This window comes from Chlorocebus sabaeus, chromosome 27 (assembly GCF_047675955.1).
Source record: "Chlorocebus sabaeus isolate Y175 chromosome 27, mChlSab1.0.hap1, whole genome shotgun sequence".
Lineage (NCBI taxonomy): Eukaryota > Metazoa > Chordata > Mammalia > Primates > Cercopithecidae > Chlorocebus > Chlorocebus sabaeus.
The window spans coordinates 4,818,928-4,963,106 of record NC_132930.1 but is presented as its reverse complement, the minus strand read 5'-3'; positions in this window follow the sequence as shown (position 1 = coordinate 4,963,106).

Here is a 144,179-nt window from a genome sequence, read left to right as displayed (position 1 = left end):
AGAAAAGCAGATCACAACTAGGGTCTGGAAGAAACATTAAGTTTAAATATTTTGCACTTACTCCTTTTCCAAAACTGTGCCTGTTAAGAAATTTAAATATAATTGATCTTTTTTCTATTTTTTCATTTTAAAAAAGAAGTCAACTTTTGCCAGTTGCAAAAAGGGACCATGGTTAAAAAAGGGAAACAAAAGTAAATACATGAATGTATAATAATAAGTTTTATGTTTAACTCGATAATTGAATAAAGTTTCCTTATTTGTATTTTTAATTTTTTATTAAACCACTTTAAAATTTATAAACTTTTAGAAACTAATTTATTTCTTTAGCTGTAAAATGATTAGTTTTAGTGATTCCTCTGTAGCAAATGCTTTCTAGTATACTCTGACATGAGACATAAAGATCTGTGTAGTTTAATGACATTCCCACAACTCTGTCTATAGCCATTTCCACAAACCTCCTTGTCTCTGACTCATTTTTTTCCTTCTAGGCACTAACCATTAACAAAACCATCTAATAATCTTCCAGAATTTATGCATTCTTTACCTCAGTCCTTTTCTATTCATACAGAGGAGATAATCAATTGTACTACCTAAAATTCTGCCTGAGAGAATGTTTTCTCATCACTATCCTTTAGCCCACACTGGGTGGGGCTATAATATAATACAATGCCTTGCACAAACATACTAAACTGACCCATTTGTGAATCAGGCCCTGTTTTTTTTTTTTTTTTCATTTTCTCTTTCATCAGCTAATCAAATTAGGTGTAAGTCCTGTGAAATGAAACAATAAATAAAACCCCAAACTTACCAGATGAGATGGACACCCTGTGTTTAATAGAGATGACCAAATTTAGATAACAGATCCAAGCAGTTATAGCGAAGCAGGCTTTTGAAACATTCTACTTTATGCTTGGGAAGCTGTCCATCAGGGCTCCACTATCTCCACCAATCAGAACTAAACAAGCTTGAATTATTTATTTGCATAAATGGACACAATTGAGAACCAAGGCTGGAACTTTCCCTACTTGAACCAAACTCTTCCTTTGCTCTTTGGAGAGCACACTTTCATTTTCACTTGAGAGGCTATGCCTCCCCAATATGCACATTATTTTGTTTATACACAGAAAATAAAGCTCTCCCTCTTTCCTTTGCAGATCTCATGGTATTTTTTACACATTTGGTGACATGGATGGAATCTGAATTGTCCCCCAAGCACCTTCCCAGTGCTGTCTAGACAAACGCATCAGGCCTGCAAGAGTCCCTTGAGCTTAGTGATCTTCTCAGCTGTGCTGAGGAGGAATCAAGGAAGCCCTCTTGGAGCCAAGGTCTCCCATTTTTGGGTTGAAATCTTGGAGACTTTAATTTCTTCAGGGAGCCCATCCATGTCCATGTGGCTCCGTGTGCCCCATGGATGGGGGTAGGCTCACACCTTGTGGGATATGCCCACATTTTGCAGGATACACTTGTGCTTCATGGGGTATGCTCACATTTGAAATTTCCTGGGGATGCTCACACTGACTGCATTTGAAGGGATGCCTTCATTAGGTGAGTGCTATGGGTAACCCTTGTTCTAAAGAGAGGGGTTTCTGACCAACTGCCTTCTGGTACTCCAGCAGCCTTCATATTTAAAATTATGGGGAAAATCCCTGTGCCTATTTAAGACTTTGGATAAAATTAACCCAGGAAACTTCAAAGGCATGCCAAGATATTTTCTGAGCCTCCAGCTGGTAACATGTTCAGACGTTATCAGGGTATTTCAAACAGTCTGTTGTCCTTAAAACTAAATTAAAAGACCATGGCTATAAAATCATACATTCCAAATATATATATATATATATATATATATATATATATATATATATATTTGATATCTTTAGGCTAAAAAAAAGGAGAACCATTTGAGACTGAAAGATTGCCTTCCTATAAAATAATGTCCCAAAGCTAGCTGAAACTCTTTTCTCTTTGGAACTCTTTCCTTCCCTTTTGACAATTCTTTCCCTTTGTCTTCTCTTAGCTAAGCTCCCTTTGTGCAAAACTCCTCCAAAATTTCTTTGCTATTCTGACATACTATTTGTAAAAACACTTGAAAGCCAGAAAAGATGAAATTCCCTTGGAACGGACTTCCTGCCTGTACTAAAATAAATGGTGGCATTTTTGTATTCAAGGACAAAAAATTGAGATAAAGAAAAATCCATACAAAACCTTTAGAATAAATTATCTTTTGGGCCTCCTGACATAATTCAGTCACATTTTTACACTTAACTCTTCTTTGTCCAATTTAGTATATTGTTTACTGACTGAAAATGCTATACTTCAAATCCGGTTCTGAGCCTTTATAAGATTGCCCAATTAAAAAAAAAATCTTAAAGATTGGCCTTATTGCATTTTGTCAGGAAAAAAGTTTGAATCCAACTGTCTTTTATAAACTGGTGAGTTTATATTATTAAATCATGACTAGCCAACTGATTTTGTATACTGGTTAAGACATTAACTAAAAGACTTCCTCAGACCCTATTGGAAGAATCCTTTCCAGGTACTGTTAACCAACCTTCACACTGCCAAGTTACAGAATGTTGACTCTTGGATACATATATTCCACCTAAAGAAAGCATCAACACTTAATGAATTTTGGACATCAACACCAGTATCTTACACCAAACTCGAGTTGATCAAAGTCCTGTCTCTGGGCCAAGAAGAAGATGGCACCTGTAGCTGACAGCCGACACATCAGACCAGACCTGTAAAAATACCTCTTTTTTTAGGTGTAAGATTAATGCGCATGCTCAGCTCTCATCTTTACCTTATTATTGCCTTGGTTGTCATAGCTTTAGGGATCTTTTATATTCTAGATGCTCTGTGTCATGCTAGAGTAGCCCCCTGTATTCCCATATGTAGACAATTCTAGGCAGTGCAAAGCTATAAATACTCATTCTGATTGCACTTTTTCTCCCCACACTCATGCTCTTCCAGCATTGGCTTCTGTCTTTATTCCATTCTTCAGTTTTTAATGGTTTTATTTATGTTGAGTCTAAGTATTCGGGTCTATTTAAAATTGATTCTTGTTTATTTAGCCAGATGCCTTAGCCAGTCCCCAACCCAAATTATGATAGCTCAACACGTGCGGGTTTTGTCCAGTTTCTGATGCCTCCACAAACCTCCAGCAAGAAAAGCTCTTAGACATTTAACAGGTACCTTCTGACCTTTTCTACCTTGTCTAACCCAGGTTGTTAAAAAGTGGGTGTAAATATCAGCCACATAAGTCTCACTAAGGGACTAGATGGACCCAGGGAAAGTAGCCACACCAGTCCTGACAATGATGTGGAACAAAATGCAACATCATAAATTGGTAATTAATGCTGCCTATTGCAGGTTTGGACCAGAAGAGAGAAATGAGAAATGAAACTGTCAATAAGACCACAAGCTCTTCAGACAAGATGAACTCCTTGTGGCTAATAGAGATACTTAAATTTAGATAACAGAACCAAACAGCTATATGGTAGGGTGAGAAAAAGTGATGATGTCCTCTTTGTTCCTAGAAAAGGCAACTCTTGATAAACCTTCTGTTTTAAGCCCTTGAGCCAGAACAGTTCCTATGACTGCAGCAAAGAGCTGAAGTCAGGGACACCTGTTGAATGGCCATGTGGGAAAAACGTCCATCTGACAGAGACTTCTGGTTTTGAACTTGGGAAGTCATCCAATTATGGTTCAGCTGTTGTGATCAATCAGAATTGAACAAGCTTGACTCTTTTGTTTGCTTAAACGAATCTGATTGGGAACCTGGACCAGAATTTTCCTTTCTTAAATCAAACCTTTCCTTTGTTCTTTGGAGAGCACACTTTTACTCATACTGAAGGCTGTGCCTCCCTGATCTGAAGATATATATTTTTAAAACATAAATAAAGCTCTCCCTTTTTCCTCTGCAGATCACACGGTCTTTTGTTAACAGGACATAGATGTAAGCTCTGAAACAGGCAATGTTGCATCAAAGATAAGTATAATGGGACTCGTTGCCACCTTTTGTGAAGCATTTAGTGTGCCCTCTGGATCTGTTCAGGTCCACAGATACCATTTTCATAAAACAACAGATTGTTACTGCATTGCCCTGACCTTAAGGTTTGATTGTTCTGACAACACGAAGCTTCTGATAGACAATTCTAATTACACAGTCACTTATCTCCCATGGTCAGGCATTTAGTATCTACTAGGAGTTAGTATCAAGCAAGCAGCTGCTTTTCCAATGATGAGTCATTTTCAGCTACAGAAAGCATGGCATTTCTCCAGAACCCAGAGCTCTCCTTTGGGGCTTCCCAGGAACAGAATATTTATATTTAGTTCAGTGGCTATCTCCACCACCACTGGATTTAATAGTTCATATTGCTCTGGGGGCAGGATAGACTAACCAAAGCCTAGGCCTGTGGCAGAGTCCTCTTTCATTGTATTCTCTTTTCAAAGCTGGCAGTTTTTTGAGTCTTCATTAGAGAATGCATTAGAGAAGTATTTCCAAATGTGGTATATATTCTCTCCTAAATGCAGGGAAAAAAAGCCCAATGAGTTGTGTGCCACTATTTTAATGGTGGAGGAATAAGGCACTATAATTATTCTCTACCTTATTAGAATGTCTCATCATGTTCTAAATTTTAACCCTAAAACCTACACTGATATGGCATACATATAAAATTTAGACTTTTTCTCTCGCCTTCTCATATTCATGTGTCAAGGGCATCAGGATTGCTTGGGGCTCCCTGCTTAGCAGGTCTGATTAGCCTGATGTCTTCACTGTAGTCGGCCACCTGAATATGCTGTGAAATATTAAGGTGATCAGGAATTCTGGAGCTTGTTTTATGATAGCATGAATGTTAACACAGCTCTGTGGCAAATTGTGAACATAAATTGCTGTCATACCCAAGTGAATGTGAACTGGTTTTGATCACCTTTCCTGATCAAGATTTAAGAGAACTGAACATATCAAGTTCCAGAAACTGTGTTGATCTGCTCTAGTAAAACACTAGGTGTAGCATAACGACTGATTTTGAGGCTTTTATTTTGTTCATTTAATGTTAGCCCACTAACACCTACCCCATTCTGACTGTATGTTGGGTAATTTTGGATGATATCTTGGACATATACATGTCAAATTGTGGGAACTCTGAATCCTACTACGTTCAGGCAATGAGTGTTATTTTTATTTATTGTAGCAGGTACACTAAGGTACACTAACTTCTTCACTAAGTTTAACCTGAAAACTCATTTGAGGCAGCAACTCTGCTTCAGTTCAGAACTTTTTAAAATTTTTCCTTTCTAGCTGAGTTGCTTTGTGTCTATTCTGCATATTCATCGTTTGAGTGTCTGTCAGGACGTGGAATGACGGAGATGAATAATGCCCTTTTCAGTTTCTATTCTCTGGGACATCACAATAGTTTTCCAGCATTTGTGGTGAACTGGCTAGAGTTTTGTGATTCTCCAGACCAGGATATCTGTTGGTTTTTCCACCTTTATACTGAGACTATGGTGCTTGCTACATAAACTTTACTTAACCCCATACTAAAAGCTGTGTAGTCAGGGACATATTTGTAGAGCTCCGTGTTTAACTTCCTCCAAGCCAGGTATACACTTCACCACATTTGGCCTACTTTTGTCCATTTTCTAGCATGTTCAGTGTAGCAACTTCTATCTCAGTTGATCTTTCATTTTTAGTTGAGTGTTTTTGAGTCTTTTCTGCATATGCAGAATTCTGGAGTCTATCAGAAAAAATAAGTAGAGAGTTTTGATACCTTCTTTTCTTTTCTTTTTCTTTTACTATTTGTGTGTGTGTGTGTGTGTGTTGTTGTTGTTGTTGTTGAGAGAGAGTCTCGCTCTGTCACCCAGGCTGGAGTGCAGTGGTGCAATCTCAGCTCAGTGCAAGCTCCGCCTCCCGGGTTCATGCTATTCTCCTGCCTCAGCCTCCGGAGTAACTGGGACTGCAGGTGCCCGCCACTATGCCTGGCTAATTTTTTTGTATCTTTAGTAGAGACAGGGTTTCACCATCTTAGCAAGGATGGTCTCGATCTCCTGACCTTGTGATCTGCTGCCCTCGGCCTCCCAAATTGCTGGGATTACAGGCGTGAGATCCCTTCTTTTTTTCTTTTTAAAAATAGCCGCTGTATATAGAATTCTAGATTAGCAGTTTTTCTTCTATCAGTATCTGAAAGATATAGGGAGAGTTTTAACTAGTTTGAAATTGCAACAGGAGTCTTACCTGAACCCATGTACAACTCTGGAGCTGACATCCCTTTAGTATTATTCTATTTGAGGCAAGCAGCCCAGGTTTTCTACCCACTTATCCTCTTCAGTCCAGCATGGCCTTCTGGAAGCCCTGGATCACCTTCCTGAATTCTCATTAACAGTTTCTTTACTGCTCTCCTCATTAATTAATGACTTTTACCCTTTTGACTGTAGAAAAAAGCGTTTTTGTCTCTTTATCAGGACTCTCTCTCTCTCTCTCCTCTCTCTCTCTCTCTCCACACACACACGCAGACGCACACACACACGCACATTTAAGTGCCTCTTTTTGATGCTTCACAGTGAAATGTCATTGTTTTCTCAATGTGAGAGTTTGAATCACAAGAAAATCTTTTAAGGCCTTTCTATGTGATTTGTTAGTACAAATAAAATTGAAAAGATTATATAGCATCACTTTCTTAGTATTCAAATTGTCAACAATCTCAAATACAAAACACAACTAGGAAACTAGAAGTAAGAAAGACAAGTAAATAGTTTTAAGGAAAATGTTCTTGTCAAAACTCTGACCTATTTCAACTATTTAAACTTAGAGTCTTTTTTGTCTGTTTGGTTTTGTGTGTCCACTTTGTATCAGCACATTTTAAGTAGAATTCTCAATTGACTGAGAATGAATGTAGAGACACAACAGGACAAGTGACAAACATTGAAAAAAAACTATAAGAAGGTAAGATAATTGGCAAAGAAGACACGCAAGAAACATTAGAATTCTGTACACTTTAAACCAGGGTTATAGCTCTCTTTTATGACATGATACAGCCCATGGTGTTTTTACTAGTGGAGATGGAACATCAGGAGGAAGTTAATATCCCCTTAATATTCCCTTTTTGTTGCTCACCTTAATTGATTTTCCCAATCATTTTTTTTTTTTTTGGTTTCACTCCTTCACTTTAAAATTGTAGATGTATTATGTTACATGCCTTGGCATGAAGAATGTATGCAAATATCTTTCTAATAAATCTACTTTTACTGTGTTAACCAGTTTTGTTCCAGTTGATTACAACTAAAATAATGTTAATTATATATGATAGCATAATTAAAATAGGTACCAGAAGCAAAAGTGAACTTAAAAATGTGAAGAAATTCAAAGACATAAACTGCATAGGGATATTTAAAGAAAAAGTAAACCTATAAAGAAGAAAGGTGACAGCTAGGGAATACAGTGATTCACCATAGAACTGACAATCAACACTACAAACAGCTATAGTTAATTAAATAAGAAATAGTTATCAATATTAAAATTAAAGAATGATTTTGGAGTAGAGCATGAGTTGAGTATAGAGAGTGAATAAATTTGGTTAAGAGAAAAATAGTGAAATGATCCAAATAAACACGTCAATTATAGACAATAAATTACTTGAAAGGATAAAAATATTAGAAGGTTATAGATAGGAATAGAAGTTACATGAAAATCAGAAAAGAAGCATGCCACCTGCATCTGCTTCTAGTGAGGGCTTTAGGCTGCTTCTTCTCACAGTAGACAGTGAATGGTAATAGGCATGTGCAGAGAACATCTGGCGAGAGAGGAAGCAAGAGAGAGAAGGTTGAGGTGCCTGGTTCTTTTAGTAACTGGCTCTTACATGAACTAATATAACAAGAACTCACTAATTACCAAGAGGATGGCACTTAACTATTCTGGAAGGATTGCCCCCATTACAAAAACACCTCCCATTCGGCCCCATCTTCAACACTGGGGATTAAATTTCAACATGAGATTTGGGGGTACAAATTTCCAAGCTATAGCAACTTGATTTGCAAAAAAGTAAGACGCCTGAAAAGAAATGAAAGAATATTAAATATATGCTATCAGAAAATTTAAAATTCTGGAAAGGTGTTAATTGATCATCACATCTCATACAACTCTAGCCACTTTCCCATCATGTGAAGCAATGTATGATTAATTCAATAATCTGTTCTATTCAGAGAGAAATACTTGAGACAACATTTTACTTTTTTCATATATAATTTACCATTTAATGACTGTTCCATATTATTTGTTGAGATTCCCCGATTCATAAGTAATAAAAATACTTAACTGGTCATGTTATTGTTTACCAAGCACTTGTACAAATATTAAATCATTTTTCTTCTCAGTACAAAAGGAAAGGAGTAAAAGTGTGAAATATATTAGTAGATTTTTTTATTGCTTCTTTGATACTTTCTACTGAAATTTTTAGAAATATAAAAGCTTTTTTGCATGATATATGAGTTTACTTAACGACAAGCTGCATTCCTAATTTATTGTTATATGCTATTTTCTAGCATGCATTATAAGAACAATGAATATTTTTGTCAAATAAGGATTTTCACAGTTCATAGTAATTATTCTTTAGAGACATTAAAAGATGGATAAAATGCAGTTTCTTTCATAAGGCAGTTTTAAGAAATTTGGAAGTTTTGTTTAGGGTATAAATTATCCTGCTTTCTATTATCCCAGAATAATAAGATAACAGAAAAGGAAGATCTAATTCCAATTATACCAATCTACCAATACTGCTTTTTTAAAGTATATATATATATAAAAAAATATATAAGTCAATTTGTATTGACTTATGCTCAAATATACTGATAATTGTTGTGTACCATGTATTTTAGTTACAGAATTTCTTGATTTACGTCCAGTTTTGAAGTTAAGTTCTGAGACTACCACAGGAAAAATGACTTCATATTAAGCTGAAGAGATAGTTAAGAGTTTCCATTTGACAATGGGATGTTGATAGAAGGAAAATTGGTATGGATTGTGTAAAGCAAAATCCAGGATAAACCAGCCTTTCTTTCTCTCTGTTTACTTTGCCTGAGTTTTCTTCTGGTAACCACACAGAAGAAGACAAAAACGACTTAATTTTGGTTTGTTTAAGCAGTTATGTATAATTGCTGTGCTTCATTCAAATCAAGGTGTCATTTATAATCTCAGGCAAAGTTTAGAAACCATTTGTAGCTACTGCATAGAAACTTTCCTATGAATCCATTCAAATTACTTTCTGATCCATTCTCTGCCTAACTCCTATTTTTTAAAAAATAGAAGAGTCACAGAGTAGTGATGTTGAAAATATTGAAACTCTGCTGTTTCTTGAAATCATACTGCTTTGCGTTATTTTGCTATCATCTTTTTTTTTAGTTGTTAAGATGTAGAAGTGAAGTTGACTGCCTCAATGTAGTCAGTAAAACTTTGTAAGATGGACAGAAAAGATGTATTATGCAATGTAATTGTTTAATTTTCTCTGATCACCTCAAGTGTCTTCATTACACAACACTGATTGTGTCTAGAGTATCTGGTCATTGACTTGATCGCTTACAGCGAAATAAGTGAAGTATTAGGTTATTTGTGAGTAAGAAATGAGCATTGATATGTTTTGTTTTCCCAATTGGTCTAAATGAAATGCTTGGTAAGGCAATAAAAATTAGAAAATGTTGATTTGGGTTAGAAAGGAAGAATAAATAACATACAGTCAAAATGACATTATATATTATGAAATATTGTATAATTCCACTAAATGCATTTAAAATAGACTAATTTTATTTGTGGAGTTAGTGAACCATTTGATGATAAATTAGGGGATCTGATTCTTGAAGTTATGAATTGATTCAACTCCACTTCATGTGTGCTTGAAAATTTGCAACTTACAATGGGCTTACACCTATGCTGTAGTTAACATTGTGGCACCAAGCCATGAATAGGGCAGTTTTTGTTACAGTACTAATTCATAGCAGAAAAAAGTACATAAGTTAAATGTCTTAATCAATGACATTCAACTAGTGGTTGATAGAACAGCTGCAGGATTCCAAGTCCTGTGCTTTTTATTAAAGTAACATTTCCAGCATGTCCCTCTTTCTCCGTCTCTTAGTACTTCTGGGTATACATGAAATAGAATCCAAAACAAGGCACTGAGAGGATTTAAAACTAAGAAGCTAATTTGTAAAATATGCAACTACACTATCCACAAAGGACACTCAAATACTAATCACATTGATTAGTATTTAAGTATCAAAGACTCCAGCTTATCCCATTTTATAAAGGAAAATAATGACATATATAATAAAAATATAATTTATATTTCAGAATGTAATTTACATATAACTTTGGAATATGCATTTCTGATGCACATTTGAATAAGCTAACTTTAATTATCTCATACTCCAGATTGTAATGAGCACGTTTGGCACTTTCACGTGGATTATCCAGAATCATCTCCTCTGCACAGACGGATTACAAAGACTAAGTCAATTTTGCCATGGACTTTGTGGAATATAGCCATTAAATTGGATTACTTCATTCCATGCAAAGTTGTATCCATTCTTAATCCTTACATTCTGAGAAAATAAAGTTCATTTGCTTCAAAATTTTAAAAAAATATTCTATTTCAATTTGGCTAGAATAAATATGCATCTCTTGAAGTTAATTAGATAAATTGGCATCTGGATCAGTTATGACTGTTTCTGGTAAGTCAAATGGTTATTACAGTGAGGAAATTATGGTGGTGCAGTCAGAAAAGCTAGAGTTGGTTTATATGCAGGACGAGTAAAACCTGTGGCTCAATAATATCAGAGTTTCCATTTTTAAAATAAATTTGTTTTTGAGATGGGGTCTCACTCTCTCACTCAGGCTGAAGTGCAGATCTTAGCTCACTGCCGTCTTGACCTCCCAGGCTAAAGTGATCCTCCCACCACTGTCTCCTGAGTAACACAGGCACATGCCACCACACCCAGATAATTTTTGTATTTTTTATAAAAACGGGATTTCACCATGTTGCCCAGGCTGATCTCAAACCCCTCGATTCAAATGATCCATCCACCTAGGCCTCTCAAGGTACTGGGAACACAGTCATGAGTCACTGTGCCAGGCCTCAAAGTTTTCATTTCTTTCTGGCTTGGAAACCACATTATTTTGTTCTAAGGTTGTCTGCCCTCACAGTACTAGATGGCTACCAACTGCAATCTGAGGACATAAGTCCTCATTTACACCTAGCCAAGAAAAGAAGACCAGGTTCATAGTTCATTAAAAGAATTTCCATTGTTCATTGATCAGAAAAAATGTCTACAACTAGGTCCATGAGGGTCTGTCATTCCAGAGAGTCACTCAAAATTTATATGCCACCTGTTAAAGATGATTGTGATAAAACATACAATGAATTTTAATGTTACCTAGGCAAATACTGCCGGTAAGTATCTATATATTACCTAACCATGTGTCAAGAATAGTAAAATGCTTTGATATTGATGACTTTAGATCTCGTCTGACTATATGTAATAATAGAGATTGCATTAACCTCATTCATGTATATCAATTAGAACTCTACTTTGTGGAAAGCATTAATCTATCCAGATGAATGACTTCTGCAAAATAGAGAGGACTAAGGGATGCTTGGAAGACTAGTAAAATATTCACTGTTGAATTTGAGTGGTATGTTAGGAAAATAACTCCTCTCACTACAAGTTAGATAACCTAAGCAAATCCACTCATTTGTTATACCTAATTTGGTCAATTTTTGTTGTGTTTTACACACAAAGGAATAGCTAATGTCTACATTTTTACTAAGAATCAGAGGTAGAAACTTCCTGTGTAGTATATTGCCATCATAAAAACGTGGGTCTAGGACTGGATCCTCAGGGCTCAGGGCACAGTTCCAGCTTTTTTATGTGATGTGACCTGGAGCAAGTTGCAAACATTATTTCTTTTTCCTCATTTTTCATTCCTGGAACAGAGAATATTAAAACAAGGCTGTGAGGACTTACCTCCTAGGGAAGCTCTAAAGTTTATAACAATTAATATACTTCAAACACTTAGAAAAGTACATGGTATGTATTAAAGGTTAAGTAAATATATGCTATTATGCTTTATACATTGAAGTTAAGCAGATAACATTATAAATTCATTACCATGAAGAAAACAAACAAAAATCTCTACAGATATACAGCAGGTGTTAAGTCCTACACTTAAAAAAAATAGGCTCAGGTAGTTATTATGTTAATCTGTGTGTGTATGTGTATGTAATGAAAGTTATCAGGTAATCTTGTAATCTGAGATAGAGTTTTATTTTCTTTCATTTCCTTAAAACATTCAGAATTATCAAATCAAAATACCATCATTATGTACAACTAGCAGAAAGATATATGAATTGTTGTGTGAAAATAAAATGTACTTACATTCTGCTAGTACAGTAGTTTCAGTGCAGTAGTTTTTTGTAGCGGGGAGTGGCAATGTGGGCTCCTATAGCAACCTGAGATCAAACCTGTGACCACATTTATTAACACCTTGGTCTAATCCATTGCACTAATCACATGGAGCAGCATTTGAATTAGCTTAAATATATTTAATGATCTGAATAGCAATTTTCATATTAGAATTTGCAGTAATAAGAAAAGGAATGTTATTTAGCCTTGAAATGGCAGAATACTATCAGTATAACAGATCTTATCTATTCATCTACACCTAATGCAATTTCTCTCAATATTTAAATAACTTTAGGTTTTAATGAGTTTTACTAAACTTGAAAATTGCCCTAAAATTTTAGTTCATACATTTTTATACACTGCTGAATATTTATGACTTTGTAAGGTAAATATAGAAGCTCTATGTGACGATCATGTGTACCCCTTTTGAAGGGACATTTGCCATGAAGACAGACTGATATGTCACCACTTAACTAAGGATAAATGCACATTCTTTTCATTTTACATTCAGTATAAGTTTTGTTATTGGTTAAAGATATTGAACAGAGAAAATATTCCTTGTTGATATAATATTCATAGCTCTTACTGTGAGGTCTTCCCTGGCATTTCTATTTCAAGGACTCCAAAGCTATCCTTCTCTGTCTCTGACAGTTTACAAAACCTGTAACTGTATTATTTGATTTCATTTTTTTCTTTTTTGCTACTAAAGTATTGAAATTTTTTCTTACTGTATTTTCAGTTTGGCACAAAATAATTGCTCACTAAATTCAGATACACCTCCACAATTCCTTATCTATAGCCCTGAGGGTTACATGTATTAATAAGCAAAATATATATATTTTTAACTTTAGAGACACAAAAGCAAACATTTACCAAATATCACATCCCAACAGAGTCTGGAGGAATTCCCTCTAATCAAACACAATAGTATTCCTTCAGCAAAACATATGAGTACTCACAAGAGTGAGATCAATAAGAAACCTGGCTATCCTCATGTCAGTTCAGGTAAGACCAGGTTTTGCTACCAAAATCTATCTCGGAAAACTTCATGTTGTCAAAATTTCGTGGTTTTATCAGTAATGGCAAATAGCTTTAAAAAAGGAAGAATTAAATACAAAATGTTTAGAATTTTACAAAAGTGTCATATGAAGCCTTATTAAATAGAGATGATGAAAATGTTGAATAAAAGAAGTTAGATAGATTGTGAGCAAGAGGTCGTTCATTGAGTCTTTTTGAATTTGAGAGCATAGTAAAAGGCCAGCACATAGATAAAATCCAGTAAGTAGTTGCAGAATAAACAATGAAAATAACTCATATCCTGCGCCCGTACTTTGCAATACACTCTTCTCTACATGTATCAACTCGTTTAATCCTCATAACCATGTGAAGTAGGTGCTGTTTTTATCCATTTTTCAAATGAGAAAATAGGCAGGTTATTTCCCCCAAAATCATAGCAATACAAGGGGAAATGCTGGGATTCAGTGTACAAAATGTAGTTCCAGAGTTTATGCTCTTAACTATGGAATGATGCTTCACGTATTCCCATTATGTTGGGCACATAGTAGTACTTATTAAATATTAGCAGAACTAAATTAAGAAAGTCTAAACCAAACTTTAGTTAGCTTAAACTTAATAGCTAACTAAATCTGAAACATTACATTACTATTAGCTTATGGGGCCCAAAGGATTACAGAATATTTGCTAAGGTGGAAAACACAGCTAAATACCTCTAAAACTACTTCTAAGGGCCTTATAATCTTGTGATATAAAGATCAATAGATGAATATACTTTGTATGTAACAATATGGCACCCAGCCTAGTATAATAAATGGATTGGTCTCAGAACACATATATTCACACAAATGCTTTAAATGGTCATCAGATTGCCATGAAATCCATAATGCTAAAAATTAAATATTTACTTAAAATAAAATATTCCAATAAACTACATAGTTTCAACAGTAGCCATTTAACAAAATATTAGAAAAATATGCAAGGTAAGGTAGAGTTGTATAAGTTTCTATAAAGCACGTCAGGCTCTTTTGATAATGTCATTTATTACATCAAAATTTCCTTTAAAACTTTCCTGTCATAGTTATCAGTTATGGTTTCACTGTTCATTTTTGTTCTCCACATATTCAGCAGAGAAATTCAAGAAGAAAAAAAGCTTAAAGAGATTTTAAAAACAACATAAGATTGAGTAAAATCCAAAACAAATGCAAGACAAAAGTTACTATGCACATTTATGTAACCACTTAGGAAATGCTTTCTGCTCAATCATGAAATGTAAGATACCTTTCTGGCCTTGTGCTGTGGATGAAAAAAAAGACGTATTCATAAGTAGCTAACATCTATCAAAGGTCTGCCTCTACAAACAAATCTATAATTCATGGTAAAAAAAAATTGTGTTAGAGGTACGACTTTGTAAGCACAGAGAAGAGAATAGACTAAATTAAGCAAATCAGTGACATTTGAGGCAGGTGCTGAAGAAGGAAAGTAGAAGCCAGTGACCAGGGTGAATGAATGATATTCTATAAGGAATTAGAAGCATAAAACTAGGAACTTCTGAGTTGTTTAGGGAAACACCTGAACACTAGCAGATCCATGAATTTGACTCAATTTCTAACTTCAACACTTTTTTCAAAAATTAGTTGAATGTATGTTTTATAAAATAGAAAAATTTATTAGTGACTTACATTTGAATAAAAATTTGACCAGATACAAAATTATAGATTCGTTGCTTTTAAAAAAATGTTTTAAACATTTTGCACAAATGTCTGGCATACCTATGAAAACAGCACATCTTGAAAAATCCGGTATCAGTTGGATTCATATAGCTGGAATACCATCGAGACAACATTGGAAACCTATTAAGTGAGGAATTATGAAGGACAGGTGGAGAATGATCCCTGGTGAGCATTTCCTCAGCCATGTCCCTAAACGAGACTTTGACAAATACTACAAGGTGTTGCAGAGCAGCTGAAGATGTAACCCTGACTTGAAAAGTTGAGTGATGATAGTAAAACAAGAAGCACATTATCTACAGTTTTCTGTGAATTTCAGGATATGTTCATTTCCCAGCTACACTACCTTTTTTCTCCCTTCCTTACCCCCATTTGTTGTCCCCCTCCACAATTAGGAATTTGAATAAAAAAAAAAATGTAAATAGTAGTGTTTTTCAAAAAGTCTTTTTTCTGTAATCCTGTAAGATTTTTCTAAGGCAATGAACACAGAGCTAGTTTCTTCCTAAAACCAGAGTAAGAAAAAGGAAAATACAGAGAAAGAAAAGTATTATGGAATTTAATACCTGAAAACATCATTTCTCCTTATAAATTACCCAAATTACAAAGTTTAACCCTTTGCTTGGTTTATAGGCAACAAATATCAGGTCTTATTAGTTAAAGACTGTATATTTGAGAAGGTAATTTTAACCCATAAGATAGTGAAATGAGTTAGCATAGGACAATGTTATTAAGTTAAATGAATGATAAAATGTTCACTGGTATAAGAAAAGTGTGGTATTATAGATTATAAGTGGTTCAGTGAGATTCAAAAACATGGTTAATAATTTTAGTGAATGAATATTAGATGGAGTATATTTAGGGAGAATCATAAATATCTAACTTTTAAATTCATAATAGTATGGTTTAATTTGATGCCAGAGGCAGCTGAGATACATGGTAGGATTTTTTTCTTCTTTTCTTTTTTTTAAGAGCACTAAAGGTATCTTACCTTAATATTCTTATGACAGACTTGGCAGGCAAACACTTGAAAGGAAAAACTAATCTAAATCTCAAAAGCAAACAATAACAGAACCTACACGTTGGTAGAATTATTCTTGAAATAATAGATAGGTATCAACAGTGACATGTGACATACCATTCTTTATATATCATTCTACTCTCATTGTTCTGGTTCACATATCATGGCACTTGACATCTATGAATTGATTGAAGAGGGGAAAGATAGCAGACTGCCTCAAAACGTTGACCTGCAATGCCTAGCCATGTGGGAAGCCAACTTTCCTCCCAGTGTCAGGAGGATAATGAGAGCAGGAGGAGGCAGCAGCCACTCATTTGGTTGCAAGAAGGACAACATACTCCTGTTATTTTTATAATGGCAATTGTCACTTTAAAGGTAACTTTCAGGCTATGACTCAGAAAGTTAGTCACTTAATCTCAAAGTTAGCAACCACTTAGAGAGAAAACCACAAGGCAATATTTCCTCGAGAAATAACTTTGCAGGATAATAGGAATATATCATGATTGTATAACCTAACCTCAGAATGTTAATACTGTCTAAACCATGAATTTTTATGCATTCCTTATTTTATGATAGAGCACTTTCTCAAACATCTGTAATATACAAATATGACATAATGACAATGAGGCACTATAACTTATTTCTCTGAATTTCATTTCTCTGGACAACAGCTACATTCAGGCATTTTCTCCCTGATGATATTGTCTGGTACACTAATATGTATTCTTTTAAACTTCTTGTATCAATGCTACTTGCACACATGTGTTTTAGGTCACGCATTTCTTTTCAATGTAAAAACAGTCACTTATGTGGGACTAATAATTAGGATGGAAAGTAACCTAATTCTTGCCTCAATCTGTCAAATGGGCCTAATAATGTTAATAGTACTAAGTTCATAAATTATAAAGAGATTAAGTTAGTTAGTAGGAATAAAACTTTAAAACAATGTCCTGGGTATGGTAATTATTCAATGAATAAATACAATTAATTTCAATATTACAACTTGTCCAAAATATTTGAGTTTTTATATTTCTCGGAAAAGATTGCACAATCCCAATGTGATTCGTTGAGATTCTTTGCATGTGTCACAATCATTCATTTACATTTGTTAATTCATTTAGTATACCATACATCCATTATAATTCTCATTCCAATTTCATTCTTCTCTGTCTTTCTCTATTTCAGAGAATCAAACTTTGAAGATATGCCCATGAGAATGTATAATTATGCATTTGGCAAAAAAATTGGTTATTTCTGTGATATACAATGTTTTAAGTAATTGAAATTATGACTTGATAACATTATATCAAGGCATATGACGTATCTAGGAGTTTACTCAATTTCCGGGACACGTACTTTAATGACATATATACATACAAATATAACAAAGGAACGTTTAATGTCACTTCTTATCTGCAATGTTTCCCATGTGATTTAACATATCAAATAAGTTTACTTAGATTAACATCTCTCTTTTTAAAGACTTCATATGGAATTATATTTTGGAAAGTTTGTCAAACATTTAAGTGAAGATTTTGATTGTACTATTCATTATACAAATCTGAAGTTTAGGGGAATACTTTGGGCTAGTGATAAACTTTTGAAGTTTATGAGCATATAGATAATACTTAAAGACGTGAAACTTGATGGATAATGAAGAAATAATGACAGGGAAGAAGGTTCAATAACTAATCCCTGAAGCATTTCAATGTTTATTATTGTGGACTCTGAGGAGGAACAAACAAACATGCCTTAGAAGAATTTTAGAGCAACGTAGGAACAATGCCAAAAGTGTGTACTACCCAAGAAAGAAAATGATGAAAGTTTTTAAAAATTGAAGGAGATTTTTATTTTTATATTAAATAAGAATGGGGTCTGAAAATTGTCCATTGGAGTTAATAATCTGAAGATCACTCTGAGTGGACATAAGAGTGATATAAATACAAACCTTATTAGAATGAGGTCAAAAGACAATGAAAAGCTAGAACATGGACATTGCTGGCAATGACAATTCTTATGAAAAGTTTGAAAGAAAACATAGAATGGGATTTGAGGTCAAATTTTTTTAAATACAAAATGTACTTTTTCAAGTTTATTTTTGATGGGATTTATCTAGTAGAAATGGAAACTTTAAAATGCGTGGAATAATATTTTATGACCCTATCATATAAGAAGATGAGTTTCAATTAAATGCACTTTGGGTGGCTCTACTGGGTAAAAGAGTTCATAGATCCATGATTTTGAGTGGCCCTACTGCTCACAGCACACACAACAGCTCCCTGGGGGACCCTACACATGAGGCACTGGGTGAGGTTGTCACGGTCTGCCAAACCACAAAGGAACTAGCTCTCAACCCCTCCCTTACACTCTGGGCCTCTAGCAAGAATGGCAGCCACAGTGATTGTTGAATTGCCTTCCAGGGTCATTCTTTCCTTGTCTTAAAGAACAGCATCTGGCATCTATTGAGATCATTGGTTAAGTCAGTGTGTTATATACCTACTAATCTCCTTATCAAATGGTTGTTTGGCCACACCCATAGTGTTCTCTTATAAACAGGATTTTTGGCAATATAGATAGGCTGAGAATTTTCCAGATCTTTCAGTTGTTGTTCCTTCTTGCTTAATAATTCCATCTTCATATACTTTTTCCTCTTCTTCCATATTTTCATATATGAGGTAACAAACCACTTCTTAAACAGTTCCATAAAAATCTCCTTAGCTAAATATCCAATTTCATCTCTTAAAGTTTGTACCTTCCATAAAACATTAGAATATGAGCATGACTCAGTCAAGTTCTTTGCCATTGTTTAACAAGGATTATTTTTTCTCCACTTTCCAATAACATGTGCCTCATGTATGTCTGAAAATATGAGTTTGGCCTTAATTGCCCATATTTTTCCCAACTTTCTTTAGATGATTATTTATGTATTTTCTAAGGAAATGAAAGCTTTTACGACTTTCCCTTTTTCTCTCTGAGCTTTCATTAGAGAGAATCACCACACCATGCAATACTATGCAGCCATACAAAAGGATGAGTTCATGTTCTTTGTACGGATGTGGATGAAACTGGAAATCATCATTCTCAGCAAACTAACACAAGAACAGAAAACCAAATACCACATGCTCTCACTCATAAGTCGGAGTTGAACAATGAAAACACATGGACACAGGGAGGGGAATATCACACATCGGGGTATGTCAAGGGGAATGGGACTAGGGGAGAGATAGCATTAGGAGAAATACCTAATGTAGGTGACGGGCTGATGGGTGCAGCAAACCACCATGGCATGTGTATAGCTATGTAACAAAACTGCACACTCTGCACATGAACCCCAGAAGATAAAGCAAGGAAAGAGAAAGAAAAGAAAGAAAGAAAGAAAGAAGAAAGAAAGAAAGAGAGAAAGAGAGAAAGAGAGACAGGAAGGAAGGAAGGAAGGAAGGAAGGAAGGAAGGAAGGAAGGAAGGAAGGAAGGAAGGAAGGAAGGAAGGAAGGAGAAAGAAGAAAGAAAGAAAGAAAGAAAGAAAGAAAGAAAGAAAGAAAGAAAGAAAGAAAGAAAGAAAGAAAGAAAGAAAGAAAAGAAAGAAAAGAAAGAAGGAAGGAAGAAAGAAAGGAAAGAAGGAAAGAAGGAAAGAAGGAAGGAAGGAAGGAAGGAAGGAAGGAAGGAAGGAAGGAAGGAAGGAAGGAAGGAAGGAAGAGGCCATTCACTGTAATGTAGGCTTTTAGTAGTATGGAACACAAAACTCTCCCAGCCTCTACCTACTAGCCAGTTTAAATGCTGCTTTCATATTTTTAAGTATTTGTTACAGAAGCACCTAAGCTTCTCAATACGAATTTTCGTCTTAACCTGAGTTGTTGTAACAAAGTACAACAGATTGAATAGCTTAAATAGAAATTCATTTCTCAAAGTTCTGGAGGCTGGAAGTCTGAGATTAGGGTGCCAGCATGGTCAGATTCTGGAGAGAGCCCACTTCTGGGTTGCAGACTCCTGTCTTCTTATGTCCTCACATCACAGAAACAGGACCAGAGAGCTCTCTGGCATCCCTTTGAAAAGAACATTAAAACAATTATGACCTCATGACCTAATTAACTCCCAAAGACCCACCTCCTAATATCATCACATTGGGGATTAGAATTTCAACATATGAATTTTGGGGAAAATTTGACATTCAGTGTATAACAAAACTAAACATAGATCTTTTCGCTTTCACAGAAGTAAACTCAATATGAATCATAGATCTAAATATGAAATGGAAAACTAAAACACCTTTAGACTATACCATAGATGAAAACCTAGCTGAACTGGAACTTGGTTAAGAGATTTCAGATACATCATACATGAAAAAGACACAGGTAATTTAGACCTATTGAAATTAAAATTTGAAAGAGCAAGACACTATTAAGAAAATCAGAAGAAACTCCAAAATCTGTGGAAAATATTTGCAAGATAAATACCTGAAAAGTTTTTTTTTCCCAAACTATACAAGGAACTCTTAACCTTAAAAATCAGAAAGAACCTTAAAAATAGGAAAGAAACAACCCAATTCATAAATATGCAAAAGATCTGAACAAGAAATCTCAGCAAAGAAGATACACAGATGGCAAATAAAAATGTAGACAGATGCTCAACATCATTTGCCATTAGGGAATTGCAAATTCAAATAATAAAGATATGTCACAATACTCATATTACAATGGCTAATATTTAACAGAAAGTGACAATATCAATTGCTTGCAAGATATTGAAGCCACAGGAACTCATTTTTATTGCTAGTGAAATATAAATCGATACAGGCACTTTGATAGATAGTTTGAAAAGTTTCTTACAAAGTGAAACATAATCTTACCATATATTTCCCCTATCATACTCCTAGGTATTTATCTAACTGATTTGAAAGTTCAGAATTATATAAAAACACATATTCACATATTTATAGAAGTTTTATTTATAGCCTTCAGCAACTGGAACCCACCAAGATGTCTTTCAACAGGTCAATTAAGGAAGAAATTGATATAGCCATGCAATAAGCTGTTATTAGCAATAAAAAGAAATGGAATATCGGGCCATGAAAGAACATGGATGAATCTTAAATGCATATTTCTTACCAAAACAATCAGGCTGAAATGGCTACATACTGTATGATTCCAATCAAAGATACTATGTAAAATGTAATACTATAGTGACAGAAAATGTCAGTGGTTTGATATGATGCACAGGGAATTTTTGATGTGGTCTGATATGATGCACAGGAAATAAATGAAGCAAAAAAACTTTTAGGGCACTAAAGCTATTTTTTTTATGATACGGCAATGGTAGATACTTCATATTCTGCATTTGGTGAAAACCATGGAACTTAAGAACACAGAGTGGACCTCAGTAAATGGACATTGGAAAGCATCATTCAGGAGTCTGAGGAATCCCAGGGTAAAATGAAGAGTGACAAGTTAACCTAATTGTTATAAGTGTATGAAACAGTCTCAGTAACGGGCATAGAGGGAAATCTGTAGATTTAAGTAATTTTGCAAATGAGCAAAGTCTAGAACAGTGTCTAAAGGCAAAAGAAACTGTACAGAAGCACTTCAAAGTATTTGGTAAGTTGTTTCCATTGGAATATAGGCTAACCATTCTAATTCCACTATACCATGTACTGAAATTGAACAGTTATGTAAATGGATGTTAAATGGTAAGAGCAAGAGTTCATATTGCTAGAGTGGGAGGCACAGAGAAACAAAGGAAGGAGTCTAGCATGACCCATGTTGTAATGTATTAGAAATAGAAACAATGGCATCAGTTTAATGTTACAATGTAAATACATAATGATTACATATAGAAATATTTAATGATATGTGAATATATACAGGTTAGCATACAGGCATAAATTTCCTAACTCTGTCAGCTGAGAGCCTACCAGCACTGAAAGTACTTCAGCAAAGGGCATACCTAGCACCCAGATCTTGAACTCTTATCATTCTCCAGTAAAGGGAACTAGAGTTCCTGGGAGTAATGGTTGATTCTAGGACTGAGGAAGGAAGTATACAGATGAACCTGGGTTATCTTGTATATATAGATAATTAAAACATGCAAAACAAGCAAACAAAACATGCAAGGGACAGAGGAACAAACCCAGAAAGCTCTGAATGGCAAAGGTAGAACAATTTGTTCAACAACATAAATAATGTTGCATTAGAACCCAGAATATAAATTGAATACCTATTAATTGCCACTGATAAAAATAAATATTATAATAAATAAATAAATAAATGTGGGGGAGAAATAAGCCTCCCATGAATGAACATTTCGAATAATTTATATAAATAACCCTCAAAGAGGTAACAGACATACCTCCCCACTTCTTCACTGTGGATTGTATACAGAGACTTTCTTCCAAAGATTACAGTACAGAAAGAAAAGGGAGTATGGAATAACTTTACATTGTACAAACATTACATCAGACAAACACTGATCATCACCTAAGACAAGTCACATGTATGTAAATACCCATGATAGGATGTGATGAGAAAAGCAGTTTGCCTGTGTGGTTTTCCTCCCCAAAACACATAATCTCAGTCAGATTATGTGAAAAACATCACACAGTCTCACAAAAGGATAGTCCACAAAATGTCTTTACAGGACTCCTTCAAACTGTCAGGGTCATCAAAAACAGCAAGTTTGGGAAACTGCCACTGCCAACAGGAGCCACAATTTAATATGGTAGAACGGGTGGCATCCTGGAACATAAAAATAGTATTAGGTAAAACATTATGAAATCTGAATAAAGTGTAGACTTTAGTTAAAAATGGTGTATCAATATAAATACATGAATATATAGAAGGTAATGTAAGACATTAATAGCAAGAAAAATTTTGACTATAACTCACAGTACTATTTTCATATTTTTCTATACATTTAAAACTGCTCCAAATTACAGTGTTTCTTTAAAAAGCACTTCATGCTTACTACCTTCTTCTTTCAACTATATAACTGCTTAAATTTTATTTTCTAATATTGTAGCCATAATTTTGATTGAACTTTCATATTTACAGCTCCTCATGTATTTACAACCCGTCATTAATACTGAATTACCTTTTTACTTGTTTATTTCATCCATTGCACCTCATTTGTTACTATTATTAGTCTCAGATAATGACACTTTTTCCAGTTTCTGGAGATTATTTTATCTCTGCATGTTAAACATAATAACATTTGTATTGCTACTGTTTCTCATGTCATCTAAAAATACTTAATATACAACGTGGGAATTATTTCAGTTTGTTACTTTTATTTTTAAAAAAACATTTTTTGGTTAGATGATACTTTTCAAATCACCTACATAGAATAGTTATCTTATAAACTTGTAAATTAAGCATTTTAGCATACAGAATTTTAAGGGAAGGGATCTGGTATTATTGGATGAATCAAAGACACTGCTGGCAGAGATCTAACATCCAGGATGCTATATCATTTAATAGTATTTAGATGGTTAAGCTCCATAAATTAACTTGACTATCATTATTCTCCCAATGAACATGGATGAAGAGATTAAATACTAGGTTTGGTGAGCTTTAAATTTCCAAATGGCTACAGCATCTATGATTCTATGGGTCCTTTAATGGTGAAGGAAGCCCTTCTCTTGAACAATGTATCAGTGATACTTTCAGCTGTAAATGGCAGAAAAACCAATTGGCTTCATCAATCAGAGGCTTACAAATAACAAGGCAAATGTTGGTAGGTAGCTCTGTTGGCAAGGGTTTTCATTCTTCATTGGCACAAGATCACTTACTTAACTCCGAGGCAGGAAGTGGAGATTTACCAGAGAGAAGAATGTAAAATATTTCCCTAGAGTAACTTAGTGTATGTACACTTAGCATGTCATTGGTATGGCTGGTATACATTCAGTTCTAATTACAAACAATATGGCTAAAATAACTATTACTGCCTGTATGTTGGAGGTGGAGAAGGCAGAATTTTTACTGAATTAATTAACCAGCTATATCTTCAAATAGCATAAAGAAGTAAACTGTAATATGCATAAAAATACGTATGTCCTCTGTCAACATAGTGTTCACATTTGGTATAGATATTTAAAACAAAGATAGCTTATGTTTGACTCTAATTAAGTATATTTATAATGCTATTTGTTTAGTATTATTAATAATCCACCAGCAGCTACATATATTAATGTTATATGTAAATTTTTCTTATAAGTAAACACAAGGTATATTTTCATGCTTAGGTTAAAATTATTTCTTAATGAGTTAAAAGAGTTTATAATATTACCACTATTACTCTTTTTTGTGATAGCTTTTTCTGGCAAATGCAATGTTTCTATTTGCGCATGAGTCTGACTGTGTGTGTGTTTATTCATGTAATCTTAATTCTTGCAACAACCCTCAAAGAAATATCATTGTCCATATTTTATACAGAATAGAACTAAGATTTAAAATAACTAATTAAGTGTCATAGGTCTCATAATTAAAAATAGAGTAACTGTTCAATTCTAGACCTATCTAACTCAAAGACCACAAAATAGAATACAGACACAAAGATCTCCAAAAATAGAGACTGGGAGAAATTTTGTCCTGTCTTCTAAGGAATCATTTTATATTTTGCGTTAGTTATTCTTGTGAAAATAGTTTTGAGTCATGTGCACAAGGTTTACCAAAAAACCAAAAAACAAAAAAGAAAACAAAAATAAAACACATCTTTGACAACAATGGGAGTAAATTCGTTGAAGAAAAAAATGAAATTATCTCTTCCTACAAAATGCATTCTTTCAGAAAAAGCAATAGTTACAATTCCTTTATCTAGTTTAATATAGCATGTATTGGTGAATGGAAAAAGCACTACAGAAAATGATTATTTCTTGTCCTGCCTGAAGGTTAAATGTTGTCAACAGTTCTCTTTTTATTTTTCAAAATCTTGTTATCTCTAGGCATTTAATAATTTTACAAAGTTAATAAAAGACAGAGTTTTACTAACTTCATTTAAGTTTATAATAAATAATTTAGAATGATTCTCTAGGGTATATATTGTTGAAAACATATTAATCTAGAGATAAACTCTCAACTCATGTAGTTGTGGAAACATTATAGTGTGTTTCATTTCAATAAAAATAATAGTGTGTGCCAGACACTACAGGGCAGAAAATCTTGCCAAAAACCAGTGGAGGAGAGAATGTCTGTAATGATTTCCCTTGACAAACCGTGTTTGAGCATCTGAAAATTGTAAAAGAAAAAGAACATATAGAATAGACCCTGTCTTGGCAAAACTCCAAGAATTCATGTTGAGTTTAATGGATTGGAAAGTACTGTAAATAAGTCATGACTCAATATTGAGCAAAGATTCTCTTCCTGGGAACTAAACAATGCATACAGACAAATATCTGAAAGAACACAAGTTATTATACCTCTATAAATAGAATTTATTTAAAAATGGACTATGTCTAAAGTACACGTACAAAAAAGGAAAATGAATTGCTCTTTGCTTTTTTAAACATCTTTAAGCACATTCCCAATTATTTTCTATTTCCTTAAGAAAAGTAACTTATATACATATAAGAAAAGCTTCTTATATAGGATCAATACATTTTATTGATACATAATAATTTTACATATTTATGGAGTACATATGGTATTTTGATACATATACACAATTTGTAATAATCAAGTTGGAGTATTTAAGATATCCATCATGTGAAAAATTTATCATTTATTTGTGTTGGGAACATTTCTGATATTCTCTTCCAGCTATTTTGAAATATACTGTAAATTATTAATAACTGTATTCACTCTACTATGCTATCAAATACTAGAACTTACACCTTTTATCTAACTGCATGTTTGTACCCATTACATCCCAACCCCACCCTTCCAAGTCTCTAATAACCAACTTTATACTCTTTACCTCAATGAGATGAGTTTTTTTGCTTCGAGGTTTGAGTGAGAACATGCGATATTTGTCTTTCTGTGCCTGGCTTATTTCGCTTAACATAATGACTTCCAGTTCCATTCAAGTAATTGAAAATGCAGCATTGTTTTTCCTTTGGACTTAGTAGTATTCCGTTGTGTATACTTACCACATTCTCTATCCATTCATCTATTGATGAATACTTAGGTTGACTCCATATCTTGGTTACTGTGAATAGTGCTGCAGTAAATATGGGAGTGCAGATGTTTCCTCAGCATAACGATTTCTTATCTTTTTGATATATATGCAGTAGTGGAATTGCTGGACCATGTGGTAGTTCTATTTATAGTTTTGTGAGAAACCTCCATACTGTTTTCCATAGTAGTTATACTGATTTACATTCCCACCAATAGTGTAGGAATGTAGGATGTCCCCTTTCTCCACATCCTTTTCAATATTTGCTATTTGTGTGTGTGTGTTTTTTTCTTATAATAGTCATTCAGGTATCTCATGGTGGTTCTGAGTTGCATTTTTCTGATGATTAACAATGTTGAACATTTTTCCATATACCTGTTGGTCATTTATATGTCTTCTTTTGAGAAATGTCTATTTAAATTCTCTGCCCACTTATTAATGGCAGCATTTGGTTTTTGGTGATCAGTTGGTTGAGTTCCCTGTATATTCCGGATGTTAGTTCCTTGTTAGATGATTAGTCTGCAAATATTTTCTCCCATTCTACAGGTTGTCTTTTCATTCTGTTGATTTTTTCCTCTTTTATGCAGAGGCTTTTGAGCTTAATATAGTATCATTTGTTCCTTTTTGGTTTTGTTCCCTGTCCTTGTGAAGTCCTAACCATAAAATGTTTGTTTAGACTAATATCTTAAAATGTTTCCTTTACATTTTCTTCAAACAATTGTATAGGTTTGCATCCTATGTCTAAATTTTTAATCCATTTTGAATCGACTGTTGTATATGGTAAAACATAAGGGTCTAGTTTAATTCTTTGTAAAGTGGATATAAAGCTTGCTAAGCACCATTTGTTAAAGAAGATGTGTTTCCCAAATGTGTATTGCTGACTGCTTTGTCAAAACTCTGTTGGCTGTAAATACTTGAATTTATTTCTACGTGCTCTTTTCTGTCCCATTGGTCTATGTATCTGTTTTACTGTGTTGTTCTAGTTACTAAAACTTTGTAATATATTTTAAAGTCAAATAGAATGATGCCTCTTGGTTTTCTGATGTCTTTTGTGGCTACAAACAAATTTTAGTTTAGTTTTTTTGGTTTTTTTTTTCTATTCCTCTGAAGAATATCATTGGTACTTTGATAGGGATTGATTTGAATGTGTAGGTCACTATGGTTGGTTAGTATGGTCATTTTAGAAATATCAATTCTTTTTGGTGCTTGAGCATAAGATGCCTTTCAATTTGTTTGTGGCCCCTTAAATTTCTATCATTATGGTTTTTTGGTTTTTAAGGGTCTTTTACCTCTCTGATAAAATTTATTCCTAAATATTTTGTTGGGCAGCTATTATAAAAATAATTATTTTCTCAATTTCTTTTTCAGCTCATTCATTATTGGTCCATGGAACACTACTGATTTGTATATGTTGATTTTTTGGTCCTGTAACTTTACTGAATTTATTGGTTATATGCATATTTAGGTGGAGTTTTTAGATATTTCTATGTATAAGATCATGTCATCTACAGAGATAAATCATTTGACTTCCTTTTTTAAAAAATTTGGATACCCTTTATTTTTTTTCTCTTGCCTGATTGTTCTGGCTTAGAATTGAGTTTTGTATTGAATAGGAATGTGGAAAATGGGCATCCTTGCTTGCCCTTGTTCTTAGAGGAAAGGCTTTCAACTTTTCCCATGCATTATAATGTTATTGGTGGATTTGCCATATATGTCCTTAATTATATTGCAGTATGTTCTTTTATGCCTAGCTTGTTCAGAGTAATTATTATGAGGAGCTGCTGAAGTTTATCAAACACTTTTTCTTCATTTATTGAAATGAGAATATAGTATTTCCCCCTTTTTTCTGTTGATAAGATGTATCACACTTATTGGTTTGAATATGCTGAACTATCCTGACATCCCTGGGATAAATTCCATTTGATCATTGTGTATTATATTTTTGATGTGTTGTTTGATTTGGTTTGCAAGTATTTTGTTGAAGATTTTATATAAATGTTCACTGGTGATGTTGGCCTGTAGTTTTTGTTGTTGTTATGTTCTTGTCTGGCTTGATATCAGGGTAATGTTGGCCTCATACAATTAATTATAAAGAGTTTTCTCATCTTCAATTGTTTGGAACAGTTTGAGAATAATTAGTGTTACTTCTTTATTAATTTGGTAGAATTCAGAAGGTAACCCATCCAGTTCTGTGCTTTTCTTTCTTGGGAGACTTTCTATTACTGATTCAATTTGGTTACATATAATTGGTTTGTTCACATTTTCTATTTCCTTCTGACTCAGTCTTGGAAGTTTGAATGTGTATAGGAACTTTTCAAGTTTCTCTAGGCTTCCCAGTTTGTTAGCTTGTAATTGTTCATAATAGTCTATAATGACCCTTTGTATTTCTGTGATGTCAAATATAATGCCGTTATTTTTTTTTCTCCTTTGATTTTATTTATTTCGGTCATCTCTTCTTGGTTAATCTAGCTAGCAGTTTGTTGATTTTATATTTTTAAAGACAACTTTTTGTTTCATTAATACGTTGCATTTTTTAGTCTCCATTTTCATTAGTTCTGCTCTGATTTTCATTATTTATTTTTCCTTCTACTAATTTTGGGATTGGTTTGTTCTTGTTTTTCTAGTCCCTTGAGTTGCATTATTAGATGTTTTATCTGAAATTCTTCTTTATTGATGTAGGAATTTATCAATATAAACTTCCCTTTTAAATTATTGTTTTATTAAATAGGTTTTCTATGCATTTGCTTATCTCTTCTCTTTCCAGAACTCCCCAGATTTGAACACTTGATTGCTTTATGATAGCTCATATGTCATGTAGATTTTCTTCACTCATTTTTAGACTTCTTTATCTGACTGGGTTATTGCAAAAGACCTGTCTCCAAGTTCAGGAATTTTTTTCTTAACTTGAAATAGTCTATTTTGAAATTTTCAATTGTATTACTTATGTCATTCTTTGGATTCTTCAATTCCAGGTTTTCCCTTTACTTCTTTATTTGTGATATATATCTCTATGCTGATTTTTACCCTGATTTCTATTATCAGTGTTTTCTTTATCTCACTGAGTTCCTTTAATATTTTTATTTTGAAAAATAGATTTTCTTTCCTTTGGAATCTGTTACTGATAATTACTGTATTCTTTTGAAGGTGTTATGTTTTCTTGCTTTTTTATGTTTCTGTGTCATTATGTTGACCTCTGTGCATCTGGTATAAGAGTTACTTCTCATTTTGTTCATTGGCTTTTGTAGTGAAAGACTTTTCTATAGCTGTATCTATAGTTTTGGTTGGGTAAGGTGCTTTGGCTTTGATTCTGAGTGGGCATGGTAGTGTAGTCTCTGTATGATTCCTTTGTAGGCAATATTGGTGGCATCTGTGAGTTGCTCAGAGACTTATGCAGCTGCAGTTGTTAGTGAAGGCTGTGTTGAGGCTTTGTTTGGCATCCAGACACCAGATGAGCTGGTCCTTTTGCACCCATGGTGGCGGCAGTGGACCAATAGTCCTGATTCTAATGCCCACATGGTGTTTCTGGGCACTGGTGATGGCAGGTCCAGTCAGGTGGGTCTTTGTACCTTCAGGTGGGATGCTCAGGTGCCAACAGTGATGGTTGCAGCAGTGAGCCAGCCCTTGAGACATGACTGACATGCATGGGCACAAATGGTGGCAGAGGTAGGCTAGGTGATCCAGTATCCAGGTCCCCAGGAAGTGTGCATGCGCACCAGCAGCAGATATGCCTGTTCACCACTAGCTACAGGCAAGGCAGGCCCATCTCCAAAGCCCTGGATAACATGCTCCAGTGAAAAAAATGGGCATAGTGGACTTGTCCTCAACTACCCAGAAGACATATGTAGGCTCCAGAGGTGGCAAGTAGGGTAGGTTGAACCCCAGATTCCTCAGTGACACATATGAATGCCAGCAGTTGTAAATGTATGTGGGGCAGACCTGGCATCGGGTCCCCAGAAAGCTTACATGGGGTCCAGTGGTGGCAAGTGGGGCAGACCAATTTATAGGTCCCTGGACAGCATGCTTGTGTACCAGCATCAACTGCAAGTGGGCACAATGGGAATGTCTTCAGGCCCCAGGATGGCACACAGGTGAACAGGTCCTCAGGCTCTTTGAAGGCGTTTGTAGGTGCATAGCAGCACTATGGCCAGAGGGTTATTGGGTTACTTTCAGTGGCAGCAGCCCCAATTGGGCAGCTCTTAGGCTCTGGGGAGTAAACATTTTGGCTTCTTTAGTGCTGGGGGCAGACTCTCTGGTGTGATGCACTGCAATACTCATTTTCTGAGGCATAAGCACCACATGTGCTAGAGTCCTGGGGATCTTGTCTCACCACTGGGTCCAGCAGGCATCCTGATACTGCAACTCTGTGAGTGGATATGTAAGATATCAACAGTGCGCTAGGGATGTGGAGATTGAGGAACAGTTAGGCTCCAGGGAAGAATATAGTTTGTTGGAGACTGGGATCTCAAAATGGCACTCTAATGAAACTGCTTCGGTTTCAGGGGGTGTGTGTGGGACCCAGCGTGAACTCGGCTTAGAACAATGCCATCACCTGGACTCCCTACAGCTCTCTATACTAGTCACAAGGTCCATGAGGGCCCTAGCAGGCCCTTCTATGGCTAGAATTTGGGGAATCTGTGGTGAGAATATAAGCCACCAGGAATCGCTCATCTTTTCCTCACAGTGGAGCCCTCCTCCTGGCTCTGAGCTGATTCAGACCTGGAACTGCTGTTTTGCTTCCTCTCTTTCCATGCCTCAGAGGTTCCCTATCACTTCCCTACTGAATCCCAATGTTTTCTCTTGGCTGCTCAATTTGAGGTATTATTATCTACTGACGGTTTTGGTTGTTCTTTATGGAGAAGGAAAATACTGGGTACATCCAGTCAGATTTCATGAAACCTAGAAACTTAGGATCATTACTTTTGAATTACAAAGAATCAAAATAATTTTTGTTTGCTTATTCGAAATATTATATTACTATGAGAATAGAATGACTACAGCTGTAGGAAGTAATAATAGTAGAGAAATTTAGAGACAAACTGATTTTTATATATATATATAATTCAAGTCTGGGATACATGTGCAGAACGTGCAGGTTTGTTACAGGTACACACATGCTATGTTGGTTTGCCGCACCCATCAACCTGTCATCCACATTAGATATTTCTCCTATGTGATCCCTCCCATAGCCCTCCACTCCATGACAGGTCCTATTGTGTGATGTTCCCCTCCCTGTGCCCATGGTTTCTCATTGTTCAACTCCCACTTCTAAGTGAGAACATGCAGTGTTCAGTTTTCTGTTCCTGTGTTAGTTTGTTGAGAATGATGGTTTCCAGCTTCATCCATGTCCCTGCAAAGGAAATGAACTCATCCTTTTTTTTTTTTTTTTATTCATACTTTAAGTTCTAGGGTACATGTGCACAACGTGCAGGTTTGTTACATATTTATACTTGTGCCATGTTGGTGTGCTGCACCCATCAACTCGTCAGCACCAATCAACTCGTCATTTACACCAGGTATAATTACCAGTGCTATCCCACCCCCCATCCCCTCCCTATAATAGGCCCCAGTGTGTGATTTTCCCCTTCCTGAGTCTAAGTGATCTCATTGTTCAGTTCCCACCTATGAGTGAGAACATGTGATGTTTGGTTTTCTGTTCTTGTGATAGTTTGCTAAGAATGATGGTTTCCAGCTGCATCCATCTCCCTACAAAGGACACAAACTCATCCTTTTTATGGCTGCATAGTATTCCATGGTATATATGTGCCACTTTTTCTTAATCCAGTCTGTCACTGATGGACATTTGGGTTGATTCCCAAGTCCTTGCTATTGTGAATAGTGTCACAATGAACATATGTGTGCATGTGTCTTTATAGCAGCATGATTTATAATCCTTTGGGTATATACTCAGTAATGGGATGGCTGGGTCAAACGGTATTTCTAGTTCTAGATCCTTGAGGAATCGCCATACTGTTTTCCACAATGGTTGAACTATTTTACAATCCCACCAACAGTGTAAAAGTGTTCCTATTTCTCCACATCCTCTCCAGCACCTGTTGTTTCCTGACTTTTGAATGATTGCCATTCTAACTGGTGTGAGATGGTATCTCATTGTGGTTTTGATTTGCATTTCTCTGATGGCCAGTGATGATGAGCATTTTTTCATGTGTCTGTTGGCTGTATGCATGTCTTCTTTTGAGAAATGTCTGTTCATATCCTTTGCCCACTTTTTGATGGGGTTGTTTGTTTTTTTCTTGTAAATTTGTTTGAGTTCTTTGTAGGTTCTGGATATTAGCCCTTTGTCAGATGAGTAGATTGCAAAAATGTTCTCCCATTCTGTAGGTTGCCTGTTCACTCTGATGGTAGTTTCTTTTGCTGTGCAGAAGCTCTTTAGTTTAATGAGATCCCATTTGTCAATTATAGCTTTTGTTTTTGTTGCTTTTGGTGTTTTAGACATGAAGTCCTTGCCCATGCCTATGTCCTGAATGGTATTACCTAGGTTTTCTTCTAGGGTTTTTATGGTATTCAGTCTAACATTTAAGCCTCTAATCCATCTTGAATTAATTTTCGTATAAGGAAAGGATCCAGTTTCAGCTTTCTACTTATGGCTAGCAAATTTTCCCAGCACCATTTATTAAATAGGGAATCCTTTCCCCATTTCTTGTTTTTCTCAGGTTTGTCAAAGATGAGATGGCTATAGATGTGTGGTATTATTTCTGAGGGCTCTGTTCTGTTCCATTGGTCTTTATCTCTGTTTTGGTACCAGTACAATGCTGTTTTGGTTACTGTAGCCTTGGGGTGTAGTTTGAAGTCAGGTAGCGTGATCCCTCCAGCTTTGTTCTTTTGACTTAGGATTGTCTTGGCAATGCAGGCTCTTTTTTGGTTCCATATGAACTTTAAAACAGTTTTTTTCCAATTCTGTGAAGAAGCTCATTGGTAGCTTGATGGGGATGGCATTGAATCTATAAATTACTTTGGGCAGTATGGCCATTTTCATGATATTGATTATTCCTATCCATGAGCATGGTATGTTCTTCCATTTGTTTGTGTCCTCTTTTATTTCACTGAGCAGTGGTTTGTAGTTCTCCTTGAAGAGGTCCTTTGCATCCCTTTTAAGTTGGATTCTTAGATATTTTATTCTCTTTGAAGCAATTGTGAATGGAAATTCATTCACGATTTGACTCTCTGTTTGTCTGTTACTGGTGTATAAGAATGCTTGTGATTTTTGCACATTAATTTTGTATCCTGAGACTTTGCTGAAGGTGCTTATCAGCTAAAGGAGATTTTGGGCTGAGATGAAGAGGTTTTCTAAATATACAATCATGTCATCACGTCATCTGCAAAGAGGGACAATTTGACTTCTTCTTTTCCTAACTGAATACCCTTGATTTCTTTCTCTTGCCTGATTGCCCTAGCCAGAACTTCCAACACTATGTTGAATAGGAGTGGTGAGAGAGGGCATCCCTGTCTTGTGCCAGTTTTCAAATGAATGCTTCCAGTTTTTGGCCATTCAGTATGATATTGGCTGTGAGTTTGTCATAAATAGCTCTTATTACTTTGAGATATGCTCCATTAATACGGAATTTATTGAGCGTTTTTAGCATGAAGCGCTGTTGAATTTTGTCAAAGGCCTTTTCTGCATTATTGAGATAATCATGTGGTTTTTGTCTTTGGTTCTGTTTATATGCTGGATTGTGTTTATTGATTTGCGTATGTTATACCAGCCTTGCATCCCCGGGGATGAAGCCTGGGTAGATAAGCTTTTTCATGTGCTGCTGGATTTGGTTTGCCGGTATTTTATTGAGGATTTTTACATCAATGTTCATCAGGGATATTGGTCTAAAATTATCTTTTTTTGTTGCGTCTCTGCCAGGCTTTGGTATCAGGATGATGTTGGTCTCATAAAATGAGTTAGGGAGGATTCCCTCTTTTTCTATTGATTGGAATAATTTCAGAAGGAATGGTACCAGCTCCTCCTTGTAACTCTGGTAGAATTTAGCTGTGAATCCGTCTGGTCCTGGACTTTTTTTGGTTGGTAGGCTATTAATTATTGCCTTAATTTCAGAGCCTGCTATTGGTCTATTCAGGGATTCAACTTCTTCCTGGTTTAGTCTTGGGAGAGTGTAAGTGCCCAGGAAATTATCCATTTCTTCCAGATTTTCTAGTTTATTTGCATAGAGGTGTTTATAGTATTCCCTGATGGTAGTTTGTATTTCTGTGGGTTCGGTGGTGATATCCCTTTTATCATTTATTGCGTCTATTTGATTCTTCTCTCTTTTCTTTTTTATTAGTCTTGCTAGCGGTCTATCAATTTTGCTGATCTTTTCAAAAAACCAGCTCCTGGATTCATTGATTTTTTGGAGGGTTTTTTGTGTCTCTGTCTCCTTCAGTTCTGCTCTGATCTTAGTTATTTCTTGCCTTCTGCTAGCTTTTGAATGTGTTTGCTCTTGCTTCTCTAGTTCTTTCAATTGTGATGTTAGAGTGTCAATTTTAGATATTTCCAGTTTTTTCTTGTGGGCATTTAGTGCTATAAATTTCGCTCTACACACTGCTTTAAATGTGTCCCAGAGATTCTGGTATGTTGTATCTTTGTTCTCGTTGGTTTCAAAGAACGTCTTTATTTCTGCCTTCATTTTGTTATGGACCCAGTAGTCATTCAGGAGCAGGCTGTTCAGTTTCCATGTAGTTGAGCGGTTTTGACTGAGTTTCTTAGTCCTGAGTTCTAGTTTGATTGCATTGTGTTCTGAGAGACACTTTGTTATAATTTCTGTTCCTGTACATTTGCTGAGGAGTGCTTTACTTCCAATTATGTGGTCAATTTTGGAATAAGTGCGATGTGGTGCTGAGAAAAATGTATATTCTGTTGATTTGGGGTGTAGAGTTCTGTAGATGTCCATTAGGTCCGCTTGGTGCAGAGTTGAGTTCAATTCCTGGATATCCTTGTTAACTTTCTGTCTCATTGATCTGTCTAATGTTGACAATGGGATGTTGAAGTCTCCCATTATTATTGTATGGGAGTCTAGGTTTCTTTGTAAGTCTTTAAGGACTTGCTTTATGTATCTGTGTGCTCCTGTATTAGGTGTGCATATATTTAGGATACTTAGCTCTTTCTGCTGAATTGATCCCTTTACCATTATGTAATGGCCTTCTTTGTCTCTTTTGACCTTTGATCGTTTAAAGTCTATTTGATCAGAGACTAGGACTGCAACTCCTGCTTTTTTTTGTACTCCATTTGTTTGGTAGATCTTCCTCCATCCCTTTATTTTGAGCCTATGTGTGTCTCTGCATGTGAGATGGGTCTCCTGAATACAGCAAACTGATGGGTCTTGACTCTTTATCCAATTTGCCAGTCTATGTCTTTTAATTGGACCATTTAGTCCATTTACATTTAAGGTTAATATTGTTATGTGTGAACTTGATCCTGTCATTATGATATTAGCTGGTTATTTTGCTCGTTATTTGATGCAGTTTCTTCCTAGCATCGATGGACTTTATTTTTTGGCATGTTTTTGCAATGGCTGGTACTGGTTGTTCCTTTCCATGTTTAGTGCTTCCTTCAGGGTCTCCTGTAGGGCAGGCCTGGTGGTGACAAAATCTCTAAGCATTTGCTGGTCTGTAAAGGATTTCATTTATCCTTCACTTATGAAATTTAGTTTGGCTGGATATGAAATTCTGGGTTGAAATTTCTTTTCTTTAAGAATGTTCACTATTAGCCCCCACTCTCTTCTGGCTTGTAGAGTTTCTGCCAAGAGATCTGCTGTTAGTCTTATGGGCTTCCCTTTGTGGGTAACCCGACCTTTCTCTCTGGCTGCCCTTCACATTTTTTCCTTCATTTCAACTTTGGTGAATCTGACAATTATGTGTTTTGGAGTTGCACTTCTTGAGGAGTATCTTTGTTGTGTTCTCTGTATTTCCTGAATTTGAATGTTGGCCTGCCTTACTAGGTTTGGAAAGTTCTCTTGGATGATATCCTGAAGACTGTTTTCCAACTTGGTTCCATTTTCCCTCTCACTTTCAGGCACCCCAATCAGACATAGATTTGGTCTTTTCACATAATCCCATACTTCTTGAATGCTTTGTTCATTTATTTTTCCTCTTTATTCTTTACACTTCTCTTTTCACTTCATTTCATTCATTTGATCCTCAATCACTGATACTCTTTCTTCCAGTTGATCGAGTCAGTTTCTGAAGCTTGTTCATTTGTCATGTATTTCTCATGTCATGGTTTTTATCTCTGTCAGTTCGTTTATGGCCTTCTCTGCATTGATTATTCTAGTTATCCATTCTTCCGTTCTTTTTTCAAGGTTTTTAGTTTCTTTCACTGGGTACGTAATTCCTCCTTTAGCTCTGAGAAGTTTGATGGACTCTAGCCTTCTTCTCTCAATTCGTCAAAGTCATTTTCTGTCCAGCTTTCATCCATTGCTGGCGATGAGCTGCATTCCTTTGGAGGGGGAGATACACTCTTATTTTCTGGATTTCCAGTTTTTCTGCCCTGCTTTTTCCCCGTCTTTGCAGTTTACCTGCCTTTGGTCTTTGATGATGGTGACGTACTGATGGGGTTTTGGTATGGGTGTCCTTTCTGTTTGTTAGTTTTCCTTCTAACAGTCAGGACCCTCAGCTGTAGGTCTGTCAGAGATTGCTTGAGGTCCACTCCAGACCCTGTTTCCCTGGATATCAGCAGCAGAGGCTGCAGAAGATAGAATATTTCTGAACAGCAAGTGTACCTGTCTGATTCTTGCTTTGGAAGCTTCCTCTCAGGGGTGTACTCCACCGTGTGAGGTGTCAGGTGTCAGTCTGCACCTAGTGGGGGATGTCTCCCAGTTAAGCTACTCAGGGGTCAGGGACCATTCTCAGATCTCAGCCTCTGTGTTGGGAGATCCACTGTTCTCTTCAAAGCTGTCAGAAAGGGTCATTTGCATCTGCAGAGCTTTCTGATACTTTTTGTATAGCTGTGTGCTATCCCCAGAGGTGGAGTCTACAGAGACAGGCAGACCTCCTTGAGCTGCTGTGGGCTCCACCCATTTTGAGCTTCCTGGCAGCTTTGTTTACCTACTTAAGCCTCAGCAATGGTGGGCACCCCTCCCCCAGACTCGCTGCTGCCTTACAGTTAGATTGCAGAAATGCTGTGCTAGCAATGAAGGAGGCTCCGTGGGTGTGGGACCCTCCCAGCCAGGTGTGGGATATAATGTCCTGGGTGCTGTTTGCTACGACCCTTGGTAAAGCACAATATTAGGGTGGGAGTTACCTGATTTTTCAGGTGTTGTGTATCTCAGTTCTCCTGGCTAGGAAAAGGGATTCCCTTCCCCCTTGCACTTCCCAGGTAAGGTGATGCCTTGCCCTGCTTCAGCTCTCGCTTGTCGGGCTGCACCAGCTGACCAGCACCAATTGTCTGGCACTCCCCAGTGAGATGAACCCAGTACCTCAGTTGAAACTGCAGAAATCACCCCTCTTCTATGTTGCTTGTGCTGGGAGCTGGAGACTGGAGCTTTTCCTATTCGGCCATCTTGCTCCGGGACTCTCATCCTTTTTTTTGTAGCTGCATAGTATTCCATGGTGTATATATACCACATTTTCTTTATCCAGTCTATCATTGATGGACACTTGGGTTGGTTCCAACTCTTTGCTGTTGTGAATAGTGCTGCAATAACCATATGTGTTCATGTGTCTTTATAGTAGAATGATTTATAACCCTTTGTGAATATACCCAGGAATGAAATTGCTGGATCAAATGGTATTTACGGTTCTAGATCCTTCAGGAATCACCAAACTGTCTTCCACAATGGTTGAACTAATCTACCCTCCCCCCAGCAATATAAAAACATTCATATTTCTATACGTACTTTCCAGATTCTGTTGTTTCCTGACTTTTTAATTTATAGCACTAAATGCCCACAGAAGAAAGCAAGAAAGACATAAAATTGACACCCTAACACCACAATTAAAAGAACTAGAGAAGCAATAATAAACAAATTCAAAAGATAGCAGAAGAGAAGAAATAGGTAAGATCAGAGCAGAATTGAAGGAGATAGAGACACAAAAAACCCATCCAAAATCAATGAATCCAGGAGCTAATTTTTTGAAAATATTAATAAAATAGATAGACTGCTAGCCAGACTAATAAAGAAGAAAAGAGAGAGGAATCAAATAGACACAATAAAAATTGATAAAGGGGAGATCACCACTAATCCCAGAGAAATACAAACTACTATCAGAGAATACTATAAACACCTCTAAGCAAATAAACTAGAAAATCTAGAAGAAATGGATAAATTCCTGGACACACACCCTTCCAAGACTAAGCCAGGAAGAAATTGAATCCCTGAATAGACCAATAACAAGTTCTGAAAATGAGACAGTTAATTAATAGCCTACCACCCAGTAAAGTCCAGGACCAGATGGATTCACAACTGAATTTTACCAAAGGTACAAAGAGGAGCTGGTACTATTACTTTTGAAACTATTTCAAACAATATAAAAAGAGAGAATCCTCCCTAACTCATTTAAGAGGCCAGTATCATCCTGATACAAAAAGTTGACAGAGACACAACAAGAAAAGAACATTTCAGACCAATATCCCTGATGAACATCAATGTGAAAATCCTCAATAAAATACTGGCAAACTGACTACAGCAGCACATCAAAAAGCTTATCAACCACGATCGAGTCAGCTTCATCGCTGGGATACAAGGCTGGTTTGACATATGTAAATCAATGAATGTAATCCATCACATGAACAGAACCAATGACAAAAACCACATAATTATCTCAATAGATGCAGAAAAGACCTTTGATAAAATCCAACACCCCTTCATGCTAAAAACTCTCAAAAACTAGGTATTGATGTCTCAAAATAATAAGCTATCTCAAAATTATAGATATTTCAAAATAATAAGAGCCATTTATGGCAACACATAGGCAGTATCATACTGAATGGGCAAAAGCTGGGAGCATTCCCTTTGAAAACCGTCACAAAACAAGGGTGAACTCTCTCACCACTCCTATTCAACATAGTGTTGGAAATTTTGGTCAGGGCAATCACGCAAGATAATGAAATAAAGCATATTCAAATAGGAAGAGAGGAAGTCAAATTGTTTCTGTTTGCAGATGACATGATTGTATATTTAGAAAATCCCATCTTCTCAGCCCAAAATCTCCTTAAGCTGATAAGCAACTTCAACAGTCTCAGGATACAAAATCAATGTGCAAAAGTCACAAGCATTCCTATACACTAATAACAGACAAACAGAGAGCCAAATCATGAGTGAATTCCCATTCACAATTGCTACAAAGAGAATAAAATACTTAGGAATGCAACTTACAAGGGATGTGAAGGACCTCTTCAAGGAGAACTACAAACCACTGCTCAAGGAAATAATAGAGGACATAAACAAATGGAAAAACATTCCATGTTCATGGATAGGAAGAAGCAATACCATGAAAATAGCCATACCACCCAAAGTAATGTATAGATTCAATGGTATCCCCATCAAACTACCACTGACTTTCTTCACAGAATTTGAAAGAAAACTACTTTAAATTTCATATGGAACCAAAAAAGAACCCATATAGCCAAGACAATCCTAAGTAAAAAGAGCAAAGCTGGAACATCACACTACCTGACTTCAAAGTATACTACAAGACTACAGTAACCAAAACAGCCTGGTACTGGTAACAAAACAGATATATAGACCAATGGAACATAACAGAGGCCTCAGAAATAACACCACACATCTGCAACCAGGTGATCTTTGACAAACCTGATAAAAACAAGTAATGGGGAAACAAGTAATAAACGGTGTTGGGAAAACTGGCTAGCCATATATTGGAAAACTGAAACTGGACCCCTTCCTTACACTTTATGCAAAAATTAACTCAAGAAAGGATTGAAGACATAAACGTAAGACCTAAAACCATAAAAACCCTCAAAGAAAACCTAGGCAATACCATTTAAGACATAGGCATGGGCAAAGACTTCATGATGAAAAAGCCAAAAACATTTGTAACAGAAGACAAAATTGACAAATTGGATCTAATTAAACTAAGGAGCTTCTGCACAGCAAAAGAAACTATCGTAAGAGTGAACAGGCAACCTACAGAATAGCAGAAAAGTTTTGCGATCTATCCATCTGACAAAGGGGGAACTTAAACAAATTTACAAGAAAAAAAAAAACATCAAAAAGTGGGCAAATGTATGTTGGCTGCGTGAATGTCTTCTTTTGAACAAACGTATGAAAAAAAACTCATCATCACTAGTCATATGCAAATCAAAACTACAATGAGATGCCATCTCATGCCAGTTAGAATGGCAATCATTAAAAAGTCAGAATTTTTAAAAATAAGTAAGAGCACATACATAAAGGGAGAATCAGAGAAAGAACATACTGAGAATTTGAGACTTTGCAACGAAGGCTACATGAATTCCCAATATTTCTAATTTGCATATTTATCTGTATTAAAAAATACCGTTGGTACTTGGAATTATAGAAAGACCTCAAAACTTATGTTTGTATGTTAATTAAGACAAATTTCTGGCTAACCATTTAATATAAGTATTTTATACACTCTTAAAACGATTCTCCAAATCTCTTAAATTTGAGTAAGAAAATATCGCTGTACGTGTAATTGCAGAAATTATGGAAGCCACTGATTTTTTTTGTGGTGCCCTCAAATGGTATGTTAGTTGTTATGAGAAAAAAGCTCAGATAAGACGTGACGATCCTGGATAGAGGATTATTTGCATGTGTGTATGCATGCATGTGTGTGTGTGTGTGTTTGTGTGTGTTTTAAGAAGGTTCCTCCGTGCAACCCAGAACTGATCACTATAAATCTGCAAAAGAAATTCAGAGCCTTGTAGTATAGTTTGAAGTCAGGTAGCGTGATGCCTCCAGCTTTGTTCTTTTGACTTAGGATTGTCTTGGCAATGCAGACTCTTTTTTGGTTCCATATGAACTTTAAAGCAGATTTTTCCAATTCTGTGAAGAAAGTCATTGGTAGCTTGATGGGGATGGCATTGAATCTATAAATTACCTTGGGCAGTGTGGCCATTTTCACAATATTGATTCTTCCTATCCATCTGCATGGTATGTTCTTCCATTTGTTTGTGTCCTCTTTTATTTCACTGAGCAGTGGTTTGTAATTCTCCTTGAAGAGGTCCTTTGCATCCCTTTTAAGTTGGATTCCTAGGTATTTCATTCTCTTTGAAGCAATTGTGAATGGAATTTCATTCATGATTTGGCTCTCTGTCTGTTACTGGTGTATAAGATTGCTTGTGATTTTTGCACATTAATTTTGTAACCTGAGACTTTGCTGAAGGTGCTTATCAGCTTAAGGAGATTTTGGGCTGAGATGATGAGGTTTTCTAAATATACAATCATGTCATCTGCATACAGGGACAATTTGACTTCTTCTTTTCCTAACTGAATACCCTTGATTTCTTTCTCTTGCCTGATTGCCCTAGCCAGAACTTCCAACACTATGTTGAATCGGAGTGGTGAGAGAGGGCATCCCTGTCTTGTGCCAGTTTTCAAAGGGAATGCTTCCAGTTTTTGCCCATTCAGTATGATATTAGCTGTGGGTTTGTCATAAATAGCTCTTATTATTTTGAGATACATTCCATCAATACCGAATTTATTGAGTGTTTTTAGCATGAAGGGCTGATGAATTTTGTCAAAGGCCTTTTCTGCATCTATTGAGATACTCATGTGGTTTTTGTCTTTGGTTCTGTTTATATGCTGGATTATGTTTATCGATTTGCGTATGTTGAACCAGCCTTGCATCCCAGGGATGAAGCCCACTTGATCATGGTGGATAAGCATTTTGATGTGCTGCTGGATCCAAGGCTACAGTAACCAAAACAGCATGGTACTGGTACCAAAACAGAGCTATAGATCAATGGAACAGAGCAGAATCCTCAGAAATAATACCACACATCTACAGCCATCTGATCTTTGACAAACCTCAGAAAAACAATAAATGGGGAAAGGATTCCCTATTTAATAAATGGTGCTGGGAAAATTGGTTAGCCATAAGTAGAAAGCTGAAACTGGATCCTTTCCTTACTCCTTATACAAAAATTAATTCAAGATGGATTAGAGACTTAAATGTTAGACCTAAAACCATAAAAACCCTAGAAGAAAACCTAGGTAATACCATTCAGGACATAGGCATGAGCAAGGACTTCATGTGTAAAACACCAAAAGCAACGGCAACAAAAACCAAAATTGATAAATGGGATCTCATTAAACTAAAGAGCTTCTGCACAGCAAAAGAAACTACCATTAGAGTGAACAGGCAACCTACAGAATGGGAGAACATTTTTGCAATCTACTCATCTGACAAAGGGCTAATATCCAGAACCTACAAAGAACTCAAACAAATTTACAAGAAAAAAACAAGCAATCCCATCAAAAAGTGGGCAAAAGCTATGAACAGACACTTCTCAAAAGAAGACATTTATGCAGCCAACAGACACATGAAAATATGCTCATCATCACTGGCCATCAAAGAAATGCAAATCAAAACCACAATGAGATACCATCTCACACCAGTTAGAATGGCAATCATTCAAAAGTCAGGAAACAACAGGTGCTGGAGAGGATGTGGAGAAATAGGAACACTTTTACACTGTTGGTGGGATTGTAAACCAGTTCAACCATTGTGGAAAACAGTATGGCGATTCCTCAAGGATCTAGAACTAGAAGTACCATATGACCCAGCCATCCCATTACTGGGTATATACCCAAAGGATTATAAATCATGCTGCTATAAAGACACATGCACACGTATGTTTATTGCAGCACTATTCACAATAGCAAAGACTTGGAATCAACCCAAATGTCCATCAGTGACAGACTGGATTAAGAAAATGTGGCACATATACACCATGGAATACTATGCAGCCTTAAAAAAGGATGAGTTTGTGTCCTTTGTAGGGACATGGATGCATCTGGAAACCATCATTCTCAGCAAACTATCACAAGAATAGAAAACCAAACACCACATGTTCTCACTCATAGGTGGGAACTGAACGATGAGATCACTTGGACTCGGGAAGGGGAACATCATACACTACGGCCTATCATGGGGAGGGGGGAGGGGGGAGGGATTGCATTTGGGAGTTATACCTGATGTAAATGAGGAGTTGATGGATGCTGACGAGTTGATCGGTGCAGCACGCCAACATGTCACAAGTATACATATGTAAGAAACCTGCACGTTATGCACATGTACCCTAGAACTTAAAGAATAATAATAAAAAATAAAAAAATAAAAATAAAAAAATATAAATACAAAAATATAAAAGAAATTCAGAGCCTTTGGAAGAGCAGAGAACAAGACTAAAATAATCCACAATATTGTAAACTTAAAATGAAGATTATCTTGGCTGAATCAAGGTGTCATTGATGAAGTCTACTGATACTAAAGAACAAAAGAGGAAATGTATATCTGGAATGGTTAGCTGGATTAAAACAAGTGTCTTGAAGCAAGTACTATCAAAAACAAGTTTTATCAGAAGTGGGCCAGTATCTGAATAGAGTATTGGAAGAGAATATGAATGAAGCTAAAATGCTTTTGAAATCAAACCACCCTGGCATATCATGTAATAAGTAATAATGGATGAGCAAGTATCAGCTAACACAGTTCACTATAGGAACATTTAAATTGCAACGTGAGATGTAGACTTATGAGATAACACATTCTAAGAAAGGAAGAGAAAAAACTACTATTTAGACAAATATAAAAATAGTAACTTACCAAAAAAAAAAAAAAAAAAGATATGCCATAGTCTTCTCAAAATAATGAATCACGAAGAAGAATTGTACAGACATCTACAAAAACTTCAGAAGAATACAGTTTAAGTCAAGAATTATCTTGTCAGGAAAGTTTAATTTAAAATATTTTTAAATTAACTGGAAGTCATGGAATATAGAATAATCTCTTATTAGAAATATACATCCAGTCAAGAAGAAGACAAGGTATAAGAATCATCATTGAGTACTTTGTCCATTTAGGTTTACTAATGGGTCAAGGTGTAAGTGAGGAACAGTGGAAGAAATAAGATTACAGATAAATGTGATTGACTCACCTTTTTCTTAATGTAAAGGTAAAATAATTAGATAATAAATTATTAATTCAAAAATGGTATTAAGAAAAGTATTGATCAGGTGTGATGGCTCACTCCTGTAATCCCAGAACTTTGGGAAGTCAAGATGGGTGGATCACTTGAGCCCAGGAGATCAAGATGAGCCTGGGCAATATGGCAAAACCCTGTTTCTATGAAAAAAAAAAAGAAATTAGCCAGGTATGGTGGTACAGACCTGTAGTCTCAGGTACTCTGGAGGCTGAAGTAGGAGGATCACCGAAGCCTGGGAGGTCAAGGCCGCAGTGAGCTGTGATTGCACCACTACAGTTCATCCTAGTTGAGAGAGTGAGACTCTGTCTCAAAATAAATAAATAAATAAAAATAAAATAAAAGATATTTGTTAGATTGTTGAGCAATCTCTACCCACAATATTCAAATAAATAAATACAATCATTGAGAGAATGAAAAGACAAAACAAAATAAACCTAGATCACAGAAGAAAAAAGTAGAATAAAAGGAAAAATACCTTCTAGAAATAAAAAGCATGAGATTATATTCTTTTTTATTTTTATTTTTTGAGACAGAGTCTCACTCTATCACCCAGGCTGGAGTGCAGTGTCATGATCTCGGCTCACTGCAACCTCCACCTCCGAAGTTCAAGCAATTCTCCTACCTCAGCCTCCCGAGTAGCTGGGATTACAGGTGTGCACCACCACGCCTGGCTCATTTTTGTATTTTTAGTACAGACAGGGTTTCACCATGTTGGTCAGGCTGGACTTGAACTCCTGATCTCATGATCCACCCGCCTTGGCCTCCCCAAGGGATAGGATGACAGGCATGAGCCACCACACCTGGCCTATAAATGTTTTTGAATGATACGTGAAGATACATTCCAGGTAACATTGAAAGAAACAGAAAATACTCAACAAGGAAGGTTTAAAATAGTGATTGAGATAATCATAGTATAATTGACACAGCTGGAAGAGTAATGATTATAAATCACAATAAATTAAGGGAAATTAGAAAATGCAAGAACCACCTGAAGCCTTCATTAATGATATATCTTGTTTCAGCAACAAGGAAAGATTTTCTCAGAAACTAGAATTAGGACCCTATGTAGGGTTACTGTATATTGTAACTGGTTAGAGACAATCACATTTACCCTTGTTTTCCCAAGGACATTTTAATAGTTCCCCTTTCCTAATTATTTTGAGGAAAAAAAAAAAAGTTTGGATGATAAATTTGATTGTTATACTATCCCTAAAGGGCACTGAAAAACAGTTATCCTCCTAGAAAGAAGTTACAGAGATTGTCAGATGGTTTACAGAAGCTCTCCAATTATTGCAAGTATAAAAATTACTTGCTTTTATTTATTAGAGAATGTAATAAGTAGTATAGAATAGCAAACATTGAATGTATTTCATTATTCAGTTTTCCAAAAGATATTTATTTTATTACAGTTTTCTTCTCTCTCCATCATTAAACATTTACTGTTTCTTAGATGAATACTTTCTGTTGTTTTTGTAGTTTTTTGACATAGAATCTCACTCTGTCTCCCAGGCTGGAGTACAGTGGTGTGATCAGAGCTCATTTCAGCCTTGACCTCCTGGGCCGAAGTGATCTTTGCACCTCAACCTCCCAAGTAGTTGGGACCACAGGCACATACCACCATACCCTGCTATTGTTTTTTTTTTTTTTTTTTTTTTTGTATTTTTTAGTAGAGGTGACACGTTCCCCAGGCTGGTCACGAACTCCTTGATTCAAGCAATCCTCCCATCTCAGCTTCCCAAACTGCTGGGATTACACACAATAACTAATGTTGTTTAGTTAAATTCAACAAACTCTGGGACACTATTACATATCACCCAGTCATTCTGGCTTTGATGTTGAATGCAGTAACTTCAGAACTTCTAAGGTAAGGTTAGGTTCTGGGGAGAGTATACATATATTCTCTATAGGACTGGGCATTTTTGAAATTGTACCAATAAGAAAAAGTACATCTATGGAATGCAGTTGCTAAAACATGTGACTGTGTTTCGCACCAGTATTTCCTTTGATTTGCACAATTTCATTACCAATTCTTGTGGTGGAGGGAAAGATGACTCAACCACTTTCTCCAGTGTCTATCCACCAGGAAAGTTAGTGATCATGTTGAATACATGATCTAACACTCTTAAACAAAGTCAATTATTTCAGGCTTGATGTTTCTTTGGCCACTGTGTTAGTCAGAGTTCTTCAGAGAAACGGAACAATAAAATACATGGATGAATATCTATATACAAAACCATTTATTATAAAAATTGACTGAAGAGATTATGGAGGCCCAGAATTCCCACAGTCTGCCATGGTATGATCTAGTCTAACTCCAAAGAGAGTGGTACAATTTAATACAAGTCTGAAGGCCTGAGAACCATAGGAACTCACATGCAAGGACTGGAGAATGGATATCCTATCCACAGGAGAGAAAGCAAATTCACCCTTCTTCAGCCTTTTTTTAAAATCTATTCTGGCCCTGAATTGTATGATGCCCACGCACACTGGCAAGGGCACTATTTAGGGTCCTAATTCTAGTTTCTGAGAAAATTTTTCTTCGTTGCCGAAACAAGATATATCATTAATGAAGGCTTCAGGTGGTTCTTGCATTTTCTAATTTCCCTTAATTTATTGTGATTTATAATCATTATGCTTCCAGCTGTGTCAATTATACTATGAAACAATGGTGGTGAATACATAGAATTTACCACCACAGCAACTGTGTTATCAATTTGCATCAAGTTATTTTCCTACAATGAGGAAGTTGTCCTCAATAGGATGCTGACTACAGAAAGGAGCAGAGACAGAAATATCAAAGGGATTTGGAATCTTTTTCTTTCTTTCTTTCTTTCTTTCTTCCTTCCTTCCTTCCTTCCTTCCTTCCTTCCTTCCTTTCTTTCTTTCTTTCTTTCTTTCTTTCTTTCTTTCTTTCTTTCTTTCTTTCTTTCTTTCTTTCTTTCTTTCTTTTTTTTTTTTTTTTTGAGGCAGGGTCTTGCTCTGTCACCCAGGCTGGAGTGCAGTCAGTGATATGATCTTGGCTCACTGCAACCTCTGCCTCTCAGGTTCAAGTGGTTCTTTAGCCTCAGCCTCCCAAGTAACTGGGATTACAGGAATATACCACTATGCCCTGCTAATTTTTGTATTTTTTGATAGAGACAGGGTTTCACTATGTTGGTCAGGCTGGTCTCCAACTCCTGAACTCAAGTGATCTGCCTGCCTTGGCCTACCAAAGCACTGGGATTACAGACCTGCGCCCCCATGGCTGACCTGGAGTCTTTTCAAAATAAATGTGAAGATCATCTTGCCCTAAGTCTTTTTATCATTTTGCAAACCAATATATTCCCCCAAATTTGAACTGGGTGCAGCACAGCAACATGGCACAAGTAGACATATGTAACAAACCTGCACGTTATGCACATGTACCCTAGAACTTAAAGTATAATAATAATAAATAAATAAAATAGATTTTCTGCTACTTCCAAGTATGAGCATCCTAAAAGAGATACTAGAAATGCCAGAAAATGTTATTTACATTTTGTTAGAGTGGAGTTAAAGATTTTATAAATATTGTGATCTAGTAAGAGAAATCATAACAAGTCTGCACATGTACCCCTCAAACTCAAAGTTGAAAAAAGAAGTTCTGACCAACTTTATAATAGAGTTGTTATAATTTACCACTTTTACTTTGATCAATTTTTCTTTTTTTGTTTTTTTTAATATTTTGAATCTATATTCTTACATACCCACAGATTAATGTTTTATATTTTCTTAACTAATGTTCCCTTTCTGCTCAATGTGAGCCATTTGATCACCTGTTTATATGTGCATGTGTGTGAGCATGTGCCAAAAGATATTTTTAATTTAATTATAAAACACATATAGATCTACTAGCTTTCAATTTTTATATTCACCAGGGACATCTTACTTGTACACTTATTGTATAACCTAATAAAATTATATTTGCTTCTTAAAAATAGCAAATATATTTTGAAATTGAGATTTATCCTACATAAAACAAAACACACTCACTTTAAGTTCAATGCATTACAAAAAATGTCATGTCATATAATTACTTCCACAGTTAAGTATAGGAAATTGCATTACACTAAGTACCCCATTGTTTTTCTTACAATGACAGCAGAAAGTTACTTATATTATTTCTGTGGATAGAGATTATTTTTGTGTGTTCAAAACTTCATTAGCAGAATTATACAGTGTGTATTTTTCTTATTTATATTCTTCATTCTGTCTAACATTTTTGAGATTGATTTCTATGATCACACACATCAGTAGATCACTGCTTTACTGATCAATAATATTTCATGGTTTGGCTATCCCATATTTTTAAAATTTATTCACCTGTGATGAATATTCAAGTTGCTTCTGGTTTGGAGCTGTTATAAATAAAGAGGCTATGAACATTTATAAAAATGTTTTTCTACAGACATATAATTTTGATTCTCTTGTACACATACTAAGGAGTAAAATCAATGAGACATACTGTAAATATATATTTATCTTTAAAAGTAACTGACTGTTTTTCCAATTAGTTATATCTCTATGAGCAAACTGAGAATATAGTTACTGTACACCTTTTTCAACATTTAGAGTTGGATTGTAATTTTAAATTAAGTTATTCTAGTGAGTGTGAAATGGTATCTCACTGATTTTTAAATTTTTCATTTCCTGAATAATGATGATATAATTACAATTAATGTGCTTATTATCCACTTGTACATTGTTTTTGTGAAGTGATTTCTGAAATCTCTTGTCCATACCATGTTGCTTCTTTACTTAATACTGACTTCTGAGGGTTCTTTATATAATGTGAACAGACATGTTATGCCACAGATATTGCAAATACTTTCCCCTTATTGTTAGATTGTTTTTAAAATTGATTTCATACTATCTTACAAAAAGCAAGAATTTTAACATTGCTGAAGTCAATTTTATTATTTTATGATAAATGATGTTTATGTCCTATTCCAGTAATCTTTGCCCTCTGCACGTTCATGAAGATTTCTCTTATGGGTTCTTGGAATAGCGAATAAAGTTATTTTGCATATTACTATTATCTAATTTGAATAAGTTATTATGTATTGTGTAAATATAGTTTGAGATTCTTTTATATCTATATACATTTATTTCGCCATGCATTTTGATGGACTGCCTTCCCAATTGAATTATCTTGGGATTCTTTCAAAAATTAATTGAACGTATTTGTGTAAGACTACTTTTGGACTCTCTTTTTAATTACTATTTTTTAATTATTAGAAAGGTAATGTGGCCAGCCATTAAATCTTTGGAAACATGAGCAACAAAAATTGGTGAAATATAGCAGAAGTGGAATTTTTCCTTTTTATAATATTTTAGATTCAACAAGGTAGTACTTGGAATTCACTAGTTATTGCTATCCTGGTAAGTGGTACCAGATTTGATAATACTACTAACAGGGAGTTGTTCTTCTTAATCAAAAACATATTTCAAAGTTTTTAAATCTTTGCATCATTTTTTTTTTTTAAATTGTGTCTCAGAACCTGATGTGAGAGCTCTTTCAGAATTCAACATTGTTACCAGTGGTGGCGGAGCAGGTCTTTATATTTGCCCAGGTCTTTATTCATAGGACTTGCTTTGCTCTTCTTTCTTGTTTGCCTTCAGCTTTTATTTTAGGTTCAGGGGTACTTGTTATATAGGTAAATTGCCTGTCACAGGGGTCTGGTGTACAGATAATTGTGCTACCCAGGTAATCAGCATAATTCCCAATAGACTGTGTTTCAATCATGCTTCTTCCACCTTAGACCCTCAAAAAGGCCCCAGTGTCTATTGTTCCCTTCTTTGTGTTCATGTGTACTCAATGTTTTACTCCCACTTATGAAGAAGAACATGTGGTAATTGGTTTTCTGTGTATTAATTTGCTTAGGATAATGGCCTCTGGCTCCAACCATCATTGCTGCAAAGGACACCACCTTATGTTTTATAGCTTCAGAGTATTCCATGGTGCATATGTACCACATTTTTAAAAATTCAGTCTACAGTTGATGGGCATCAAGAAGTTTCTATGTAAAGTGTCATCACATTGTTAATAGCTAAAATGTGTCCCCCACAAATCCTATGTTGATGCTTTAACTGCTAATGAAACTGCATTTGGAAGTCAGATCTTCAGAGAGGTAATTAAGGTTGAATGAGCTCAAAAGGTGATCTAATCTAATAGATTTGGTGTCCTTTTAAGAAGAAAAAGATACATCAGGTCTCTCCTTCCCCACCTCACCCCTCTCTCTTTCTCTCTATGCACACACAGATGAACGGTCATGTGAGGACACAGCCAGAAGACAGTCCTCTACAAATCAAGAAAATAAGTAATAATCATTCTTTGCTTGACTAAACTTTAGTTGGATTCCTAAGTCTTCTCATAGGCCTATCTGTGCACTTGAAAAATTCACTTTTAGCAAGAATCCTGCTACATCCGTTTACTAAACATTCCCATTAATCTGATGTTATTATACTCCTAAATAATTTTCCATTTGCTGACCTCCACCTTGATCCTTGGCAATAAATTATCATTTGCCCATGTTATATTTGGAGTTCAGCTCAATCTCTCTCCCCCACTGCAAAAATCGCTTTGCAGTGGTCTCTATCCCTATCACGATGGTCCTGAATAAAGGCTCCCTTACCAAGCTTTAGCAAGTATCACTAAATATTTTTTTCTTTAACAAAAGCCTCACCAGAATATAACCCTGAAGGCCCATTGATCTTGGATTTCTAGCCTCCTGAACTGTGAGAAAATAAATTACTGTTTCAGCCAAATTATTGCTCCATCGTCAGTGCTGCCACATTACCAACCTACACATTTACCCCTGCACATTTGATTCATTCTGTGTTTCTGGCACTTGGATGTTGTTCTATTCTGTCTTATGAAATCAGCTATCAAATTGATTCTGTGTCTGTTTTTAGTATATCTGTTATTTATAGTGTTTATATTATGAAGGTTTTATGTTGGCTATTTTTGTCATATTACTAGACTTAACCTGGTGGTATTATTCATTTATTTTTCAACAGAACCTGTTGTCATCTTCATCTCATTTTTTTGCAGAGCTCAAAGGCAATGATGCTTCTTCCACAAAGCTCCATTAATATATATGGGACTTTTAAAACTGTTGATTTAGTTACCATGAAATTACATAGACTTACATCTGCTTAGAGAACAATTATGAAACATTTTCCAAACACAGTTGATGTGTTCATTGTAAATAGCTCTTTCATCAAGAAATGTGCTGAAGAACTAGATAAATAATGTTGGGAGATATTTTCTTCATATTTGAAAGAAACATTTCTGTTATTCAAACATTAAAAAATAATTTTAGCATTGCCACTTTCTGATGTAAAGATTCATTACTTAGTCATTTTCTTAATTTAAAAAATTGAGCATTTTCAGCAATGCAGAACATTCTGACCTCAGAGAACAGAGCTAGTGAAAGAAAAAAAAAAGATTACATTAAAAATAATCACAGTCTATTAAGAAAAAAAAAGAAAGAAATATTATTAAAATGTTCAATATTAAACACTGAACTTCAGATTTTGTCAGAGGCATTGGGAAATTAGTTTTTATTTTTCTTGAGGTATATTGCTCATTATGGGATACTAAATGAAATTTATTTTAACTTTTAAAATACTATCTTTCAATAATATGTTTTGATCAATCACAATTTTATACAAAGTTATTTCATCAGGAAGATAACTGTTGGCCACTCTATTTTCTTTCCCGCTACCACCACTTAGTCTTCTTTCTGTTTTTTTTTTTTGGGGGGGGAACTTTCTTTTTAGATATTTATTTATTTAAAAAATAATTTTAGAGGCAGAGTCTTGCTATATGTTTATGCTAGTGAACACATAACACGGCTCTTCTTTCAAATTCAGAAGATCTCATCACTGCGACACCTTAATTCATAGTTATCTACTTAAAAGTGGTTTCTAAACAAGTACTACACAGTTGTTATAAAATAGTCAAGTGCTAGATAATGCCTTATTTCTTTGTTTACAATAATGTCTTTTAAAGTTTGCAACAGAATTTTAAGAATGTACATTTAAATTTTTAAAATAAACAGTATTAGCTTAGTTTTACAGTATAGTCACATTAAAATAGTGAGAATGGCAGTACATAAAATTAAAAACAAGCAACTTTGTCATTTTTTTCTTCTAGGAATATGATAGAGCAGTTATTTTTTAAAAAGGCAAGAAAAACCCTACTGTCTCACAATTACTGACTTTATAATAATCTGGTTATCAATATACTCTCTTATCTTTATTGACTTTAAACTCAATGTGTGTTGATTATAAAGCATTTTAAAAAGGCAAAACTTTGAAAAATATATTAAATTTCACCCAATATCAAATAGAGATAACCTCTCTTATAAAAATTTGATGCATTTTTACAAAGTCTTATATGAAAGTGCATGTGTACCAAAAACAATATGTGTAGGAATACATATTCTATATGTATATATTGCATTTATATGTGTCTGTGTATATGCATATGCATGTATGTATGTGTGTTAACACATGTACACATTTTTCTCCAAGTCTAACTACCACTCATCAAACAAATTTTATTTATACCATTTCATCTGTGTGTTGATGCGTTTTATATATCCACCAATAAGTTTTCATAACTCAAAAGGAAATAGAAATAATTTAATAAACACATTATATGAGCAACTGGTTAATAATTTTAGAAACTTTTATTCTCTTTTAAAAAAAGAAAATGAATTTTTTTTATTTAAAACATATATCAATTATTATGGACATTGCAATAAGGGATTTATAAATACTCACTTATAAATGAGTTTGTTCCTCATAATACCACATTCGTATAGATACCCATTTTATACATTATAAAACTGAGGCAGGGAGAAGTTAAATATTTTTTCATAGATCACGAGCTAGTAAATGAAGGAACCTGGATTTGAACCTAGTCAGTCTAACTCTAGAGCCAATGCTTTCAATTGCTACAGTTGGAAGAAAACTGAAGATTTATTGAACATTAACATTATGGATAATCAAATGCAAAAAACTCACACAACTGTAGGGGTTGAGAATTCTGAAATTTTTAGGGCAGGGTAAAAGTTGGAAATTCAGGTAGGAGTCGATGCAGTCTTGAATGTGAAATTTACTCAATCCACAGATCAGTTCAATGAACTGAAAACATAATATGAATTTCTGTATTTCAGTCTTGAGGCAGAATTTCTTCCTTTGTTTTCAGAAAACCTAATCTTTAGTTAAAGGCCTTGAACCGATTGGTTCAGGTCCATCCACGTTATGGAGGGTGATATGCATTAATTAAAGGCTATTTATTATGTTAATCACATCTAAAACATACCTGCACAACAACATTTAGATTAGTGTTAAAATAACTGACCACCATAGCCTAGCCAAGTGACACCATTACAGACCTCACTGTACCTATCTGTACACACAAAAATTTACTCTAAATGAACAGTCAAAATATAAAGGCAAAAGCTATAAAACATTTATATAAAACATAGGACAAATCTTCATGATCTCAGATTTGGCAATAGATTCTTAGATTTGGTACCAAAAGCAAGAGGAACAAAAGAAAACAAAGACATATTGGACTTCACAAAATTAAAAAAAAAAAAAACAAAACAAAAAAACAAAAAAACTTTTGTACATCAAAAGATATAATCAAAAATGTGAAAAGGCAAAATGCAGTATGAAAGAAAATATTTTCAAATCATTATCTGATAAGCATTCAATGAAATATATAAAGGCTCTTAAAACTCGGCAACAACAACAAAAAAACCCAAACAACCCATCTTAAAAGTGATCAAAGATATTGCATAAACATTCTAGTCAGGATGAGGACAATATATTATTGGTCAACAACTACATGAATAGATATTCAATGTTATTGGTCTTTAAGAAAATGAAAATCAAAACTATGAGCTAACACTTTATACTCACTAGTTGGCTTTAAGCAAGCAAACATAAAATAATAAGTGTTGATGAGTATGTGAAGAAATAGGAACCTTTGTACATTGCAGACGGGAATGTACAATGATGCAGCATTTGTGGAAAACAGTTTGGTTGTTTATCAAAAAGTTAAACATAGAATTACTATATAACCCAATACTTCTAGGTATATACCAAGATAAATAAAAACATCTATCAACATAGAAACGTGTACATGTATTTTTATAACAAGTCTCATTCATATAGCCAAAAGGTAACAAACTCTAATGAACATAAGTATGTGAATGGGTAAATATATTGTGCTATGTGCATACAATGTAATATTATTGTGTCATAAAAAGAAACAAAATACTGATCATGCTACAACTAGAAGAACCTGGAAAATAGTATGTTAGTAAAAAGCCACCAGAGACATGAGGTCATATACAGCATGTTTCATTTTATATGATGTATTCTGAATAGGCAAATCCATAGCGACAGAAGCAAGTTAGAAGCTACCAGGGAATGGGAAAAGGATTGAGTGGGAATTGATTGCATAATGTGCTCTGGGTGTTTTTATGAAGTGATAAAAAGGTTTTAGAACAAGAGAGACCTGGTGGTTGAACAACGTTGTGAATATACTGAATACTTAATTAGACACTAAACATCACTGAATTGTACAGTTTGAAATCATTAACAGCATATTCTGTAAATTTTACCTTCATAAAAAATAAAGCAAAGAGAAAATAAGTGGATGGAATTCCATGACTAACAATGTAGTACAAAAGCAAAGAGGAAGAAATAGGATTCCAGGGAAAGGGAGAAAAAAGATTTAACGGATCCACAGTAGCACCCAGGCAGAAAGAGGTGAATAAGGAAGTCCTCAGAAGAGCAAGCCTCCACAAAGCACCTGCTGGAAGCCACCACAAATGTGGAGAAGATGGTGCTAGTTGAATAAGGTGGGCACACTCTTTCCCATGTCCTGTCTATGATGATCACTGCTTTCCATATTTTTCTGACACCTGTGTTTGCAATTATTTCAGGAACTGCGCTCCTTACCTGCCTCTAGGGAAGGAAGAGAGTAAACTTAGGGAAATGAAAATAAGACAAGTGGCCCCGTGGAGATCTTTCTGAGTTCAGGACAGCCTGGTTATCACCATCAGAAGAGCTCATCTACAGAGCGTCAGAGAAATGAATGTCAGATCACCTGGAGGACACTGGTGAAGTATATATCTGTTTCCTGGTTTTACCTTTACCATTATATGCACAGGTAGAAAGAGGTTATATATCATTACAAAAGGCTTGAGGAAACCTAGAGAGTTTCAATTCTTATTTCACTATGGTAGGGTCCTATCTTTCAGGAAACTGCTTTATACCTTTTGTTCACTTGAAAACAGTCTGAAGATAAAAATACTTTCCCAAACGATTTTAACAGGCTCTAAAGAGCAAATTCAACTTCAAAAATCAACCAAAGGAGCATAAATATGCACAAAGTTGACTCTGTCATTTCATGACCAAATTATAGAAGGAAACTTATTTTAGTTTTGTAATATTTTTCATGCAATAGTAGAAGGTGATAAAATGGATTACCCTTTACCCAGTAAGAGAAATAGAAGCCTAACACCATTTCAGGATTTCCCATGCTTTCTTTTCTCAAATCTCATTCAGAAGAAAAACATTTTGCACACTTGTGGTGAAAGAAAAAAAAAAGTGCCATTTCAATCATTTAATGTAACTTAATCTTTTTTTTTTTTTTTTTTTTTTTTTTTTTTTTTTTTTTTTTTTGAGACGGAGTCTTGCTCTGTCGTCAGCCTGGAGTGCAGTGGCACTATCTTGGCTCACTGCAACCTCTGCCTCCTGGGTTCAAGCGATAGTTTTGGTATTTTTAGTAGAGACGGGGTTTCGCCATGTTGTCTAGGCTGGTCTCAAATTCCTGACCTCAGAATCTGCCTACCTTTGTGATCCACCTACCTCTGCCTCCCAAAGTGCTGGGATTACAGGCGTGAGCCACCATGCCCAGCCTGTTTGTATTAATTTTCTTCCAAATGCCAAAAAACTACAAAGTATTTCACCTCTGATACAGCAAAAGATCACTTTAACTTAGTTCTTTAGATATTGTCTTAGTAAATTTGGGTGATGTTACAAAATTCCTTAAACAGGGTAGCTTATAAACAACAGACATTTATTTTGTTATGGAGACTGGAAAGTCCAAGATGAAGTCAGACTTGGCACGTGGTGAAGGCCAACTTTCTGACTCATAGATAGCGACTTCTTGCCATGTCTTCACGTGATGGAAGAAACGAAAAAGCTTCCTTGGGCCTCCTTGATGAGGGTACTAATCCCCAAGGATTAGTACATGAGGGGATATGGCAGATATAAGAATTAACCAGTAAACACATGATTTGTATCTAGATGTGAAACTACCTAAATGGAAATTCAAGTATTTTTGTCTGTTTGTTTTGTTTGTTTTTAATCCAAGTTGGGCTTTAAAATGGAAATATCTTGTTAAAAAAACTCACAGGTTGAGTGTTTTAAAAGGCACTCCACTTCATCAATGACAAAGGAAATGGGCTTAGCATTTTTATTTCTGGGGTGAAAAGAATAATTCCCAGGTTCTCATCTCCGGCTGAAATTTCTAATCGGAAGCTCAGTGGTCAGAATATTTTCTACAAATAGTCATATAACAACTATTTTCACCGTTGCAAGTCATTCAATCTTTGTCACAACTACTCAACTCTGCTATTGTAGTTCCAATCAGTAATAGATAACACATGCAGAGATGTTTACTAAAACTTTGTTTATGAATGCTAAAATTTAAATTGCATATAAATTTTTTAATGCTATAAAAATGTTTCCCAATTATTGAAAAATTTTAGATAAACTCTCTTATCTTGTGGGGAATACAAAACCATGTTGTTGGTTGGATTTGACGCATGAGCCTGTATTTGAATCCCTGCACCATAAAATGAAATCCATTTGATATTGAAACACATTTATAACTTAAACAGGCATGAAATAAAAACAAAACAAAACAAACAACAGATAAGCAAACAAAAAACTTATTTTTTTTCACAACTAAATGTTTTCCTAAATCCAAATTGAATTAGAATTATTCCATGATATTAACATCTGTGGCAAGTTTAAAGATATATTTTTAATTCCTAGGACAATCTGTACTTATTTGATGTTTAAAATATTTGTGATATCTATTATCTAACATTTGGTCTTTTGATTATAATTAAAAATGCATAGTTTTAGACATGTGATTTCATTTACAAGATATAAAAAATACAGTAAATTTTAATAGTACCAAATATTTGACAGCACTTGATTTTTTACAAACATAACATCAGTATTAATTCACAGGAATAATTAAGTTGCTAGGAAAAATATTTTGATTAGTAATTGCCTTGATAGTCACTTAAAAAATAATAAAAATTAAATACATTTAATATCCAAATGTATTTAATATCCAAATATCTTTAAGTGTTTAAGGAAATTTAATTAAGTTGTAAAATGAACCAAATATTTTTAAAATAGTAATCACTTCAAACGATTGATCTAGTAGTTTAAGATCTCTACTTTATTTCTTTTAATTTTTTAAATTAAAAATTGTAAATAGGCCAGGAGCAGTAGCTCACTCCTGTAATTCCAGCACTTTGGGAGGCCGAGGCAGGCAGATTATGAGGTCAGGAGATCAAAACCATCCTGGCCAACACGGTGAAAGCCTGTCTCTACTAAAAATACAAAAATGGTGACGGGCGCCTGTAGTCCCAGCTACTCGGGAGGCTGAGGCAGGAGAATGGCATGAACCCAGGAGGCAGAGCTTGCAGTGAGCTGAAATTGCACCACTGCACTCCAGTCTGGGTGACAGAGCTAGACTCTGTCTCAAAAAAAATAAAAATAAATAAATAAACATTTAGAACATGAACATAAAACACTTAAGGAAAACTACATTTTGCATTCATGATTTTAATGAATTGAGTAACTTAAAATCTTCATATGAGGAAATAAACACCTATTGTTTTCTCTGTGCTCCAAAAACCACTTTTCATGGAGAAAATAATTCATTTGACAACCTTAATATGTTTTCCATAAAATCCTGCTAAAAAGCATTATTAATACTCATTAACTTTGAATATGCTGTATTTGCTATTATGGCTATTACCATTAAATCGACTAAATTAGAAATAATTACATATAGGAGAATAAGTAAGTAAAGTCAATAAGATCCATTACAAACGAAATATTTAAATATTTTCCTAAGTACAGACTGGATACTGTACGTATTTTATGATTATGAGAGAAAGATATATTCATAAATATAGTTTCAAAAATCAATAAAACATTTAAAACGTATACATATCACATAAATATAAATAGGCACAGTCACACATACATACTGGAATATGTCTTTCCAAATTTTCTGTACTAATATCTTTTGCTTACATGGCTTAGTTCAGATTCTATACACAATTAGGCATCAACATTGTATTTCTTTAATATTTTATTAAATTTCATATACATTGAATACAATTTCAAAATTTAAAAATAAAATGAATATATCCTAAATGAAAATACTAAAATTAAACCACTTTTTTAAAATCTTCATTATTATTGAAATAAAACCAGCAAAATGTTATTTGTTTATATATATATATATATTCTTTTTCTCCCACTTTATACTTTGGATCTGTAATGATTAAAAACTCAATTTTTCTAACCTTACAAGTCTCTGCTTTATTATATCCACAGTTTTGAGTATGATTAATTGACAATCCCAAAAAGAGTATCTGTTTTAGGAAGGATTAATTTTCCTTTTGTCTGTGCTTTTATTTATATTTAGTTATTTATTTATTTATTTTAGAAACTGACGTTTATTTTCTATCAACTATTTTTCCATGCTGCTTAAGAGCCCGTGTAAGAACAGCTTAAGACCATTCAGTGGTTGCTCCTAGCCATTCAGTGGCCTGAGCAGTGGCAGCTGCAGACCAGTCTTCCATGGCAGGCTGAGCACTCCAGTCTTCAGTAGGGAACTGCTGAATTGGCACAAAGGACACCTGCACACCTTCAGACCAGTCTGCAACCTCAGGCTGAGTAGCAGTGAACTCAGGAGCTGGAGCAGTCCATTCACCCTGAAATTCCTCCTTGGTCACTGCCTTTTCAGCAGTAGCCTGCTCTTCTTTTTCAATCTCTTCAGGATCTCTGTAGAAGTAGAGATCAGGCATGACCTCCCACAGGTGTTCATGGGAAATGGTGCCATGCATGCGCAGAACTTCCCGAGCCAGCATCCACTACATCAAACCCACTGAGTGAGCTACCTTGTTGTTGCATGGGATGCAATGTGCTTTTAAACAACCAATTTGAAAGCAAGTATTGTGTTTACACTGAAGGCTGCAACAAAGTGAACCACTTTAGCGTTTCTTTTTTTTTTTTTTTTTTTTTTTTTCCTCAGCTTGGTCTTCTAATGCTTTAGCCACCCTCAACATGTGATATAACCGACTCTTTCTCTATCATTGCACAAGGGGCAACAACTACCGGTTGCAAGCCACCAAAAACATGGTGTGATTAGTGTGCTATCATTAATTTCACGGATTCTCTGACTTGTTCCTCCTTGACATCGGGGCTTTTTATTTCAGGCTGGCTTCTCTTATGGTAGCTTAATGTATGCAGCAATGGCAGTCCTGATTTCTGTTTAACATTCCATCAACAGCAAGGCACCGTGGAAAATAATTTGGTTATTGTACCTCAGAGCTGTAATGAAGTGGCTGACTCCACTTTGGGGTGTTTGACTGCTCACAGTTTTCAAGCACATTTCCTCTTCTCCTTGTGCCTTACATCTGGGTAAGTGGATGAGAAAGTCCAGGTTCTCTCTCCTTTTGCACTGACAAGAAGTTCAAATCATGCAATTTCAGGCCCTTGTAGGAACCTTCATTCCAGCTCTGCCTTTTAAATACAGTAAAACTCCAAATCACTTTTTAACTGGATCTCTCAAGTCCTTTTCACACCTCTTTGGGAAGCCACCTTTGCATCCCATGTAAGTCTCATTATGAGAGCCTTTTATAACCTTTTTGTGCACCTGTAGCATCATCAGTGTCAATATCCAAACAAAATTTTGGAGAAGCAGTCATGTAAAGAGTTGGTGACCAGATGCTATGGTTCATTCCTGCAATCCTAGCTAACTAGGAAAATGAGGTGGGATGATTACTTGAGTTTAGGAGTTAGAAGCTGCAGTAAAATATGATTGCACCACCGCACTCAAGCCTGGGCAACAGAGTGAGATCTTGTCTCCAAAATTGAAAAATAAAAAGCTAGGATGTGTGAAACTGTTTGACTATCTCTGATTTTTTTTTTTTCCTTGCAGGGGATAGGGAAGCACACTGAGTTTTGAATACCTTCCAATGGAGCACGATAAAACTCACAATATTTTTGGAGCTCTATAGCATGTTCTCTCTGAACCAAATATTAAATGCTACATTATGTTAAAAGAAAAAAACTTTAGACAAATTAAATTTAAAATAATTTAATTTAGCAAATGTAAAATTCTCCCCAGGACCTGAAAGCTTACGGAGATGAATAACTCCTCCCTTCTCAGGCCCAGTTCCAAGGAGCAAGGCCACTTGCGTCAGCAGCATGCGTCAGCAAGATAGAAGAAGCAGGAAGAGAGGCAGCCCAAGACACCTACCCTGGCCAGAAGACAGGTACCCCTGAAGATCGAGAAAGAGGCCATCTGTGTACAACATAGCAGTCATGTCAGACCAGGACACTTCCTGTTTACAGGAGACTATAAAACCTTTGCCCAGTCCTCACTTGGGGCTGACTCCATTTTAGGGCTCAGCCTGCCTGCACCCAGGCGCTCATTGAAACAGCATGTTGCTCCACACTACCTTGTGTTGCCTGTTGGCACACCCTTGGGGTTCAAACTAATACAAGAGCCTTACATCTGGCGCCAAAACCTGGGAGAGACTCAGGTTTGTGTCCCTCATGGACCCACCCCTCCACCCCAGAGAGCAGGCCACAGCAGCCGGATAAAGTAAGCTCCTCAGCCTCCAGTAGCCATTCCGTGCATGCATGTTGGTAAGTTTCCCCAGGAGCCCGGTTAACAGGGAAAATTCTGCATGGCCTCTCTTGGTTTCTCCAGTCCGAAAACCTGACGTTGGTCCAAGAAGGCTCCGGCGTGTGCCAGGCACTCGCTGATCAATTTGTTCTTATTCTCTAAGCCATTTGATCCTGTTCCGGGAACAAAAAAGACAGCGGTGGTGATTGCGCCTTTTATCATCTCCCTCTGGCCATCCACGATGGTCTCCTTTTCCCTATTATTCCGAGACTACCCTCTGTTACGGGAAACTCCTAGTCCTTCATTCCAAAAAACGGGCCTTTAGATTGCCTCATAAAAAACCTGCAAACCTTAGGTCTGAGGCAAATTATCCACCCTAAGCTCCTTGTCTTTTTTTTTTTGCAATTCAGTCTGGGCACAATACAAATTGGATAATGGGTCCAAATGGCCTGCAAATGGAAGAACATTCGACTTTACAATTTTAACTCATTTAAGGTATTATTGACCAAGACTGGAGAAATGGGGATAAATTCCTTCTGTCCATGCCTTTTCGCACTCAGATCACAACCCGACCTCTGCAGTTCTTACCTGTTCAAATTCTTCTCATCCATTCTCGCTGCCCTGATCGCCTTTCTCCTCCAGACTCTCCCTCCTTTTCCTCGTTAGATCCAGCAGACTGCTGTCCACCCGTCCCAGCACCTACCTCTCTCTCTCAACCATCTTCTTTAACCCCCTAAGCCTCCTCTTTATCTTGTCAGCCACCATCTTCCCAGACGCCATCTTCTCAGCCGCCACCTTCCCAGCCACCAGTTTCCCATCTACCACCTTTTCAGCTGCCATCTTCCCAGTCAGCTGTATACACTTCCTTTCCTACACTGTCCCCTCCTCAGGACAATTCTAATATTCCCAGTACCTATTCTCCTCCCCCACCACCCTCTCCTGAGGCTTGTAAACCCATCCTGCCACCTTATGCCCCTATCTATCCTCCATTGCCTGTTAACCCCACTTCCCCCTTCAAACCCACAGCAGGAACCACTTCCAGGTTTTTCCTTCTCTCCTACCCATACTCGCTCACTAGCCATCTTTGGCCCATGCCCCACCCTTACTTCAGCACCGGTGCTAGAATGCCTCCTTTGGGAAGTGGCAGGAGCTGAAGGTATTGTTAGCGTTCATGTTCCCTTCTCCCTCACTGATCTCCCTCAAATTAGGAAAAGACTCGGTTCATTTCCAGAAGACCCTACCTTTTAAATTAGTGAGTTTCAATACCTTACCAAGCCGTATGAACTACCCTGACATGACTTCTACATAATCCTCTCTTCCACCCTCACCACAGAAGACTGAAACCATATCTGGACCCTAGCTCAGGTACATGCTGATACCATTCATCACCAGGCTCCTGCCCAGCTTACTGGCACAGAGGCAGTCCCCAAATAGGACCCCCATTGGGATTATCAAGATGGGGCCTCTGGAGGCCACCATCGAGACCACATGATGGTGTGTCTCCTTGCAGGACTCAAAAAGGGTACCCATAAATAGGTAAACTATGAAAAACTTTCAGAAATCACCCAAGGTCCTGTTGAAAACCCAGCCCTTTTCCTCTCTCATTTAACTGAAGCCATGAGAAAGTATACCAACCTAGACCCAGCCAGCCTAGAAGGAACCACCACCTTAAACCTTTGGTTCATCTCCCAATCCACCCCCGATATTTGGCAGAAGTTTCAGAAGCTTGACAAAGGTCCTCAAACCCCACAATGAGACCTTCTTAATTTAGCCTTCAAAATCTTTAACAATCTTAATGAGGAAAGTCAAAGGCAAAAAGAGGCAGAGTTTCAAATACTTGCCTCCACCATCAGGGGCCCTACAGGCCCACAGGGCCACAGCTCCACATGGAAGCCTCCTAGCAATCCATCTCCATCTGGCACCTACTTCAAGTGCGGCAGTGAAGGCCCCTGGTCCAGACAATGCTCAAACCCAAGTAAGCCCACCAGGCTGTGCCCCTTCTGTGGAAGACCCCAATGGAAGTGGGACTGTGAGCAGCCCCCACAAGGACCGCCCCCATCCCTTCCCAAGTCAGCCAAAACCTGCCACTCGGATCTCATTGGCCTTGCTGCTGAAGACTAACGGTGCCCTGGAATGGATGCCCCGGCAACTATCATCACTTCATCCAAGCCAAGGGTAACCCTGATGGTGGGAGATAGGCCAGTATGTTTTTTCATTAATTCCAGGCCAACCTACTCTGCTTTACCTAATTTTTCAGGACCCACCCAGTCCTCCCAAGTCTCTGTTGTGGGAATTGATGGCCAAGTCTCCAAGCCCCAAGTCCCCCTCTACTTTTCTGCCCCCTTCACACCTTTTCCTTCACTCACTCTTTCTTAATCCTGCCCTCATGTCCAACTCCACTCCTAGGCAGAGACATCCTTCCAAAACTCCATGCTATTCTCCACTTCCACATTCCCCATGGTACCCAACACATCAACCCAGACTCCTCCGGGGCTTCTAACTTTCTTCTACCCCTCCAACTTCTCACCTTAAAACTTGCAACTTTTCCATATCCCCCATCCGTAGTTATGCCCACTGTTTAGGATACTTCCACACCTTCAGTTGCAGAACAACACACCTCCATCCACATTACCCTTAAAGAGCCCATCCAGTTCCTATCACAGAAGCAGTGTCCCATCCCCCAAGCAGCTCTCATAGGCCTAAAGCCTATCATTTCTCGCCTCCTCACCAGTCACCTACTCCGCCCAACAAACTCCCCTTTTTAACACACCAGTTCTACCTGCTAAAAAGCCAGATGGAACTTATCGCTTAGTTCAGGACCTCAGGCACATTAACCAAGCTTCCAGTAAGTCCTAACCCATATACTTTACTTTCCACAGTTCCCTCCAATACCACCCATTTTTCTGTTACAAACTTAAAGAATACTTTTTCCGGCCGGGCGCGGTGGCTCAAGCCTGTAATCCCAGCACTTTGGGAGGCCGAGACGGGCGGATCACGAGGTCAGGAGATCGAGACCATCCTGGCTAACATGGTGAAACCCCGTCTCTACTAAAAAATAAAAAAAAACAAAACAAACAAACAAACAAAAACTAGCCGGGCGAGGTGGCGGGCACCTGTAGTCCCGGCTACTCGGGAGGCTGAGGCAGGAGAATGGCGTAAAAACCCGGGAGGCGGAGCTTGCAGTGAGCTGAGATCCGGCCACTGAACTCCAGCCTGGGCGAAACAGCCAGACTCTGTCTCAAAAAAAAAAAAAAAAAAAAAAAAAAGAATACTTTTTTCACAATTCCTTTACACCCTAATTCCTGAAAACTCTTTGCTTTAAGTAGGAAAACCCCAACACCCACCTTTCACGTCAGCTCACCTCGTACATACTACCTCAAGGTTTCAGAGACAGCACCCACCTTTTTGGACAGGCCCTTGCTCTGTACTTTATCCCTAAAACCGTCCACTCTTTTTCAATGTGTTAATGATTTCCTGTGTAGCCCTTCTCAAAGAGACTGCAACACCCATACTATCTCTCTCTTTTAAACTTCTTGGCAGAATGGGGGTATTGGGTCTCCCCGAAGAAAGCACAAATATGCACCACCTCAGTCACCTATCTAGGTCTAGCCCTTACCCCGTGAATACGAGGTCTCACAGCTGACCGCATATCCCTCTACCAGTCCCTCCTGCCTCCACAGACTAAGCAAGAAATTCTCTCTTTTCTAGGACTAGTGGGATATTTTAGGCTCTGGGTTCCCTCCTTCACTTTACTTGCCAACCTGTTACACAAGCTGCTAAATGCTCTCTCCATAAGCCTTTAAAACCTGCACAGCCTGTTACCCAAACTTTCTGTCCACTCCAAAAGTCTCTCATCTCAACCCCCATCCTCACTCTCCCAGACCTCACCAAAACTTTCTCCCTCTATACCAACAAACAGCATGGAGTTTCACTAGGTCCTCTAACCCAGTCTGAGGGGCCCACCCTTCAGGTTATCACCTACCTCTCTGAACAACTTTAAACCACAGTTCTCAGATGGCCTGCCTGCCTCCAAATCACTATGCTAACCAGCTCCCATCTAAACTCAGCCATGCTCTTACCTGAAGCTACAACCACCCAAGACCCTACATACTTCTGTGTGAACACTGTTCAAATCTTTTTTATACATTTTCCAAACCTAACAGACCAATCCCTTCCAGATGCCTCCTTTACTTCGTTTGTAGATGGCAGCTCCTTCCTACATCAAGGATGCTGGCATGCTGGTTGTGCTATGGTGTCACCCACATACACACGCTATTGAAGCCAATCGGCTCCCCCTAGGCACCACCTTCCAAAAAGCTGAACTCATTGCTCTCACTCGAGCTGCCAGACAACAAATTAACGTATATTCAGATTCTCGTTATTCGTTCCATATAGTACACTCACATTCGTCTATCTGGAAAAAGCAAAGTTTCCTAACTATAAAAAAATAAATAAATAACTCCCTGTCATAAATGGCTCCCTCATCAGAAAGCTCCTTCAAGCTGCCAGACTGCCACAGAAAGTTTCCATCATTAATTGCAGGGGCCACCAAACCCCAGACATTCCTGTATCAGCTAGAAATGCACTAGCAGATCAGGTAGCCAAACAAGTAGCCCTACAACCTGTGCAAAGCCAGTTTCTGTCCCTGCAGTTGTTCTCACGTCTTTACTCCTCGGAATAAAAGGAGGACTTCCGAGCCCAAAACCTTCAAAAGCAAGGACAATGGTATGTCAAGAAAGGGTGCTTCATTCTTCCTCACTCTCAAGGCCTTCCACATCTCCAAAGCCTCCACAACTCTTTACATATTGGTCAAAAACCTCTCTTGCAACTTCTCCGCCCTATTCCACTTGTCCTCACCTTTCCAGCCATGTTTGAGAAATCAGCCAGTCCTGCTCTATCTGCCACTCAGCGTTAAACTCCAGCACTTCCTCCGGCTGCCACCTTTTCCTACCCACCAAGCCCGGGCCCAGGTACCTGGGGAAGACTGGCAAGTAGACTTCACTCACATGCCTCCCAATAAATGGGTCTGCTATCTTCTAGTCTTTGTCTGTGCTTTCTCTGGGTAGGTAGAAGCATTCCCAACAACTTTAGAAGGTGCAAATATCTTCACACAAACTCTCATCATGCATGTAATTCCCCGTTTCTGACTCCCAGTGTCCATCCAATCCCATCATGGACCCGCGTTCATCAGCCAAATTACTCAAGGTGTCTCTACATCCTTAAGAATAAAGTAGGTTCTCCACACACCCTACAGGCCTCAATCTTCAGGCAAACTTGAAAAAAGGAACTCTGTCCTTAAAGCCCAACTTACCAAGCTGGCTCTAGAAACCCACCAGTTGTGGAGATAAAATCTCCCTTTCACCCTCATGACACTCCATGCAACACCAAAGGCATCATGTTTTTATAGTCCCTTTGAAATCAATATGGCCAAACTTTTGTCTTGGGGCCTCCACCCTTACCAGACTCTAAGCCACTCAGGAATTACCTCCTCTCCTTAATCCAGACACAATTTTTCATTCATGAAGTAGGAGATGAGGCCATGCCCATCCCTGTTGACACTTCCTTGTCCTCTCAACATAACTGTCTTGTAGGCACAGACGTGTTTATCTGCCCGACCCTCACCCAAAAGCTACAACCAAAGAGGACAGGGCCCTACACTGTGATACTCAGCACGCCAACTACAGTGAGAGTCCAACGACTCCCCAACTGGGTCCATCACACCAGGGTCAAGCTCATCCCTAAGGCTACGCCTTCCTCCAAAACACTAGCAGTGGGCAACAGCCTCGGATTCCCTGTATATAATAACCTAAGCAAAGAAAAATGGTCCTTAAACATAGGAGGAAGCCAAAGATGGCAAGGGGATGAATGGCTTCTGGAAGGGATCCTCGAATAGAATGATCCTGCCACTTTGGCCGAGGGTGGTTCATGGAGTTATTGCACTCCTATATATATGCTAAATAGAATAATTAGACTACAGGCTATTCTAGAGATAATCACTAACCAAACCACCTCAGCCCTGGAAATGCTCACAAAATAGCAAAACCAAATGCGTACAGCAATTTATCAAAACAGGCTAGCGCTAGACTACTTATTAGCAGAAGAGGGTGGAATCTGTGGTAAGTTTAATATCTCTAATTGCTGTCTTAATGTTAGACAATAATGAAAAAGTGGTTCTGGAAATCACTTCAAACATCAGAAAAGTAGCCCACTTACCAGTCCAAACCTGGAAGGGATGGGACCCAACAAACCTTCTAGGAGGGTGGTTCTCCAATTTAGGAGGATTTAAAATGCTTGTAGGGACAGTAATCTTGATCAATGGGCTCCTCCTGTTTCTCCCCTCTGTTATTCCACTGATAATAAAAGCCATTACCACTCTTGTTGAACCTACACTTAATCAGCAGACAGTCCAGATGATGCTCCTGCTACAACACCACGACGGATACAAACCCGTCTCTCAAGAATACACCAAAAGTTAAGCTTTTCTTTTTCCAAGATGCCCATGCCACCCCAGTGTCACCCATGAAGTAGTTATTGAGAAAGTCATCCCTATTCCCTTTTTCTATAACCAAATAGACAGGAATGTAAGATTCTCCCTGGGATCTGAAAGCTTAAGGAGAAGAATAACTCCTCCTTTCTCAGGCCCAGTCCCAAGGTGCAAGGCCACTTGCGTCAGCAGCGTGCATCAGCAAGATAGAAGAAGCAGGAAGAGAGTCAGTCAGAAGACACCACCCTGGCCGGAAGACAGGTACCCCTGAAGATCAAGAAGAAAGGTACCCCTGAAGGCCATCTCGTTACAATGTAGCAGTTACGTCAGACTAGGACACTTGTTGTTTGCAGGAGACTATAAACCCTTTCCCCATCCTCACTTGGAGATGATGCCATTTTAGGCCTCAGTCCACCTGCACCGAGGCACTCATCAAAACAGCATGTTGCTCCACACCACATGGTGTTGTCTGTTGGCATGCTCTTTGGGTTCTAACTGATGCAAGAATACTACAGCAAAGAACTACTCATGAATCAGACAACCCTCAGAACCAGAAGAGGTTCACAGAGCTCTGTTTTGCAGTGGGCAGGCAGCATTTGTGGAGAGAAGATGGAAGTGAGTTACAGAAACAATTTGATTGATTACAGCTTGGGGTTTGCCTTATTTGAACATTGTATGATCAGTTGGCTGCCTATGATTGATTAAAGCTCAGCTGGTATTACGGGCTGAGACAGCTATTTGTTACAAAAGTATACTCCTCATTTAGGTTTTTAGTTAGTTTATGTACTGAGTTAGATGCAGTTCATGACATAAGGACTCCGAATCACTATGAACTGGAGCCTCAGGTCAGATTTAATTTAATTTAACAATTTATTATTAAATACTGGTAAATTTGTTACTGTTTTTTATATAGGTTTTCTGTTTTAAATACTCTCTTCTTGAGTTCAGGAACATTATCTTGGCTTTTTTTTTCCCCTACCCTTCCCCCACCATATAAGACTTAGTGCAGTAATAAGCAAACATTTATTTATTTTTGTATGTTAGGATATTTTCACATCCTTTAAGGCAATATATAAAAGAAGGATTGATGATGTATTTTATGTAAAACAGTCAGATGTTTGCTTGAATAAACAATTTAACATCTTATAGTACGGTAGGTTAATATGAGATTGTGTTATACAAAAAACAAGCAGAAATAACTTATAATTACAATGTACCATTATGTGGAGTTGTTGATTCTGCAGCACTGAATACATAAACATTTACTGAACATTTATTATATTCACACCCCTGCATTAGTTTCTTTTGTTTAGTTTTGAACAGCTTTATTGAAATACAACTCATGTATCATACTTTCATCTTCGTAAATTGTGAAATTCTATGTTTCCAATTATATTCACAGGTTTGAGTAAGCATCATCATAATCTCATTTTAAAATATTATCCCCCTATAAAAATTACCCATTAGCTGTTACTCCCTATTCTCTCACATAGGCAATCTCATAACTCCTAATCTAAGCAACCATAATATATTTACTGTATCTCTATAGATTTGCCTATTTTTTTCATTTCGTAGAAATGAAAACATAACATATGAAGCGCATGAGTTTGTAGTGGGTTTAGCTTAAGATATTGATTAATTGTTTTATATATTTCTGTAGATGATTTCCAATTTCTCCATTCTCTTCAAATACCTAAACCTTTTCACTTTCAGCAGATGTCCTTGATTCCTCCTTTAAGAAGGAAATAGAAACATCAGAAGAGGATTTTCCAACTTCCTTCCACCAAACTTAGCAACCTACAAGCAATGATACAATTTTTTCTCATTCTTTTTTGTTGTAATGTACATTTTCCCTCTATTGTCCTTAAATGTTGTGGTTCCTGAATGTTAGATTTGTTTTTCTCATTCTGTTCTCTGACTTTATTTCTTTTATAGTACAGTAACTTCAAAATGTATGTATTATATATTAGGTTTTATCTATCGTAGCAACTCCACTTACAACACAGTTAAAACTCAATTCAAAATCTATTCCATGTATACTGTATCTATTGTTCCACAATTATTAAATAATAACTATCCACACAGTGGCACAGGGTCAAAATCTACCTTAACCAATATATTTTAAAGTCCAGGATATAAAAGCCCAGGAATAATTACAGAGAAACAAAACCTCTGCCTCTAACTAAATTACATTCTGGAACAGATGGTATTTATTAACCAAATATTTATGTGCATAAATATATTTAAAGTTTGTATTAAGCTCTATGTAGGAAAGGACTAGAGTGCCATGAATGCAAATCAAGGGACATGACCTAGTCAAGGCAATCAGGGAAAGTTTCCCTGAGGGAATGATATTAAGTCAAGGCCTAAAAGGGAAGATGACAAAAAAAATAGCAGATGAGTAGGGGCTTTGCATAATATCATAATATCACGTACCCTTAGGTCAAGGGAATTGAACTCATTGAGCCTTGTGGATTAATAATGGGGATTCATAAATGAAAACTGTGGCAGTTGCCAGAATTATGGAGAACAGACCATGGACAGCCAACAGTGAATAAATATCAGATCATATTGTCCTATTGCTCCCAGAAAAAAAAAAAAAAAAAGATATTCAACATGGCATAAGAATGTCATGACCAAACTGGCCTTTCCTTTAGTCTCCAGACACTGTATTTTTTCATCTACGTAATATACCCCTACTCGTCTGTTATTTTTTTGTCGTCTTCCTTTTAGGCCTTAACCTCATATGACTCCCTCAGGGAAACTTTCCCTGATTGCCTTGGCTAGGTCAAGTTCCTTTATTTGCATTCATGGCACTCTATTCTTTATTTATTTATTTATTTATTTATTTATTTATTATTATACTTTAAGTTCTAGGGTACATGTGCATAACGTGCAGGTTTGTTACATATGTATACTTGTGCCATGTTGGTGTGCTGCACCCATCAACTCGTCATTTATTCTTTAACTACATAGTGCTTAATACAGTCATGAAATATATTTACACACATAAATATGTGGTTAATAAATACCATCTGCACAAGAATGTAATTTAGTTAGAGGCAGAGATTTTGTCTCTCTATAATTATTCATTTGTCAGACATATTACATGTATAATACGTATTTTTGAAATGGATTCATTAATGAAGGAATAGCTACAACATTATGGTTTGAATCCATTGAATTCCATCTACCAGGCGTGTGTGTGTGTGTGTGTGTGTGTGTGTGTGTGTGTTGTATGTTCATGTATGTGTGTGTGTGTATATATCTGCCAACATTTTCTGTTCAGTATCATTAGTCTATTGAGGCTTAGGGCACAAGAACGCAACAATAATTGATTTGAAAAGCTGTCTAAGTTACACTATATGAATGTTCATTGCTGTTTCATTATTAAAAAGAAATACCCTACTTATTCTTTCCAGTTTCCCTGGGGTAGGAGGAGATCAGGTAAAAAGAAAAAAAAGAACAAATCTATTTTTGCATATTCTAGTTCAATAGACATGCTAAAAACAAAAGTACCTCCTGATCACTTGAAAATGTTGAATATTCATTTTGGAGTTATGTAAAATGAGACTATTAAAAAGCTGATTTTTGTTGTTGTTGTTGGGATGGAATCTTGCTCTGTCACCAAGGCTAGAGTGCTGTGGTACAATCTTGGCTTACTGCAACCTCAGCCTCCCAGGTTCAAGCAATTCTCTTGCCTCAGCCTCTGGAGTAGCTGGGACTACAGGCATGCACTACCATGCCCGGCTAATTTTTCTTTTTTCATATTTTAGTTGAGATAGGTTTTCGCCATGTTGTCCAGGCTGGTCTCTATCTCCTGATCTCATGATCCGTCCGTCTCGGCCTCCCAAAGTCTGGGGTTACAGGCATGAGCTACCGCGCCCCGCCTAAAAAGCTGATGTTTATAATAAAAATTATTAGCAAGTCTATGAAGAAAACATAAATCAGACAAGAATATTAAAATATTATGATTAGATACCCATTTTTCAGAAAAAGAGTATCCAATCAGTAATTTTAAAATTAGCAATAAGTGACAAGTGAATTCCTTAATTTTAGTTACATATCAAATAGTTTCTATTACTAAAAGAAAACCTATTTTTAAAATATATTTTATTCACTTTTACATTAAAACAAGAGTACCAATTGAAAAGAATCTAAATTTTGCTAAAATTGGAAAACTTTATTTAATATTGGAGGGATATTTTCATATTTTCACAGAGAAATATTTTTTTCTGTGAAATATAACCATATATATAACCTAATGTACATAAAATAACCATAAACCATGTATATAACCATATATGTTTAAAATTACCAAAATTATACACACATATATATACATATATATGTAATGTTAGAGACAGGACCTTGCTCTGTCACCCAATCTGGGGTGCAGTGGTGCAATAATGGTTCACTGCAGCCCTCCCACATCAGTTTCCCAAGTAGCTGTGACCACAGGCATGTGCCACCATGATTGGCTTTTTTTTTTTTTTTTTCCATGGAGATGAGGTCTTGTTCTCTTGGCCAGCTGGTCTCAAACTTCACCTGAAGCAATTCTCCCATACTAGAACCCAAAGTGCTGGGATTACAGACATAAGCCACCACACTCAGGCTGTTATATATTTAAATAGGATTTTAGCACATAAAATAAGATGACTATTGATACAAAATGGCAAAACTCACCGAATAAATGTTGCAGTTGCTGAAAGTTATTGTAAGTCTATGGCTAACATCACTTTTATAGAAAAAGTCGTTATTTAAAAATATGAAAAATCACCATAGCCTATGTAAAAGATTAGGTCCATGCTCTGTCCATATTCGCAATGCAGCCTTAAGGTTCAGGTCCTGAATTCACTGTGTTTATTTTTTTTTTCCTACTTTATCTGTCTTCTTTCTGCCTGAAAGCTTTCTGTAAGTATTGGGCTAGATTTACTTGAGAATTTGTGGTGGAGATAAACTGCTAAGTTTATTTTAGTGTGTTTAAGATATGGTAATAGAGAATATACATCTAATTTATTTACTAAAGGAAAGAAAGCTTCCAGCTGAAAGTGATGCCAGGTTGAGGTTGGAAGAGTTAATTTGACCAAAGATGTGTGTTTTAGAAAAATGAGGATAAAAGGGGAAGGGAATTCCAGAAATACAATACATGTGGCTGTGATGTATATTGGAAAAACATAGACATTATAAAATATAAAATGCAAACTATGGTAAAAACCAAAACCTGCAGCATCTTGCATAACTTAGCTCAAAAACAACCAGCATGTTCTAAACAGAGAATTGATTTATGTTTTATAACACTCTATGAACAGTGTAGTCATCAGAAGTCAGGAGACAAGGTGGCAAAAAAATCCACTTCTGAGGCATTTTTAATGATCCAAGTGTAAGCTTAAAATGAAGCAGTTATTGTGGTGTTGGAGAAAAGTAACAGCTTTTAAGATGAAAAATTGCTATGGGTTTGCATTAATTTTACCCTTGTCAATTTTATTTTCAGAATAGAACAGACAATTTTTGGCTTAGGTAATTAAGTGGATAGGAACATTAAACCTAGGTGAAAGAATAGAACTCCAATTATTTAACTCCAGAGGAAATTGTAATTGTTTACCAAAATTCGGAGTTGCATGCCTTAAATACCTTAAAGGCGGCATTTCTTTTTGGCTTATGGACTCAGACATACTTTTACAGGCACAATAGGTATTAATATTTTGAATGACTATATTCTACATTGAATAAAAGCAAACAAAAACATTTCTAGCACTCTTTTTAATCACATTGTGTTTGCGGTTGTAATACTGTACTTTTCTTATTCAATTAGGAATAGTGGAATATATCTATTCATTTTTTGCTCTGTCTTAAAACAACCTGAGATACATTACAATAGTAGACACACTCAGAGTGTGTCTATTAAAGAGTAGCAGGAAATAAATCCACAGAAAAGGAAAAAGTAAATAAACATAACATATGCAGAAAATTGGAATTATATCTCAGTACCTCTAAGGCCACCAATTTTAATTTTTTTCCTGGCCAAAGCAAGAATGTTCTCTTAATTAATGGCTTTGTTATTTTTCCATACTTGGTATGTTGTTGATGTGAACAATTCAGCACTTGCCTTTGACCCCTAAGATGGCCAGAAGAATAGATTTGAAGTCATTGCTGTGGGTCATCTCACAGAACCTTTACTATGAGTATTTTCATATCAAATGTGTAAGGTGTGCTGAAATAATCTCACCAGGGGATGTAGAGTCTTTGTGTTCTCAAAATATTCAGTTCTGTCTTTCTAAAAGGATATTCTCAGAGGAGCCTGATCTCACTGCCATTGTTAGGATATGTGATTGCCTGAATATTTGAAAGTTATTTTCATGAGACACTTTGGTCCCCCATTTCAGTCTCCCAAATAAGGAAATCTTCCCCTTATGCCTCCCAAGTATCAAGGTGACTAAGGAATGATAAAAAGAACTTTGAGGAGATATATAGATGCACCTTTAAAACTTCAGGCCCTTAAGTCTCATTATCTAAAGCATAATATCATAATAACATTAAGCAACTTGTCCAAGGTCATGCATTTGTCATATAAAATAATGAAAATCATATTCAGCCTGCTCTTCCTCCAGAGCCCAAAGTCTTGCCAGTATGCTAGGCTGCCTTAAGTTTATTTCTTGTAACATTATTTTCATGAGTGACACAAAATTAATGGGGTTAAGAGATCTTATTTGAAAGTACTAACTACCGTATCATCCTCTTGAAGATTAACATTGATGGTTATTACATTAAAATCTATCAATCCCCTGAAGACAATGCTTATGTAACATTCCCATGTCACAGCTTTGTTTGCCTTTTCTGTATCCTTCATACCACCAGGCCTGCATTGGGGTTTAAAATACTCCTTTCTCCTCAAAGTTGCTTCCAGATCATTCTTCTTCCCTTCTCTATATAAATACAGATTTGATTTCATCATCAGTGTACATAATTCCTCCTATGCCTACATTTTGTAACCATCTTAATATTCCACCTCACACTTTCCATACATCAATTCCTATATTATGTAAGCCACATTGAGATGTATAATACTCTGAACCTACCACATTGTTACTTTCTCCCATCCTTTGTCCTCCCTTCCTTCTTATAAAACTAAGATGCCCTGGTTCATGATAATGAATGAAACACTCTTGTTCTTAACTTGTTCTGTGAATATTACCTGGCAAAACCAGAATCCTATTCATATCTTCTTCTACCTATTTTGTGCCTGAACCCACACAATAGCTGATAGTGGTTGGAGAATAATCCATAATCACATTAATTGGTCTTATTTTAAAATCATAATGATGAACTTTGTATAGGCAAACTATTCTACTTTTTAATTTTCTTCTTGAATTTTTTACTATCTCTTTTCTGATTTTGACACTCAACTGGCAACTTTGCTTTCTACTGTAAAAAGTGTACATGTAATGAAAATGAAATCTCAAAGAGCAATTCACCTCACCTATTTGCATCCATGTTCACAAATTCTGCCTTCATTCCTGCTACTATGATGAAATATGCCTGGTATTTGTCAACCTGTCTGCTTGGACACTAGACCCCCTTTCCCCATGTTTATTTAGGGTGATAGTTCTTACAGTTATCCCCTGACTGCCATAATCAAAATTTCAATATCTACTCAATCATTCCTATCATCAAAAGTACAGTATTCTCAAAGCTCTTTTCTTTTGTAAAACACAAACATCTTTTTATCCCATATGGCCTGTTTCTGTTTCCCTGAATAGCAAACATTTTCCAAGGTGATCTATGCTCACACGAGTCAAATCCTCTCTTGCCTACTTACTGAATCCTATCATTTTGCAAAAGAACTCTTTATAAGACAAAAAAAAAAAAAAAAAAAAAAAAAAAAAAACTTCCAAATTAACAAACACAATGGTAATTTTAATGTACTTATCTAATTTGGTCAATCTGAACAATTTGGTATAGTCAGCCACTTCCTTTTATTTGATGTACATTTATTTTTCATTGACTTCCAAGATACCATACTTTACTGGATTTATTCTGACGTCTCCTTCTCAGTTACAGTGACTGGTCACTGAACTCAAAAAGTTGAAATGTCCAGGGTCTTATTCTTGGGATCTTTCCCCATATTTGTCTATACTTACTCACGCACTTGGTGATATTGTTCAGCCAAAAGTCTTTCAAATACTGTCCATATACTGATAACAATCAGGTTTAGATTTCAGGCCTAGACCATTACCTCTGAGTTCCAAACTCAAATATTTTAACTAGTTATCTACATTAACTTACACATTTAGTATGCATTTTAATCATAAAATGACCAAAACTAAAACCACTGATAGGATTTATTCTCTTGGTTGTTTGTAGCTAACACATAAATTACTTTTTCCATCATTTAATTGCTAATGTTTAATTTCCCATGTTAAATATTTTTCTGTTATCAAATCTGTGTGTGTGTACAGATTTGTGTGCATGTGTGTGTATACACACCTATATATATTTTTATAGGTACATGTAATACAAAATCTGTGGTAGAAAGAATAATGTTCACCACCCACAGTGACTTGGCATATATTAATTAAAGTTCACGAGATGGGGAGATTATACTAGATTGTCTAGATCACCCAAAGTATTCATAATCGTCATGATAGTAGGTGGGCAGGAGAGTCACAGTCAGAGAAGGATATGAGATTACAAAAAAAAGTCAGAGTAATTCAGCCACAAGCTATGAAATATGAGTAACCTTTAGAGGCTGGAAATGGCAAGGATCAGATTCTTCCCTAGAGCATCCAGAGAGATTTTAGTTTTGCCAACACATTGATTTTCACTCTGTAAGATCCATTTCAGGTTTTGACCTCCAGAAGGATATGACAATAATTTTGTATGATTTTAAGCCACAAAATCATTGGTAATTTGCTGCAGCAGCAGTAGAAAATTAATGCCAATTTTTAAAATCTATTTATATTTTTCTATCATCCTTTTATAACTATTAATCTAGTCAAGATTTTTACCAACAAGCATTTATTTATATCTTAATATATACCTTGCTCTGCTTTAAATATGTGACAAATGTTAAGTTATTTTCATGTTTTGTGAAGTATTCTAACAGTCTTACCAGAGAGGCAATATTATTATGCCCATTATAGAGGTGATGAAAGTAAGGCACAAGACATACAGCATCTTATCAGAGTTAAAAAATGGGTAAGTTCTTTGTTTATCTTGAATAGACTATGATTCTTTTATTCGCAGGTGCTTGCACTAGCTCTTCTGGCTGCCTGTTATAATCTTTTCTCAGACCTCTAAATTTCTGACTCCTTATAATTCTCATCTTAGTTTAGAGCTAGCCTCTGCAAAAATAACCTTTCCTGGTGAAAGTAGTTTAGCAATCATACAGCCACACTCTTCCATTCTGTCCAATCATTGCATTTATTACTACCTGGCCTTAGTGTTACTTGCTTTTTGTTGTTGTTTTAATATTTTGTTTCCCTCCATTAGAAGATAATTGCATGAAAACAGGCTATTTTTGTATTTTATCGTTACTAGCTTTGAGACTTTGGCACTCGAAAATAATAGTTTATTATTTTGTAATAATCTGACTCTCAGTTTTTGTTTTATTTACTGGCAAATGTTTATTTTTTAATATTCCCTTCCTGATTTCTCTGAAGGTAAGCAAATACGAAATATATTTATTATCAGTTCGTATCAATATAGATAGAGTGATAGATGTGATAGATAACCGCAAGTAAAATTAAAGGTGTTAGGATTATTTAGGCTTCATTGGAGAATTCTTGTAATTATATCTCAGAGATAAAGTTGAATGTCTGGTTCTACACCCTTAATGGTAAGCCACTGCAATTTTGTGTGTAGAGCTAATATGACCAGTTTTATGTTTCAAAAAACTAACCTCAGACAGTTTGTAAAATGATGTGGAATAGACAAAAAAATAAATTAATGCATGGATGTATCTCTATGAAGACTATGAAGCTAACATGGAACATGGCAAGCACATAGCATTTAGTGCATGAAATTTACTGTATTTCCATTGCTGTATTTCCATTTACAGGGAATTAAATTCTGAAGATTGCCATGGGTACTTACCTACAAAATACAAACTACATCTGTAAAAGATGAAGAGCATCTTCAACTCACAAGCACATGAGGGTGTTAGAAAGTTGGTAGTTGAAGTCATGAGATTTTAGCTGTAACTGGTGTATTGATGATTTTATGCAAGAAATATTTGAAACTCTGATCACATATACACATACATAAGAAATAACAGCATCTATTTATTTATATCATCAGGTAAGCAAATCTACCTTTCAATGAACTTATTGTAAATACTGACTTTCATTATACAATTGTTATTATGGACAATTGTAACATAGCAAGAAAGTGAGTATTCAGTCACTAATTAAGTGTAATGTGGGGCACAAATGTACTCATTTTCTCCCAAAACTCATTTACTAAGAACATACTATGCACTAATCAGGCACTTTACTAGTCAATGTGGTTCTCACAGTAATATGCCAAATGCCTTCATGAAACCTATGGTTTTGTGACATATTTGGGCCAACATAGGAAGCAATTACAGCACAAAATGATTTGTCTCATAAAAATTGATGTTTTAAGAGTATACAGTAGAGGCAAGTGATGTTTTCAGAAGAAAATGGTTTTCAAAGTACAGCCTAGACAAATAATAATTAAGAGTTATTATGCTGAAGATGGGGAAGTTAAAAAGAAGAGTATGTGAGAAGGAAAGTGTCCTGGCAAGAAATTAAATTATGTATTTAAAGATGGTTGGAGCTTGGTAGACAAGAAGGAACTTCCAAGAGATTGATACAGATAGTAAGCAGAAAGACAATAACGAAAGTCCATCCAAGCCACTGAAGAGTTTGTGTTTTGCCTTGGAGCGATGGTATGCTGCTGATATAATGAGAAATCAAATAATGCTATTCAGTGTGTGTTGATAAAATTGTTCTAGCTGCCATGTGCAAATTTATCTTCAACTCATTTTGTTTCCAGAAATGTTGGGTGTGCAAAGTATATAGTAATTATTTTTAAATTAATAAAATAATATATTCATTAAGCATCTCCGGTGTATTGTGCCTGGCACTAGGAATATGTCAGAGAACAAGGCAGTCATGATCCATGTCCTTCTGAGCTTAGAATATTCTAGAGGCTGTCCAGCCAGCTGTTGACAGTTTTCAGAGCTGAACTCCAGAAACAGGATTTGGCTGTTGTTAAAAGTTAGAAAGTCAGTTTTATAAATATCATAATAGAAAGAGTCAACATCGCTATCAATTAAATTATGACCCACAGATTTTACTTTTTAATTAAATTTAAAAGCAAAAAGCAATGCATCTCATGTATATACATTTACATTGACTCAATTTTTGACGTATTAAATATAAATATACATCTAATTTTAACACAAACCAAATATTTATACATCTATGTTGGGCATTTTCAACAACATCTCTCTAGACACATTCAAAATGACAATGTCAAATAGTTCTTGAATAAAAGTTCATGAGACAGATGGTGTTGTGCCTGGATGTAAACATCAGGAGCTCTAAAATACCATTAAAGCACATAGATGACTTTTAGCAAGCTAATATTTGATATGATTCAGATAAACAATTCAGTCCTTCTATAGCAAATAACTTACCATATACCATTTATAACAGGAATCCACCTACATAACAATGAAAAATAAATAACTTCAGGAGTACATAAGTTGTGAGCAGGCCAAATTCTAAGTGCTAAAACATTGAGTAGTTTGGATATAAATAATACTTTATAATTAGTTGCCTGAAATTTTAAGATGCTATAAAATTATTCAAAATCTAGTAAAGCCCTACAGATATGACAAAAACACAAAGTGATATGGAAAAAATGATTAGCTTTCTTATGTTATTTCAGTTGAGTTATAAACTAGTTTTGTGCTTTAAAGAGAAATCCCTTATAAACAGAAAAAATATAACAGACCATATCACCCTATCATTTGCTGGGTGAATATATCAGGACAAGATGCATATCACATAAGCTACTTTGCGTGTGCCCATTTATAAAAGGTGTCTAGGATACTGTCTGATTTGTAAATAAGCATTGGTATATTGGGAAGCATAATAAATAAAATGGACTGGGAACAGAAAAGTAAATATACTAAAATTTATTTTTATTACACATGATGCCTAACAGCTTTAAGAGGATTATTTCTTGCATTGCATTCAACATCACAAGAGAGTTATTCGCATTGTGTGAAAGTGCAGATTTCTACAATGACTTGACTTTAATGTTCAATATCTGGTCCCAGAGGTAGTTATACTTCATTATTACCTGAACTGATTTAACCAGGACGAAATGAAATTTCCTGGGATCTGCTTGTCTTTTGTTTGTTTGAAATTTTCATTTCCTTTTTTGATGTCACCATTACTAGATGTTCAATGCCCTAATTCTTTCCCTGATGTTCAACAAAACTATCACTTCATTGAATTCTGTAACACTATTGAAATGTTAGTATGGTGAGGACAGTAACTGTGTTTTTATTGTTTGTTTCTTATGGTATCACGTAGCACTCAGGTGCATATTTATTACTGTCTTTATCTGTCAGTATAAACTAAGTTATGATAGGAATAAGTGACCACATAAAACTTCCTGGCTTATTATAATAAAGATTCGATTCTCGTTCATGCAACATGTTCCTAAGCAGTTGTTTCCCTAGTCCCTGTCATCATTTCTTTGGGAACTTGGATGAAGAAGAAGCCTCTAAATAAAAAAATTTCCAATCTTGTGACAGAGTTAAAAAGTGACATAGCAAACTATAAGTTTACTCTTAAATATTCAACACAGAAGCTTTCACCCACATTTGATTGGTCACAGCAAATTATATGAACATTTCTGAGTTCAACACAATAGAAATATATATTTTCCTCACAAAGAGTGGTCTTAGAGAAAGTAAATTATAGTTTTGATAATCAGTAATACAGTCTGCAACGATATTTACTAGAGACCTATTGAAAAATATTCATTTTCGACTATGGCTCATGAATATTATTAATCAAGTTTAAAAAGTATGGCTCTGCCAACTGAACAATCAGTTTTAAAACGTAGTAAGCCACAACCTATATGTTACTCATTTGTTTTCTATATCACTATGTCACAAACTCTCATGACCTCAAGTAGGCTTGTATCTGGACTCAGCATGCCTTGTCTTTGTTTTGATCCTGTCTAACCTGGAATTTGATATCTAACTCTCAGATTTTGAATTCCTTGTGAAGGTTTATGAAAGTCTTCTTGAGACATGTTCTTATAAACTCTGGCTTCATGACTACTCTTTCTATCAGTAAACTGGAATCCGTAAATTTAAATACAATGTTTGTCACTTTTTAATTGTGCGACCTTGAGCAGGTCATCTAATCAGTCTCTGTCACAGTTTCCTTGTCTGTAAAATGAGGTTAGTAATACTAACTAGTTCATGGTATTATTTTAATAAAAAATAAGATTAATATTTGTAATATGGCAAAAAGGCGAGGTATATAATAAGGTTATGCTATTCTTTTTTTTTTTTTTTTTTTTTTTTTTCTAAGACGAAGTCTTGCTCTATCTCCCAGGCTGGAGTGCAGTGGTGTGATCTTGGCTTACTGCAAACTCAGCCTCCCAGGTTCAAGCGATTCTTCTGCCTCAGCCTCCTGAGTAGCTGGGACTACAGGCACGCATCACCACACCTGGCTAATTTTTGTATTTTTCGTGGAGAAGGGTTTCACCATGTTGGCCAGGCTGATCTCGAACGCTTGACCTCTTGATCCACTCTCCTCGGCCTCCCAAGTGCTGAGATTACAGGCGTGAGCCACCGTGCCCGGCCAGGTTATGCTATTCTTAATTGCCATACATTTTAAATCTGAAACATAAATCAGGATATATTTCATGTGATTATACCAAACCATATATTAATATGCAATTGGAGCATTAAGTAGATTTTTCTTTTCTATAATGAAGATTACTTAGACAACGCATATGACATATTTTCATAGCAATGTGATCCTCTATTAATGGCCCTCTTCATAGATCCTAATCACAAATATTCGTCACAGTTGTCAGCATTTGACAAGAACTTTGAAAATCAGTTACCCTTACAGATGTTATATCATCAACTGCCTTAAATAATTTCATGTAACTTGATGTCATATTTTTCCTCCCTCATCATCTCTCAGTCTTATCCACTTAACAGTTAACACCCTCTCAAGCTACAGGACATGGGAATATAACCAAAACCTTATCTTTCAGTGTTGTCTTTAATTGCATACTTATAAACTTGAAATCCAACTTTATAAACATGACTTCAACCATCTAAATGTTTAACATTATAAATTCAAGACTTCTTATCAGAGTTCTAATAAAAGTTGTTAACTCATTGATGTCTATATATTACTTCCATATGTTCTATATTGAAGAAAGCCAACAAACTTAGGATTCATCAGTTCCTTAATAAAACTAAAATCATGTCACAAAATACTAAAGAGCCACTTATAAATGTATCTTTCAGCAAATTATTTTTGTCAAAACCTTATTTTATAATATGATTACTTGATAATAGATGTAGTTTTGGTTAATTGTTTGCTACATTTCCTTTTCAGTGTGATTTTTTAATTTTTTAAAACTTTTTTATTTTTAACTTTATGGATATACAATAGTTGAACATATTTCTAGGATACATGTGAAATTTTAATACAACCAGACAATGTGGAATGATTAAAATAGATTAATTGAGTTATCCATCACCTGAGGTATTTTTCATTTCTTTCTGTTAGGAACATTCCAATTCCACTTTTGTAGTTATTTTCAAGTACACATTAAATTTTAATTATAGTAACCCTAGTGTGCTACCAAATACTAGATCTTATTCCTTTTAACCATATTTTTGTACCCGTTAACCAACCTCTCTTTATTCTGCCCTTCTCTCTACCCTTCCCAGCCTCTGGTAACCACCATTCTACTCTCCATCTCCATGAGATCAACTTTTTAAGCTCCCACATATGAGTGAGAACATTCAATATTTGTCTTTCTGTGCCTGGTTTGTTTTACTTAACATTATATCCTTGAGTTCCATCCCTGTTGTTGCAAATGGCAGTACTTTATTCCTTTTTATGGCTGAATAATATTTCACTGTGTATATGTACCACATTTTCTTTACCCTTTTATCCACTGATGGGCACTTTGGTTGATTCCAAATCTTCACTATTGTGAACAGTGCTGCCATAAACATAGGAGTTCAAACATCTCTTCAATATACTGATTTCCTTTCCTATGGTTAAATGCCCAGTAGTAGGATTGCTGGATCATATGGTAGTTCTATTTTTAGTTTTTTAAGGAATATCCATACTGTTCTCCATACTGGCTGTACCAATTTACATTCCCACCAGTAGTGTAGCAGGGTTCCCTTTCCTCCATATCCTTGCAAGTGTCCATAATTGCCTGACTTTATTATAAAAGCCATCTTTACTGAACGATATGATATTTCATTATGGTTTTGATTTGTTTTCTCTGATGACTGGCGATTTGAATATTCACTAATATGCATGTTGGTCATTTGTATGTCTTCCATTGAGAAATAACATACAAAAATCAAATAAAAATTGAATTAAAGACACGAAATAAGATACGAAATTATAAAACTACTAGAAAAAAATGTCAGAGACATGCTACAGAACATTAGTCTGGGAGAAGATGTATTGAGTAAGACCTCAGAAGCACAGGCAAACAAAGCAAAAATGGACAAATAAGATCACATCAAGCTAGAAACGTTTCTGTAGAGCAAAGGAAACAATTGACAAAATGAAGGGATGACCCACAGAATAAGAGAAAATATTTGCAAACTACTCATTTGACAAAGGATTAATAACCAGAATATAGAACAAAGAGACCGAGCAAGATAGCAGAATAGAAAGCCCCACCAATCGTCCCAACACAGGAACACTCAATTCAATGACTACCCACACACACACACACACACACACAAGAACCTTAAGAATCAAAAATCAGGTGAGCACTCACAGTACCTGATTTTAACTGCATATTACTGAAAGAGGCACTGAATAGGGTAGACAAGGTAGCCTTGACATGCTAATGGCATCACTCCCCAACTTTCCCATAGTAGCTACATGGCACAGAGAAATGTGTGCACTTGGGAGAGGGAGAGCTCAGCAATTGTGAGACTTTGCATGGAACTCAGTGCTGCCCTGCCACAGCAGAAAGCAAAACTGGGCTGAACTCAACGGATTCCCACCCACTGAGGGAGCATTCAGACCAGCCCTAGCCAGAAGGGAATCATGCATCCCACTGGTCAGAATTTTCCTTCTGGAAAGGCTCACCATCATGGGCTGAAGTGCTCTGCAGCCCCAAATAAACTTGAAAGGCAATGTGGACCACAAGGATTGCAAATTCTAGTGCTGAGCTAGGCTTGGAGCCAGTAGACTTGGGGAGTATGCAATTCACTGAGACATAAGCTGGGACAGCTAAAGGAGTGCTTGCACCAACCAATCCCAAAGCCCAGGCAACACAGCTCATGGCACCAAAATAGACCTCTTACTTCCACTTGAGGAGAGGATAGGGAAGAGTAAAGAGGACTTTTGTCTTGCGTATTGGATACCACCAGCTCAGCCATGGTAAGATAGTATACCACTGACAGTTGTGAGGCCCCTGTTCTAGGTACTAGCTCCTGAACAACATTTCTAGACATACCCTGGGCCAGAAGGCCAGAAAGTATTGTCTTTAACAGAAGGTGACAGAATCCTGCCAGAATCCATCAGCTGTTTGCTAATGAGCCCTTTGGCCCTGAATAGTCACTGGCAATCCAGGTAGTATGCCATGGGCCTGGGGTGAGACTCTGAGGCATACTAGCTTAGTTAAGACCGAGCGTATTCCCAGCTGTTATGTCTATAATGAGAGACTCCTTCTGTTTGAGAAAAGCAAAGGGAAAAGTAAAGGGGACTTTGTTTTTCACCCTATGTACCAGATCAGCCACAGTGGGGTAGAAAACCAAGCAGAACCTTTGGGTTCACTATTCCAGACTTTGGACCTTGTAAAGCATTGCTGGACATTCTCCGGCACTGAGGTGAGCCTGCTGTCCTGAAGGATGAGTCCCAGGTCTGGTAGCATTCACTACCAGACTACTGCTGATATTCACTTAATGCTCTAGAGCACACACAGTACCTGGTTTTAACTTCATATTACTAAAAGAGGCACTGAATAGTGTAGGAAAGATAGTCTTGAAGTGCTAATGCCACCACTCCCCCACTCTCTCACAGTAGCTACATGGCAGTAGTCTGGTAGTACTCCCTATGGGCCTATGGTGGTGGTGGCTGCTTGTGGAAAGGGGAAGGAAGAGTGGGAAGACTTTCCAATTGTTTGAGGGCCAACTCATTCACAGTAAAGTAGAACATCAGGTAGAGTTCTAAGTTTTTTCACTTTGGCCCCTAGCTCCTGGACAGCATCTCTGGACCCTCTTGGGTTCTGGAGGAACTTGCCATCCAAAGGAAAGGACACGAGCTTGACTATCTTCACCACCTGCTGATTGTAGAACCCTAGGTACTTGAGTGAACATAGGTGATAGCCAGGTAGTGGTTATAATGAGATTTGGGTGAGACTCATTACTGTACTGACTTTTAGGTATGACCCAGCACATTCCCAGTTATGATGGCCACAGAGTTGCTTATGTCACACCTTCCCCAGCCCCAGGCAGCTCAGCACAGAGAGAGAGAGAGAGAGAGACTCTGTATATCTGGGGAAAATAAGGGAAAAGAACAGAGTCCCTGTTCTATTCAGAGTCCCTGGGAATCCAGAGAATTCGTCTAGCTCTTATGCAAGACTACCAAGGCAGTACCTCCACAAGTTTGCAAGAGTAACAGCATTACTGGGCTTGGGGTGTCCCCTAATGCCGATAAGGCTTATATTACAATACCCAAGTTTTTCAGAGTATGTGGAAAGCATTGCCAAGAAGGATGAAAACAAACAGGCCCAGATTGTGAAGACTGTAAATAGAAAAAAAGTTGAAAAACGGGGGACAAATTTAAAGTGTACATTTTTATTATTTTTCTTTTTGCCTGTTTATTTATACAGAGTGCTAAGTTGCTATTAGCTTAAAATAGTAGATTATGAGAAGTTTGAAAGCCTGAAGGTAACCTCAAATCAAAAACATACAATGGATACACAAAAAAGAAAAAGCAAGGAATTAAATCATACCACCAGAGAAAAGAACCTTCATTAAAATAAAGACAAGAAGGAAAGAAAGAAGGAATACACGACCACAAAAGAACCAGAAAAAAAAAAAAATGGCAGGAGTAAGTCCTTACTTATCAATAATAACATTGAATGTGAATGGACTAAAATCTCTAATAAAAAGATAGAGTGGCCAAATTGATAATAAAACAGGACCCAAAGATCTGTTTCCTGAAAGAAACACATTTCACCTATAAAGCTACACATAGACTGAAAAGAAAGGGATGGAAAAAGATATGTCATACCAATGGAAACAAACAAAAAAGCAGGAGTAGCTATACTTATATCAGAAAAAAATAGATTACAAGACCAACACTCTCATAAGAGACAAAGAAGGTCATCATATAATGATTAAGGGGTGAATACAACAAGAAGATGTAACAATTTAAAAGATATATTCACCCGACACAAAAGCACTAGATATAAAAAGCAAATATTATGAGAGATCAAGAAAGAGGCAGAACCCAATAAAATTATTGCTGTAGAATTCAGTACTCCATCTTCAATTTGGACAAGACTCTCAGACAGAAAATCAACAAAGCAACATTATACATAAATTCCACTACAGACTAAAAGGACCTAGTATACATTTACAGAACACTTCACACAATGGCTGCACAATACACTCTTCTCCTCAGCACATGGATGATTCTCAAGGAAATAACATGTTAATCAACAAAAGCAATCTTAAAACATTAAAAAACTGAAATAATATCAAGCATCTTCTCTGACCTAAATGTAACAAAACTAGAAAGAATAACAAGAGGAATTTTAGAAACTATGCAAACACATGGAAATGAAACAATATGCCTCTGAATGACCAGTGGGTCAATAAAGGAAGAGGAAAGGAAATTTAAATTTTTCTTGAAACAAATGATAATGGAAACATGACAGACCAAAACCTATGGGATACAGAGAAAGCATTACCAAGAGGGAAGTTTATTGCTACAAGCACCTACATTAAAAAAGAAGAAAAACTTCAAATAAACAACCTGATGATGAATCTTAAATAACTGGAAAAGTAAGAGCAAACCAAACCCAAATTTAGTAGAAGAAAATAAATAATAAAGACCAGAGCAAAGATAAATGAAATTGCAACAAAGAAAACAACATAACAGAGCAATGAAACAAAAAGTTAGTTTTTTTCTAAAGATAAGCAAAATGGACAAACCATTAACCAGAATAAGAAAAACAAGAGGTAAGACTCAAATAAATAAAATCAGAAATGAAAAGAAGACATTACAATTGATACTGCAGAAATTAAAAAGATCATTAATGGCTACCATAACCAACAACATGCCAAGAAATAGGAGAATCTCGAAGAAATGGATAAATTTCTAGACACATGAAACCTAGTAAGATTGAACCATAAAGGAATTCAAAACCTGAACAGAGCAATTACAAGTAGCATGAGCAAAGTCATAATATGAAGCCTCCCAAAAAAGCAAAGCTTGAGTCCCAGTGGCTTCACTGCTGAACTCTACCAAACATTTAAGAAAAACTAATACCAGTCATATTCAAGCTACTCCAAAAAATAGAGAATGGAATACTTCCAGACTCATTATATGAGGCCAGTATTACCCTGTTACCAGAACCAGACAAATACACATTTAAAAAAAACAAAAAAAAAAAAAACTATGGAATGATATCACTGATTAATACTGATGCAAATATCCTAAAAAAAAAAAAATAGCAAACTGATTTCAACAACATATTAAAAGAATATTTGTTTTACCCAAGTAGGATTAATTGCAGGTATAGAAGGATAGCTTAACATACATAAACCGATCAATGTGATTATTATACAAGCAGAATGAAGAACAAAAATCATATGACGACTTCAACTGACGCTGGAAAAGCATTTGGTAAGTTTTAGCATCCTTTTATAATAAAAGCCCTCAAAAAATGGGTGTAGATGGAACATGCCTCAATATAATAGAAGCCATATATGAAAGACCCACAATTATGGGGAAAAACTGAAAACTTTTTCTCTAAGATTTGGAACAGGACACGTATGCCCACTTTTATGAGTTATTCAACATAATACATGATGTCCTATCAATGTAATTAGACAAGAGAAGGGAAAAAAGGACATTTGAATTGGGAAGGAAGAAATCAACTTATCCTTGTATGCAGATAATACAATCTTACATTTGAAAAAACCTAAAAACTCTAATACAAAACACTTAGAACTGATAAACAATTCAGTGAAGTTGCAGGACACAAAGTCAACATACAAAAATCGATAGCATTTCCATATGTCAACAGTGAACATTCTGAAAAATAAAGCAAGAAAGTAATTGCATTTACAACAGCTACAAATAAAATTAAATAGCTAGGGATTAATTTAACCAAATAAATGAAATATCTTTACAATGAATACTATAAAACATTGGTGGAAGAAAGAGAAGAGGATGCAAAAAATGAAAAGACATCCCATGTTCACAAATTGGAAAAATTAATATTGTTAAAATGTCCATACTATACAGAGCAATCTACCGGTTCATTTCAATCCCTATCAAAATACCAATGACATTCTTCACAGAAATAAAAAAAAAAAACCTAAAATTTATATTTAAAGATCCATAATAGCCAAAGTTATCTTAAGCAAAAAGAACAAAACTGGAGTAATCACATTACTTGACTTCAGATTATAATAGAGAACTACAGTATCCCAAATGGCATGGTACTAGCATAAAAATAGACACACAGAACAGTGGAACAGACAAGAGAAAGCAGAAATAAATTCATATATCTACAGTAAACTAATTTTCCACAAAGATGCCAAGAACATACATTGAAAGGACAGTCTCTTCAATAAATTTTCATGGGAAAACTGGGTATTCATATGCAGAGGAATGAAACTAGACCCCTGTCTCTAGCCATATACAAAAAACAAATCAAAACAAAGATTTAAATCTAATATCTCAGACTATGAAAGTACTACAAGTAAACATTTGGGAAACTCTCAAGGACATTGGACTGGGCAAAGATTTGTTGAACAATACCCCACAAGCACAGGTAACCAGAACAAAAATGAATGAATGCAATCTCATCAAGATAAAAGCTCCTACACAGCTAATGAGATAATCAACAAAGTAAAAACACAGCCCACAGAATAACAAGAGATTAACAACCAGAATATATAAGGAATTCAAATAACTTATAGGAAAAAACTAGTAACCTAATTTAAAAACTTGGCAAAATATATGAATAAGTATTCCTCATAAAAAAGATGTACAAATGGCAAACAGGTGTATGAAAAGGTACTCAATATAACTGATCATCAGATAAATCAAATCAAAACTACAATGAGATATTATGTCACCCAAGTTAAAATGACTTTTATTTAAAAGACTCAATAACAAACGCTGGTGAGGATGTGGAGAAAAGGAAACCCTCCTACACAGTTGATGGGAATGTAAATTAGTACAGCTGCTATGGAGAACAGATTGGAGAGTTCTCAGAAAACTAAAATTGAAACTACCAAATGATCCAGCCATTCCACTTCTAGGTATATACCCCTCCCAAAAGGAAATTATTATATCAAAGAGATATCTCTACTCCCATGTTTATTGGAGCACTGCACTCAATAGCCCAGATTTGGAAGCAATGTAAGTGTCCATCAAAAGATAAATGAATAAAGAAAACGTGGTATGTGTACACAATGGAGTACTATTCAGCCATGAAAAGAAAGAGGTCCTGTCATTTGCAACAACATGGATGGAACTGAAGGTCATTATAACTGAAATGAGGCAGGTGCAGAAAGGCAAACTACATGTTCTCACATATTTGTGTGAGCTAAAAATTAAAGCTATTGAACTCAGGAGAATAGAATAAAAGGATGGTTACCAGATGCTGCAAGGTGTTGTGGAGGAGTGGTGGGGAAGCATGGATGCTTAATATGCACCAAAACTAGAAAGAATGAATAAGACCTAGTATTTGCTAGGACAACAGGATAACTCTAGTAAAAAAAAGTAATAATAATTGTACATTTTAAAATAGCTACAAGAGTATAATTGGATTGCTTGAAACACAAAGGATAACTTCTTGAGGTGAGAGACAACCCATTTACCCTGATGCGATCATTATGCATCACATTCTTGTATCAGAATATCTCATGCAACCCATAAATATGTACACATGCTATGTACCCACACAGGCACCTTGCAAAACGCATTAGTTCTAGTTTATATAGAGATTTTCTATAATATTGCATCACACATAATTATGTCATATGTACCCAGTTACACTTTTATTGCTTCCTCCAAATTCTTACACCTTTTATTATTTTTTTGTTATTATTTATAAGATTGAACTTTTAGGGTGTCAAACAGAAATGTTGATAGCATACACTTTTATCTGCTCACGTTCTGAAGGAAATAGCCTTCACCATTATATAATGACATTACTTGTTATTGCTTTAAAATATCCCTTTTTCTATTTTGATGAAGGTTTTATTTATTTTTGAAACATAAGTGGATTTTTCTCCTCCAATGTTCTGATCAGATAAATAGTCTCTTTTATTCTGTTAATCTGATAAATTAATTTAATGAATTTTCTCATACTTAGACAACATTTTATTCCTGAGTCGTCTTAAACATGCCATACTATCTCCTTAGTATGCTGTTGGATTCCTTTAGTAATAATCAGTAGAGGTGATTCTCAAATATGTATGTGAGACTGATTTGAAATGTCTTTTGTATGGTATGTTTTTATATCTGAAATATCATAAAATGAGTTGGAGAATATTACCCTTTATTCTTTGAAAGAATGTAATCATTGTTTAAAATTTAAATTTTAATTATATTCATCTTAAGTAAATATGTGATGGAATATAGCCATGATGCCATGCAGGTTTGGAGTTATTTTTGTGGAAAATATGCTTGCCTCATAAAATGAGTTGAGGGGTATTACCCTTTATTCTCTGAAAGAATGTAATCATTGTTTATAACTTAAATTTTAATTATATTCATCTTAAGTAAACATGTGATGGAATATAGCCATAATGCCAATGGGGTTTGGAGTTATTTTTGTGGAAAAACTTGTAATTATTGCTTAAATTTCTTTAACAGTTTATTAGATTAAATTGTGGTACCTAAAATATATATGTTCATGTCCTAGAACCTGTGAGCATGACCTTATTTAGAAAAATGTTCTTTGAGATTTAATTTAAAGATCTTGAGATAAGACAGATCATCCTGATTTAATTGGTGGGTAGATCACTGGATGTATGCTAAATCCAGTGATGTGCCTTTAAAAGAGACACAGAGATATACACACAGGAAGAAGGCGGCCACACAAAGACAGAGACAACGATTGGAGTTAAGCAGCTACAAGCAAAAGACATGGAGTAACTAGAAGCTTGAGGAAGTTAAAAAAAATTCTATCCTACAGCTTTTGAGAGGAGCATAGTGCCGCCAACACTTTAACACTTCTGTAGTATATATACCATAAAATACTACTCAGTAATAAAAAGGAATGAAATCATGACCTTTGCAACGACATGAAGGGAACTGTAGGCTATTATACTAAGTAAAATAACTTATAAACAAAGTCAAAAACCACAAGTTCTCACTTGTAAGTGGGAGCTAAACCATGGGTCCATAAGCACATATAGAGTCGAATAATAGACATTAGAGACACCAAAAGTGAGAGGGCGGGACTGGGGTGAGGGATTAAACACTACCTATTGACTACAATGTATACTATTCAGGTGATGCACTAAAAGCCCAGACTTCCTTACTACACAATATATCCATGTTACGCAACTGCACTTGTACCCCTAAATCTGTAAACATTAAAATAAAACATCTGAACTCCAGAATAGTGAGATATTAAATTTCTGGTTTTTGTTTTTGTTTTTGTTTTAAGCCACTGCACTTGTGGTAAATCATTATAGCAGCTCTAGGAAACTGTACAAATAGATGTAGAAAGGTTCAAAATTTTCCTTTCTTCTTATATCAAATTTAGTGAATTTTATTTTCTATGAATTGGTGTGTTTTATCTCAACTTTCATTTGCATAAAGTCGTTTATGACACCTTTTTTTTTGTAATTTGTGCATTTCCATTTGCTTTACCTCATTAGTCTTCAAATAGCTTTGCCATTTTATTACTTTTTATGAAGATCAATTATCTGTCTGTGATAATCCTCTATGTTCACTTACTAGTTCTTTAATTTCTGTCTTTATTATTTTATTTTTTTCAATTAGCTGTTTTTAATGTTGTTTTTCTAACTTTCTGATATGAATACTTGGTTTATTGATTTTAAGGCTCTTTTATTTTCTAATGTATCAATTCAAGTCTCTAATTTTCCTAAAGTCCTAAGTCACCTATGCCTTTCAATTTTTATTATGTCATGTTTTATTGTCACTGAATGAAAATTTAATGAGTTATTTTACAGCTAGATTAGGACACCTGTAAGTCAGGTATTGACTCTTAAACAAGATGTAGTTGAAATAGAAAAGCTAATCATGTATTTGCTTAAAGTTCAAAACTCCCCCAACAATATCCACAACCTGCTAGTTTATGCCGTTTAAAGATGTGTAGATCGATGGTTTATGCCTGGCTTAGCCATGTAAGCTTACTTGGCTTCCTAATCAGCTTAAATGGTTAACCATTTAAGGATAAAAGACCTCACCAGAAATTTTGCCTGAAATCTCATGTAACAAGATTTCTCACACTTATATGCTTATTAACAACCTGGCAACAACGCACAAAAAGAGCAACTAAGAAACTAGTGTAGGGAAGCTGTGCTTGGAAGTTCTCAGGCTCGTGATGCCTACTTGTGCTTGCTTTCTCCTTCTGGATTACCTTTTTCTGGTTGATATCCTTACAGGACTATTCTCTGTAGAGCCTTATAAATCTTTTCAATTACCCAATTGTGCAAGTAACAATGTTATCACCGTGTTGAAATGACCTCTTACTGTATCATACATATGATGTGCAGTTATACCCTGCATTTTCTTAGGTAGAGGGACAAACTCCCGACTTACGAATAATGACAGTGGTATGAGTCTCATACCCTCAAAGAGGAACACTCACAACTGCACCTGAAATATTAAATGGAATGTTCTTCTGAGGTGCTGAAATGTTGATAACACAAGGACTTTCTTTCTCTAATCTACATCTTTGAATAAGTGATGGTTGATTTTGCGACAATAGAGCCCTCAATTGCTTAGTTGTTTATCCATATTTACTTTCTAATTTTGTCCTATATACTTTACCTTCATTGAAACCTTATGTGAGCTTAATCAGTGGAAGCTTGTGAGTTGTTTTAATTATCCAACTTGTGTAATGACTGTACAAACGCCCTTGAAAAGAATGAATATTCTTCAGACCATGGGTGTAATCTTATTAATAGATCACTTAAGTAAATTGCTTCATACACATTAATTAAATTTCTCTATCTTTACTGATATTTTCTGCTACTTCTCTCAGTTCCAGAGACTTCCATGTTAAAATATCATACTATTTTCAGTCCTGGAAGGTTTTTTTAATGTATTTTGAACTTTATAAGGTTTATGCAACAATAAATTATGTTATAATATGAGTAAATTGAAATATTTTAAAAATCATTGATTAAAAAAACAAGAAAACAAAAAAATTATGGTTCTATTGCCTCATGTTGTACGTTGAATTTAAGAATTTTGATATCAGTGTCTTCCTTTTGCCCTTGTAAATTGTTTTATATTTTGTTTAGAGGTCCAGATTACTTTTGTTTGTTTTTAAAATCTAATAGATTTACTGTGTTGAATTTCAAGTTAATCTACCTGCATTAATCCTCTCAGGAACACAAGGAGTAGACCTTTTCAATATGTGGTATTTTCTTTTAATTAGGGGACTATTTTAAAAATTGCAGCATAAAAATTACTTTTAGCACATTTTATTTTTCTTGTTCAGGGATTCCAATTACAGTAATATTATAATTGATTTTCCTGTTTTTTAGCCATCATTTTTTCTCTGACCTGTTTTATCTAATTGTTGTTTTCTTGGTTGTTTGCCTGCCATTTTAAAATTTGCCTTATTAAAATTTCATTTGTTTATATTCTTCTTGTATATAATCTAAAATTTAATATTCATTTACAGTATGATTTTTTTTTTTTTCTGTTGGCAGAAGAGCTGAGGCAGGACTGGCTTGTCTCTCATAATATAAATCAGTCTTGAAGATGTGCAGGGTCCAGGTATAAAACCTCTCGTGGACTTTGGAACACCAAGCTCTGTGACCAAGCTCTGTGCCAAAGGGTGTAAGGCTGCCCTGCCACACCACAAATCTAAGCTCAGGGCATAAAACTCCTCATGGCTTGGATGGAATCCAGGGCTCAGAGCATAAAACCCCTTGTAGCCTCTGGAATGTGCACAGACTTGTTGGTTGCTCTCCCAGGCTGGTGAGCATGATCTCCATTATCTCAAGCAGCAGAGCATAGTCTGAATGCATCAAAGAAAATGCTAAACTGTCACAGCTACACTTGATGCACCAGTACCTTTCTACCCCCATGTCGTCACATCCTCACCTGTTTACCCCCATGTCCTCACGTCCTCACCACCTGCTTCTTTGTTTGGTCACCAATAACTAGTGTGGGCTCCCAGAGCTTGGGGCCTTTGCAGCCTCCAATCTAGCATAGCCCGCTGGACCCACTTTATGCATTATTCACTTGTCTTTTCTCATTCCTTTGACCCCGTAGGACTTTGTAGCCCTCATGGCTTGGGATTGGGCCTGATCACCCCAATATGTTCCATGCTCAATTCAATTAACTTTCTTTTCCTTTCAATAACTTTTAAAAATATTCTCACATTTTTATTTCTGTATATTTATTTCAATTTAGGTTGTTGTCTTATGGTTTTCTTTCTGATTCTTTGTGTGTGCCAGAGAGTTTATTTTCATCAACTGAAGTGTCATAAATATTACCTTCTGAAATTTGTTGTAATATTGTATAGATTTATTTCATTTCTGTTGCCTTGATTTTGTTCTGTGGTGACTTATATGTTGCCTTGATTATGGTACTCCATTGGACTGAAATTTATTTTTTTTGGCCTTTTAGGAGGCTAATTATTATTGTTAAATTATTTTTCCTTTGCTATCCAGTTGTTAAGGGAAACTGACCCCTTCTTTTCAGCCTTTCCTTAACAGATGCCATATTTTCAGATTGCCACAGTAAACTTTCTGCGAACCTTTTCTATGGTTAGTGCTCTGATATGCCAGGATGTGGTTTTAGTATTTGTAAACTTTTGATTACAAAAAGATCTTTTTCTAGCAGTGCTTAAGGTAAAATTTATACCTATGCTGGAGGCAGTGGCTCACGCCTGTAATCCTAGCACTTTGGGAGGCCATGACAGGTGGATTGTCTGAGCTCAGAAGTTCAAGCTAAGCTTGGGAAAAATGGTGAAACCCCGTATCTACCAAAATACAAAAAAATAGCCAGGAGTGGCAGCATGTGTCTGTAATCCCCACTACTTGGGAAGCTGAGGCAGGAGAATCGCTTGAACCTAGGAGGCAGAGGTTGCAGTGAGCTGAAATCACACCACTGCCCTCCAGCCTGGGCAATAGAGCGAGATTCCATCTCAAAAATAAATACATAAATAAACCTACTAGTAGTTACCTCCTTCCCTCTTCTCTGCAGTTTTCTTGAAATGCCCAAGTCCTCAGTAAAGCATGAGATATTACTCCTGAGAGTTGATGGTTTTTCTTCCTTCCTTCCTTTCACTACATTTTCTTTCACTATATGGTCACCTATCATTTTTGATAATAATTTTAATGAGTATCAACAGTTTTCTAAATTGCAAGTTATTTTCTCTCTACATTTTAAGATATCATCAAATGTGTTTTGGATTTAGTTATTTCCATTGAGACCAGAGTTACCAGTCATGCTATTATTATGAAGAAAAGATTTTTTTTTTTTTTTAACCAGGGTTTAAAATTTATCTCTTTGCCTTTGTTTTCAACAATTTTAGCATGATGTGCATATTTGGTTTAAATATTCTGGCCTGGTATTATTATTATTTTTTTTTTAGATGGAGTCTTTGCTCTGTCTCTAGGCTGCAGTGCAGAGGCACAATCTCTGCTCACTGCAATCTCTGCCTCCTGGGTTCAAGTGATCCTCCTGCCTCAGCCTCCAGAGTAACTGGGACTAGCCTCCTGAGTAGCTGGCGCCACCACGCACAGCTAATTTTTGTATTTCTAGTAGAGACGGTCAGGATACTCTCGATCTCTTGACTTCGTGATCTGCCCACCTTGGCCTCCCAAAGTGCTGGGGTTACAGGTGTGAGTCACTGCGCCCGGCCGGTATTACTATTTTTCACGTTTATGACTTTGTTATATTGGGAAATTTCTCAGCCACACATTTTCAAATATTTCCTCTTCCCCCTTCTCTTTCTCCTCTTTTCTGGGCTTCCATTTACATATTTGACACCTTCACACTTACCTTTTGTATATCTTACTCTTCCTTCTATTTTTTCTATGCTTCACCTGGAATTTTTTTTCCAACTCGTAGTTCACAAATTTTGTATTCAACTATGTTTAGTTGTATTAAAAATATCTATTGCATGCTTTTTTACAATATTGTATATAATATGTAGAATTTCATGTGGTTTTTCTTTTAAGTCTGTGACTAAATTTCTCAATCTTAAACGTATGTAAGATAATTATTTTAATCTTTGTTTATGATAAGTACATGATATGAGCATCTAACAGTTTTTACTTTTTTTCTATATCTTACTTTATTTTCACTGAGAGCACCTTGTCTCATTGTCTTTCTGTATACTTTTAAATTAAATGCTATGTGTTATATATATGCATATATAAAATACAAAAATAGAGTGAGAAGAAATATGGTACTATCTCTTTTATAGATAATTTGTGTTTGGTTTTTGACATTAAGCTTTGGGCACTCACTCTTCATGCCTCTCCTCCTTCCCTTTGTGTTCATCATTTTGGTGAATGACTAGAAGATGGTGGTTTCAGCCCAAAGAAAGACAAAATTATCTTAATTCTAATTCATGACTTGAAAGTATTCCAAATTGAGATTTAGTCCCTGAAATAGCCATTTTCTTCAGTTCAGTTTTACTCTTAAGTTTCAGCTCTTTTGTTCCAACATATGGTTTGTATTGCTTTGCTGCCTAACCATAGTCTCCAGCTTTAAATATTAGTCTGCTAATTTTCTAAGGCAATCAAATTTTGCCTACCAAACATTTCACATACCATTTTGAGATTGCATCTTATTATTTCTTGCTATTTCTCCAACATGTTCAAATAATTTTTTAAACATTGCTTGGTTTTCTTATTTTTTTTTTAGCAGAAACTCTGTTCTGAATTATCTAGACCCCATATGCTTCTTCAAATTCTTCCTCTATAATCACTTTAATAAACTTTAAAAACTGGAATGAAAACCAGACTACCTGCTATTATTTAACCCTTTCTTTAGAATACTGAAGTTGCGTGAGAAAAATGTTAAATGACAGCAGCCCTAGCTGTTGTCATTCTAAAAATATTTGTCATTTGTTCATTATCAAAACATTTATTGTTTGCTGATATGTGCAAGGAAATATGAAGAGGATTGGATGTGTACTTTCAGAATAAACAAACATTATGTTCTGGTACCTAAGGAATTTACATTCTTGTGGAAGATATAAGCAGAACATCTATAATAAAATATAATAAGTACAAAGATAAAAGATTTTGACTTGCATATAAAAAAGACTGCTAACCAAGACTTAGGGAAATGTGGTAAGAGGAGGAAATTTTCTTTGATAAAACTTTCTTCTCATTTATGTATCCCTAAAACAAATCCCAATACCAAAGTAGTCTATGGCATAGAATCTTCTATTATACAACGGAATTAAATATTATCAATCTACACCTATTTTCTTTCTCCTGCACTATCTTTTTTTTTTTTTTTTCAGCAGCTGCTGTTTTTACTAATATTCATTCCTTATTGAGTTACAGGAGTCCCTGCCTTTTGCTTTTCATTTGGGTATAAATAACCAACATCAATATTCTTTTCCATATTCATTATGAATATGGGTTCATATTTGAATGGATAAAATGTAGTATGTTATTTTATTAAACTCTTTTTGAATGGACAAATATCAACTAAGATTTTACTAGATTACTGCCATTGTTTAATTCATAGCTTTGCTTGTTAAATTATCATAAATGGAAATGAATTATATTTTTAGATGAAACTTCTAATTATAACCATCTATATTTCTATCACAGAATCTCTTAGACTAAAACAATAAATCACCATGGCAACTCAACTTTCACAAAGTTTAACTGCAGCCAGAAAAAAAATATTTTTAAGTCAACCCCATTATATAGCATCTAACTAAACAAAAGTCTGCCTTCAAAGTAAAGTACTTTTAATTAGAAGCCATGATTTCTAAAATGATTTCAGTTATAGCAAAATGTTCACATTTCTCTATGCCTTAGAAATGAGGTATTTAAAATGATATTGGCCTGCTTCTCATTTTTTAGCATATTTTTAATGCTATGAGATTGAGATTGGATTAGTATCTTTATTTTTTTTTCTAGTTCAGTGTTTTTAGAACATTTTCACATTTCTTTCAGTAAAAATCCGATTTAATTTTTTTCTAAATAATATATTTAAGAATTGAAACAGTTCAGTTTGATTAAAATATGAAAAGTAGGAACTATTTTGTGTGTTTATAAATTTATAACAGGCACTGAAATTTGAAGTGATGTATTATTTAACAAATGGAGTTCACAATGCTGAGGCTGCTTATTTGTATCTTAGTACTCTAAACTACTATTGGGCCAGGTTTTGCAATATAACTGTAAATATTTATTGATAGTAAAACACTTCATTAAACAGCTCCTTTTCTCCTACAGCTGTATCTTGTCAACTAAACTGATGACACAAAATGTGTAATTTAAATTAACTTTTACATTCTTAAACAATGTACATGATTTTATAATTGAAATAATATTAAATCGTATAATACAGTCATTCCTTACCACAACTTTTCCTTCCCTCCCTGTCTCTCTCTCAAGAAATAATGTTTTTATTCGAACTTTTTTTTTTTTCAACTCTTATTTTAGATGCAGGAGTGACATCTTCAGATCTGTTACATAGTAATATTTCATGATGCTGAGGTTTGGAGCATGGATCCTGTCATCTGAGTAGTGAGCATAGTACCTGATAGGTAGCTTTTTAACCCACTCCTCCCGCTATCTAGTCCACAGTGTCATTGGTTCCTATACTTATGTTCATGTTTGCTTCCCACTTATAAGTGAGAATATGAGGTATTTGGTTTTCTGTTCCTGCATTAATTTTCTTAGGATTATGACCTTCAGTTTCATCCATATATTTTTCTTTAAAAAAGCATATACTGGCATTCTTTGATTAACCCATTTCATACAATATCTACTGACTTCCTATACTAATGAAAAATATTTTAGGTCTCTGATCTTTAGTCCACCCTGCTGCACAATACACACTCTTCTTCCAATAGAGTCATAGTTTGTTTTGAGGCTAAATCTGCATTTAGCAATTACACTATTATGTTTATTAAAATACTCACAACTGAACATTGAAGTGTAATATGAGCACATTCCATGTCTTCTTTGTTTTTCTTTGAGTTAATGCTTGTCTTTTATCTGCATTATTTATAAGTCCTTTGAAATTTGTGTCAATTTATCTCACACTTTCCAATTGTATCTCAGTGTGTGTTTTCACAACGGCCATTATATAATGTACTCAATCAGTTCTCTTTTCATCACCCGTAGAGATAACAGGACTTGAGATCTCCATTATTCTATGTAGACTGGTTAGCATCTAGGACATCTTTGTAATCTCATGAATTACATTTGTTTTTCCCTGAGTAGGGCCATAAGAAGCAATTCCTCATCCATTCAAGTTGTATCCTGAGATTTCAGCAATTCAGTCACACCTTCAGGCTCCACTTCTAATTCTTCTTATCTTGTTATGTTCACCATATTTGCATTTACTTCCTCCACTAAAATCTCAACCCCTTCAAAGTCATCCATTAGGGTTGGAATCACCTTTCTCCAAACTCCCTTAACATTGATGTTTTGACCTCCTTCTGCGAATCACAAATGTTTTTAATGGCATCTTCCAGAAGATTTTCAACTTTCTTTGCCTTGGTCCATCACCTGAATAACCGTATATGTGAGCTAGAACCTTAAAACTTTAAACTCAAAATTACTCCTTGATCCATGGGAAGCAGAATGGACACTATATTAGCAGTTTTGAAAACAACATTAATCTCCTTTTACATCTCCAGTATAACTGTTAGGTGAAAAGGTGCAATGTCAATGAGCAGTAATATTTTGAAAGGAGTCTTTTTTTTTTTTTCCCCCTGAGGAGTAGATTTCAAGAGTGGGCTTAAAATATTCAGTAAACAGTGCTGTAAACAGATGTGCTGTCATCAGGGCATTGTTGTTTCATCTTTAGAACATTGAAAGAGTAGATTTAGCATAATTCTTAAGGATCTTCAGATTTTTGAAATGGTAAATGAGCATTGGCTTCATCTTGAAGTCAACAGCTGCATTAACCCCTAACACACAGAAGAGTCAATCTGCCTCTAAAGCTGTGAAGTCAAACATATATCTTTCCTTTCTACCTACAAAAGTCCTATACGGCATCTTCTTTCAATGTAAGGTTGTTCTGTCTACACGAAATATGTGTTGTTTAGTATAGCCACCTTCATCAATGATCTTAGCTAGATCTTCTGGATGATTTGCTGCCGCTTCTGTATCAGCACTTTCGGCTTCACCTTGCACTTTTATGTTAAAGGAGACAGCGTATTTTCTTTCTTTCTTTTTTTTTGTGGGGGGGGGGGATGGAGTCTTGCTCTATCTCCCAGGCTGGTGTGCAGTGGCCGGATCTCAGCTCACTGCAAGCTCCGCCTCCCGAGTTTACGCCATTCTCCTGCCTCAGTCTCCCAAGTAGCTGGGACTACAGGCGTCACCACCTCGCCCGGCTAGTTTTTTTTGTATTTTTTTTAGTAGAGACAGGGTTTCACCGTGTTAGCCAGGATGGTCTGGATCTCCTGACCTCGTGATCCCCCCATCTCGGTCTCCCAAAGTGCTGGGATTACAGGCTTGAACCCCCGTGCCCAGCCGAGACAGCATATTTTCTTAAACCTCATGAATCAGTCTCTGTTAGCTTCCAGCTTTTCTTCTGTAGATTGCTCATTTCTCTCAGCCTTTGTAGAATTAAAAAGAGTTAGAGCCATGCTCTGAATTATGTTTAATATTCGCATGTGAGAATGTTGTGTCTGACTTGATCTTCTATCCAGACCACTCAAACTTTCACCTTATTAGGAATAAGGCAGTTTTGCTTTCTCATCATTCGTATGTTCACTAAAGTAACACCATCAGTTTCCTTCAAGAACGTTTCCTTTGCATTCACAACTTGGCTAATTATTTGACACAAGAGACTTTTGACCTCTCTCAACTTCTAACACTCCTTTCTCACTAAGCTTAATTATTCCTAGCTTTTGATGTAAAGTAAGAGACATCCAACTATGCTATTCTCTTGAATACTTACAGGTGGCTGCAGAGTTGTTAATTGGTCTAATTTCAATCTTAGTGTGTCTCAAGGAATAAGGAGACCGGGATAGAGGAAGAAGTCTGGGGAACAGCCAGTTGGTGAAGCAATCAGAACACACACAACATTTATCAGTAACGTTTGCTATCTTACATGAAGTAAGTGGTGCTCTTAAACAATTACAATAGTAAGATTGAAGATGTCTGTCACCATAATAGATATGATAGTAAAAATGTGTGAAATATTGCAAGAATTATCAAACCGTGACTCCGAGACTTGAAGTGGGTACATGCTGTTGGAAAAATGGCACCAATTTCTCCAGCAGCTGGATGCAGTGTTGCTACAAACTTTCAATTTGTAAAAGCATCATATCTGTGAAGCACAATAAAGCAAAGCACAGGAAAATGAGGTATGTCTGTACAGTCCTTCATTTTTCTGTAGCACAATTATCAGAAACTTTCTGGGAAAGGATGAAAATAGTTACACTTTTGAGACATTGCAGTTCTGAATGTGTGCCTGCTTTGATCCTTTTGTTTATCCAAGGGATTAAAAGACTGTCAACATTAGCATTGGTGACAGTACTCCAAGGTAGTATACATATTATTTGCCAAAAGCACTTCTGCACTGTTTTTTTTTCCCTTTTTCTGGAATATTTTTTTATCATAGAAAGTCATGCCTTGCTCCATTACCTTCTTAATGTTCTCAATCATAGGTAACCTCAGTTAGGTACCACCACTGGTCACACAATGGAAAATCTTAACCACAACCACCCAACTCTCTCTATTCTAATTATCTGGTTTTAATTTTCACCTAAATATTGAAAGCCATTAAATATACAGTATATTTTATTTATTTATCTTTCTTATCATTTGTTTAACTTTTCTAAATGGTAAGTTCCTGGAAGGCAGACTTTTATTTTATGTTTATTTCCACTGCTACATCTCTACTGTTAGGAAGAGTCCTTAGTAGAGAAGAGGTGCCCAATATATTGTACTTATTGAAGGATACACCAAATGAGTGAACAAATAATTCAAGTTTGTTTTCATTGTCTGTGCTGGATATTTATCGTTGGTATTGTCAAGTTTTCTAGAATGATTCAGTCAATCATTTGCTCCCTTGTATCTCTGTTCTTTATTTGAACCTCCTCTCAGGTCCTTTATTGTTCTTGCTCTTTATCTCCCATAACTTTTTAAGCCTTTTAAAGAAATCTCTCTCTAGATTATTTTCTCAACTCGACCTTTCTTTTACTGACTTTTTCCATTTCTGCTTACAAATTTTTGTTTCTCTGAATATCCCTTTAAATTTTTTTCTTACTTTAAGGGCAAAGTAAATTGTCTTATCTCTATGAGATTAATAATAAATTTGTTGATATTTTATTCTTCTCTATCTTTATTTCATCCAATATGCCCTTATTCATTATATTTATTTTAGTCTTTCGGTGTCTGCCAGTGCTTAAGAAAGGGAAAGAAGTTGCTAACTGCAATCTTCTGGGTACCTAATTGAGTATGTCAACTTGGAATTTTCCTATAGAGTTTGTTGGGAAACTCTGATGGTGGCATCTTTAGGTCTTTTGAGCCAGTGTGTTTCTTCAGAGGGCACTCTGCCAATCTTCCGCCGGGGAAGTCAGAAATCTGAGAGATAAGTGAGGAAAGATGTCTGAAAGTCTTAGCATTCAATGTATGTAGGCCTAATTATTTTCATACAGGACTCATGCCCTCAACTATTATTAGTGTCTCCCAGTCCAGAGACTCTCTGTATATATGGCCCCTCACAGAGAATAAACCTCCTCTCTTCCACTGGGGTGCTAGTATATCTAGATATTTAACTACTTCTGAGACATCTTTTAACTTGCTTCCCCTTATTTTAGCATGCCTTCACTGATGGTTCCTGAATCTGTTGAGGCTTCTGAGTTTATAGATCATGTAACTCTTGGCTTTCTTAACTTCCAACTAAAGATTTGACTTCCAGGGGCTTAGTAAATTAATATTACAAGTCTACCTACTTCCTAGCTTTCCAAATTTGATTTTTATTGTATTCCTGTTCATCATCTTTGTGACTTTTTAATAATCCTTTTTAAGGGTGAGGAGGGAGAAAAATTAGATGTAGGTGTTAAGTGTATCATCTTTATCTAGAAGCTACCTATGTTTGCCTGTGTTTAGATTAAACTACCATAATTGTGTCCTGTTCAGAAAAAACAAATTCTGGATATTGAATAATGAATATTTTAAATGATAATACATGCTGTAATATCAAATAGAGTACTATTTAGCACATAAATATACAATAGCTTGTTGGTTCTTCAATTCAATACTGTTAGATAAATAAAATAAGTAATACCATCATTCCTGTTTGAAAACATAAGGAACCAAAATCCAATAGCACTAACTAAGAGCATCGTGGTAATTAGTTAGGCACCGAAGTCTATGATAGTTTTAATCATTTCAAATATAATACCTTTTTTAAACCATATTGTGTAACTGAAACATTTTATCTTTTCATTTTCAGGAGACCTTTTGGAATGAATATATTTTCATCACATAAAAAAAGTTGTCTAGAATAATATTGCTTTGTACACAATATTATTGAGCAATTAAATATATAGATTTTTATCCATTACTGTCTCTGTAGAGAAAGTCCCTGCTGCAGAACATTAAGAACTCTCATGCACAATATTTATTTTTCTTAACAAAAAAATGGGTGACTGCATAAAATTTTAATCTTTAGAGATTTTTGAATTAATGGCATGTGGTGATAGATATTAAAAATTATGGTCATGAACTCTGGAGATTCTTGTAGAGATAAGTATTCAGAGTTCAATATCATTTTGTCAAAGAAACTAATTCAGTGGAGTACAGAAAAATATCAGTATGTTAGGTTGTATTTTATTTTGTCTTTACAAACCCTTCTATTATAATCATCCTATTCTGTCGCCAGATCTATGTGTTTATGTGTGGATGTGTTGAAGTTCAACCATAGTAATCTCTCATATTCTCATAAGGATGTAATTCAGAAGAATGTTTTAATAAAGATCTTGCTGTGCCATCTGTCTGTGTCTTATTAGTTTATTCAATTTTTAGTCCTTTATATAAGATTAGCTTTCTGATGAAGGATATTACGTAAATGAATCATGAAACAATAATCAGAGAGTCTAGATTTTGAATTCCTGCATGAACAAGAGTGGGAAGAGTTGGTGGTGATGATCATAAAGATTGTGGCATATTTTTTCAATAAACTATAATGTGCCATAAAGAGGATAATAAAATTTTTAAAACTTTGATATAAGGCAAGGCACAGTGGCTCTCACCTGTAATTTCAGCACTTAGGACAGCAGAGGCAGGAGGGTAACTTGAGCCTAGGAGTTCAAGACCTGCCTTGGCAATATAGTGAGACACTATTTTTCACAAAATGAAGAAAGAAAAGAAAAGAAAAAAAAAAAAAAAAAAAAAAACCCTTGATATTTTTATTTAGTATAAAGGTAATTCCGATGTTTAGACAAAATTAAGTGATAGTTTAATTTTGGTATATCAAAAAATACAATCAATAATATGCCCAAGCATTAGCAATAACTAATAGCACAAGAGAAAACAAAGAATATTTATAAAAGCTTTAAAATAAGTGATCAGTATAGGAATAACCAAATATATGTGCTGGACCATTGTAGAGAGCACTGTTAAATAACACTATTTAGTTAAAAGAGTAAGGCCTAGAAATGAAACTATATCCAATATTCACTAATTACTATACAAACTATCAGAAAAGAAATTTTTGATAATTTTAAAGAAAATTTATTAATTAACAAAGTTGATAAATTGACCAGAATAGAAGACATAGAGCCAAATATTGTTTGTTGGAAGTTTTTTAGAGGATAAAAATATTTTAAGTACTCACAGGAAACACGATGTATTACTTAATGCATTCTTCTTCAAAAATAGGCTTTCCATATAGAGAACAAGTAAAAATAGATTCTTACTCATTCTCTTTACAACAACTAATTCTTTGTGATTGGAATCAAAATATATTGAAAATTTTAAAACAATTAAGAATAGTAAAGCAGTACTTATGTACTTGTTTCATGTGACTTGCTATTTATTGAAAAAAGCACTGACAACAAAGGAAAAAGCATAAATTTGCATATAAATCTATGTATAATTTCTTAAAAACAAAATATTCTCTACAGAAAACAAAAAAAGCCTCCCTAAAATCAAAGTTAAAAATAATAATAGCAGAAAGGGAGAAATTATGATGTACAAAACTGAAAAAGGATTAGTTTCGAGATTATATTCAGGTATTTAAAACCGAAAATGAATTTTAAAAATCCAGATAAGCCAGTAAAAATAGTGGAATAGTTATCTGAGAAAGATTTACAGACTTTAATTCTGAATGATCACTGTATATATTGAAAGGTGAAAAATATGTAATCCTGTTCATAATCAAAAAATTAAAACATGTACAGTGGGCTGCCACACCCACTGGAGTGTCCAAAAATAATGAAGTCTGATAACATTAATTATGAGTAGGAATGTAGATTGGCTCTGCCACATTGCAGTGCAACTTAATAATGTCTAGCAAAGTGAAAAATATCAGTAAACAACAGTTTAAAATTGTCATTTGGCTATTTATCTATAAAATAATATTTCAAATGTTTTGTAAAAAATAAGATCTTGAAGAACATTAGAGGTAGCATTTTCTGCAACAGTCAAACAGAAAATTAAATGTTCTCAAATACAATGTAGGGAATAAGTAAATTATGCATTATTCACATCACAGCATATTGAATAGAAGTTTAAATGAATAAATCATCACATCTATATCGGCACTCACTGCTCTCAAAATCATATCTCTGAATATCACAATAATGAGATAATAAATTGATGTAAAATTTAATACATAAGTGCAACTATGTTTGATATTAATTATCATTACTCAATTATGACCTAAAATTGCAACAATATGCATGAGAATTTAGAAAACAAATTAATCATAGTGGCTATCTCTGTGAGAAAGAAAGGTAAATGAAAATAAGCAGGCATAAAAAAGTGAACATTTCATATATTTTTAAAGGAACTAATTTAACATATAATTCATTATAGAAAATAATACTGACATTATTTTATAATGTTGGACATGTGCATACCCCATGATACAGTATTCCATCACTTAATTATGCACTGCAAATAGATGGGGTATACACATATACCTCAGGAGATATGTACACAATGTTTACATCATCTCTGTTCAAAATATCAAAAAGTCAGAAATCATCCAAATGCCAACTTGAAAGAGAATGAATATATATATATAGGTATGTGCTATAGACTGAAGGTTTATTTTCTTTAAAACTCATATTTTGGAGTCCTAACCCCAATGTGAAGGTATTAGGTGGCAGAACTTTTGGAGGTGATTAATTCAGGATGGTGGAGCCCACATGAATGGAATTAATGGTCTTAGAAATGAGGGTCAGTGCTTCCTCACCCCTTACATCATGGGAGTGTACAATGAAAAGTTGGCAGTTTGTAAACTCAAAGGAATCCCTCAGCAGAACCGAATTATGTTGCCACTCTGACCTTGAACTTCCGGCCTCCAGTACTGTTAGAAATAAATTTCTGTTGTTTATAACCACCCAGTTTATGGCATTTTGTTATGGTAGCCCAAGTAGAATAAGTATATTATCTCAATGGATTTTATACAGCAGCAAAATGAATAAACTACAACCACACAAAGCAACATAGATAATTTTCAAAACAATAATGATGATAACAGATAAAGATAGGCCCATAAGACTCTATTAGTGTGATGTCATTTCTATAAATCTTGAATATAAACATATATCAACAACACTTTGTTTAGGAATATAGGTATACAAAAATATTTCATAACACTCAAGGCAATGATGAAGACATAATTTAGGCTGGCATGATCTCTGTTGAGGGAAAGGCAAGAGGTGGATGGTAAAGACACATACCTAAGTGGACACGAGTTGATGGCAGCATTCCAGTCCTTGTATGTGATGATGATGTCACATGTTTATTATAGTATTGAGCTTAGACTTGCATAAATATTATGTTTTTATTTATCAATTATAATAATAGGATACATATATATAAATATATGAAGAAATAAGTATGAAAAAGTGTTAACATTAAAAATTTGTTTGGCAAGAATGTGGATATTTCTTGAATTTATCTTTTATTCCAAGTCATTCCCATTTTCTTTCTATAACAGGTTCTTCAAAAATTCCCCTGGCATACACCCACTGCCCAGTTCCAAAGCCAACCTTATATTTTTATGTGTTTGTTAAGAAAGTACCCTGCTTCTGGTACCAAAATCTACATCATTATCCATAGTGTGTGACAAAAATTCCCCAAAAGTTAGCAGCTTATACCACTAACATTTATTTTCCCAGTTTCTGTGGGTCAGAATCTATTTTTTTTTTTGTGGATAGAATGAAAAAATTGCCTTAAATAGATCATTAGTAGAAATCTGGAATTTGAGGATGCTGCTGGTGAATGCTCAAAAGGAAATAAGGAAATTATTATTGGAACTTGGAGGAAGGGGGACCCTTTATCTATAGAAAACATAAATCGTATCGACAATATCACCTGCAGACATGTGGAAAGTAGAAAATGTGCATTGAAAACTGATTGAGTTAGCTAAGTAAATTTTCAAAGTGTTAAATGTCCCATCTGGTTAAATCTTGCTGCTTATAGTAAAATGTGAAAGAATTGAGATAAATTGCAGAAAGGATTGCTAAACAAAAGGAGACAGTACTCGATGGTTTTAAAAATTTTAAGTCTTTCCAGATTGCAAACCATGCTAAAATTAAGAAGTAACATGCAAGAAAATATCTATTTTAGGAAACTGCAAGTAAAATGTGTTCGGAGAAGAAGCTGAAGGTGTGGCTGTGAAGATTTTTGTCAATAATTCAGAGATCAAAGAGGTTCCTCAGGGTACTATTCAGTCAAACTAAAAGAACTTTAATGAGATTAAAGGATTGGCTCAGAGATCCTTTCAATCAAACAATAAGACCTGCAAAAAGTTTAAGAACGTATTTCAAAGAAATTAATGGGTATGTCTTTTGTTTAAAAAGTAAAACCAAATGAGATTCACAGAAAGTCTACAGAGATTTTGAGAGAATTGTATTTGCAGGCAACCTGTCTTTGTGGACCCAAAGAATTGGAGACAGAGCAAAAATTTTTAAAAAGACATTCAATCTCCAAAATTCTTCTGGCAGGAAGCAGGTGGAATCCACTCATCTGTACCACCTTTCCAAAAAAAAAAGGGAAAAAATGAGTCAGAGGGTGGAATCAAGGACCTCGACATACCTTAGTATAGACTCAAGAAAAGTGGAGGATTGTTCATAAGAAAATGAAGAATATGTCATTCTTTTTTTAGCTGGATACCAGAATTACTCTGGACTCCTTTGTGTCTCTCATTTTGCCCATTTTTTTTAAATAGGAGCATCTCTTGCATTATCTATGTTTGTCCCATCATTGTATGCTAGATGTGTGAGAACAATATCTGTCTCTTTAATTCTACAGCTCAAGAGAAACTATACCCAGGAGTTCTATTTAAGGAACTACACTTGACGAGCTACATCCACACTAGACCTGATTTAGGAAATGAGATTCTTGACTTTTAGTGAATGCTTAAATGGGATGAGCCTTTTGGGGACCTTAAGAATGAGTGAGAATACTATACATATGGTAAGGGTGATGGGGACCGGAATAAACACTGTAATAGTCTCTAAAATGACTCCCAGTCACTATCCCCTGCTATTTATGACTTTGTATAAGAATGGGATTTCTCATTTCCCTCCTGGCAAATGGGAGTTGGACCTGAGGACTCATTTCTAAATAGTAGAGTATAGCAAAATCTTAGATGCCTCTTTCGGAGACACCAAGCTAAATTAAACCCAGATTGCTGAACCAGAGAAGCTGTGAGATAATAAATGTTTGCTGTTTTAAAGTACGTGTTGGCATAATTTGTTACATACTAGAGAAAATTCATACAGATACAAAAGATAAAATGCTTATGTCAAGTCCTTATGTAGAAACAGAGAAAATTAGAGAAATAAAATAAATTGGCTTTGGAGGAAGAGACATGAATCTTCAGATTGACAAGACCCACGGATTGTCAAGAAAAAAGGGTAAAGACACACACTTAGTCAGATGCTGAAAACTTTTGATAACCAATGTAAGTTTTTTTTTTTTTAATTTCTACTAAGTTATAAGAACTTTTTATAAAAAATGCAAATTTCTAGGGCTTGGAAGTTATACTTACCATATTCTTCCAAGAAAATAGTGGGTTAAAACAATGTACAAACCCAGGGGTAAGTGAACTGCATTCCAACATGATAGCAGAAGAGCAAGCCCATAAGGTACTTAGTATAACTGAGAACAGAGAGAGTAAGATATCCTCAGGAAGATAAAGACAGGATATTAAATACACAGTGTGAATATATGAAAGAGCTTAAAAATAAATGTAAAGAAATATTTCTTCAACTGGAATAAGGAAAGGGAAATAGATGCTCTGAGACAATTAAAAAATATTATGCAAGAAAATGTTTTCAGTGTTAATCTGAAATGTGGCATGATTTAAAATTGATCAAGTGTAAAAAAAATGGTGGTTTCTAAAACAGGGAAGACAGATCTTCATTGATTTAATAATTTAGCAAAGATTATATACTTTCAGTAATAATTTCTTTATGTATAATGCTTCGAAGTTTATAACACTAACTTGTTATAGTAATTTTACTATGATCTGATTTGTTTTCCTGTGATTTCTACAAGATATTAAGTTTACGAGTCAATTTTTTCCTACTAATGTCTCTTAGAACATCATGATAAAACTCAACTAAGGTTTTATAATATAAAGTTAGGAAACAAAATTGGAGACTCTACATTATTGTTTCATTTTGGACTATAGTGTCTGTTTTGCTTTGCATTTTTTTTCTCTGTGAGTATTTAAACCACATTTTTTTTTCTTTTTTGATACTTTATGTGGATTACATGGTTATGACATGGGCAGTTAAATAATACATTAAAAAAATTTTAATAATATTAAATATACTGTGCACAGGTATATATTCTAAACCCAAGGCTGTATAATGTCTAGATAGAGCCCTGAGAACCAAATACTTAGTTTAAGCCATATTGGCAGTTACCAATGTGGCTTATATTTATGAACGCACTAATTAAATTTCTTTATGTAGCAAATTTTCCTTAAACCTCTATAGAAATAGGTTAAAAATAAACACAGATAATGATATTAATTTCTAAATACATAATATAAACTTCCAAGGCATTTTTAAAAAGCACTTTCTCTTTATGAAGTAATTATATTTTTTCCTAAAGTCTGAATTTTTTTCTAGTTTTAATTCAGTCCTTTCCATGTAAAATTAAATTAAAATTAAATTGTGCCATTTCGTGTTAATAATAACTATTTCTGGGTAAGTTTCAGGTACTTTTGTTTTAAATCAAAAACTTTCCAGCCGGGCCAACATAGTGAAACCTGGTCTCTACTAAAAATACAAAAATTAACCGGGCATGGTGGCTTGTGCCTGTAATCCCAGCTACTTGGGAGTCTGAGGCAAGAGAATTGCCTGAACCTGGGAGGTAAAGGTTGCTGTGAGCTGAGTTCACGCCACTGCACTCCAGCCTGGGTGACAGAGCAAGACTCTGTCTCATAAACAACAACAACAACAACAACAAAACAAAACAAAAAAACAAATGTATTCATGTGCTTTGTATGTTCACAATCATTATTTTGGCCATGCATTTGTACTGCTTATAAATTTAGAAGTGTGAGCAACATTTTTAATCAAAACTTTAATTATATGAGTACTTTAACCAAATAAGTATTTGTTCTCAGGGCTTCATCTCTTATATTATATATCCTTGGGTTTAGGTTATTAATATGACTAAAAATTAGGTTTTAACCCATATATTTTTATTTCACTCAGTTGAATCTGTATACAAAATATTTAGTATTATTAAAACTTTAAAAATTACTATTTAACTGTCCATGTCATAGCCAAGGAATCTATGTAAAATAAAAAAAAAAAAAATGTAGTTTAAAGATTCCACAGGGAAAAGAAATACAAAGCAAAATGGTGACTGTGGATTAAAATGAAACAAAAATAATATAATTAAACGGGCTTCTGAATATATTCTATTTTAATTATTAGCATACTATTTTATTCATTATGCTCACACTTGTCTCATATTCATTTACCAAGACTTCATCAATCTTATGCATCCTCTTATCTATTTCTGCCCTTGTGAGTATACTTTATCACCCTAAAATAGGCAAATATTTATATAAGACAGTAATTAACAGGTGACTCAGCATATATTTAAAATCTCATCATCCTGCAGGTTGACAATGGTTTTTTTCTTGACCCATTCAGTTATGTCCTTTAGGAAAGTCTATTTCCTTCTGTGCTTGTTGTGCGTGGTCCCTCCAAAATGCCCTTGATTATTATATAATCAGAAAAAGATTACTTGTGTTCGTTACAATGAGATCATTCCTTCATCCTGTGCATATCACTACCATGAATTCCTCTTTAAAAGCAGAAATCTAAGTACACTCAGTTTTATTAACCTGTCCAATGAATGTCACTTTCTGCCTACAACTTCATTTCAGAAACATCTACATACAACTGTCTATAATGCACGTTCCCATCCATCCATCTATTGAACCAGCTGATTTTTAAATGCCAAACATGTCAAGCTCCTTCAAATTTTCTACTGTTTTCTCTCATCTTTGAAATTATCCAGTATGTCAAAATACTATAATTTATTCTCTTTAATTCTTTTTCCTTTTTTTAAAAAAGGTTTATATTTTAAATACTTGACTTGAGGTGTGTGTGTACATGTGCATGTGTGTGTATGTAGAGAGAGATATACGCCTGTAATTAATATTGAGGTTCCTGTGATAAATATTAATGTTTTAAAGACTTTATGACATCTAGATAGTGCACAAGCTTGCAGTTATGTAGGTTTGGGTTAATAGCATAGGCTTTTAGGAAAGTGGTATTAGAAAAGTTAATTAACCTCACTGCTTGTCTCAGATATTTTTCAGAAAAAAAAATGTTTTAAGAAATACAAACCTTTAATTTATATTATTATTCTAATAGCAACATTAGCATTTGATCTTTTTCAAAACTTTATATGTATCAAAATTATTATTTTTTTACTATATGGGACATATAAAAAATGTAGATTTACAACATGAACATTTTTATTTCATTGGATTATATGCCTGTAACTATACCCAAGATTTGTTTTAATACTGAATATGAATTAACACACTCTAATTTTAAAATTATTCTTATAAATCACAATGCATAGCTCACAATAGGTACTGCAAAAATTACAGCTATTGCTATTACAAGTGATATAAATGTGAAGCTAATGAGAGGAAGCTTAGTAGATGGGATATAAGCATAAACAGAAAGAAAGAGTACGAAACCAAAATTCTGTTTAACAGTCCTTCAGCATTAATTCTATTGGGAAGTAAGAATGGAAAATAAATTGTCATTTAAAATGTTACCTATTTAATATAATTTTATTCAGATACTGCTTTTTAAAAATTCCTTTGTTTTTCCTGCAATTAAAATTAATCAGACCTCTGAACTTTCTTTGAATTAAGTAAAAATAAATAGCATGTTCAAGGTAATACATATGGCTAGAGGATTGTTTAGATATTGGCATATGACCAAACATTCCAGAACTCAGTTTGGCCCTGGTCCCAGGAATCCTGCTGCTTTCAATAGAAGAGGCAGCCAGATACTACAGAATAATACTCATCACCTAGCAACTAATTAAAGCAACAGTGTGCTAGGAACCAAGCTGTCTAACCAAGATTAGAGACAAAGAGAGAAAGAGCTTTAAGTGTTATTCTTCTTTTAGTGCTGTCAAAAATACGGTCTCTTACCAAGATATAGAGTGAGCTCTATCTATAGACAATAAGCAACCTGGGTGAAAAATTCAGAGAAATTAATCAGGATAATTACATTTATATTCCTAATTCCATTCAGAAAGAAACCTCTACTGTGTAGATTTTCAAAACTTACATTTATTCAGTTGTTTGTTTATCTAGTAGCCTATTTACTTGTGCGTATATTTAAATAACTTCAAATTTGAATGCAAGCTTTATAAAAACTATGCAAGACATATATAGCAAAGCAAGTTTCTGTATCTGACACTTTTTGTGTTCTACCGCTTCTTTGCTTGGCATCAGCCACTTATTTGAAAAGCAGCTGACAGCTCTGTGCAGGATTCAACATAGCTTATGTTACAAGTGTCTAGCCTTAAGCTAACACTAGGTCTCTTTCACTGTAGATATGCCTGCTTGAACCTCGATAGCCCAGGATGCCTGGTAATAATGCCCCAATTGCCAATGCTCAACTAATGTGGGATGAAGGAAAGAGCTAAAGAAAAAATGCCCTCGTCAGTCAATCCATTGTTGAGCAATTCTGAGAGTCATTCTCTAGGCTCCCTTACAGGTCTAACGAGGAACTCAGTGCCAGGTGCCTGCAGTTATGGCCTCGATATTGTACCCTTGTAGCAGTTTTCCCTCCTTCAGTTGCCTTTGCAAAGTCAGGGGGTAGGTAGTGCCAAGAACTCAAGTTAAGACTCTTGGCACTGGTACTAGTCCTGGAAACAGATCCTCAGGATGGGCCTCTGGAAATAAAGCAAATACGGATCAGACAAAAACAAGGACCTGACCCCATTTCTGGTGGTAAGTGAAGTGGTGATAACACCTGGCATATTGCAGTGTCACAGTTACTAAATCTCATGCAGTTGAGAACATGGAAGATAGTGAAAGATAGAGCTGATAAAGTTTTGGGCTATGAGATAACTAAGGTAGTGGTATGTTATTTAAACGTGGGAAATTAGCTGATTTTTGTTAACTACTTTCGAAGTCTTGGAAAAATGAAATGGCAGGCTCGAGTCAGTTAACTATGAATTCAAAGTATTCAGAGGTCTTCTAGGATAACTTTCAAGCTACCCTAATCTCTTGCAGCCATAGTGCAATTTGGGCTGCAAATCAGTCCCAGAATTTAAATATACATGTGGCAGAGTGGCAAAAAAGATTTATTGTGCAGCATCAATAGATCCCCTATGCAAAACTCCAAGTCCTAATGAGAATGGAGTGGAAACGTGTGTTGTGGAATGAGGAAAGCGGTCTAGATGATCTTAAAAATCTTGAAACCACAGTTTCCTTTGAGCACTATTGACACAGAGAAGACCTCTTACACTTGTCAGATGACTACAACCTCGCTCATGCGGAGACCTGGCAAAAATGACACTTGAGGCAGATGCTTTCCAACATGCTGCTGTTCTCCTCTGAATCATCTGCTTTGTCTACTCATTGTTTTTATACCATTAACAAGAGAGGGATAATTCCACCTGTGTTTCAGAGGAAAATGGTAATTACTCCAAACTCATTGCAAGACTTCATCATTATTATACATGATAACGTAATTATAAATTTCATAAATTATACTTTATACATAAAGTCAAAGATTAAAGGAAGACATATGGGTTGAATCATGAGGTTTATGAACCAAGGTAGGGGTTTAGAATATAAAACAGGATAGAGAAGAATTTATTAATATGGAGCAATTTCTCATGTTTCAGGGATTAACTTCTGGCAAGCATAACTGGAACTTCTGATACACCACTGGAATGGATTATTAATACTAGGGTGCAAAATTGCCTAGAGTTAATGAGGTGGGAATGATATAACTGTCTTGGAGGAGTACTGTGGAAGGATTTATTTGTTCACTATTGGTAGTAGACGCCATTCCACCTGAATAGGAACCCTGGGAGATCCCCCAAGGAGATCACAAAGGCAATGGGGGAGGTACTCATTCCACTGTCGTTTTCAGTAACCTTTTTTGTGGTTGTCCACTGTCATGTAGATGGAATCAAGGGTAGGAAAGGCACTATTAACTGGGATCAATATCTTCAGTGGGGATGATAGGGTTTAGGAATAGGCAAGACTTTGTGATGACAATTATATATCAGAGATGAAATAGATATAGTACTTGGAAAGGTCCTAAGTCATAAATATGTAGCAATGAACAATAAATGGATACCCCATTTATAAGTAGCAGCTACATCCGTGAAATAAAAATAATATGGAATAGCTATCTCTGTAAAATATTATTACTCTAAATATACACGTGTAATTTATATTTTAGAAATATCTGATATAAGAATTTTGAATTCGTTTTATGCATTTAATCTCAGTGTAGATACACAGATTTTAGCTATGCAATTTACTTATTTTACATGTTTAAAATCTCATTGTAAATTATGTGAATTATGTAAATTATATGATTAGGACATTCCACAGTAAAAATAAAAACCTGAATATCTTAGAGACTCATTTCAGTTAAGAGAGGGGGTGTGTTCAAGTAGGTAGACAGATTGACTAAGGCTTTATTTTGACAATTCTTCCATGATCAGTGGAGCAGCAAAAGAACACAGTGTATGATAGCTAGCTTTATAAATTTCCACCCAAAAGTTATCCTTGAAATGTCTCACATTTCATTGGCCAAAGCATGTCACGTGACTGTGCTTGAGCTCAGCAGAGTGGAAATGTATAATCTTTGTCACCAGAGAAAAGGTGACTACCAAAATGATATTATGTATAGTCATGCAATCTATTATTTTTATTTTCAAAAGATTTAAGACCAAAATACACACACACACATATACACACATGTATCCTGAATAAAATCCCTTTTGGTTTGCAAATACCAGATTCTTTTGTTTTTTGTTTTGAGACAGAGTCTTGCTTTGTCCCTCAGCTAGAGTGCAGTGGTGCGATCTTGGCTCACTGCAACCTTCACCTCCCGAGTTCAAGTGATTCTCCTGCCTCAGTCTCCCAAGTAGCTGAGATTACATACACGTGCCACCACACCCAGTTAATTTTTGTATTTTTAGTAGAGACGGGGTTTCACCATGTTGTCCAGACTGGTCTTGAACTCCTGACCTTGTGATCCGCCCGCCTTGGCCTCCCAAGGTGCTGGGATTACAGGCTTGAGCCACCATGCCTGGCCCCAGATTTCTTTAAGCAAAAATCAACCAGAGTTTGAAAGACTGAAACAGGTCCGATTACATAGAAATAAGATATAAAATGAGTAAGCTCTTGAAAGTCCTAAGAGAAGTTTATGTGAAGATTAGATAAAGGGCAAAGGCTCAGAAACTACAAGTATGCAGTCTCTTATTCACACTTCCAAAACACAAAGGGCTCTGACAACCACTTGGTATGAACATTCATATATTTCCTTGCAGAAATAGTAGTGTGCTTGATTAAAGAGTATTGTTTAATACCACCCAAAATCTGAGTTCCAAAATGTAGTTTTCCTTCAAAATTTTTGGATAAGGTACAGAGAACTTCTGCTATCCTGTGTCAAAATTGTCTTTAGGGTAGTGCTGAAAGAGTAATGTGAGAACATGGTAACTGATGCCTTTTTCGAATGGTTTAAACTCAAGAAGAGTGTGTATAACTGAAGTTGCACATTTGTCATGGTAAAGTGCTGTAACAAATATCTGGTGCTTGAAAGCAACTTTGTCTCTTCCTGCAGTTGACAGTATGGAATGGATTCAGCCTGGAATATTTTCTAATCACAGAGAGATACTGAGAGGAGTATTGATGAGGGATATATCTGTAAAGGTCAATGTAGGCCCAAGATATAATCTAATGAGCAGAGAGTTCTCTGCCTCCCTGGTGAAGATTATGAAAATAAATAAGATGATGATGCTTTTTTCTGATACTTAGATGGTAATTTGGAAAGAGGTATTGGGAAGGGCAAACTCTTGGATGGGGTAATGACACATATTCACAGTTCATCTTTTACAACGGCTACTTTACCTGAAATAAATGAAAGTAACAAATGTAAACATTTTTGTTTTAGCTTTTTTTTTTTTTTTTTGCCACCATGAAATAAATGATATTTTTTCAACTCTGAACAAAGGTACACTAAGTTATAGATTTAAAAACTGCAAGAGAAGCTGAGTGTGGTGGCTCACACCTGGGATCCCAGTACTTTGAGAGGTTAAGGCAAGAGGATTGTTTGATCCCAGGAGTTTGAGACAAGCCTGGGAAACATAGCAAGACCTCATCTCTACCAAAAAATAAAATAAAATAAAATAAATAAAAATAAAAATAAAATTAACTGGGCATGGTGGCATAAGCCTATAGTCCCAACTCATAGGCTGGGGCAGGAGAATCGCTTGACACTAGGAGTTGCAGGCTGCAGTGAGCTATGATCATGCCACTGCACTCCAGCCTGGGTGACAGAGAAAAATCCTGCCTCTAATAAATAAATTAATAAACAAACAAATAAATAAATACATATAACTCAATTTCAAGGCAAAATGGAGACCATGAGCTTAAAAAAACAAGATATTTAAATATTTCTTTGTGTATATATAAAAATTGTATATAATTACATGTATGAATATACAAATTCATATATAATATATATGATTATATATTAGAATCAACCTTGATATACATATTTCATATTTTCTACTAAGTATTGATTTTTAGTTATAATTACATTGCTTATTTAAGTAATCTGCTGAATTTATAAATAGCATTGGCAATCAATAGGTTTAAAAAAGCTCAATGTTTAAAAAAATTATATTAAATGCTCAAAATATCAGTGTTTCCATGTTTGGTTTATATATTTATAAACTTCCAACATGTTGCCTTTCCTATTTCACCTGACATATTTGTCATAATTTAGTTTTCAATTAGAAATTGACTCCATAAAATAACAGAAAAGACCCAGAAATATTTAGCCCCTACAGAATTCCTATGAACCATTTTTGTTGCAGATAGTCTGATGACTGAGAGTATGTAACCAAGACTTCACTTTACTCGCTTGAGAGTGACACTGCTGACAGGTCTGTGTTTGTGTGCAGACATGTGAGGTGTCAGCTCTTTTCCATGTAATAGTTTAAGTAATTTTTGTAGAGCCTTGGCTCCCACTGGTACTCAAATTCCTATTCTTCAGCTGTAGTGGCAGACGAGCTGTGGGAAGTCTCCAGCATGACACACTGGATGGCTGTGAAAGGAAAACAATGTTTTTAAAATGGAAATCAACCAAGGAGAAAGACTTTAGGGGGTGACAGACTTGTTGATACTTTAAGACCACCCTGTAAGTTTCCCAAACTAATATCATTCCATTAAAGTTGTTCATCAGTAAATTCTCTAACGGGTTAGTTCAGGACACAAAAATGTGTCTCTGACATGACCCCTGAAGCAATATTTTTGGTGTTTTCATTTAAGTAAAGCAAAGTGTGTTCATTTCCTATTGCTACTGTGGCAAATTATCATAAATTTTTTAACTTAACAAATTATCTTACTCTTCTGGAGATATGAAGTCCGAATTATGTCTCTTTGATCTAACGTCAAGGTTCAGCATAGCTGACTGTGTAGAGGCTCTAAGGGGAGAATCTGCGTCCTTGCCCTTTTTGGCTTCTAGAAGTTACCTGCGTCATTAGTTCATTTAATCATTTCAATCTCTTACTTCCATCATTACATCTACTGCTATCTTCTAATCTCATCTCTCTCAATAAGGGCCTTTAGACTGCACCCAGTCCATCAGTTAACATAGAATACCTTCTCATCTCAGGATCTTTAATCCAATTATGTCACAAGCTGCAAGGATTAGGATATGGATACCTTTGAGGGGCTGTCATCCAGCCTACCACACTAGCCAATGATAAAATGTGATAGCAGCATTAAAAAAAAATAAAATAAAATAAAATAAATAAAAAAAAAGAATCACAAAAACAAAAGCTGTCCTTGTAATCACATTTTTATTTATTTTTTTTTTTTTGTCAGATGGATTTGTGTTTGAATGTAAGTATTCGCACTTACTAGCCATGTGACTAAGCAAATGTAATCAACACATCTGAGTTTCAGAATGTCTTCTCCCCTCTGAAGAGCTTGCCTTTTCCATTCCCTCTATCTACAGAAATTGCCTTCAAAGTATCAAGAAAACCTTCAACATCTTTAGCTTTCTACAACTTTAGTTATTTAAGTTTATGCATACATTTCTTGTGGAAGTATCAATCCATACAACCTTTTCGTAACGCAACTTAAGATGATATAGTGAAGTGGAACATATGAATATATTATGATCCAACAGTCTTGACTCTAGTTTTATATCCTACTACAACTCTTGAAAAATGTGTTGGCAATGGAGGCTCTTTTTCGGTTCCATATGAACTTTAAAGCAGTTTTTTTCCAATTCTGTGAAGAAACTCATTGGTAGCTTGATGGGGATGGCATTGAATCTATAAATTACCTTGGGCAGTATGGCCATTTTCATGATATTGATTCTTCCTATCCATGAGCATAGTATGTTCTTCCATTTGTTTGTGTCCTCTTTTATTTCACTGAGCAGTGGTTTGTAGTTCTCCTTGAAGAGGTCCTTTACATCCCTTGTAAGTTGGATTCCTAGGTATTTCATTCTCTTTGAAGCAATTGTGAATGGAATTTCATTCATGATTTGGCTCTCTGTTTGTCTGTTACTGGTGTATAAGAATGCTTGTGATTTTTGCACATTAATTTTGTATCCTGAGACTTCGCTGAAGTAGCTTATCAGCTTAAGGAGATTTTGGGCTGAGACAATGGGGTTTTCTAAACATACCATCTTATCATCTGCAAAGAGGGACAATTTGACTTCTTCTTTTCCTAACTGAATACCCTTGATTTGTTTCTCTTGCCTGATTGCCCTAGTCAGAACTTCCAACACTATGTTGAATAGGAGTGGTGAGAGAGGGCATCCCTGTCTTGTGCCAGTTTTCAAAGGGAATTTTTTCAGTTTTTGCCCATTCAGTATGATATTGGCTATGGGTTTGTCATAAATAGCTCTTATGATTTTGAGATACGTTCCATCAATACCGAATTTATTGAGCGTTTTTAGCATGAAGGGCTGTTGAATTTTGTCAAAGACCTTTTCTGCATCTATTGAGATAATCATGTGGTTTTTGTCTTTGGTTCTGTTTAAATGCTGGATTATGTTTATTGCTTTGCATATGTTGAACCAGCCTTGCATCCCAGGGATGAAGTCCACTTGATCATGGTGGATAAGCTTTTTGATGTGCTCCTGGATCCGGTTTGCCAGTATTTTATTATGGAACCAAAAAAGAGCCCACATTGCCAAGACAATCCTAAGTCAAAAGAACAAAGCTGGAGGCAGCACACTACCTGACTTCAAACTATACTACAAGGCTACAGTAACCAAAACAGCATGGTACTGGTACCAAAACAGAGATATAGACCAATGGAACAGAACAGAGTCCTCAGAAATAATACCACACATCTACAGCCATCTGGTCTTCGACAAACCTCAGAAAAACAAGAAATGGAGAAAGGATTCCCTATTTAATAAATGGTGCTGGGAAAATTGGCTAGCCATAAGTAGAAAGCTGAAACTGGATCCTTTCCTTACTCCTTATACGAAAATTAATTCAAGATGGATTAGAGACTTAAATGTTAGACCTAATACCATAAAAACCCTAGAAGAAAACCTAGGTAATACCATTCAGGACATAGGCATGTGTAAGGACTTAATGTCTAAAACACCAAAAGCAATGACAACAAAAGTCAAAATTGACAAATGGGATCTAATTAAACTAAAGAGCTTCTGCACAGCAAAAGAAACTACCATCAGAGTGAACAGGCAACCTACAGAATGGGAGAACATTTTTGCAATCTACTCATCTGACAAAGGGCTAATATCCAGAACCTACAAAGAACTCAGACAGATTTACAAGAAAAAAACAAACAACCCCATCAAAAAGTGGGCAAAGGATATGAACAGACAGTTCTCAAAAGAAGACATTCATACAGCCAACAGACACATGAAAATATGCTCATCATCACTGGCCATCAGAGAAATGCAAATCAAAACCACAATGAGATACCATCTCACACCAGTTAGAATGGCAATCATTAAAAAGTCAGGAAACAACAGGTGCTGGAGAGGATGTGGAGAAATAGGAACACTTTTACACTGTTGGTTGGATTGTAAACTAGTTCAACCATTATGGAAAACAGTATGGTGATTCCTCAAGGATCTAGAACTAGAAGTACGATATGACCCAGCCATCCCATTACTGGGTATATACCCAAAAGATTATAAATCATGCTGCTATAAAGACACAACATGCACACGTATATTTATTGCAGGCACTATTCACAATAGCAAAGACTTGGAATCAACCCAAATGTCCATTAGTGACAGACTGGATTAAGAATATGCAGCACATATACACCATGGAATACTATGCAGCCATAAAAAAGGATGAGTTTGTGTCCTTTGTAGGGACATGGATGCAGCTGGAAACCATCATTCTCAGCAAACAATCGCAAGAACAGAAAACCAAACACCGCATGTTCTCACTCATAGGTGGGAATTGAACAATGAGATCACTTGAACTCGGGAAGGGGAACATCATACACTGGGGCCTATCATGGGGAGGTGGGAGGGAGGAAGGATTGCATTGGGAGTTATGCCTGATGTAAATGACGAGTTGATGGGTGCTGACGAGTTGATGGGTGCAGCACGCCAACATGGCACAAGTATACATATGTAACAAACCTGCACGTTATGCACATGTACCCTAGAACTTAAAGTATAATAATTAAAAAAAAATAAAGAAAAAAAAGAAAAAAGGGTGTCAGGAGAAACACATACAATTTATGGCAGTATTATTCATAATAATAACAAATATTTAAACAGAGTAAGTGACCTTTTACTGTATAATAAACTAGTAAATTATGATAAACTTACAAGATGGAATATCATAAGCACTGAGAATGAATAAACTACTACTACACAAGGCAGCATAGACAAATCTTAGAAAAATTGTATAAATTGAAGAAAAATAAAGTTGTAGAAACTAAAGATGGTTATTCTTTATAAATAAGAAATGTGTATAAAGATGAACATTTACACCAGTTCAAAAACAAGCAAAACTGAGCACCATATTGTTAGGCATTCAAAAATATGTGGTAAGCTATTTTACGAAGACAGGAATAATAATCAATAGGGACAATGATTTCAGGTGGTAGGGTACTATTGGGACAATGTTTTCAGGTGGTAGGAAAATATTATCAGGGAAGAACAGAGAGTTTCCTTCAACAATATGAGCAATTTTAACAGAATTTTAACACATATGGATTTGGTCTTACCCATATCCACTACCGATATCTAGCTGCTTAAATTCAGTTTTTCAGTCATGTTAGCCACATGTAAATGTTTGATAACATATGTGGCTAGTTGTTCCTGCATTGGAGAGAGCTGATTATAGAAATACATTGCCGATATTGCAGAAAGTTATTTTGGACAGCACTATTATGCAGTTTAACCTAGATGTTTATTCAATATGTTTTTCCACATCAAGTATTAGATAAATGTTTCAAAATATAATGTCTTTTAGCCTAGTAATCAATTTATATGTATCTACATTTAAGAAATACTCTGAAATATAAACATTTTGAACAAACATAATTACAGTATTACTTCATTTTGAAAAAAAAAGAACCCCTAAAGAGCTTACAAAAGGAAAATCTTAAAGCAATCATGAAGTTATAGCACTTCAAAACATCTTAAGTTACAATAAATGAAGTCATTTTAATTATTTGAGAAACTTTAGAAATAAATCAGTACACACAATTAAATATTGAGTGTATTCTGAGCTATGCAATACAGAATAAAAAAGTTGGGAGAAACAATAACAATACAATTTATATTAATAATAAAATAAAATAAAATACCATTATACCGCTTTGGATGCAATAGATCCTAATTCAGGGTCTAGCTCTATGCAGATTAAATCTGGTAGTCCCCACAATAATGTAATGTTAAAACTATAATTTATCTTTTCTTTTTGAAATAATGAATATGAGACACAAATGAGTCATTTAACTTGCCTAATGTTACACAGTTAACAAGAATGAGTTGGAATGAAAATCCTGGAATTCTGGTTCTTAACTTCAAAGGGTTAAAACTGATACTAAGATATACAGTTATTTCATTTTCTTTTTACAAAATTTTAGGTGTGTGTGAAGTGGGTGGTGAGGGGACATGTATGCACCATGAATATTCAATGTAGTTTATGTGATCTGCACAAGTATTTAGAAAGAAAAATATAATAACATCACAGAACAGTTTGAGCATAGCAAAAAAAAAAAAAGGAGGCAATGATTGTGCTAGAAAGAAGATGAAATACTTTCAGAATGCGAACATGTAACTGGAGACAATAAAGCGTAACTGTAGACAAAAAGCAACCTAGCAGAAATATAAATGATGAGGGACAGTCTTGGCGTCTCAGGCAAACAGTTTGGGTTGATAGAAAGTTCACGGCATGGGCTGGCATGGTGGCTGACGCCTGTAATCCCAGTACTTTGAAAAGCCATAGCAGGCAGATCATTTGAGGTCAGGATCTTGAGACAAGTCTGGTCAACATGGTGAGACTCCGTCTCCACTAAAAATAGAATAACTAGCTGGATGTTGTGGTGTGCACCTATAGTCCCAGCTACTCAGGAGGCTGAGGAAGGAGAATTGCTTAAACCCGGGTGGCAGAGATTGCAGTGAGCTGAGATCACACCACTGCACTCCAACCTGGGTGACAGAGAGAGACTCCTAAAAAAAAAAAAAAAAAAAAAAAAAGGAGCACATTTTACTTTATTAATTTTTTGCAGATGATTTCTATTTTTTAATTTTAATTTTAATTTTAGGGATACCCAAGCAGGTTTGTTTGTTACATGGGTAAACTAGTGTCATTTGTTGTAGAGATTATTTTGCCAACCAAGTATTAAGCCTAGTACTAATTAGTTATTTTTTCCTTATCCTTTCTCTCCTCCCAACTCCCAGCCCCCAATAGGCCCCGGGGTGTGTTGTTCTCTGTATGTTCCCATGTATTCTCAACATCTAGCTTCTACTTATAAGTGAGAACATGTACTATTTGATTTTCTGTCCCTGAGTTAGTCTGCTAAGGATAACAGCCTCCAGCTCTATCCATTTTCCTGCAAAGGACATGATCTTATTCTTTTTATGTCTGCAGAGTATTCCATGGTGAAAACTGGTACAAGACAAAGATGGCCTCTCTCACCATTCCTAATCCACATAACATTAGAAGTCCTGGTCAGGGCAATCAGGCGAGAGAAAGAAATAAAGGGAATCCAAACAGGAAGTCAAACTAACCCTGTTTTCAGATGGCGTGATCCTATATCTAGAAAATCCCAGAGTCTCAGCCCAAAAGCTTCTTAAGCTGATTAAAAACTTCAGCAACGTCTCAGGATACAAAATAAATGTGCAAAAATCACTAACATTCCAATACACCAACAGTCAAGCTGAAAGACAAATCAGGAACACAATCCCATTCACAACTGCCACAAAAATAATAAAATACCTAGGAATACAGCTACCTAGGGAGGTGAAGGATGTCTACAAGGAAACTACAAAACTCTGTTCAAAGAAATTAGAGATAACACAAACAAATGGAAAAAATAATACATGCTCATGGATAGGAAGAATCAATAATGTAAAAATAGTAATAATGTCCAAAGCTATTTACAGATTCAATGCCATTCCTATTAAACTACCAGTGAAATTCCTCACAGAACTAGAAAAAGCTATTTGAAAATTTGTGTGTAACCAAAAAAGGGCCCGGATAGCCAAGGCAATCCTAAGCAAAAAGGACGAAGCTGAAGTCATCAAGCTACCTGACTTCAAACAATACTACATGGCTACAGTAACCAAAACAGCTTGGTACCAGAACAATAACAGAAACATAGACCAATGGAACAGAATAGAGAACCCAGAAATAAGGCTGCACATCTACAACTGTCTGATCTTTGACAAAGCTGACACAAACAAGTAGTGGGGAATGGATTCCCTGTTCAATAAATGATGCTGGGATAACTGGCTGGCCATATGCAGAAAATTGAAACCGGACCCCTTCCTTATGCCTTATACAAAAATTAACTCAAGATGAATTAAAGACCTAGATATAAAACCTAAAACAATAAAAACCCTGGAAGACAACCTAGGCAATACCATTCAGGACATAAGGACAGGTGAGGATTTCTTGATGAAGATGCCAAAAACAATTGCAACAAAAGCAACCAGGGTCTAATTAAACTAAAGAGCTTCTGCACAGTAAAATAAACTATCAATAGACTGGACAACCTACAGGATGGGAGAACATTTTTGCAAACTATGATCTGACAAAGATGTAATATCCAACATCTATAAGAATCTTCAAGAAATTTACAGAAAACAAAATCCCATTAAAAAATAAGCAACGGATATGAATAGACATTTTTCAAAAGAAGACATACATGTGGTAACAATTATATGTAAAAAAGTTTTACATATGCAAATGCAAGTCAAAACCACAATTAGATACCATCTCACACCAGTCAGAATGCCTATTACTAAAAAGTCAAAAAATAACAGATGCTGGTAAATTTCCAGAGTAAAAGGAATGCTTATACACTGTTGGTAAGAGAGTAAATTAGTTCATCCATTGTGGAAGACAGTGTGGCAATTCCTCAAAACCTAAAACAAAGAAATATCATTTGACCCACTGATTCCATTACTGGATATATAACCATAGGAATATAAATAATTCTGTTATAAAGACACATGCACGTGTATTCTTTGCAGCACTACTCACAATAGTCAAAAACATGGAATCAACCTACAAGGATATCTATGATGGACTGGATAAAGAAAATGTAGCCCAAGGCACATTTTAAATATATAAACTTCATTACGTCCTGAAATCAGTGATCATAATGAGAAGTTTTTTATATGTTATATATTGAACTTTCGTTGTGTCTTTCTAACAAACTAGTCACAGTAGAATAATTGTTAACAAAAAAGAAATTCCAGTAAAAGTTCTTTTTATTGAGATATGAATTTTGGAGTAAATAACCATGATTAGCCACCACACATAATTTCTCTTATCCTGATCTCCCACATGTTCCTGTTTAAATGACACATTAAAATAATTGTATTCTTTTTAAGTTCATTTATGTTACAGAACATGGAAATTTCAATTTGAACATCTAAACCTAAATAAGTTAAGAACAACGTATAGTGTATAATTCACATATAATATTCTACATTTCTCTTTTTTCTTTTATGTGAGGGTGTATATATTCTTTCAATGTTTCTTTTATTTTCTAGTTCTAGAACCCATGATTAACAATTTTCACACATTCGCAGTCATCCTAAATTCTCTTTTCTTTTTTAATCTTTATTGAAATACACCACAAAAAAGTGAAAAAAAAAGCATAAATGTCAGTTTAATGAAGTTCTACAAATAGAGCATGCTACATGACTACAACCCAAATAAAGAATATTTTAGCAAAAAAGGCCTTTTTCAGATATCATTGATACTGCACCGTAGGTAATAACTATCATAATATTCTCATACCTATATTTGAAATTTATAGGAATGGAATCACAAAATTTGTACTTTTTTGTGGCTGGCTAATTTTGTTTAATATTCTGGTCATTATGGTCAATATTTTGTTGCATATAATATCAGTTTGTTTATTCTAATTCCTGTGTAGTATTACACTGTGTGAATGCACTATTTATCCACTCTAATTTGGATGGTTATTTGGGGAATATCTAATTTTTTACTATTATAAGGAGCACTATTATAAAAATTCATTTATATGAATTTAGAGACTGTACATATGCATTTTTGATTAATATAATCCTTGGAGTAAAATTCCAAGTTGATAGGGTACACATATGCTTGGCTTCAACAGATGCCGAAAGAAAAGTATCCAAAGAAGTAATAGTGGCTAAATGTCCATCAGTAGTGGGTGATAGTTGTAAGTGCTCCACATTTTGCCAACATTTCATATTACATTGGTTTTTGATTTACATTTTCCCTGTACCCAGTAAAACTGAGCACCTATTCATATGTTTATTATGTATCGTATATCCTTGTATACATAGTATCTGATTTAGACTTTTGCTTTTTCTTTTTTCAATTGGTTTTTCATTTTTTTCTGCTTTTCAATTGATACATAACAGTTATACATATTTATGGAGTACATGCCATTTTTGGTCATTCATATCAAATCACAGTAATTGTGATGTCTGTCACCACAAACATTAATCATTTCTTTGTGCTGAAAATATTACAAATCTTCCTTCCTATCTATTTTGACATATACAATAAATTGTTGTTAACTGTAGTCATCCTAACATATGATAAAATACTGGAACTTGTTCCTTTTATCTAACTATATGAATTTATCCATTAACTAACTTCTCTAGCCCCTCATCCTTTCCTAATAAATTTTTACTATCATCCTACTCTCTTCCTCCCGTGATCAATTTGTTTCTTAGTTCCCACATTAGAGTGAGAATGTATGATACTTATCTTTCGGTGCCTGGCTTACTTCGCTTAACATAATGTCCACTAGTTCCACACATGTTGCTGCATATGACAGCATTTTATTCTTTTTATGGCTGAATAATATTCCATTGTGTATCTGTACTATATTTTCTTTATCCATTTATCCATCGATTGATGCTTTGGTTGATTTCATATCTTGGTTTCTGTGAATAATGCTGCAATAAACATGGGAATGCAGCTATCTCTTCAATATTCTGATTTCCTTTCTTTTGGATACATTCCAAATGAAAGGATTGCCGGATCATATGGTCGACCTATTTTTAGTATTTTGAGAAACCTTCCTATGGTTTTCCACAGTTGCTATACCAATTTACATTTCCATCAGCAGTGTAGGAGGGTTCTTCTTTCTCTGTATCCTTGCCAGTATCTGTTATTGTCTGTCTTTTTGATAACAGCCACTCTAACCCAGGGGAGATGATATCTCATTGTGGTTTTGATTTGCATTTCTCTGATGATTAATAATGTTGAACATTTTTTCATATACCTTTTGGCCATCTGTATGCCTTGTTTTGAGTAATGTTTATTCAGATATTTTGTTCATTTTTAAAAGATTATTTGGGGTATTTTTATTGAATTGTTTGAGTTTCTTATGTATTCTGGTTATTAATTCCTTCTCAAATTGATAACTCACAAATTATTATTTTTTCCATTCTGTGGGTTGTATCTTCACTCTGTTGATTTGTTTTGCTATGCAGAAGGTTTTTAACTTAATGTAGTTCCATTTGAGAATTTTTGTTTTCTATGATATATGAAATCTCACTCAAAATAATCTTTGCTCAGACCAATATCCTGAACATTTCCCCATTGTTTTTCTCTAGTAGTTTTGTAGTTTGAGGACTTCATTAAAGCATTAAGTCAAGTTTGATTTGGTTTTTGTGCATATTGAGAGATAGGGGCTTAGTATCACTCTTCTGCATTAAGGGTATCACATTTTCCCAGTAGCATTTACTGAAGAAATTGTCATATTCTCTTCAAAGTCTGTTCTTGGAATCTTGGTTGAAATGAGCTGGCTGAAAATGCATCGATTTATTTCTGGGTTATCTGTCCTGGTCCGTTGGTCTATATGTCTGTTTTTATGTTAGTACCATGCTGTTTGGTTTAATATCACTTTTTAGCATATTTTGAAAGCAGGCCATGCAATGCTTCCAGCTTTGTTCTTTTGTTCAGAATTGTTTTGACTATTCAAGGTCTCTTTTGGTTCCATATACATTTTAGAACATTTTTTACCTTTCTTTCTTTCTTTTTTTTTTTTTTTTTTTTTTTAACTTCTGAGAAGAATGTCCTATGTATTCTTGATAGGGATTGCATTGATTCTACAGAACTCTGTTGGAAGTATGGACACTATAACAATGTCAACTCTTTCAATCCATGAACATGGAATATACTTCCACATTTTTCTATCAATTTTTCAGTTTTTCAGTCTCTTTGCTATTGATACATAGTTATTTTATAAATATTTTATGTATATGTTTTGTTTAGCAAGTGTATGTATTATACACAGACACACACATACACACATCATCATCATCCTCATCATCATCATCATCTTCCACTTTGTGACTTGTCTTTTAACTCTATTCTTGTTGGTGTTTTGATAAACATCAGATCCTACTGTATAAATTATCATTTTTATATATAAATCCTTGTCTTCTCCAAGTCAATAATTTGTTCTTATATATTTTCTTCTAAAAATTTTCTTGTTTTCCTATTCATATCTAGATTTGAAATCCATCTAGAGGTGACTTTTCCTTATACTGACAGTCTTATTGACAATAAATACCCTCAGTTTTCACTTATTTGAAAATGTCTTTTGTTTCATCTTTGTAAAAGAATATTTTTACTAAGTATACAATTCTAAATTGGCAATTACATTCTTCTAGTGATTTAATAACTCATTTCATGTTTTCCAGCTGTCATAGTTTTTGATGTAAAATTAGCTCTTCCTCTTGTGTTTGATCCTAGAATATATTGTCTTTATCCTTACTTTTAACATTTCACTTTGGTTTTAATCTTCAGTAGTTTATATCCAGCACCAGAATGTAACTTAATGTGGCTTTCTTTGAATTTATTTCATGTGGGGTTTGCTGAGCATCCTCAGTCATTTGGTATTTTTTTGTTTGTGTGTTTTAAAAAGTCTCAGACATTATAACTTCAAATATTGCTTTCATTGTAATCGCTTCTTTTCCTGTTACTCCAATTACACTCCAGTTACATTTTAAATATGCCTTGATTTCTTCTCATGCATTTATTTTGCTTTCCTTTCTTGTCTACTTTTGTGCTTTGATTTAGTTATTTTCTATTTATGTGAATTCCAGGTTACTAAATCAATACTTTGCAGTTGCAAAAGTATAATGAACTGTGTAATGAACACAAAATGCAGCTACCAGATTCTCTTCCAATGACTTGCTGCCTATTAACAGTACTTTCTGGCTTGACTTAGTTGCAAAAGGCTGCTCCAGTGCAGGTGATCCCTTGGACTGCCTCAGTAGAACTGCTCCACTGAAGGGAACACCTGTACTAGGACAGACTATTATTAATGATTGATGGAGATGTAAAGACCCATCTATTTTGTCCCAAAATGGGACAACACTGATGAGGTCTATTTAATGCTGACTTGTTTCTAGATTTGCCCAGTGTCTTTTCTGGGTCTACATGGCATGTTGATCTTTCACCATTTCTAATCCTATTTCTCCCCCTGTATTCCACCCGTGTGAATTCCTAGTAAATACTGTGCATACACACACACACACACACACACACAAAAACTCAATACATCTTTCTTTAGAAACCAGCCTGTGATGAGCGACACTGAGAGAGATCAGAAAAATAAGATTATAAAGTGGCATTTTAGAGCTGGATCACTCACAAATAATTTGGCAGTGGGGATTATATCCATTGTAATAGAGGAAATTCAGAAAGCCCTTGTCACAATAAGGTAATCCAGTTGTTTAAATCCTACTGGTATGAATTAGGATGATATACATTTAGCAGAGAATGCACTAGCTCTCTTGATATATTGAATGTTTCAAAAGTACAGGGGGAGCAACAATTATAAAGGAAATGATATTGGATGGATATTACTAATCATTACACGGTGGGAAAAAATATGGAAAGCTGTAGGCAGTTAACAGATTACTGAAAGCCAGGTATAAAAACCACACGGAAATGAGAAAATTTCCCGTGTCTCCCTCGCAGGGCACGTGATGGGGGTGTGGCTCGCTTCTTCAGTGCCACACTGCTCAAACCTCTAGGGGAGCATACAGACTGGTAGGCTGTGGGGCTCCGACTCTGTGGCAGTGTCTCAGGGTGAATATTTATAACTCCTGATGCCCGAGTGGGCATATGTTACATGGTGCTCCTTTAGTTTAGCCATCCACAGCCAGCTTGTGTTAGTTAGCTCAAATAGACTCCTGTCTTATCACAAGACGGAGGACTTTCTGTACCCCGGGGTTATGAAACTTTATGTACCAGAAGAATCAAATACAACGTGGGCTTGGAATTTAGTGCAAGGTTTTATTGAGTGGAAGCGGCTCTCAGCAGATGGGGAAGCCAGAAGCCAGATGATTTTCCCCTGGAGTCAAGCCTTGCAGCCAGATGCCACATGGCTCTGCTGGTCAATGGCTTGCCAGTGTGCTCTTCGCGTCCTCTCGATGTCCAGCCACTTGTGTCTTCTTCTGCCGGTCCACTCCTTTCAACATCCAGCCGCTCTCTTTTCTGCCTGCTAGGGTCATGGAATTTTTATAGGCACAAGATGGGGACGTGGCAGGCCAGGGTGGTCTTGGAAAATGCGACGTTTCAGCATGAAAGGTAGGAGTGCCTATCTTCACCAAGGTCCATGGGCACAGGCCCGTGGGTGGAGCCGTAGCCAGGGACCTCCTCTCCCTTCCCAGCACTTTCTTTCCATCCTCTCGTATCAATAGGGTCTGCCTGATAGGTTAGAAAGAGGCGCGGTGGCTCAAGCCTGTAATCCCAGCACTTTGGGAGGCCGAGACGGGCGGATCACGAGGTCAGGAGATCAAGACCATCCTGGCTAACTCGGTGAAACCCCGTCTCTACTAAAAAATACAAAAATCTAGCCGGGCGAGGTGGCGGGCGCCTGTAGTCCCAGCTACTCGGGAGGCTGAGGCAGGAGAATGGCGTGAACCCGGGAGGCGGAGCTTGCAGTGAGCTGAGATCCGGCCACTGCACTCCAGCCTGGGCGACAGAGCGAAACTCCGCCTCAAAAAAAAAAAAAAAAGAAAGAGACTTTCATCTTCTGTAACACAAGAACATACAGATCTAATGACTAGATCCAGGACTTAATCAAGTGTTAGAATGCCACAGATGGTTCAATATGTAATCAAATCGGTCTTTCTCTTCGCATCAGCGTCCAGCTTTAGGAAAAACAGGACCTTGACAGTTGAAATGGAATATCAGGTAAATTCCTCTGGATATTGTCAAATTTCAGTTGATTATAATCATTCTTCATATTTTCAATTTGCTCTTAACTCTGACCTAAGCAGTTTTGTCTCACTCCTTCCACTTAGAGTAAGTACTCCCAATTTGCTGTGAGACACTGCATAAGCCTCTCAATTGTGTCTCAATGTCTGTCATTTTCAGAATATGCTCATGATTCCTCTCCCAGCCACTAATCCATAACTATGGCAAATTTCCAGCACAACCCAGACAGCATTCTGCCAACTGCTGATTCCAATAAGAGAAGAAAAGGATTATACCTCAAAAGAGCTGAGGACTTGGCGAAAATATATTTTAAGGGACTGGGAAAGTACATGCATGAATTGATATAGTTTGGATGTTTGTTCCCTCCATCCAAATCTCATGTTGAAATGTGATCCCCAATGTTGAAGGTGAGACCTAGTGGGAGGTGCTGGATCAAAGGGACAGATCCCTCAAGAATAGCTTTGTGCCATCGCCTTGGTGATGGGTGATTCTTGCTATTAGTTCATGTACAATCTGGTTGTTTAAAAGAGTCTGCTCTCTCTCTTGCTGACCCCCTCTCCGTGTAATATGTCTGATCACTCTTCGCCTTCGCCATGAATGGAGGCTTCCTGGGGCCCTACCCAGGAGCAGATGCCAACACCGTGCTTTCAGTGCAGCCTGCAGAACTGTGAGCCAAAATATGTCTATTTTTTTTTTTTAATAATTTACCCAACATCAAGTATTTCTTTATAGCAACACAAATGGACTAGCATTTAAATAGATTTCAAAAACAAAATTGGGAGGTGAAAGGACAAAACTTACATTTGAATGAGGAAGAGTTTATTGATTTGAGAACACCCCACTGAAGTATGACATTAGCACCTGGTGCGGACCTCAGGAGATGACACAAACTGGCTACTAGGAAGGCTCTTACTTTTTTTTTTTTTTTTTTAAGACAGAGCCTTGCTCTGTCACCCAGGCTGGAGTACAGTGGCACAATCTCGGCTCACTGCAAACTCCGCCTCCCAGGTTCAAACCATTCTCCTGCCTCAGCCTCCCGAGTAGCTGGGATTATAGGCACACGCCATCACGCCTGGCTAATTTTTGTATTTTTAGTAGAGATGAGGTTTCACTATGTTGGCCATGGTTGGTCTTGAACTGCAGACCTCAAGTGATTCGCTTGCCTCGGCCTCCCAAAGTGCTGGGATTACAGGCATGAGCCACTGCACCCGGCTGGCTCCTAAAACTTGAAAAGAGAGCTGGCCCTTACTGATTAAAGGTGAAAAGGTAGAAGTTATGTGGTAGACAGTGAAGGAAAAAATTAAAAGTCCCAAGAAAGTGGACATCTAAAAATAGACATATAATGTATGGCCAGGAGATCCAATAGTAGATTATGTTCCACAGGAAGACTTAGAGGTTAAGCTATATTCAACAAAGCTATAAGGCATGTGCTGGTAAGAGAAACAACAATATTACTAAAACTGTTTGTAGTCAGTGGTTGTCCTGGTAAGTCAGAGCCAAAGATAGGAGAGGCTATACTAATCTAAGCTTACTGATAGCAATAGAGATAAAAAGAACCCTAAAACTATAAAGAACAGTGGTCGTACTTAACTGCCAAGAGCCAAAAGAAAACAATATTCATAGGTCATAGGGTCAGAATGGCATCCAAGGAAAAATGACCAACAGAGATGGTTAATACAAGATGGAATCACAAAGGCCAGTCAGAAAGGGTATTTCTTAGCTTTTACTACCAGAACAAATAACAATTGATGATCAGAAGACTGAGGAAAATTGTCTCAAACAAAAAGTTGACATCCCTTGCCCAGTTTTCATATGTGAGCCAGTTTTCAGAAGAGAAGTCCCTAAACTAGAGAAAATACTGGGACTTAGATCAAGTATACCAGCCTTTTTGTTGTTGTTGTTTTTGAGACGGAGTCTTGCTCTGTTGCCCAGGCTGGAGTACAGTGATGAGATCTTGGCTCACTGCAAGCTCCGCCTCCCGGGTTCACGCCATTCTCCGGCCTCAGCCTCCCGAGTAGCTGGAACTACAGGTGCCCACCACCACGCCTGGCCTTTTTTTTTTTTTTTTTTTTTTTTTTTTTTTTTTTTTTTTTTGTATTTTTAGTAGAGACAGGGTTTCACTGTATTGGCCAGGATGGTCTCGATCTCCTGACCTTGTGATCCGCCCACCTCTGCCTCCCAAAGTGCTGGGATTACACGCGTGAGCCACCGCGCCTGGCCCAACGACTTTTTATCTGATTGTATGCACTGGTCAAAATCGATAGGTCTGCATACTTTATAAAGGCACATTGTACTGTATACTATATACATAAATTATATCACAATAAAAGTACTTAAAAAAAGAAAAATTAGTTCAAATTATGCCCCATCTCTACTATCATTATTTTTGACATTTTTCATTGGCTACCCATTACCTCTAGTCTACTTAATTGCTTTTTCTGGACTCTTCTTTAACTCTCTTAGCTAGTCTTGTACCACTTTCTCCATTTTTCTCTGGGTTCCTGTCACTCTGGTTCTTTGTCATTTCTTCAAATTGTCTGTCCTTCACCCCAGGGGCTATGTATTTGGTAATTAACTCTTACACATCTATAGTGTATCAACTTAAGCATCACATACTTTAAAGAAGACTTTTCTAAAATCAAAGATCTAGATAAGTTTCTTCTGAAAGGTTTCAGTGAATCATACATCTTTTCTACAGAGTACTTACCTCACTGTATATTTAACTATTCATAAGTAGGATTGTGTGATTGATAATTTTCTCCCCAAAGTAATCGATAAAATTATGTACTGTGAAGCCCATTTGCTTTTCTATACCCTTTCTCTTCCATTACTTAGGAGAATGCCTGACACAATCCATATTTTGAATAAGTATATCCCACATTACAGGATAAATGAATAAATACATATTTTCAGGATATGATTTTCTATCTTCCTCTTTAGAAGGTATTAGTTAGTGGTTATTCATATTTGTATCTGTACATCCATGGATATTTTAATGAAGAATATCAAATTTACCAGCTATTTCTCTATTTTATTATGTTAAACACTCAGTAAAAGTGATTTTTTTTTTTTTTTTTTTTTTTTTTTTTTTTTTTTTTTTTTTTGAGACGGAGTCTTGCTCTGTCACCCAGGCTGGAGTACAGTGGCCAGATCTCGGCTCACTGCAAGCTCCGCCTCCTGGGTTCACGCCATTCTCCTGCCTCAGCCTCCCGAGTAGCTGGGACTACAGGCACCCGCCACCTCGCCCGGCTAGTTTTTTGTAATTTTTAGTAGAGACGGGGTTTCACCGTGTTAGCCAGGATGGTCTCGCTCTCCTGACCTCGTGATCCGCCCGTCTTGGCCTCCCAAAGTGCTGGGATTACAGGCTTGAGCCACCGCGCCCGGCCGTAAAAGTGATTTTTTAAAATAAATTTATTTATAACAACCAAAAATTCCCTTTGCAGTATTTCATAAGAATTGCAGGGTCAAATAAAATGTCAAGTTGCTATTCAATCTAATTTGAGTTTTAAAGCAATACCTGATATAAACTATAAGTAATTGCCATTTAAAATATTCATTAAAGTCATTCACTTTTGATGTAGTTATGACCAACCTAGGTATATTTCTGGGACAGAATTACATGGCTTAGATAAGCCTTAAAAAAAAAAAAAAAAAAAAAAAAAAAAAAAAAAAAAAAAAAAAAAAAAACCTAGTAAATAGTATTTCCTATACATATTCACTATTATTTGTTTTCAGACCCTTCACTTTGTTTAGTAAATTTTTCATCTTATGTGTTCTTCAGAGCATAAAATCTAGCTGGGGCAAATGAGCCTCTACTACATTCCATGAAATGATTTTATGCCCCCTGTTATCACTATCCCTGCAGATCTGGTTGCATTCAAATACAATACTCTAATTTTCTCCTCATATGAACCTTTAAAAGTAAGCAAGGCAATGAATGAAGGACAGAATAGACATAGATTTCCAGTGAATAAATGATTGGTTAGCTAAATTTGAGAGCAGCAATCTGGATTTAATTTATCACATTATTCACAGATCTTTAATCACTGCTAAATCATATTTGAGATATGTTTAATATAAAATTTATATTCAAAGGAGTGAGAAGAAAAACTTCCTTTCAGAGTTTTCAATTTGGCTAGTTTTTTTATTTTATTTTTAACGAGATATGGTTTCACTATGCTGTCCACGCTGGACTCAATATCCTGGACTCAAGTAATCCTCCCACTCCAGTCTTCCAAGTAGCTGGGACTACCAGTGCATTACACTGCACACAGATAAATCCACTTATTTTATAGTGACTATCACATCAATCAAAGTGTGTGTGTGTATGTGTATATGTGTGTATGTGTGTGTGTGTGTAATTTTAAAGCCTTAGTGGGAAAAAATACTATATAAGTGACGATTTCTGTCATTATCCTTAGCGTATCTTCTCACTGTCTGATTTTTGATGCTAACAACTTGATAGATCAACAAATTTAGATGTAGACTGAAAAGAAATAACTATTTAATTAAGATGTCTATTATAAAAACTCCATTGAACAGATGACGATCACCCTAAAGAAACAAGCAGGCATACCCAACAAATGGCAAACCCACTGACTTAATGTTATTTAGAAAGACAATTATATTATATGGCATATCATTTTCCAAACACATGTGGATGTCTGGATCAATAGTTAACATATCAAGTGTTTTATTTTTCTCATAAACATTATTTAGTACATTTGAAATTGTTGCCTTGAAGTGGTAGATTCAATTGTTTCGTATAAAATGATGAATTAAAATGAATTGAGATAATTAGTTTCATAGGGCAAGATATTGGAGTAATTAAGTTTCCACACCCACATCACCGCCATGCTACGTTGCACAATATCCAAATTTGTTTAAGGCCAGTGGACTGATTCTGGCAAGCTTTCATGTACATCGTTTTTTTCAAGAGAGGTAGATTTTAGCTTCATTATTAAAGGAAACTGCTTTACCTCTGTCTTATCTCTGTATCTCAAATACTTTACATAGTGGCTAGTATAGTAAACTTGCAATAATGACTTGTTAAATTGATCAGTAAAAATGAGTGAGTAATAACTGACATAACCAAAATCGTGACTGAATGACTGAGAGGCTTGATGACAAAATGAAGAAAAGCAAGAGCTGCAATGGAAAATAACACACAGTGAAGAAGAGTTATGAGACCTTTTAGAAAATCTACTATTTTAAATCTTTTAGTCAGAAAGAAGTATCAAGGAAAAATTATCTCATAGGAATTACTCCAAATCAAGGGGAGGTTGCTATGCTACATTGTTTGTAGAACCTAGAATAGAGCTTCTAGCTATCTAACTGGATAATTAAAGGAAAGAGAAAACCTGAGGTGGAGAAATTTGGAAACGTTTAGGTTACAATGTCTTATTAACATACTACTATTTATTATTCTTACTATCTATTTAATATAGGCACATATATAAAAATATTTGGAGAAAGAAAACAAAATAATGGTGTGTATATCTAGGAGATGAGATTATGATTATTATTTATCTAATTATACCATTTATTACTTTCCAAAGTATATAAAATTAAAAATATTTCTTTATAATCATAAAAAGTGTTCATGGTTTACTCAGACAAAATAAATCAATGGTTGTTACATTTAGAAAAATTATACTTTTTATATGATATGGTCAAAAAAGCAGCCATATGATGTGAGATAAACAAACCCCAGGAATACTTGGTAAGATGATAATCAGAATCTCACAAAATGAAACCGAGAAGTCACATATGATTTTGCTATTATTAATGAATTATTAGTGTTGTATTATTTTTCAAACTAATAACAAAATTATTTCCTAAAATATGTAGCCTGTATGGAAAAATAAAGTCAGTATGAACTTTATTTTTATGTCTAGGGATATACCTGCATAGCTCACTGGCAGAACTTAGTATGGGAAGATAAGCTTAGAAATTAGTCTTATCATATAGGGTAAAGAAAATGTGGTACACTGCTCAAGGAAATCAGAGAGGACACAAGCAAATGGAAAAACATTCCATGCTCATGGGTAGGAAGAATCTATATTGTGAAAATGGTCATACTGTCTAAGTAATTTAGAGATTCAATGCTACTTTCATTAAACTACAATTTACAGGTCAGGCATGGTGGCTCACAGCACTTTGGGAGGCTGAAGTGGGTGGATCAGGAGTTCAGGAGATCGAGACCACCCTGGCTAACACAGTGAAACCCCATCTCTACTAAAAATACAAAAAAGTTAGCTGGGCATGGTAGCAGGCACCTGTAGTTCCAGCTACTTCGGAGGCTGAGGCAGGAGAATGATGTGAACCCAGGAGGTGGAACTTGCAGGAACTTGCAGTAAGCCGAGATCATGTCACTGCACTCCAGCCTGGGCAACATAGCAAGAGTCAGTCTCAAAAAAAAACAAAACAAAAAAAACAAAAAAAAAACAAAAAAAAAACAACTACCATTTACATTCTTCACAGAATTAGAAATTTTTTTTTTTTTAATTAATATGGAACCAAAAAAGAGCCCAAATAACCAAGGCAATCCTAAGCAAAAAGAACAAAGCTGGAGGCATTGCACTACCCAACTTCAAACTATACCACAAGGCTACAGTAACAAAAACAGCATAGTACTGGTACAAAAACAGACCCTGGAGCAGAATGGAAATCTGAGAAATAAGACCTCATATTCACAACCATCTGATTTTGCCAAACATGAGAAAAACAAGCAATGGGAAAAGGACTCCCTAATTAATAAATGGTACTGGAAAAACTGGTTAACCATATGCAGAAAATTCAAACTGGATCCCTTCCTTACAACATGGAATACTATGCAGCCATTAAAAGGATGAGTTAATGTCCTTTGCAGGGACATGGATGAAGCTGGAAACCATCATTCTCAGCAAACTATCACAAGAACAATAAAACACCGCATGTTCTCACTCATAAGTGGGAGTTGAACAATGAGAACACATGGACACAGGAAGGGGAACATCACGCATTGGGGCCTGTTGGGGGGTGGGGATCTAGGGGAAGGATAATATTAGGAGAAATACTTAATGTAGGTGAGAGGTTGGCACTTTTAAACCATCATGGAATGTGTAAACCTATATAACAAAACTGCACGTTCTGCACATGTACCCTAGAACTTAAAGTATAATAAAAAAAGAAAAAAAAAAGTGCTGGCAAACTAAATGTTTTTGGCTTGAATTAGACACTTCCTTTTATGAACAGTAACTACAGTCAAGGAATTGCTAGCTCTGTTTGACCGAATTTAAGTCCTTTGATCTGGGTTACTGTGTCCCAAACATAAACTGACAGGGCAGTAATGGACAAGTCCCCAGAAGAATTTATTTATTTATATGATACATTTATTAAGTGCCCTCTATATTCCAAACAAGTTATGTGTGGAAAAGATGACCTGAAAAATAAAAGTGATAAAAAGTGTCTGCATTTATAGAACATATATTCTATCTATTAAAAAGGTGAGTAAATTAGATAAGCAAGTAAACTATGTTGATAAGTGATGAGGATTATGGGGAAAAAAGTACAAGGACTTGGAATAAAGATTGGTGGAGGGAAAGGGTTGCAAGGTTAAATAGGGTGGCAAGAGAAACCCTTACTGAGAAGGTGACAAATAAATACTTGAGGTGAAGAGGCTGCCACGTGCATAAGTAGAGACATTTCAGTTCAGTTACCAGAGATAGAGGAAGAAATTCTGGGCGACAAAAGAAACAATTTTCAACCACAAGCATTTCCTTGTTAAGACTCAGGAATACTTATTCCGGAAGTGATTACCTGCTCAAGTTTATTTAGATTGCTTAATATCGGCACTGAAGATGGAGATACATGAACTAGAATCACCATGACTTGGACAAAAAGGCTCACTTCCCCTCCGAAGTGAAACTCCCTGTGTACTATTTAACTAATTCTCAAATTTATGAGGTATTTTGCCTGAACTGCTCCTGGGACGATCACTGTCACGGGATGGGTGCTCTGAAAACAGACACTGAGAAGGTATTTGGGATGTCAGCTGTTGATTAGGGATCCACATCTGTGGAGGAAGGTGGAAGAAGCAGGACTGCGCAAAAGAGAGTGTCAAACTAGGATACAGGCCTGAAAATGCCTGTCTCCAAACACTTTAGAAAGGAGATTGGTTGGGAGGCCGAGGTGGGTGAGTCACGAGGTCAGGAGTTCCAGACCAGCCTGGCCAAAATGGTGAAACCCTGGCTCTACTAAAAATATTAAAATTAGCTGGGCATGGTAGCCCAGAGGTAACTTACAATGCTGAATGTGTCTTGTGACTTTGTAGGTCCCATAAGGATCCTTTCATAATGGAGAGTTTTGGATATCTGGTGTTCCATCATTAGGCATGATGTCTCTATTAGGAGCAAGCAGTATGATAGGAATATTTTGTTATTCTCAAAAGACATTGAATTATCTGCAATGGCTATGATAGCCTTGATTTATCACCCCAGGGCTCTGCATTAGGATTTCCCCACAAATTTTGCCTCATGGTTTTCAGGGTCTTTTTTCACTGTTGATACCACCATAATTGAAGGGGCTGCCAGATACAATGATCTAAGAGATAGAGTTTCTTGCAACATAGCCTGGACCTGCTGTTGAGAAAATTCCTGCTCAGGGCTCAATGCACAGCTGCCAGTCATTTATAACACCCATTACCCTGACCAGAACATTTCCCCTAGGTGTATAATATACTGTCTCCAGATCTCACAGAGGCCCACCAGGAACTGAAGTTCTGTCACTGTGATAGGAAACATGAAATGCAATAATTTGTCTTATAATTAGAGGAGATGTCCTAGCATGCCTTTGACAATTAGTTCACTAAATATTTTATGACTATGATTCCATTTACCATTGTGTTTTGGTGGAAGAATCAGACAATTTGTCACTTTTGTTCACAAGTCTCTAGATTGAAAGAAAATATACTTGGCAACAGCACTTAAAGAAGTATACTTGAAAAAGTGACATCTGTACTTGAAACTGATTTATATGAGGAGATTCTAGACTTTGATCTGATGCTAAAATGGGAAGGAATTATTGTGGTCTAAAGGACTGTGGGGAGATACATTTTGTATGTAAGGGAGAACATGAATCATCTTTGGTAATCTGAGGGCAGAGTATGGTGTTCATGCTCCAGCATGACCCTCAATGATTCCTCTGTCCTGTTTTTCATCTCTTTGTGTGGTCCCTTATCACATTAAGTTGGGCTGACCAATGTGACTACTAGGATATTGCAGAAATAATGGAGTGTAACTTCTATGACTGGGCCATAAAAGATATCGTGGTTTTCATTTTGCCTATTATTGGATCTGAGATATCTTGCCAATAGCCAGAGATAAATTAAAGCCCTCTGCCAATGGCTACCATAAGTGACACATCTTAGTAGCAGAGTTTTAAGCCCCACTCAAGCTTTCAGATGACAGCAGCTCTGGCCAACACCCACAGGCAACTTTTGATAGACTCTGAGTCGGAACCACCCACCTGAGCCTCTCCTCAATTCCTAATCCACAGAAACTTGGAAATAATGAATGTGTATTGTTCAAAGCTGCTATGTTTAATGATAATGTGTTAAACAGCAATAGTTAAATAATATCTCCACTTATATCTAGCCTGGAAAGAAAATCAGTGGACTTTGCATTCACATGGATCATCTATAATGTTTGGCCACACATCTTATTGGAAAAAGAAAAATCTAGAACTTAAGACTGACTACTTATACATCAACATATATTGATTGAAGACTCTTTCAATAGTTCTGTGAGTTACCCAGTCTACTGTCCTTACAGATGCTAATTAAATCAGAGCTAGAACTGAAATCATTTTTTAAGGTAAGGTAAGTTTTCCCATGAAATAGGGTTAGGAAATAAAGTTCCTTTTTTCTTTTTCTTTTTTTTTTCCTTCACAGAATTTCCAGGAACTAGAGTTAAAAACTCGTTGAATTTTGAGTCAGATTCCTTTTTTCTGTCCAGAGAGAGAGAGAAAAAAACTCACTCCCAACCAATTCATGGGAGGGATATAGTATGTTTTACACAATAAAAAAGATTTTTACTGTATTAATAATAAAAGCTTTTTATATAAGGCCTTACTAATAATGCCTATATGCTACTACAATATTATAAATTTTTGCCCAAAATTCTCAAAAGGAGAGTAGAAGAGAGATAATTATGCAGATATCCCCTTAGGGAAGATAATATTGCTTCAAGCTAGAGTTTAGAGTCACAGTCTTGCAATTTCCATGTAGATAGAAATGTAAAGCAAGTTCAAAACTTGCCAAACTCCTTTGAAGATTAATTCTGCCCTAAGTGCCTGACAGTTTTCTTTTTATTTCTGACAGAATGGCGCAGACCTTACAAAAAAATGACTTACTGCATTTGAAGACAAAATAAATGATACAACTAAAATTCCATTTAAAGCATCTTGGGAATAATTTGAGATTTTTAAATAAGCACAACATCACCAAGCCTAGAAACCTGACAGGATGCACTCCAGTACTTTCACCCTTGAGAGACAGGACTAGCTGGATTTCCTAGGCGGACTAAGAATCCCTAAGCCTAGCTGTGAAGGTGACCACATCCACCTTTAAAACAGGGGGCTTGCAACTTATCCCACACCCAACCAATCAGAGAGCTCACTAAAATGCTAAATAGGCAAAAGAGGAGGTAAAAAAATACCCAATCATCTATTGCCTGAGAGCACAGTGGGAGGGACAAGGATCAGGATATAAGCCCAGGCATTACAGTTGCCTAGGGCAACCCCCTTTGGGTCCCCTCCCCTTATGTGGGAGCTCTCTATCTTCACTCTATTAAATCTTGCAACTGCACTCTTCTGGTCCGTGTTTTGTTACCGCTGGAGTTGAGCTTTCCCTCACTATCCGCCAATGCTGTTTGCCACCGTGGCAGACCTGCCGCTGATTTCCATCCCTCCAGATCCATCAGGGTGTCTGCTGTGCTCCTGATCCAGTGAGGTGCCCATTGCCACTCCCGATCGGGCTAAAGGTTTGCCATTGTTCCTGCATGGCTAAGTGCCTGGGTTCATCCTAATCGAGCTGAACCCTAGTCACTGGGTTCCACAGTTCTCTTCAGTGACCCAGGGCATCTAATTGAGCTATAACACTCAGGGCGTGGCCCAAGATTCCATTCCTTGGAATCCGTGAAACCAAGAACCCCAGGTCAGAGAACAGGAGGCTTGCCACCATCTGGGAGGCAGCCCGCCATCATTTTGGAAGTGGCCCACCACAATCTTGGGAGCTCTGGGAGCAAGGACCACCACCCCAGTAACACCCTGATGAATTCTTTACTTTTCTTTACTTTTATACTCACTCTTTATTCTTGTTCTCATTCTTATGCCACCCTCCACCTCTCCCCAGCTGTCTCCACACTATCAGTCTCACTCACTCTCTCCTAGCGGTTTCTAATCCTTCTTTAACAAACAATTGCTGGCTTTGCATTTCTCTTTCCTCCAAAACCTCTGAGACCTCAACTTACTCACTAC